Source organism: Drepanopeziza brunnea (genome assembly GCF_022702325.1).
Source record: "Drepanopeziza brunnea f. sp. 'multigermtubi' strain 214-2 chromosome Unknown ctg3, whole genome shotgun sequence".
NCBI lineage: Eukaryota > Fungi > Ascomycota > Leotiomycetes > Helotiales > Drepanopezizaceae > Drepanopeziza > Drepanopeziza brunnea.
In genome coordinates, this window is record NW_027094066.1 from 2,333,460 (window position 1) to 2,473,008 (window position 139,549).

The 139,549-nt window shown below is 43.6% G+C and overlaps 26 protein-coding genes across 26 annotated transcripts; 15 read left to right on the plus strand and 11 right to left on the minus strand.

Annotated features, from left to right (window-relative positions):
• Positions 1-9,561: 9,561 nt before the first annotated feature.
• L3040_002789 (uncharacterized protein) lies at positions 9,562-10,460 on the plus strand (the record flags this gene model as incomplete). The annotated part of the gene is made up of 3 exons (XM_007296259.2): positions 9,562-9,789; positions 9,844-10,236; positions 10,356-10,460. The coding sequence occupies 3 exons, from the start codon at positions 9,562-9,564 to the stop codon at positions 10,458-10,460; spliced, it is 726 nt and encodes a 241-aa protein (XP_007296321.2).
• Positions 10,461-12,905: 2,445 nt separating this feature from the next.
• L3040_002790 (uncharacterized protein) lies at positions 12,906-13,851 on the plus strand (the record flags this gene model as incomplete). Its single annotated transcript, XM_066155680.1, has 3 exons — positions 12,906-12,953; positions 13,006-13,028; positions 13,077-13,851. 3 exons carry the CDS (start codon positions 12,906-12,908, stop codon positions 13,849-13,851), a joined length of 846 nt encoding a protein of 281 aa, XP_066012656.1.
• A 1,491-nt stretch (positions 13,852-15,342) lies between these two features.
• L3040_002791 (uncharacterized protein) lies at positions 15,343-16,528 on the plus strand (the record flags this gene model as incomplete). The annotated part of the gene is made up of 8 exons (XM_066155681.1): positions 15,343-15,353; positions 15,417-15,504; positions 15,617-15,707; positions 15,758-15,779; positions 15,831-15,886; positions 16,057-16,062; positions 16,113-16,127; positions 16,329-16,528. The coding sequence occupies 8 exons, from the start codon at positions 15,343-15,345 to the stop codon at positions 16,526-16,528; spliced, it is 489 nt and encodes a 162-aa protein (XP_066012657.1).
• An 82-nt stretch (positions 16,529-16,610) lies between these two features.
• L3040_002792 (uncharacterized protein) lies at positions 16,611-17,940 on the minus strand (the record flags this gene model as incomplete). Its single annotated transcript, XM_007296257.2, has 4 exons — positions 16,611-16,855; positions 16,919-17,277; positions 17,353-17,614; positions 17,682-17,940. 4 exons carry the CDS (start codon positions 17,938-17,940, stop codon positions 16,611-16,613), a joined length of 1,125 nt encoding a protein of 374 aa, XP_007296319.2.
• A 469-nt stretch (positions 17,941-18,409) lies between these two features.
• On the plus strand, positions 18,410-19,270 carry L3040_002793 (uncharacterized protein; the record flags this gene model as incomplete). The annotated part of the gene is made up of 2 exons (XM_007296256.2): positions 18,410-18,499; positions 18,551-19,270. The coding sequence occupies 2 exons, from the start codon at positions 18,410-18,412 to the stop codon at positions 19,268-19,270; spliced, it is 810 nt and encodes a 269-aa protein (XP_007296318.2).
• Positions 19,271-19,481: 211 nt separating this feature from the next.
• On the minus strand, positions 19,482-20,501 carry L3040_002794 (uncharacterized protein; the record flags this gene model as incomplete). The annotated part of the gene is made up of 6 exons (XM_007296255.2): positions 19,482-19,660; positions 19,715-19,787; positions 19,837-19,867; positions 19,926-20,013; positions 20,066-20,227; positions 20,285-20,501. 6 exons carry the CDS (start codon positions 20,499-20,501, stop codon positions 19,482-19,484), a joined length of 750 nt encoding a protein of 249 aa, XP_007296317.2.
• A 624-nt stretch (positions 20,502-21,125) lies between these two features.
• Positions 21,126-21,712, plus strand: L3040_002795 (uncharacterized protein; the record flags this gene model as incomplete). The annotated part of the gene is made up of 3 exons (XM_066155682.1): positions 21,126-21,400; positions 21,458-21,568; positions 21,625-21,712. The coding sequence occupies 3 exons, from the start codon at positions 21,126-21,128 to the stop codon at positions 21,710-21,712; spliced, it is 474 nt and encodes a 157-aa protein (XP_066012658.1).
• Positions 21,713-22,530: 818 nt separating this feature from the next.
• On the plus strand, positions 22,531-23,704 carry L3040_002796 (uncharacterized protein; the record flags this gene model as incomplete). Its single annotated transcript, XM_007296253.2, has 3 exons — positions 22,531-22,559; positions 22,679-23,192; positions 23,243-23,704. The coding sequence occupies 3 exons, from the start codon at positions 22,531-22,533 to the stop codon at positions 23,702-23,704; spliced, it is 1,005 nt and encodes a 334-aa protein (XP_007296315.2).
• Positions 23,705-25,659: 1,955 nt separating this feature from the next.
• L3040_002797 (uncharacterized protein) lies at positions 25,660-27,515 on the plus strand (the record flags this gene model as incomplete). Its single annotated transcript, XM_007296252.1, has 4 exons — positions 25,660-26,026; positions 26,094-26,133; positions 26,274-26,480; positions 26,534-27,515. The coding sequence occupies 4 exons, from the start codon at positions 25,660-25,662 to the stop codon at positions 27,513-27,515; spliced, it is 1,596 nt and encodes a 531-aa protein (XP_007296314.1).
• Positions 27,516-28,760: 1,245 nt separating this feature from the next.
• Positions 28,761-30,692, minus strand: L3040_002798 (uncharacterized protein; the record flags this gene model as incomplete). The annotated part of the gene is made up of 7 exons (XM_007296251.1): positions 28,761-28,971; positions 29,080-29,655; positions 29,712-29,924; positions 29,979-30,107; positions 30,161-30,217; positions 30,282-30,431; positions 30,502-30,692. The coding sequence occupies 7 exons, from the start codon at positions 30,690-30,692 to the stop codon at positions 28,761-28,763; spliced, it is 1,527 nt and encodes a 508-aa protein (XP_007296313.1).
• A 2,283-nt stretch (positions 30,693-32,975) lies between these two features.
• L3040_002799 (uncharacterized protein) lies at positions 32,976-34,691 on the minus strand (the record flags this gene model as incomplete). Its single annotated transcript, XM_007296250.1, has 1 exon — positions 32,976-34,691. The coding sequence occupies one exon, from the start codon at positions 34,689-34,691 to the stop codon at positions 32,976-32,978; it is 1,716 nt and encodes a 571-aa protein (XP_007296312.1).
• A 2,271-nt stretch (positions 34,692-36,962) lies between these two features.
• L3040_002800 (uncharacterized protein) lies at positions 36,963-38,244 on the plus strand (the record flags this gene model as incomplete). The annotated part of the gene is made up of 2 exons (XM_066155683.1): positions 36,963-37,023; positions 37,082-38,244. 2 exons carry the CDS (start codon positions 36,963-36,965, stop codon positions 38,242-38,244), a joined length of 1,224 nt encoding a protein of 407 aa, XP_066012659.1.
• A 2,481-nt stretch (positions 38,245-40,725) lies between these two features.
• On the minus strand, positions 40,726-43,087 carry L3040_002801 (uncharacterized protein; the record flags this gene model as incomplete). Its single annotated transcript, XM_007296247.1, has 6 exons — positions 40,726-40,894; positions 40,949-41,033; positions 41,084-41,354; positions 41,406-42,795; positions 42,853-42,987; positions 43,041-43,087. The coding sequence occupies 6 exons, from the start codon at positions 43,085-43,087 to the stop codon at positions 40,726-40,728; spliced, it is 2,097 nt and encodes a 698-aa protein (XP_007296309.1).
• A 786-nt stretch (positions 43,088-43,873) lies between these two features.
• L3040_002802 (uncharacterized protein) lies at positions 43,874-44,887 on the plus strand (the record flags this gene model as incomplete). Its single annotated transcript, XM_007296246.1, has 1 exon — positions 43,874-44,887. The coding sequence occupies one exon, from the start codon at positions 43,874-43,876 to the stop codon at positions 44,885-44,887; it is 1,014 nt and encodes a 337-aa protein (XP_007296308.1).
• Positions 44,888-46,106: 1,219 nt separating this feature from the next.
• Positions 46,107-48,868, minus strand: L3040_002803 (uncharacterized protein; the record flags this gene model as incomplete). The annotated part of the gene is made up of 7 exons (XM_066155684.1): positions 46,107-46,182; positions 46,249-46,396; positions 46,452-46,935; positions 46,985-47,388; positions 47,439-47,536; positions 47,585-48,535; positions 48,804-48,868. The coding sequence occupies 7 exons, from the start codon at positions 48,866-48,868 to the stop codon at positions 46,107-46,109; spliced, it is 2,226 nt and encodes a 741-aa protein (XP_066012660.1).
• Positions 48,869-50,303: 1,435 nt separating this feature from the next.
• Positions 50,304-52,610, plus strand: L3040_002804 (uncharacterized protein; the record flags this gene model as incomplete). The annotated part of the gene is made up of 7 exons (XM_007296244.2): positions 50,304-50,352; positions 50,403-50,424; positions 50,475-50,523; positions 50,574-50,658; positions 50,706-51,479; positions 51,707-52,497; positions 52,554-52,610. The coding sequence occupies 7 exons, from the start codon at positions 50,304-50,306 to the stop codon at positions 52,608-52,610; spliced, it is 1,827 nt and encodes a 608-aa protein (XP_007296306.2).
• A 3,839-nt stretch (positions 52,611-56,449) lies between these two features.
• Positions 56,450-57,509, minus strand: L3040_002805 (uncharacterized protein; the record flags this gene model as incomplete). Its single annotated transcript, XM_007296243.1, has 3 exons — positions 56,450-57,142; positions 57,212-57,277; positions 57,336-57,509. The coding sequence occupies 3 exons, from the start codon at positions 57,507-57,509 to the stop codon at positions 56,450-56,452; spliced, it is 933 nt and encodes a 310-aa protein (XP_007296305.1).
• Positions 57,510-59,622: 2,113 nt separating this feature from the next.
• On the minus strand, positions 59,623-61,112 carry L3040_002806 (uncharacterized protein; the record flags this gene model as incomplete). Its single annotated transcript, XM_007296242.2, has 2 exons — positions 59,623-60,816; positions 61,089-61,112. 2 exons carry the CDS (start codon positions 61,110-61,112, stop codon positions 59,623-59,625), a joined length of 1,218 nt encoding a protein of 405 aa, XP_007296304.2.
• Positions 61,113-68,197: 7,085 nt separating this feature from the next.
• On the plus strand, positions 68,198-70,002 carry L3040_002807 (uncharacterized protein; the record flags this gene model as incomplete). Its single annotated transcript, XM_007296240.1, has 3 exons — positions 68,198-68,458; positions 68,566-69,510; positions 69,604-70,002. 3 exons carry the CDS (start codon positions 68,198-68,200, stop codon positions 70,000-70,002), a joined length of 1,605 nt encoding a protein of 534 aa, XP_007296302.1.
• Positions 70,003-70,324: 322 nt separating this feature from the next.
• On the minus strand, positions 70,325-71,415 carry L3040_002808 (uncharacterized protein; the record flags this gene model as incomplete). Its single annotated transcript, XM_066155685.1, has 4 exons — positions 70,325-70,585; positions 70,709-70,763; positions 70,865-71,114; positions 71,178-71,415. The coding sequence occupies 4 exons, from the start codon at positions 71,413-71,415 to the stop codon at positions 70,325-70,327; spliced, it is 804 nt and encodes a 267-aa protein (XP_066012661.1).
• Positions 71,416-72,122: 707 nt separating this feature from the next.
• Positions 72,123-76,103, minus strand: L3040_002809 (uncharacterized protein; the record flags this gene model as incomplete). Its single annotated transcript, XM_007296238.2, has 6 exons — positions 72,123-72,258; positions 72,313-72,980; positions 73,031-73,287; positions 73,337-73,564; positions 73,620-76,008; positions 76,065-76,103. The coding sequence occupies 6 exons, from the start codon at positions 76,101-76,103 to the stop codon at positions 72,123-72,125; spliced, it is 3,717 nt and encodes a 1,238-aa protein (XP_007296300.2).
• Positions 76,104-77,072: 969 nt separating this feature from the next.
• Positions 77,073-77,663, plus strand: L3040_002810 (uncharacterized protein; the record flags this gene model as incomplete). The annotated part of the gene is made up of 6 exons (XM_066155687.1): positions 77,073-77,081; positions 77,144-77,157; positions 77,216-77,241; positions 77,294-77,474; positions 77,536-77,540; positions 77,614-77,663. The coding sequence occupies 6 exons, from the start codon at positions 77,073-77,075 to the stop codon at positions 77,661-77,663; spliced, it is 285 nt and encodes a 94-aa protein (XP_066012662.1).
• A 435-nt stretch (positions 77,664-78,098) lies between these two features.
• Positions 78,099-79,899, plus strand: L3040_002811 (uncharacterized protein; the record flags this gene model as incomplete). Its single annotated transcript, XM_066155688.1, has 3 exons — positions 78,099-78,248; positions 78,309-79,779; positions 79,844-79,899. The coding sequence occupies 3 exons, from the start codon at positions 78,099-78,101 to the stop codon at positions 79,897-79,899; spliced, it is 1,677 nt and encodes a 558-aa protein (XP_066012663.1).
• A 4,611-nt stretch (positions 79,900-84,510) lies between these two features.
• L3040_002812 (uncharacterized protein) lies at positions 84,511-85,278 on the plus strand (the record flags this gene model as incomplete). The annotated part of the gene is made up of 1 exon (XM_007296234.1): positions 84,511-85,278. One exon carries the CDS (start codon positions 84,511-84,513, stop codon positions 85,276-85,278), a length of 768 nt encoding a protein of 255 aa, XP_007296296.1.
• Positions 85,279-87,895: 2,617 nt separating this feature from the next.
• L3040_002813 (uncharacterized protein) lies at positions 87,896-88,578 on the minus strand (the record flags this gene model as incomplete). The annotated part of the gene is made up of 3 exons (XM_066155689.1): positions 87,896-88,280; positions 88,343-88,395; positions 88,570-88,578. The coding sequence occupies 3 exons, from the start codon at positions 88,576-88,578 to the stop codon at positions 87,896-87,898; spliced, it is 447 nt and encodes a 148-aa protein (XP_066012664.1).
• Positions 88,579-89,509: 931 nt separating this feature from the next.
• L3040_002814 (uncharacterized protein) lies at positions 89,510-91,522 on the plus strand (the record flags this gene model as incomplete). Its single annotated transcript, XM_007296233.2, has 4 exons — positions 89,510-89,844; positions 89,993-90,954; positions 91,005-91,164; positions 91,213-91,522. The coding sequence occupies 4 exons, from the start codon at positions 89,510-89,512 to the stop codon at positions 91,520-91,522; spliced, it is 1,767 nt and encodes a 588-aa protein (XP_007296295.2).
• Positions 91,523-139,549: the final 48,027 nt, after the last annotated feature.

Here is a 139,549-nt window from a genome sequence, read left to right on the forward strand (position 1 = left end):
CTTTCACTAAGAAGGAGCTGGGCGCCGTCCGACGACTAAGAGCCCAAGCCTACGCTATTGCTACTGCTCTTGTGACGGAGGAGAACGAACCGACCCCGGCTTCTTAACCAGAGACTCTTGCCACCGGTGTCAACGCGGCTCCCTTTCGAAAAAGACGCGCCCTTGCGGTGCAAGAGCACGAGCGAGCGACCTCTTCCTAGGCCGTCTCCTTACAATCCTCTTCTTAGTCTTCTACGCAAGCTACGAGACTTCTGCGCAATACGGCTACGCGCAAGAACCTTAACGAAAAGACTCTGATAGACAGCGCCTTTTCTGCTATAAACGAAAGAAAGGACACGCTAATAGCGATATCGGACTATCACGTAGACAACACTACCAGCTCATCTTCCTCGTCTATAGGAGGCTCAAGCATTGCTGCTAGCTGAGATGCTTAAAACAATTCTATATGTTAAGCACGCCGACACGGCACCGCGGCACTCGCCGCAATCGACAGCCCTTTAGAGAAATCCAAGTCTGTTAAGCGAACGTAAGCAAGGGGCAGCCACACCACATTGCCTTACTCCACCTTTGCTATTCGGCAAACATTGACGTTATTTGTGTCCAAGAGCCGTATACGCACTCGGGCACCAAAACTCAAAACCACTCGTCTTACGAATGCTATGCTCCGATAGAATCGTAAGATAGTTAAGACGATGCTTAGTACTTCGCTAAGCGATTACGAGTGATGACTTACGTGCGCAAGAGCGTAGGTCTTTGCACTTAGCAACGCCGTTCTATTCGCAATAAAGATCTCTTGTAAGTCGATGTGAACGGCTTCGCTACTTTAAACGTCTATCGGCAACCTTTAATAGACCCGATTATAGATTACATCACCTACTTCGTCTCTCCTTCTAAGTGCTTGATTGAAAGGGACTTTAATATGTAGCACGATATGTTCGAACTAAGGGTTAAGCTTAAGGGCCGAGGAGGAGACCTTGCGGCCTGGTCCAATGCTAGTAGGATGGACTACATTAAACTCCCGGGCGACCCTACCCACAAAGCTGGTCACGTTCTAGACTTGACCTTTTCAAATATCCCGTTTACTTAAACGACAATTCGCCCCGATTTCCATTCGAGCTTAGACTACGAGACCCAAGTCACGACTATCCTTAGCCGAAGAGTCGTTCCTTTAAAGCGCTTTCAATACCGAATACCGGACCAAGACCTCGAGAAATTCGCTTCGCTTATAGCGCTAAGCGTAGATCAACTCCCCGACCCGTGGACGATACATTCTACCGAGAAACTCGATCAGCTTGCGATCAGCTTAGCTACTGCTTTCAACTTTGCTTTAAAAGTTGCGAGACAGCTCGCCCGGGAAGGGCTGACGGCTGCACTATGGTAGACGGCAAACTGCTAGACAGCGTACAAGAAACACTTGGCAGCGCGCTCCGTAGTGTACGACGGAGAACCGACCTAAGAAACGCGAGACTAGCTCGCTACAGTCAAAAAAGCCAAGAGGGCTTATTAGACTTACGTGATCGACGGAGTGAAATCGGACCAAGACTTGTATAAGGTCATAAGCTGGCACAAGCTCACTCCGAACCTAAAATCGCTCCTTTTAATAATCAACGACGAAGCTATCGAGGATACTAAAGAGAAGGCGGACGCGCTGCGAAAAAGCATCCTTAAACGGTTTAGCGCCGCCGACAACCTCGACTACGATCTACTCGCTAGCTAAGAAAGCACTGGCCGGCTCTCTTAAGATATTACGGTGTCACTAAAAGAAGTAGAATCCTACGTGATCGAAGTGACAAGCACTTTACTCGGGACGGACAAGATCACCGTACGACTGCTTAAAGCATGCTAGCAACACGTCCATCACTTCTTTTATAGCTTCTTCAACAAGTGCTTAACTCTTCACTATTTCCCGGATGCGTAGAAGCTCGCCGAAGTCTCGATGATCTTTAAAGTAAAGAAAAAAAACAAGACCTTTATCCGCTTTTAGCGACCGATTGCTCTGCTCTCGTGCATTTCCAAAGGACTAGAGCGCATCGTTGCGAAGAGAATTGCGTAGACTGCCCTTATTAACGACGTCTTTAGCCTACAACACGCAAGAGCCTTCTTACGGCGCTCTGCATTAGACCTCGCTTCGTGCTTAACACACGACATCGAGTCCGCACTTGCAACTGGATACCAAGTCACTATAGTCACTATAGACGTCCAAGGAGCCTTCGATGCGGTCTTGACCCGTCGCTTCTTTAAACGCATGACGGAGCAAGGCTGGCCGTACCTACTGCTTAAGCTAATAGAATCCTTTCTTTCAAACCGCAAGGTCAAGGTCCGACTAAAGAAAGAAATCACGGACACTTACGACGTAAAGTGCGGCACTCCGCAAGGATCTTCGCTATCACCGGTGCTTTATATGCTCTACTTAGCTGAGCTACTTAACTAAGACCGGACATTGCGCTTCGAGTACGCTAACGATATCTGTTTGTATCGCGTCAATCGCACCTTCGACCGGAACATCGCTATGCTTCGAGACGATGTCAATTCTATTATTAAGTAAAGTAACACTTATAAGATCGCTTTCGCTCCGGAGAAGATCGAGATAATGCACTTCTCTCGCAAGAAAGGCACGTATGCCTTCCTTCTCGTAGTCGATACTATGATTATTCTGTGCATCACTACGGGTCCGAAAGACGGGGACACACTTGCGATACGATAGCTTAAGGTTTGGTTTGATCGCAAGCTGAAGTTCCGCCGATACGTCCGGGAACGGGCGGCTAAGGCTAAGAAAGTCGCTTAGCATATCCGCAGTCTCGCTAAGACAGTCTACGGTCTTTTTGCGGCCTTATTACGCAAGGCAGTTACTACTTGCGTGCTGCCTTCGGTGCTTTACGGCACGGAGGCGTAGTACGCAAGGCGCTATCGCTTAATCTGCAAGTCCGGAAGACTAGAAGTTGTTAGCGCTCGAGTCGGAAGGATGGTTGACTTTATTAATAAGACGATAACCCTCGCGGCGCGCGGGGTACTCCCGGTCTGGAGAACGACATTAACGGCAACGCTCTTTCGAGATGCCGGGCTCTTTTCCGGCACTGCGGCTTTAGAAAAAGCTAAGGCTAGGTTTGCAATGAGACTGAAAACGGTGGACGACAAGCACTTACTAGTCAGCCGGATACTTTTGCGGATCCGACAACGCGGTCGCGGCGCGAAGACTACTAGGATCCTCGAGACTAAGATCTAAAGACTAAGAACTCTCTTCTTAAACGTTTTCCGCTTTCGCTTCGTCCTTTCGCACTTTATATCGGGGAGCAGACGGGACCCGGCGGACGGCAAAACGAAGAAAGAAGCTGCTGCCGCATTCAAAGCATAGTGGCAACAGCTCTCGCTAGAAGACATCACGATCTTTTCAGACGGGTTAGAACAGTACGACCAAGGCAACCGACTAGTAAGCTACGAGTACGTAGTTTATCGAGGACGACAAAAGACAAGCCACGAGTACGGCTTTATCAACGACTGCTCTTACGTCTTTAACGCAAAGGCGATAAGGGTATAGAAAAGCTTTGAACGAGTAGTGCACGCTTATCCGACGGCGAGACGGATCTAGCTTTGCATCGACAGCACATCAGTCATCTAGTGTCTTCGCGGAAATGCTTCTTTATCATCGCAATAAGCGTTCTTGAACGTCTAAGGGGTGATGGAGACTCGAGACGTGCGAATACGATAGTCCTTAAGGCACATGAGCATTAAAAAGAACGAACGGGCGGACAAGCTTGCAGACTTAAAGGTAAAGAAACCGGATTAAGACACTGGTCTAGCATCGCAACTTACGATCAGCGGCATCCGCACACTCTTCCGCGATATACGGGATAAAGCACGAAAAGCCTGGTGGAGCGCAAGCTCTTTTAAGCTCTTACGCTCGTATCGGAAATAGGGCCTTCTATACTTAGTCAAGCCCCTCTTAGAGCTAGAACTCTTACGATATATCTTACACAGACTACTTGCGATCCGAACTACGCACGGAGACTTTACTTGGTACTATACTAAGTTCTAGCACTACGACGCTAACTTAAGGTATGCTTGCGGCAAACGCAAGTCCCTTTTGCATATAGCCTTCTGCCGATTCACGCAACGACGCTTCTTTTCTTGGCTTTATAAGACTCGACCGCGGACCCTTTCGAGCACGATCCCGGAAGCTTACGACTTCTTTAAAGGTCTCTTCAACAATCCGGCCGATTTTCAAGCCTTCTTGACTATTACGAAGTTCTACTTTAAGCATTGCACCCGATAAGGGTGCTACTCTAGCTAACTGATACTGCTTCGGTAAGGAGAACGGGGTACGCTCCGCTTTACTCAAGCTATAAAGGCTCGTTAGATCAACCGCGTTACGGAACTAAGACTTTAGGATAGCGTAGTGCGCTTCCGAGGAAATTCTCTTTAGCACTGGTGTATTATATTAGGTTTTCTTTTGGAGTTTGGGCTTTCGTATTCACTTTTTCTTTTATACTCGGCTGACCTCGGTCCGGCCTTGATTCTTATCGCTACGCGACGTGAACAGCTCGCCTTTAGCTAGCTACAGCAGTTTGTATATGCTTGACTCTCTCTTTTGTAGTTTTCCTTTGATGAAAGGTTTCTTTCTATGTGATCCATCTTATTTGTAAAGGAAGGGCGCATGCGATAGTAGCCTTCGCTACAACACTTTGAATTGCTTTCTGAGGCCTTCTTGTATGTAACTCCTTAGCTTAGCACGTCGCCGTACCCTATGGGAGGTCCTAGGGCGGCAGGCTTCGCCTGCTACCCGCCCGACGTAAATAAATACAACAACAACAACAACAAAAAATTCTCATCTATTGGAAGCCGCGCCTCTATTGTAAGACCCGCTTAGGTGAATAAGATTTTGATTGCGATATCAAGTCCTGGGAAAGGATGGAAAGCAGATGGTACGAGTACAAAAAGATCTTAGGAGGGTAGTAGCTAATTAGTAGATGAGTTTCGCGCATGATCAAAAAGGATTTGGATCTTGTGAAGGGAAATGGGCCAATATAAGCTGTAGTTTTTGATCATAATTTTTTCATAGCTTTATGAATTTTGAGATTTTCTTTTGTCTTAAATCAGATGGTAAAATCTAAGAGAAGTGGGATGTGGACCAGGTGAAAGATAAAACCCACGATTTGTTCGGCGATGGCAATCAAAAGCATAATGATCGTAAATTTGACTTTTATAAAGAATAATTTTTATAAAGAATATGACTCTCTATTTACTACAGCTTAGGTAAATCTGGAATTTAAATATTATGTCAAGTAATTTATAAATTTGTTAAAGTATAATCGATTTTAATTCTATAAAAGAGATATAAATCTTTAATATTTTCGCAACTCTTTGTGTTGATCCGTGTTAATTTAGTTTGGTCCGTTAGGCATATGTTTCAAATCTGTAGAAGTGAAGAAGCAGGGAATCCGGAATCTGGATCCCGAGACAATCTCCTGATCTCGAAGATTCTCTCGTCCGACAAAGACTGTCCAGATACAAGGCCCATCAGCTTCCACTACTCGGGCACTTCCCTACCAACGCCACTTCTTCACTTCATCGAGCCAGTTCCTACCAACTCTTGCAAAACATATACATCTTTCACCTCAGTTGCCACCGCACCAACCCGGAAAGATGTCCTTCGGCCCCTTCCACTTTCCGCGTGGCACTAACTCCAACTCCGCCTCCACCAGTAACCACGTAGATGCGCCAGCAAAATGCATGTTCTGCGGCGGCGAGCACTGGATGGTCGACTGCGAAGTTCGAGTCGCGCTACTAGCTGCAGAAAGAGAGAAAAGTACAAAAGAAGTCGTGGAGGCCATTGCAGGCAAAGCCAAGCCGGTTAGAAGGAGCGAACAGGATAGAAAAAAAGGGCGAGAGGTGGAAATTTGGGGGCGGGTCGTGGAAGGTGGGGTGATTAATGGACTCGGTGGTGCCTGTGTAATTCTCTAGGATATTGAGGGCCAGGGTGGAAGAGACGAAGGGCGAGGGTTGGGATAGTAGAAAGTTTGCCTACTCAGGCTCACTTGGTATAAATGGCGAGGTAAAACTATGGCTTTGGATTGTAGTATTCATAATAATAATATGAGTTGACCTCACAGCTTTTAGGGCCAAGATGTGCTCTTGCACTGATGGAGCTTCTGGCTTAACACCACGCAAGGCTCAACTTGACCTTTCACTCTTTACGGACTGTTCCGAAATCAATCAGAGCGACGGCGCGAAAAGAACATCACAGCATCAAGCACATTTGTTTTTCTTTAATATTAATCAAAACCTAGCGCTGCTAGCTTTAAAACATGTGTTGTTCGCTATCCATACGCCCAAGTGACAGATTGCTTCGATCATTCGCCATTGCACGCCTTTTGCGCGTGTTGCGGTGCTAACAAAAGAATCGCATACGTAAAGAGATGTCGCGGCTATGAAATACTTTCTCTGAATTTGATATTTACTGGTTCAGTCATTAGAATAGCAATTAGTTGGGAAACAATAGCTTGGGGCAGACCCTTCGCCAACCTAACAATGACTTTGAAGGTTCAGCAGTGGCGGCACTCCCTATTAGATGCGAATACGAGGTTCATGTAGACAGACAATGATCAAGACCATAGCTGAAACGTTCAAAGGAAATTTGGCAAAACATTTCACGTCCTCGGAGCTCGATCCACGACATGTTAAGCGCGTTGAGACATCACCGCGACCCGAGACTTCAAGTAGCACAAGGAACGCGAACTTATAAGTATCCAGAGATTATCCTCTCCCAAGACTCGTCTTAGAATCTCAGAGCAGAAAACATTCTTACTTCGATCGAGTATATTCGAATCGCCACACAGCTATAGACTTACAGCACCATATTTATATTTCCCGACCCGCGCGTCAAAATGACAAGAAAGAAGAAGAGCGGAAGACTAAGTGCGCCAAGGGGTCATGGACCATTGCGAATACAATGTGCCTATTGTTGGAACGATAATCCACCGCATCGATTTGTCAATTGTATGAAACGGATGGCCGACGAGGTAGAGGAAAATGCCAAACGGGTGAAGAAGGCTGCGGCAGCAGCGAAGCAGGGTCGGGATGGGCAGGGAACGTGAGGTAGGAGAGTGTATCTGGGGTGATACAGTCCGAAGAGCTTGTACGTTGATGTAGAGATCCGTGATTAAGTGTTTGGTTGTTTGGTCTGGGAAGTTGATTGTTTACTTCATTTGGGAGGGTTGGCTTCACTTAGAAAAAGGGGTACAAAATCCAAGAACTTGAACCTCATGACCCGCTCGTTTTCGAAGATCCACTTGATTGCTAGCTAAGATACTTCTCTGAAGCTACTTAGAGCCCGTAAAGGTTTATATTTGGGTTCAATGTTTGAAGGTGTCATACAATACAGCCTCAATTTGGTCTTAGCTCTCTTCGCGAGCAACGAAAATGATGTGTCACTATTCTTTGTAGCTATAATGTAAGAATCGAGAACCGGAACATCGTTTCCTTGCTATCATGTTGCCTAATGGAGGGTAAGAAACTTTTATCTGGTATCAAAGCAATCGTATTAAGCGGCGTTAGAATATATCTGGCTGAAATGGGCCCGGGCAATGGGAGAAGACATACGATTCTTTCGATATATTTTACTAGACGGGCCAACCGGTACTATAATACTTCAGATGCGACGTGTTAAGGATTGGTCATAGATGTATTGCTGGTACTCAATTAGAGTCGTAGTGATGATGATCAGGAGGAAGCATTCGAGTGTGGTTGATTGACATGTATTATTCTAGGACTAGGAATTGGGATGAGGTTGTAGTAGGAATCGTGCCAAGGCTGAAGTCCGTGCACTACTAAGGCTGGCCAGTGCACCCTGCTCACACCTTTCCCTAGCAACAAGATCGAATAGCAAAGCAATGAATTCGGATAGCCATGCCGCTGTTATTTTAACCCAGATATATTGTTGTCTGAGAAAATCTACTGCATGCTCCTGAAGATACGCTGACGCTATATTAACTATTGGTATATCACAGGTGTTGGTTTGATGGTCAGACTAGTTTTGTATTGTTGTTGCGTCTGATCTATTCTAAAGGTCCTAGGAAATGGCTCCCTATAAGGAAGCTGCGGTATCACGTGACAAATGACATACGCTACTGTGAGCTGCCTAAGGCCAACTCCCGCTACTTGTCCCAACCACTCCATTGTACTCAATCGTATTCCGACATTAACTAAGGTTGGCAAGACATACTGACACAGCTCTTTATTTGTTTGAAATTACTTACTCGCCCCTCATTGCATTCAATCCAAGGGTGGCCTTCGTTTCACGATGGTGGTTACAGACCGAATTTGAATCAGCATTTTCGGACACAAAGAAGATATCATCTATATATAAACGCTGGCAAAATCAACCTTTCGATCCGAATATTCCTTGTTACCACTCCATCATTCGGTCTTCGAACTCCGCAATAAACACACACTCACCTTCGTCACCGCTACGCTTTCCACTATGCCGGACACAAGACCGGTTTTCGCACACTGCGGCTCCCGAGAACATAGCCACGTATACTGCCCATGGCATAATCGATGCAAGATGTGCATCTCAGCGACAGAATGATATCGATAGATTCGATATTAGGCGCATCGATGGCTCTGAGAATGAAGCGGTCTGGGTAGAAGAATAGGTAGAAATGTGATCCGCGGTACATGGGAAAGAAACAGGCACATGACTATTGAAGCAATATTGCGGTCACTTTCGGCTGAAATATAAAAACGGCCCTTTATGAAAGGGGGGCTGGATTTGAAGAACACTCTCAATTTGGCTCAGCAACTGAAAGTTCATTCTATAGGTTGGAGGAGAAGGAGATGCCTTGGCAAAGAATCCGATGCATGTTAAGACTGCGAGGTCATTTAATACGTGCAAAATAAAATCCACTTTTCTAAATAGTCCTTGTTTCTAAGCGTCTTTAACCAATAATGGACCTCACAGAGCATTTCACGTTTTTGCCGGCGCGCCGTTGCAACCCCTACTCCTGGCCTGCAATGGTACCGAAGCTTGGATAAAGACAGCTAGCTCCATTCAATTGTTTCTTAAACCAGAAAGTAATGATCGAATGAAATCGAAGCTTAGGCAAAGATAACTCGCTCCATTCAATTTTTCTTTAGACCAGAAAGAAAATGATCAAATGATATCGATTTTCTGGTAAAGATAGCGAGCGCTATTCAGATTTTTTTTAGATCAGAAAATTTCTCGCCCAATCAAGCTTCAGCGTTAGTCTTTGATTATCACATATCGTGTTAATGTGAGCCCATATCGGCGTATAAATATTTTACGTCAGCAGAGGCGATTGGTGAAATATCTATGTATCAAGAGAAGTCTTGCAGTGCACTAGCGTGTCGCCTACTAGCTCGGTTTGGGAAAAAATTGTCCACCTAGTAGAAGCTCCTGCCTCCCGCGTAAGTCCCGACGTTCTTTTGATATATGTAAACTCCGACACCTCGCTCGACACAGAAGACTCTCGATAACGATCTGCTTCGGAAATAAAACTGCATAATTTCTTGTCACCTACATTACCTGGATTGTCTGCATACGCTATGTCCACAGTCATCTTCAAAGTCATGCCGTCAGGGAAGCAATATCTATGCGACAAAAACAATGCGAGATATGCTTCCCCCGTGCTAGACAGGATACTCCATGGGGCAGGTGCAGAGCACCAAATGAATATTGAAACCACCTGCGAAGCTATAGAGCTTCTTATCCAATGGATTGAGCAACACGAAAGACCATTCTTCGACCGGCTAATTCTGCCGTACTTTGCTTATGTATGGAAAAAGCCCGCTCCGGATGCTTGAGAAACATGCTGATACGTAAAACAGATAGACTGCCAACGTGAACCACAAGAGTACGCCCGCTACCCCGCCGAATACAACACACGCAAATTCGTCGAATGCAGGAACAATATCAGGAGCCTCATTGGCGTCTGGTACTTGGCTGCCAATCTTGAGATAACGCCCCTGATGTCCACGGCCTTGGTTCTCATCGACACTATAATCACAATGTACGGTTTTGCCGGGTGGGGTTACGTGGCGTCAGAAATCAACTGGGAGACGGGCAACGGAATGGCATACTTCTTCCTTGGATTATGGGCATGGCGCCTACAAACCAGCCATGGCGAGGTATCTCAGTGTCTAGAAACACTACCAAAGAAGGTGCGCGATTCGGTGGAGGCTCTTGTGGAAAGCTGGGTCAGCATCCGGTACGAGGGACAGGTACGTAACGGCCAAGATCTGTTGCCTTAGGGCTCCCATACTTCAGTGCATATCTGAAATCGCCTACTTCGGGCTTTCGATTTCCTACATATCACATGCACTGACTTTCTACTCTTCAGAGGCCAGATCCTAAGGACGAGATATATCAGATCACGGGTACCATAGACGACCAACCCTCGGAGGATTCACAGCCGATTGACGGACAGCCAACCGTTCTCGACTGAGTTCAATGTGTCTGAAAATCATGTATTGTATTGTAGAGAGGTGGATCTAGCCCACTCTCAGACAAAGACGGTTCTGAGCTTGAGACTAGCTGGACGATGGATAGGAAAGCTACCTTTACTGTACTTAGAAGGGAAAGAACTTTTCTACACTTTTGGTGTCCGATCTCATGATTAAATGGTGCATGGTTCTTCTACCTTTTTGGCGCCTTATACAAAGTCATCTTTGTTGATCTTTTACAACACATAACACTGGCTTCGGGATATGTGTCTATGTGTGTCTGTGTACTCCTCCGGCTACAAACACCGGCCTCGGTGAACTGTAGGATAGTTGAGCAATATCGCCGCAAATTCGACTCATCTTAAGGACGGCTTTACGAGGGGAGAAATGAAGCCCGAAAGTGTTTTGCATTGATTAGTAGCTTTGTGGTTTTAAGGAATAATCATGGCCAAGACCGGCAAGTCCCTCATTGTAGACATTCGCTTGTTTGGGAAGGTGCGCTCGGACCAGTATTTCTCTTTGCGGGTATCGGACACTAACATCTACCCAATATTTTTAGTGTATAGGGATCAGTGCAGTTTCAGGATCTTCATTTCTACATTTAAAATAGCATAGTATGCTGGCTATTACGCAGAGTCGACACTAAGCTACTGTTGAACGGTGACACGGGGATACAAAAACAAGGGAATGATTTCTTGATTGGTTGTCTGATGAACTCAGGGAGTAGCCCTCTGCTTATACATCTGGAGAGGTCTTTACACGTGACGGGTCTATCACCTGATCACGTCCGACAGCTACAGCCAGCGCACAGATCGAGGGTTAGTAGCAGCTAGTGCCGCCTAAGGATTCTAACACAGTCTTGTCTTTACCAATTCACCTCGCCAAATCATCTTGGCGATAAGAGAGCAAGCTTGCACAGCCTGAAAGGTAAATGAAATAGAAACCGATTTAAATCCATCCATTATTGACACTACTAAGTGTTAAACAATCTGGAAATAAGAGGCAATCGGGATTCGGGTTTTCTTTTGCGCTTTGGAATCATACCAAGTACTACTACTACTACCGGTATCCCCCTCCCGGAATAAAAGACGGACCCACTTGGTGAAAGCATATTTTGACCTTTAAGCTGACCGCTCATTAAATGTAGCAAAATAACGTATATATTTATTTTTTAGTATTTTGTAAGTTTTCCTTGAGCAAAAATCATTGCTTGATATCGATTTTACTACGAATTATGCTACGTCCCAGGCGTAAGTATTACGCCTCGAGGATAGGATAACCAGGGGGTTTAAAGTGGAAACCAAACTTTTAAGGCACCCTCGAGGGGTAATACTTAGGCCTGTACCGTGGTATAAAGAAATAATGAATTCTTGAGGAACTGCTTCACAAGCGTTAGGGCTACAACTCCCTGGTCAACCCCTAGTAAGAATATACTTTTCGTCTTTTAGGGGGATACAGTAAGTACCACGGTACAGGCCTAAGTATTACCCCTCGAGGGTGCCTTAAAAGTTTAGTTTCCACTTTAAACCCCCTGTTTTCCCTACCCTCGAGGGGTAATACTTACGCCTGCGACGTAGTAGTTTGTAAGGATTGCACCAGGGGACTTTTCATCATCGACATTTACTACGTCCCAGGCGTAAGTATTGCACCCTGAGGGTAGGGTAACCAGGGGGTTTTTAAAGGAAACTAAACTTTTGAGGCACCCTCAAGGGGTAACAGTTACGCCTGTACCGTGGTATTCGACGACTAGCGCTATCAAAGTAAAAGAAAATAAAGTTACGAGCCTCGCGCCTGATACCGTATTCGAACCAAATTACGTAGTAATTACAAGCGAAACCTCAAATTCGATTCAAACTCGATTTTCCAAAGTAACGGAGTTAAGCGAGCTAGCAGATTTTGCCAGCGCGTTTATTAGTCAATCGTTTACGGAGTAGTTGAAGCGGAAATGATACAGTTAGGGCTATTATGGACCCGATTAGGATTAGATCGGTCGAAAGTTCGGCGTCCGAGAGGCTAATGCGTGTGGGCCTGTTTCTGCCTTATGGCCTCATGACGGTTTAATCGATTCCCCTTATTGACGCAAGGCTATCAAATTAGTGCTGTTGCGCAAGTAGCATCAGATTGCAAAATTGTATCGATTTTTTTTTTTTTTGCATTCTCATCCATTCAAGGGCAATGGCCACGGGCTGACTGGTATTCGGATTCTATTGTTTATTTTCAAATCAGCAAATGATAGAGGTTGAATCGGGAAAAGAGTGTGCAGTCCCTTCTACCTGCCTTTGCCCGGATGAGCTAGTGAAGAAACGGCAGGCTTGATCCAGGAGACTTTCACTTACCCTACCGGTAGCTGTACCGTTGAAGCAACGCTACAGGGATGTGACCGCCGTAGTTTCAATGTCTTGGCCCTCCAGAGTACTTATTCTGCCCGACCCCATCGTTTGCCTTCAATGATCCGTCCGCTATTCAAGCAGTCCTCTTTTCCCACACCCACGTTGGTAACTGAAGAAAGAAGAGCGTTTCGTGAAGGTTTGGTAGAGGGATCGATAGCAGCTAATCGAGATAAATCCCAGGTAAGCCCCGGATGATATACACCTTCAACCCAATCTGACGATCTCTAGGTCCAGAAACAAATATCCTCCACCGGATCACTCCGTACTAGGTCCAATCATGCCATGGAACGAACACTGTCATAGGAGGTACGAACGACCGATTCAGACCACGGAGAACCCAATTCGTGCCTTCAATCCAGCCTGGCATCCGCTCTACAACGGACAGTATTCTGATATCGTTGGAGCATGTCCGGGCTGTGGTGCCAACAGAATAAAGGTTCCAAGCCGAACGGCGGTAGTTGCTCTAGATGGCGAGAGGATAGATTGCGGAGGCATTGTCATTGCCGTCGATGGTGCTTGCAGGAATAATGGTCAACCTGATGCACGAGCCGCGTATGGTGTTTTCCACGGCGAGGGCTCCGATGAAAATTTCTCCCGCATTGTGCCTTCAAATCATCCGCCTACGAATCAAGTCGCCGAAATTTTTGCAGCAATCGCTGCTCTTAAGAAACTCCAGCTTGCTCTCAGGCCGTGGGATCCAGATGGTCGCGTAGCCTGCAAGGTGCTCATCCGGTCGGACTCCTCCTACCTTGTGCAGGGTATCTCTGAGCATATCTGGAAGTGGAAAAAGAACGGATACAGGACTGCGAAGAAGCAGACGGTTGAAAACTGGAAGCTGTTCCAACGCTTGGACGAGCTGATGATGGATTTCGAGATGAATCACATTCCTGTGTGGTTTTGGCATGTCCGGAGAGAATTCAACACCGAAGCTGATGCATTAGCCAACTCGAGGTTGGATAATTATTACGAGTTAACGTCGGAATGTTTCTCATATCCACTGTAGAAAGAGACTGGCAGCCACCTAATCCGATCTCAGAATGCTTGGTGAGGAGCCTCCTGTCGGCTTGAGATCATCTCGTCTGAGGTTTCAACGAAAGACTCGGATCGACGATCTGTGAGCGGTGCTTTTGAACTTGTGCGTCAGCTCAGCTAGCTCGCCCTGCACCTTATTCTTCTTGGTAGCAAGCAATTACAAAGAATTTGAGACACTTGGCCTGTAAAGTTATATTTCGGCGACCGAGTGATCGATCTACCTCTGTAGAATGCGACCAGAGTTGGTCGTATTGAAACCAATCGTGCAACCGAGAAATTGGCGACATCTGTCTAATCGAGCTTCAATCCTTCAATGAGAGCAATCGATATCTCCAATCAATTGGCTTGTTCTCTGTAAGGAGAGTGGGGATTAAATTATCTAGAAGGTCAGCACAGGCAAGCCAGCGGGGTGCCTTACCGATGCCACCATTCAGAGAGAAGTCTTCGCTGCTGTGCCACCATGATTCAATATAAGCTTATGTGAAAACCTTCCGGAACTCTTTAGGACGTCTTCGATAGCCATATCTGGTGGGATTCGAACTGTTGTTACTACGAACCAATCTTCACGAATGTTGACCGTATACAGTCCTTTGACCATGTCTAGAGGATCGCCGATCACATCACATGCTGTCGGTATATTTATATCGACCTTAGCTAGTAATTAGTAGTATGAGGGGAGCTTACTCGTGAACCAAGGTTCACGGGCCATTAAGCATGCTTCGCTTAGCTTGTCATAGGTCAAGGGACCCCCAACTTGCTTGTAAACTTTGTATTTAGCTAGTACACGTAACTCCTTTTTATTGTATAGAAGGAGTCAGCTCTCTTAGAGCAATAATCATCGATTTAGCAACCAGAATTCAGATACCTTTCAAACCGAGTGTTTTGCAATTGCAAGTACTTTGACGACCTTACGAAGTTACGAATATATTCCCAATCGCTAATCCAACACATGCATTAACGCTGTCAAAGACCCGCGAGCGCGGGCATCGATCGTTCAGATATCGACATATTCAAGTCATGTTCAATTTCGAGGCAATTCTGAAGTAATGCTTATAAGACCAATCAGAATTCAAACTAATTTCAAGGAAAATGGTCTCCAAAATCAGAAGACGGCGAGGTGCTTGCACCGCCTGCAGAGACAGAAAGTTGCGTTACAGTGGAGAGCGACCCTGTTGCGGTAACTGTTCTGTGAGCGATCATCATATAGCATGGAAAGGCTTTACGCCAAATCAAACAGAAGTCCAATGCAAATCGCGAATACACCAACTTTCTTCGACGAGGTTTGAGCACGAAAAGGACATTGAATACCCTTGCATTTGGCAGCTTGAACCTCCCCGAGATCTCAAGAACGATAGCCAGCTACGAACGAACACCCGCGTAGCGTCGATAGTGGGAGTGAGGACCGCGACTTCTTTTTCACTCCGCCACAGCGAGATGTGCCAAGTAGTCAAGCAAGCCGGCGATGACCCAACTGTAAGAATCAAGATGAGGGGTTTTTCCCAGGGCGTGTTTACAACTTCATAACTAACGCTTCAGTTTTCGGGAAATCTACCAAGGCGAGCGGGATGGACCAGGCTGCATTGATATGCAAGCCAGACCCAACTCTCCCAGAGAACCTCCACAGGTACGACCGGTCCCGATCCGCCAGATGCTGGAGTACCTAGAAAAAAGTTTGCGGGATCACGCTTCCTTTGTCCTCAGAAACTCGGGGCTTGCAAGGCAAATTGTTCCCTAAGCTGGAGGCTCGTATGGTCAAGTTCCATGCTCTGGAGCAGCATCTGGACATGACTGAAGGGCTTGATGAGACTGCAAGGTCATATATTAAAGGTAGATGAATTCGTATCGTGCCTAAAAGTCATATGACTGACAGGATCTAGCATTCCTATATAGTTCGCCCCTGTGAGAGGCCTCCTCTCAATGAAAAGTGTCTCGAGCTAATTCCTCGGAAAGAGGAGGAGAGTATATCAGCCCGCGGCATACGGAAAGACTGCTGCTGAAGAGCACAGGTACAGAATCATCGCTTCACGGTGCAGAGAGGGTTCTGCTCTATGCCATACTTGCCAGTGGCTGCAACAACAGGGGAGAGCTGAAGGAAGCCCAAAAAGCTAGAGCGCACTACAATTTTGCAGAGAGCCTTACGTGGGATGTCATCTCCGGTCGCCCGTCTGTCAGCAAGCTTCCGGTAAGCTCATCTCCCGTGCATCTCTGTACGGACACTCATATATACCGTAGACTTTGGTTACAACGGTAAGTCTAGTTTACATCTTATCGTACAGGAAGGATACCTGTGACGAAACTTGGCATAGATTCAGACGTCCGTTCGAGATCCAGCACTTGCTCCTTGGATCCGGTCAGGACACTTCATCTTGCAACATATCTGGTGACAGATACATCCATCCGTGTGCGCTTTGTTGGCTTCTTGACTGATAGAAGACTAACGTCTCCTAGTTCTCAAATTTAGTCCCGACGCTGGGCGCAAGCTATTCATCGTCCGGATGGTTTTGTTCCTCGGTAGTGGGCCGGCTTCTTCGCATGGAGGATCTATGGACGACTTCTTTCATCCACACGCCTCTATCGACCAGTCATGGGATGAGAATTTCCAGTTGCTGGATACAGACGAAGCCCTGCGGCTGCGGGAAGACTTCTGAAAATTGCGGTGATCCTGAGACTGGACCACACATGCCTTCGCCCGAAAGTATCTTCTTATTAGTTCACCCAATATTTAGTCCTCTACAGATCTATCGCGTACTTGTAGCAAAGCACATCCGATTTCGTTGTGAGAAGATCTCGGACCGAGTGGTCCTTGCCCAGGCCAAGCATCAAGACACGGTCCATCACGTCGGCTCCGGTCGCCGCCCTCTCGCCGTCTTCGTATTTCGGCCCGGCAAACTCTACATTTCTCTGCGAGGGGTGCTGCTGTTGCCAAAGCCACCAGAGTCTGTCAATCTGCGCATGGTGGATGAAGAATAGCGGATCTGCGATCCTCCTGTCAGCCACCACCTCCTCTACTATCGAACTCCAACACCAGCTGAGCCTACCGTTCGAAGAACTGATCGAGTTCATTTCTCCGCCGATGCCCAGATGCAACTGCTTGTGCGGTCCGCTCTCGAGCTGATCCCTGAAGTCCTCATACGTCGCAGCTCCCATTATGATCTCCTTGATGACCTCCGGCCTCCACTTCTCCCCGTGCATCGCACCTTCCTTATATGTACTGTCGAACTTGCGGGTCACACAATGAGGCGCGTAGCCCTCCTCGGTATAGGCAGCTGTATAACTACTGAGGACGCCATCGGTCACGCAGTTATCTGGCGCTGTGCCGTTGCCACCGAATCCAACACGCGAGTCCCAGATAGGCGAGATGAGAGGGTCGGCGGCATCGAGTGTCCAGTCCCAGTATCTATCACCAGCATCAGCGAATCGCTAGCGCCGCTACTTCGCACATCGCGTTCATCTGTGCGAGTGGGTTACCTACGGCAACGGACCGTCGAATTTCCCTTCCGTCGTCAATACCTGCTCAAACACGGAGACGAAGAGCCGATGCCAAGGCAGCGAAAGAGCCGTGTGGTGAACTTGGTTCTTCACCTGTATGTGGACGTATGTGAAGTCGTCGTATCGACTGGTGTTCAGCCCCAGACGAGACGGGAGCTTCATCAAGCGCTCTACGGCGACTGTGTAGGCAAATCGTCGGTGGTCGGGGAGAGATCTCCATTCGGGACGAGCCATAGGTGTGACGCCTGCTCGGAAAACCCATGGTTAGATGTTGCTGTATTCATTTCATTCATTAATAACAGGGTGTCATACAAGACGATTGTGACATGGAGAAGTCATCGTGTGATATCGACGTAGGTGAAGTGGTAAGGTGTTGCTTGAGGGCGAGGAACCCGACCGTGGAGGCACAGACAAGAGAAAATGCGGTCAGGACCACAATGCACTGAGTCAACCTGCTGCTTTTCCTGGGCGTCGAATACTGTAAAGATTCTTGGAGTTGGTCTCTCAGAAGTGCCGCCTGAGCATCCCTCTTCTCCGTGCTCGACATATCCACGTCGCTAAATGTCGACATTGCGTAAACGATGCAGTAGTATGGTCTCAACGGAAGATATGAATATACGATATTTCAAGAGGCCTGAAAGAGGTGTATTCGGGAAGACTGGTCCCGATGTCGACGGAAACTCTGGCTCAAGGAAGAGTATGGTCATGTGGGATAAGTAGATCGAGTTCGGGCTTTCAGCAAACAATCGTAACACAACCCCTCACATCATCCACAAAATCTGCCGGTGGAAGAGATACGATCTGCACAATAAGATAGCTAGCCGCCTAGCTGAGCGGATTGACAGTATTTGAGACCCGAAGAGGCAAGGTGGCTGGGAGCATTCGTCCTCGCTTAACGGAATCGGAAAAGGAGTCGGTTAGATGGATGCAGTCTTCGGAAAGCTGGTTGTGGGGGCATTTTACCAGCTGCATTTCGGAATTTTCAAGGATGGGGGGTGGGCGTTCGGGTGGGTATGTCGGGAGGTCAGTCGACTTGCAACATGGGTTTCGACGTATACTGCAAAACTTCACCTGCGCACTGCAAGCTCTGCCACCAGAGACGGGAAATTCTCCCAACTGCAGGAGTTATGGTAAGCATCATAGTGAGTCTCTCGAATACGATACTTACATTCACAATGCAGGCCTCGAAACCCAACTCGTCGAACTATAGCCCCATCTCGGCAAGGAACTCGTCCGATCGCGAAGACGGGAGCACGACCATCGGCAGTGCTTCAGAGCGGTTTGGATTTCTGCCCGAGGTGGAATCCAAATACAGGCAGGCATCGATCCCTCGAAACCGGCGTATATTAGACATCGCAGCCACGATCGTCCTCACGCTCCTAGCAACCGCAACCGCCCAAGTCATCTTCAACAAATTCCTCTCCAACGCCCAGCCAGACGTGCAAAACGCAATCCAGCGCCTCTACGGCGAGGAGCAGCGGCACAATCCTCAACACCGGTGCGGCAATTCCAGCACGGAGGCGGTGCAGCACGGCTGCGTATTCGACATGTCGGTCCTGGGCTGGGTCCCGGAGGCCTGCTACGACGACGAGCTCCACCGGCACTTCCTCGACTACGGCTGGCGCTTCTTCGAGGACGAGCTGGGTACCCGAGAGGTTTTTGAGGACCGGCTCGCGGCGAGCGCGGGGACGAGGGAGCCGTTCTGGGTACAGCACGGGTTTCATGTGACGCATTGTCAGTTGGCCTGGGAGAGGATGCATCGGGCGATCCAGAGAGGGGCCAGGTTGACGACGCATTTGTTGAATTTTCATCATACGCATCATTGTGGTGGGATCTTGGAGGCGAGGACGGATTTGATGCAGATCAACGCGCAGATTTTTCCGTTGCTGAATACTTGCTAGGCATGTTGTAAGGCATGAGACTATGGGAATAACGGCAAGGGTTTGGTCTTGATACTTGTTCAAAGCCACACAGGCTCATCGTGTATATTCCCCATGTCTTTAGTTTGATGAGTGAAGTAGAATGCCACCATGATACTGTAACAAGCCTAGTTTCACAAGTAACCACTTGTTGCTTCAATGACGGGCTAGGAAAATGTTCAAATTCAAGGATCTATGCTCCGCTTTGACTTCTCTCGACAGCATAATCTTTCAACATGTTAAAATTTCGGCACGAATGCGTCGTGGAATAATTCGGGTTCATTCTCTTCCCTTTCTCTGACCATTCCAGTGGAATAGGAGTCATATTCCCCTCGCACATGATCAACTCTCTCAGGGACTCGATACAATGATCTCCACGATTGTGTTAGCCTCAAATTTCTCGTGGACTTCCGGGTTACCACTGACCAACGTGGATCCTGGCATTGTCTGTCAACATTTCTGGATATAATTCTGAGTAGACGCGTTTCCGCACCATGTTCTGGACGTGGTCAGTATGGCAACTGGGTAGACGAGCCCGCATATCGTACCAGGCAGTGAAGACTGTGAAAAACTTCCAGCCTGGATGCATCACAAGTGTTAGCAAATTCCCCGTCAAAAAAGAGCCTATACAACCTACTCGATTGTAAATTTTCCCGACACAGGATTACGTTGCAATTTTCCTCCCACATATTTCGTTTCCTCGTCACTTAGCGGCAAGTCCGCAGCTACAAGTCTGATTAGTTAAGGTTTGGCCAGGTGAAATAGAGCGGACTGTACGGTATATGATTTTGTGCCATTCACGATCAATATTTCCCGTGTCGTTGCCTATGTAGACGGGCTGCAGCGGATCTGATATCCTGACAATGCGCTCCTCGTCCAGCCAGTCAAGACTACTGGAAAATTTGACTTCGGTCAAGACTATCGACTTTCTTGCGGGAACTTGGCTCGGTTAGAAGCTCGTCTTACTTTTCATCCTGGGCTTCTGGTTTTACGTACAGAAATCTGTAGAGGTCCACAAGTCATGAGTTGAGAACGAAGGCAAGATTCTCGAGGTCGCTGTGTAGATGCACAAGATAGTGACCAAAGTCCAGGGTAGGGCAGAGCTTCTCAGCCATTGCCAGCGACGAGGTTTAGGCTGTTTGTTATTGGTCTCGTACTGGAACTCTTCCAAGAAAGAATGATCTTCCTCATCTTGAGGGTTCTTTGCGCTCATAACGATGCTCGGGCCTGTTCCGAACCCCATCGATCATGTGATTGGCGACAAAGCTCTTCGTCGTTCCTTTCTGGTGGCAGGATCGTAAGTATCGGCGTAGAGAGCTAGTAGTCATTCGAGATGACCCTCCGAAGTCCAGCACATCGCGTTTCCTGGAGGTGCGTCCATCATGTGCGAAGCCCGGACTCGGAATTGCTCGGATTTGACTTCAGTTCCGCTGGCCTGGTTAACGTTCAAACCTGTCATATTTTAACGACCTGCCTGAACAAGTCTATGTAAATGTCTCAGTTATTCCGAGCCAGTCACTCTACACTATTTGAGGTCAACTCACCGATGGCTTCGGAACAGGGTGGCGATTCCCCACCTGGCACGAATCAACTCCGCACAATCTGTTCCACTGTCAGACGAGTTGCAGGAGGATTAGCCTCTTTGAGAGATGACCGCGCGAGGCGAGCTGAGCCGTCTTTTCTGGGAGAGGAAGGTTCTCTCTGGACTTAAGTCTCCCCCGATCTCTATGGTCCATCCCTCTATGACCTGAGATCAAAGGTTCCACCCTCCCAAGCGTCCTACCACATCACCTTTTTTTCTTCTTCTTCAATATCCAACAAGTATTCCTCAATAAATATGAAGATCAGTATCAGCCTTCTCACCCTGGTTGGTGCCATGGTCTCGGCCCTTCCAATCTCCATCCAGGTCGGAGATCTTGAGAAGGAGGGCTTCGCCTACAAGGAGAAGAGAGATCTGGAGAAGGAGGGTTTTGCTTACAGAGACCTCGAGAAAGAGGGGTTCGCATACAAGGCTAAGAAGAACCTTGAGAAGGAAGGCTTCGCCTACAAGGAGAAGAAAGATCTTGAGAAGGAGGGATTTGCGTACAGAGACTTGGAAAAAGAGGGCTTCGCGTATGTATCATCATTCGGTCCATCATGGTAGACCGAGATCTGACACACTTTATCTAGATACAAGGAAAAGAAGGATACTCTCGAGAAAGAGGGCTTTGCATACAAGGAGAAGAAAGATCTTGAGAAGGAAGGATTTGCGTACAGAGACTTGGAAAAAGAGGGCTTCGCGTATGAATCATCAATCAGACCATCATGGTAGACCGAGATCTGACACGCTTATTTAGGTACAAGGAAAAGAAGGACACCCTCGAGAATGATGGCTTTGCTTACAAGGAAAAGAAGGGTCTCGAAAAGGAAGGGTTCGCATACTAAAGATCTAGGCGCTGTGGTTCAGGCCGGATACAAAGACGGAAATGGGAGAGCGAAAAGCGTTCATGATGTTGTTTACTTTCCGAGCATGGATAATGACTGGTGGTAACACTTCTGGCTGAATTGTCGTTGAATCTCAAAACCAATGACCCGCAAGAAATGATACATCGTCTGGGATGTCCTGATGGACTTTCTTCAGTTACTATCCGAGAAGCCAGCTATGCACCGCCACGGAACCTGTAGAGCTGCAGCGTATCACTTTCATGTTTGACAACAAGATCCATAGAGAATAGGACCGGCTCACCATTAAAAAAAAAGTCATAAGTTCGAAGATGCCCGGATGGGTGATAGATAAGTAGGTAGGTAGGTAGGCTGGTAGGTTGGTAGGCTGGTAGGCTGGTAGGCTGGTAGGCTGGTAGGCTGGTAGGTAGGTAGGTAGGTAGGTAGGTAGCGAGAGACCAATGCTTACTGCTTGCTCACTGCAGGTCTTGGCGTTGGAAATCATTTTTCACGCCGCTATTCTCCTCCATCTACTTCGCATCCAAGCGAAAGTACAACGCGACTGGCATTCGAGAAATTGCAAGACCTCAACATATCTAGGACTAAACTTGAGCGCGAACTAGGTAGATACCTGCACAGTCGATATCATGTGACGAGGCTTGAGGCCAATAGCGTGTCCGTTGCGTTTCAGCAAATTCTCCGTGACTTCTTGTCTCTCTGGCTGCCAAAACTACATTGCTCTACAAACTTGCGAATCTGCTAATCTATTGTGAACTAATTGGTCTTCCTCTTTGACTAGATAAATCCAGCAGCCACCAGGTATGAAGAATCTACTTGCATCGTTCAACCTGTGAGTTGCACCGTCTTTTGTCAATGGAGTCTTCGACCAGCACGCAGCTCTCTCCTCTCTTCCCCAATGTCTCCTCCAATTACACACCACGATATTTTTCTTCCGCTGACGATTTGCAGTCCTGAAGGTTTCCTAAGCTCTTTCCTCAAATCCCAATGGACTACCCTCCCAACCCCAACCACCGACTTTACAGGTCAAACCATAATTGTGACTGGCAGCAATACCGGCCTAGGGTACGAAGCCGCACGACACTTCGTCCGACTGGGGGCCTCGAAGGTGATTCTCGCGTGCCGAAGTCTGGAGAAGGGCGAAGCTGCGAAGAGAGCCATCGAGGAATCTACCAAAAGAGAGGGCGTGGTAGAGGTATGGCTCGTTGATCTAGGATCGTACGAGAGCGTCAAGGAGTTCGCAGACAAGGCCGCGAGTCTTGAGCGCTTGGATGTCTTGTTGGAGAATGCCGGCATTGCCACGTTCAGATATTCCGAGCTGGAGGGCATGGAGAGTACGATCACCGTCAACGTGCTGTCGACTTTCTTGATGGCATTGTTGTTGCTTCCCAAGCTTCGCGCTGATGCATCGAAATATAATTTCACGCCTCGCCTGGTCATCGTTTCCTCAGAAGCCCATGAACAGGTAAATCTCATCTGTAGTTTGTTATAATGGCAGGATTGACCGCACCACAGGCAAAATTCGTCGAACAAGACGCGCCCGCCATCTTCCCCGCCCTCAAGAATCCCAAGAACCAGCGCGATAGATACAACCTCTCAAAACTGCTCGAAGTCCTCGTCATCCGCGAACTAGCCCCTGCGATGAAAGCGTCCGGAAAAAGCCCAGTCATACTCAACACATTGACGCCAGGATTCTGCCACTCCGAGCTCATGCGCAATGTCCCATTCCCATTGAACATTCTGGCACCGATCGGAAAGTTCTTCCTTGCCCGAACGACGGAGATGGGCAGTCGGACGCTCGTGTCTGCTGCAGCGGCTTCGGAAGATACGCATGGGAAGTATCTGCAGGATTGCAAGATTAAAGAGCCAAGTAGGTGGGTGAGGAGCGAAAAGGGGAAGAAAGTGCAGGAGAAGGTTTACAAAGAGCTCCTTGAAGTTTTGGAGGGCATCCAGTCGGGAATTACGAGTAATATCTAATTTCGTCTGGGGTTGGCCTGAAACTGGTCGATTATTAACAATCTGGAAGAACGGTATTTCTGTCTTTAATTACTTTTATTTAACGGTCTGCTCTTGTATAACTCAGCTGCATCTTGCTATTTGTTTCCGGCGTCTTTTTCATTTAGCTTTGCTCCGAGAGTAGCTCCTATTTTTAAGTTCCTAGCTTTTTAGTAGCATTGCCTAACCAGGGCGTACCGACCCATCCAATCGCATATCTCTTCAAGCCAAATTTTGCCCGTTTGAAGACTCTGACTCTGGCTCGGACTTGCGTGTCGCGGTTACCAATAAACTTCTTCGACGTCCTAAGCCGTCGACACCGGTTCGTTATACCAGTTTTCGGAATTCGCAGCTCATATCGCCTGCTTTGAGGGCTGCTGGTGTGATTATAAGCATGCAGCAATATCTAGCCGGCAATCGGCGAGCACACGCTTGCACGCACCAAACAAATACTTTCCACTCCGCATCATCATATTCAAAGTCATCCGACTTTTGCAGTTTTCCGCTACGCATTCTACCACCCCCGTCTCTCTTCTTCTTTTCCTTTCCTTTCCTTTCCTTTCCTCCTCTTTCTCTTCCCCGGCACCACCACCACCACAGCAGCTCCTCCCCTCCCCTCCTCTGAACGAGCGCCTGGCCACTCCCCGGACTAGCACCTGTGTATCCTCGCTCCGTACCCCTGCAACATCACACTTGTCTCTCGCTGCAGCCGGTACCGCACCCAACAGCGCTGCGGGGGGTGGACGTCTACTTTTCCAAGCTGTCCCGGAAGGGATTCCAGAACGTCACGACCGTGACTAGATTTCCGAGCGGGCGATTCACGGGATTCTAGCTGTGTCTGCGGAGGTCGAAGAGGGTGATGGCTTGGAGAGGGGAGTGAAGTGCCCGTGTACTGCTTTTATCTTGTCTGGCTGAAGAGGGTTGCATAGGTAAATAGGTAGGCAGGTAGGTAGGTAGGTAGGTAGGTAGGCGAGGAGTTCAGGAGCTCGGACTCGGTTGTTTTCGCGTAGCGGATTCGGTTACCGTAGGTTGTTTGTTTGGACCTCCTTGCGCTTCTTCGCGATGTTAGGACGGGCGGATGGGCGGTCTGAGCTAGGTACCTGTTGACGAGCGGGATGAGGGCATGACGGGTTTTACTTTTTGATTCGTTTGGAGGGTTTGGAGAGGAGGTATGATGGATGGATGGATGGATGGATGGATGGATGGATGGATGGATGGATGGATGTTAGCGCCTTGGGACTCGCCTCGGCATCTTTGTTGGCACGACGTAGCTCCTTTATCCGGCTAGGAGAAGAGTGATATGATCGAAAGGAAGTACGAGGGTGATGTCGACGGTGTGCAATCAAGATCAATTGAAATATTTCAAATCGGATTTGAGGACTTGGTGATTTGGTGATCTGCTTGCTGTATTAGAGCGGCGGTTTGGAGGTCGTTATTAGAGAATCGCTGAAGTTGGCTGGCGGTCGGTACATTCCAAAGGATTGAGCGGAATCGGCCTGCTAAACTAATTTGACGGATGGGTCTCTATAATCGGTTGTTCTGAAATAAAAATTACGCGAGTATTCTGATACTTTTTTCACGGAGTCTAGAGATTCTACTTGATGTTGACTCCCTCTTGGATATAACGACCTTCCTACCTATTTCAATATCGTCGTCGCCTGATAAGCGTATCCCAAGCAGTGGTATGTAGCGTGTCATTGGTCCGCTTTTCCCTTGTCATTCTCCAAGGGGAAGCTTGTTTGCCACCGCGCCCTGGAATCCTTGAATCTTATCTTATCTAATCGACAGTCAAAATAAACCTCGAAACAGGTGTGGAATTCTCGTAGACGATTGTATCTTCCTCTACACGAGAGCCTGCACACAAGAGAAACATAGCATTGGACTGAAGCAAAGCGAAGAGCAGCAAGCAAGCAAGCAAGCAAGCAAGCAAAGCAGCCATGACCCTCAACCCTTCGCCCACCGAGGAATCCCCGCTTCTGAGCGAGACAAGACGAGATCCCAAGAAGACGACGACGACGACGGGAAGGGGAAGATGGTGGACTGCTCGTCTTCAGGTCACAAGCCCCCGGGGCATCGTGTTGATTCTCGCCTCGTCGCTCGTCACCATTTCCACCGCCGGCGCACTGGTCGTCGTGCCGACGATGCGCATCCTGGAAGATATCCTCTGCCACCGCTTCTACGGCGATGCCCGCGGGGGAGGAGATGCTGGTGGTGAAATTGACGAGCGCCTCTGCAAGGTGGACTCGGTGCAGTCGGAGCTGGCTCTCCTGAATGGACTCATCACCACCCTCGAGGCTGCGGTCGGTAAATCATCACCAGTCGCTCGGTTTCCCTGGTCACGAGACTAAAACAGACTCTTTTTTACTTCTAGGATTCGCGTTTGCGTTCCCATATGGCATTCTGGCTGATAAGTGAGTGCCCCATCACTGCGTGTTGGAACCGGTATTTTGAGTGTGTTCAGGAGAGCACCGATATCTGCCTCGGTGCTGCAGGACTGATCTGGCCCAGGCTATTTCTCCCTTGAATGCAAGCTGACTGGCGTGTTCTACAGAATTGGCCGGAAACCGGTCTTCCTGCTGGCTATGCTCGGTGTGACGCTCACTATGATTATGAACTTTTCAGTGCTCCGCTTTTGGCGAACGATCCCGGTGCACCTCATCATATTTACCTCGCTCTTTGAAGTCATCGGTGGCGGATCGCCTGTAACCCTAGCTGTCATCTACAGTATAGCAGCTGATGTTGAACTGCCCGCCGATAGGTAAGGGCACCTCAGAGTAATGGACCTCCTCACATGCTGAACCTTCCTCCCAGGGCATCTGCATTCTTTCTCATGGCACTCGCGGCTCTCCTCGGAAGTCTCATAGGGCCTCCCGTATCCTCAAGACTTATGGAGACCTCTTCGCCCTGGGTCCCCCTCCTCATGGCACTGGCGCTATTACCAGTTGGGACGAGTCTGATATTCTTCATCCCAGAAACTCTGAAGGCGAAGGCGGATGCCGACGAAGACGTGCCAGAAGGTCAATCTTCCCTATCGGGGCTGAAGACGCACCTCAAGAACACCGTGGCACAGCTCCTCGAATCCTTCACGATGCTAAGATCCCGTTCCCTGGCCATAATCATAGTGACGTTCGTTGCCTCGTACCCCCTCGTTATTGGGAAGACCCAATTCTTCCTCCAGTACTTCAGCAAGCGGTTCGGCTGGTCGCTGGCCCAAACCGGATACCTCCTCTCCATCCGCGGCCTCGTCAGCGTATTCGTCCTCCTGGTCGCCCTGCCGGGCCTCTCCAAGCTCCTCCTCTCCCCGCGACTCCCGTTCCGGTTTCCCGCCGCGAAGAAAGATCTCGTCCTCGTGCAGTCCTCGGCAGCGCTTGCCATGGCCGGGATGCTGCTCCTCGGAACGCCCGCCACGCCGACGGTGTTCATGGGCATCGGCGTGGCCACGCTCGGGGACGGCCTCGCACCGCTATGTCGCGCGCTCCTCCCCGCCTTCATCGACCCGCAGCATACTTCGCGGATCTACACGCTGGTGGGCATGGTGGAAGCCATCGGGACCATGTTTGCCGGGCCGGCGCTCGCGTATTTCTTCACGCTGGGCATGAAGCTGGGGGGACCATGGCTTGGATTGCCGTACTTCTGGCTCGCCTCCATCTGTGCTCTGGTCGGTGTGGCGTTTGGCTTTGTAGATCTGGCGACGGCCGTTCGGAAGGAGCCGGCGGAGGAGGAGCGGGAGGAGCGGGAGGAGCGGGGGGAGCGGGGGGAACCGGTCCCGGATGGAGACCGTGAGGCTGTGTGAGAGAGAGATCCAGAGAGATGCTTCCAAACCAGACTGTCCGTACCTCCTCTTCTGTAGATATTAGACGAGCCTCAGATCTCATTTGCAGACGTAGATCATCCGCCAGAATCTCTACGAATGGCTCACAAACCACTCTCCTCTCCCGTGCCTCGAGATCAGGATCCAAGCCGAGCGATGTGTGGTCTGTCCAGTGCCACACAGCATTTATCTGCCAGGCAGCGCGCAGTAGACCCCAGGATAAAGCTCCGCATCATCAATCAGCGATGGATGGCAGGCTGCGACGTAGCGAGACACACATCACCAACCTCAATCCAATCCACATTCACACGAAACCCAGCCAGCCAGCCATCAAACCTAGTTCAGTTCATCAATGCATCTTCTTTTGTTCCCTTCCGTGACTTTTTCGATCGTGACACCTCGCTTAAAATCAATCAATCAACCCCCCCCCCCCGCACTACCTACCTACCGTACCTTACCATCCACCGCACAATTTCCATAACGCCAATATACACCCAAACAATCGCGCCGGTCGCCATCAATAGGCCAACCAACCAACCAGCCGACCAACCACGGCACCATCGCATAGTGGCTATTGCGACAGCTTGCTACCTTCTTCAGTTACTCGCTGTTTCCTTCGGGAGCGGGAGTTCGAGTCTCCCTGGTGTCGATTCTTTTTTCTTCTTCTTCTTCTTCTTCTTCTTTGCTTAATGGTGTGGGAATATGTTAGAGTTGGTAAGGTTTTTTTTTTCTTCTTTTCTTTGCGCATCTACAAAATACGGATAGTATTTTCTCGCCGTAGGGCTGGCATGGCAGCCTGGTATAGCCTTTGCTGTACCCACTCTTGGCGGGGAAGGTTGGCAGTGGGAGAAGAGGTGGGAGGAATACTGGTAGGGACACACCGGCCAGGGGGTCATTTTTGAGACAGAAAGAGAGGGAGAGAGAAGGAAGAGCAGTTATGGAGGAGTACTACCTCACAATATTTGTTGTTCTTTTCATGAATTTTTTCCTTTTCTTTCCTGAAGATATTGATAATACTTATGCTTGCCGATACCATACTCCGGGTATGTTGTTTTACGACCTTTCCTTTTCACACAGCAAACGGATGTATATACTCCGTACATCATCACACTTTGTACAACCCAACCCAACCCCAACGCCGCACTCCTGATCCAGCCAGCACATTTGCAGAAAAAACCTCCCGACAGACAAGGAGGAGGGGAGGGGCAGAAAAGAGAGGGAGAAGATCTAGACGGTATAGCGGTAGAACGTCGCATTGTCGCCCCTCTCACGCTCGGCATCCTTCTCCTGCTCGGTGTAGTTCTCCGGGAGCCGGTTGTTCTCAATGGCCCACTGGTCGCGGCGCTGGTTCTCGCGACGGAGGTAGGTGGTCATGAACAAGGTCAGGACAAAAGACATGGTGACGAGGCCGGCGAGCGTCACGTGTCCTGAGGTGAACCTGTTTTTTGTTAGTGAGTCCGAGGCGGAAAAGGTATAGTACAGTACAGTACGGGGGGGGGGGGGGGGGGGAAGGGGGTTCATGGAAGCAAGCAAAACACAAACATACTTGGGAGAGTCTTCGGGCAGGAAGGAGTAGGCGGCAATGACACCACCCAGATTACCGCACCCGACGTGCATGGCGATACCGACACCTCGCTTGAGCGACCCGCCAATGTTGTTACCGTTCCAGGCGACTCCCATAGGGATCAGAGGGTAGATGCCAGACGCTGCGAAAAAGGTACCGGTGTATTGGACGCCGGGCTTCTGGGAAGAAGCCAGCATGACGAAACCGATGATCGCGGCGAACTCGTGGATGAGCATGAAGATTCCTCGCTGCTTCAGCCTGTCGGCAAGGTATCCAGTGCCGATGGTGAACACACACGCGACGGCGTATGGAGGGACGGTCATGAGCTGGGAAGTCTCGTTGGTGTATCCCATATTCTTGACGATGGTGGGGAGGAAGAGGGAAACGGAGTAGAGAGGCGTGTAGATGCCGATGGTGATGAGCATGTGTGCGTAGATCTTCCAATCTGTGAGGGCGTCCTTTGCAAATTTGAGATTGAACTCGTCGGCCAGAGAGCTACGGTCAGCTTTGAGACGACGTTCAACCTCTGTACGCTCTTCATCGCTCAAGAACTGGGCTCTGCTGCATGTTAGCCCCCTGCAACACCAGCCAAAAGTCAGGGCCGCCGTGCTTACGTGCGAGGATAGTCGTAGATGCACCAGTACGCAACCAATCCGACCACGAGGGTAGCGCCGCCTTCGAGAATAAAGATCCAGGACCAGCCACCGCGGCCAGCAACGCCGTCCATTTTACCAATAGCAAATGCGAGGAGTCCACCGAAAGCACCTGCAGCTGTTGCAGCCGAGAAGAACATGGCCATACGGAGACCACATTCGTGGCGAGCATACCTAGAAATCCGGTAAGACGGCGAATGCAGTGATCCTAGGAGGGTAGACACTTACCACATGGTGATGTAATATGTGACACCGGGAAACAGCCCTCCTTCAGCCAAGCCGAGGAAGGCTCGGGTAGTCATCAGCCCTGCAAAGTTCTTGACGAAACCCAAACAGATAGTGCAAACAGCCCAGGCACTGTATCTCACGTCAGACCATACAGAAGTGTCGAGGCACGGAGAGAGGCTTACAGCATAATGATTGTGAGCCAAACACTTGGCCGCAGGCGCTTCATCATCATATTGGACCTGTAGAGCAGAAATTTCAGTTTGAGAGGACAACCACGCGGACTGGGATCTACTCTCTACTCACGGGATTTCCGCCGCCACGTAGAATGGAAAGAAGATAGCAAGGGCATGGTTGTATTGGACGGGGCCCGAGCCTGTCTTTGGCATGCCCAAGTCCTCTTCAAGACCAAACAGTTTGGCATTTCCGATGTTGGTACGGTCCAGGAATGAAAGACTGAGAAGATCAGCTTGGAGCTTAGATTACACGAGCAAGAGGGCCCGGCTATAGGATAGTTAGGACATACAGATAGAGAAGTGATAGGAATGGAACAAGATGCCAGTCCAACTTGCGCAAGAGCTTCTTGGTCCTCTGCGCATCGAAATGGGGGCTATCGTCTATCGAGGTTTGAATCGTGGGGGAGACTTCGACTTTCGCCTTTTCAGTCTGGGAAATTTCCATATCCACGGAGGAGTCGCTCTTGTTGATCTTCTCCATCTTGACTAATTGTAATGGACGAAACCTCGGGCTTTTTGGGAGGTACTGGAGGCGAGAGGGATGCTGAACTGACGCGGGGGGTGGAGCTTATATCCTCGACGAGCAGTCCGTCTCTAGTACATACGGCCGCAGACACAGACTAAAGTCAGTGTTGACAGCCATGGGGGTTCCCAGACGCTCAACGGCTTGGTGTCCTTGGCGGGGTAAAGACAGTTCGACAGTTCGAGCTCGTTGGTGCAAGCCACATGGATGAGCAGGGGAATGTTGCCTCAAAGGTAGTAGTTGTACTTCCCAGAACCACTCCTCGGCCTCCAAAGCAGTATGCACGTTTCCTCGGCCGGAACAACCCCAGGCTTCGCTCCCTTCTACCTATCTTTGTCAAAGATCCTCTCTCTCAGACTTTCGCAACGATTGTCGTGCATTCGATATAGTTCACAGAACAGCAATGCCTGCCATCACACGACGTTGGGCACTTCATCTGATAGTGACAATCTCAAGCACTTTCCCCACCCACTGGGCATTTGCCGAGACAGTCTTGGCCACCCCGACCGCAATTCTATGTTACCCAGAGAGATGCTGGGGAGATGGCTTATCCCAGCCAAGCCGGCATTATGGAAGAAGAACTTCAGGCTCCAGAGCCTCGATGGGGTGGACGGAGCCATGTAGGGTGGGTGGCCCCCATGCCGCTACTGCGCCCTATATGACTAAAGACTGCGGAGCGTCGAAACAAGAAAAGCCGGGCAAAGCCAATATACAAGAGATGGGGATCCACCATCCAGCTGCCAGATAATGCTGAAAGCCCGGGCCGGCGTTGCGGAGAAAAGAAGCAGAGGCCTCCTGCTGTCACTTGTGGAAAACGCACAAACAGATAAGACATCTATAAATACTCGCGTGCATGTACGTAGTAGTAGTACATATACGGACTACAAACGTAGTAGTACCTTGTACATTGTACATCCTGTCGGCCGTCGGATTCTTGTCCCGGTTTTGCGCAACGAGAGGAGGAAAGCGATAGCGCCGACGATATACGATGGTTGCAAGAAACGAACCGAGGCGAGCATACTCGTACATCCAACTTCCGTACGACCGACAACTCCCAGGTCAAGGAAAACCCAACGCCTTGGTTCTCGGCAAACCAAGATATCGCGAGGTGGACAGCCGCAGTTGTTCGGATGGCGGGAAGCAATAATAGATAGGTAGAGTCTCTTACTTACCAAGGTACTACAGCAAGCACATTGTATCCAGACGAGAGAACATCCAGCCAGAGCGGTCGGTCACTTGACCACTTGACAAACTGGTTTAGTTTTGCATTCCAAAACAAGAGAATCAATCAAATAAGCCTTCGCAAGATAGCTGAATAGGTGCTAGCTGTAGTACTACGTCGCAGGCGTAAGTATTACCCCTCGAGGGTAGGGAAAACAGGGGGTTTAAAGTGGAAACTAAACTTTTAAGGCACCCTCGAGGGGTAATACTTAGGCCTGTACCGTGGTATGTCAACGAGTCACGGGCTCACGGACCAGTGAACTAACTGCCCATGTAAGGCGCAATCAAGGCGAAACTCGCCCGCCCGCCCGCACGAACGAAACGAAACGAAACGAACGAATCGAGGGAAAGGAAAAAAAAAAATAAACAATGGAAAGTCGGGGAAGTGGAGACCGGCAAAAGTCAAAAAATTTCTCACCTCGGCCGCTACTGTACTGTAAGTAGAAATCCGGGGGAGATTACGGAGGTTCTCCGTTACCTGCTGACCATATCAAGAAGCGGACGAGCGGGCCACAGCAAGGATCTGGACCGAGGTTCGTCAAAAATAAAATAAATAAGAGATATAAAATAAACTCAATTTTTGTAACATGCACGTAGTATGTACGGTATGCATCTCTGCTTCCAAGAGCAGCATCCTGTTCGAGCCAGATAGATACTCGGGATGGCGTCAATAACCTATATCAAGATTTGAAGTAGTATTGATTGAACGCAGTTCGAAAGAAGTCCCCGTATCTTTTCTTTCTCCCAACGACTATCATCAAAAGCCAGACTGCCTGCCATACATAAGTCGTTAACCCATACACATCATACACTTCCACAAATAGACTCACAGAGTAGATGATCATTCCGTACATTACCAAGATAAACGTGGAGCATCTCCCATAACTCTCTGCTCGATTTGGAACAATGGCCCATGTACAACACCTACCGGCAAGACAATATTGACTTTCGCTTCCACGTCCATCTACGTAGTATCTGTACATTCATCTTAAACATTACTCATGTGCCATAGGATGGTTCTCAGCTCTTACTCCCAAGACCCCTTTCCCTAGCACTCCCACCCTTCTCATTTAATTCGCTACCACTCGCCAACTCGATACACTCTCCCTTCATCACGGGCCTCATCGTCGGCCTCTCACCCTCCTGTAGCATCCAACTCCAAGCCAGACCCGCCGCGGATATAACGAGCAGGTAGCTCCACCAGACGACACCGACCACGCCTTGTTCCATACCCCAGCCAAAGATCACTCCTCCCAATGCTGGGCCCAGCGCGCGACTGAGACTGCTGAGCATGTTGCCCACGCCATGCACGGCGCCGAGAGCAAGGGGCGATGGCGCCGAATTCGTGAGCAGGATCACGCTGCTGGGTATGCCGAACGTGCGGGCGGTCACTTGCAGGAAGAGGATGAAGGCGATGCTGCCTCCTTGGAATACGTAGTGCGAGTTGGGAATCAAACACAAATAAGGCGCAAGGAGATAGGCGAAGGGGAACATCGCTAGCGCGACTCGGTAGCTGCGAAGGGTTCCGAGCCAGGCTTGCAACGAGGGGTAGATGCAGAGCTGGATCAGGATTCCGAAGACACCAAATGCGGAAAGGAAGAGACCGATGGTGGGTGATGGCAGACCGAGACCACCGTTGAACTTGAGGGCCGATGTGGCGGGTACCTCTGAGGGTGGGGTGGACAGAAAGACCGGGAAGACTTGCATGAATGCTGAGTTGTGAAGAGGGAGCAGACCAAAGGAAATGATGGTGAAGAGAACTTCTCGGGTCCAAATAGCCGGGTCTGTCATGGAGAGTCTTGGTCGAGGTGATGGAAGAGCTTTCACTTCGATGGGGGGGGCTTGGGGTGGGGAGGCCTTACGCAGCGGCGAGGGCATGTCCTCGGGGTCAATCTGGTCTTCATCGTCCAGGGCTAGATATCCAGAGAAGTGCTTTCGGAGGATTACTCGACGGAAGAGTCTTCTCATCGCAGCTCCTGCAACAATTCCGCGGTCTTGCTTGTGCTCTAGGCCCGGCATCGTCTCCTTCAAACCAAAGACTGCGAGAAACAAACTTCCTCCCAAAGCTGCTGCATTGGAAATTGTTGGCAGCGCAAATGGATAAGCTCGCATCCAGGCAACCCCTTGCGGATCGTTCGACAAGTTCAATACTCCAGATGGCCCAAAGAACCAAGGGATATTGACAATCGGATCTGCTAAACACCCCCCCAGGGCCAGCCCGATCACCACTCCCGAGTTGAAAACTAACGGCAGGAGCAAGAATGCTCGGCTCTGGTACTTCCTCTCCAGCACAATCTCAGCGGTCATTGTCCGCATCACACCAATGTTCCCATTCCCGATACCCGCTAGCACCCGCCAACACATCACCGCGGGAATCGTTGTCGAGAACGCGAACCCTACATTCGACACAATCGACAGCACCAATCCAACCATTATCGTTGGCTTCCTGCCATAGTGGTTCGCGAAGCTTGCCCAGGGCACCGAAGTCGCAAACTGTGCGAGTGCGAAGAGCGAAACTAACAACCCAGCTTGTCGTGATATCGAGGCTGGACTGGTCGCATCACCCGTCTGGAGCGATCGTATGAGGTAGTAGAGGTACGGGAGGAGGCAGGTGTTCGACAGAGGTTCGGAGAGACGGCAGAGGGCGAGGATGAGAAGTTGCGGTTTGTTGGGGAGGGACATCCACGTTACGGGTGGTTCCCTTGCTGCGATATCTCTGCTGCTGAGAGGTGCCATTGCGAGATCGGGGGAATGAATGTGATGCCCAAAGACTGAAGGGAAAACCTCCGGATCCCTTGAGATCCCAAGGACCCGAGGGCAAGGAAAGGAATAAAGCCCTTCTCGCGACGTGGAAAGCGCGAAAGAGTGAGGGAGGGGATCTGTTTGTAACCGTAATGATCGTCGCCAAGGGGCTCAGGGGTCCAGTAGTACTACGTAAGTTCTGTAAATGAGCGACGGCGCGAAGCTTAAATTCTCTTTACGCGGCGACAAGCATCATTCATCAAAAGAAAGACATATCTCCAGAATGCCGGACCCGCGCGGCAAGGCTTGAGTAGGTAGTTGTAAGTTATGCCTCCCCTGAACTGGCCCTTGCAAGATAGTCAATAGATCAAGCGACCGAAGCGGTTTAGCGAAATCATTTTGGAACCATCTACACCCGGCCGGTGTGACGCCAATTGAGGGCTAGGTCAACAGCCTCCTCATATCTACAGGCCAACCAGAGAAGCTAGAATGCGCGTAGAATACGCCACGCAAACGACTGTATAATTAGAGTCGAGCCAGTCCTCGGTCTGCCGTGGCGACGACGGTGGATTCTTTCCAATACTGTATAGATGCATTGTCGTACAAGCTGATGGGAGAACGAGCTGCATCCATGTGGCCCTCTTTCTTGTTGGGTGGAATGTGATGGTCAATCGGGCATTATAGTCTCACAACGGAAACTTTCGCCATGTGACTGGTCTCATTCGAGCGAAAGCATGATAAATGAAATTGAGGAGCAAGCATAAGGTAGGTACCGGTATACTGTATAGACGAGTTGAAAATGGGATACACCCAAGTAAGCTCTCAATAAACGTTTCCAGATGTACATCTAACTTCCTTTTAACTTGTCACCGAGATGACTTCTTCTCTGCTCTTGGCTCCTTCTTATGGGAGCGTGTTCAGATAGGTATTCTACTAAGTCCTTTTAAATCTCATTCGCTGCTGCTCAATCACAATTGGTTCATGCGAGAGATGAGCATGCGTGGCGTATGCAGTTCTGCAGACAGGTCTTGATTTGGATGCCGGTCGCTGCAATCCTTGCCACTTCCCCCCTAAGCCCTACCTTCCGAGGGCTGCCTGATTATTCACAAAACGATTGACCCCATCCAAGAATCATCCACCGAGTTGGAACAGGACAACTCGTAATGTCTGGTCCAACAAGTCTCGCTAGTACGATCGGAACATGGGTCGCTGTGTTTCTCGCCCTCTTTGCTCTCCTTGGAATTCTCGGGCCGCTTCTGACATGGCGAGCCTCGCGGACAGAACGCCATCGAGCTATTATTGCTTTGGTTGGCGAGGATAACGGCAGGTTCATCATTTGATATTGGTTTTCAAACTTCAGTATGAAATCCGATGCGAATATCTGTTTTTATGTGCCAAGAATCTCATACTCCAAGTGCAGATCACATCTAGGCGAATTTTTCTAATGGGACTTCCATTGGCTTCCCTTTTCTCCTTCATCGAGTCATGGGCGCAAACACCCGCTCGCTGCCTTGCGTGCGTGCCAGCCCCAAGGACGATGCCGGATGTGGCAGTGCCCAATCATTCTGGCGCTTCTATCGACGATAATGATTAACGGCCGTCCTGGCATTCGCCAAAAACAAAAAGCCCATGCGAATGAATAGGAGCTTCCAAAAAGATAAGAGACTTCAAGGCGGCTTGAAAATAATATCTAATCGTCTCGTTAAATAAGCGAGCCCCTGAGACTAGAAGGAGTACATCGGTTGATGCTATGAAATGTGTCCGTAACTCTCCCTTAAAATCCTAAATAATTTCTGGAATATCAATCTGAAAGCCAAGGGTGCCTTGAAATACGTAGAGATTCCAGATGAGCCCGGGTAGACTGCCTGTTGATTTTGTTTTCCCAGGGCGCGTCTCGCGGCCAGACTTGCTTGCAACCAACACTGAAAGCAAAGGTTACGTCCCGGCCGTCTGATCATGATTTATAATATCTTTAGATCGAGCATTCTACTCTCAGACTCGCGCAGTTGAAAGTGACGAAGAAGAGCTTTGCAGTATAGTATCTGCCCGTAATGTGATGGATCTGTCCCGAACTTGTAGCTTCTTGAACTCATATGTCACCTGATAGCCCGAGACAAGAGCTTCGGTCCGAGGACCGCGCGTTGAGACCCCGCGGTTCAGTCAGCTCTGCCAAATCACAACTCACCACCATTGTCATGTATCTAGCCTTTCGTATTCGCGACTGGACTCCCATTATCCGACAATTACCTCCTTGAGCAGCCCAACATGGTCGGACAGCCTTCCTTGACTGGCATTCGTGTATTAGAATTCGCTGGACTTGCTCCTGGTATGATATACCTACCCCAAGTCTCCATGGCGTTCCTGCGCTGATAAATAAATATTAGGGCCTTTTGCAGGCCTTTTGCTTGCAGATAATGGAGCCTCAGTTCTACGACTGGATCGTGCGATTCCGAACCTCACCCACTCAAATTCGAGCGAGCTGCCTCCACCTACGGCCGACTTGCTTACTCGGCGCAAGTCCTCGATAGCAGTAGACCTCAAGTCTGCTCGGGGAGTAGACTTCGTAAAGTCTCTCATCCCACACACGGATGTTGTGATTGATCCCTTCCGACCTGGCATCCTGGAGAAGCTGGGCTTGGGACCGGAGGTCTTGCTCAGAATCAACCCGAGAATTATAGTAGGACGCATTACAGGGTTCCGGAGGGATGGCAAATACAAATATATGGCTGGGCACGATATAAATTATATCGCCGTTTCTGGAGCTTTGGCTATGCTGGGGAGAAAAGGCGAGAAGCCTTTGCCTCCTGCGAATATCCTCGGTGACTTTGCTGGTGGAGGAGCTACACTATTCCAAGGAATCTTGCTTGCACTGCTGGCTCGCGAGAAGAATGGTAAAGGTCAGGTCGTGGAAGCGAATATGGTCGATGGAGCCTCATATCTCATGTCGTTTCCACGAATGTTATTGAAAGCACCGATGTGGGACCGACCCCGAGGAGAGAATATGTTGGATAGTGGCTCGCCATGGTACGACACTTACGAAACGAAGGATGGGAAATACATGTCTGTGGGCGCTCTGGAACCCCAATTTTTTGCGGAACTTCTAAGGGGTCTTGGTTTGAGTGGTAAGGGTATTGAGAAGTCAAGATCAGATCGAAGTACTTGGCCGGAATTGAAGGCGACTTTCGAAAGAATATTCAAGGAGAAAACGAGGACGGAATGGGAAAAAGTTTTCGACAAGACAGATGCGTGTTGCACGCCTGTCCTCGAATACAGGGAGCTCGAAACAGATCTCAGCCGAGAAGGCGATCAAAGACCACCCGTCACTCTCCGAGAGACCCCCAGCTTAGCAATCTCGAAAGGCCCGATCACCAGAGACCCATCGACCGGACAAGGCCCTGGAGTCGAAGGCGAATCGTATAGAGGCGAAGCACTATACCCAGGTCAAGGCGGAGAAGACGCATTGAATCAATGGCTGGGCTGGAAGCGCGGCAAGGACTTTGAGGTAGAAGATGGAGGTCTGGTAAGAGGAGCGCTGCCCAAGTTATGATTCAACTGTCTCAACTATCCGTTTTTTTCCCATCCAACCCCACCGTCCTTCTAAGGAACGCCGAAAGCCAGTCTACCTGCTCCAATAAAAACCAAGCGAGTGTTAATCTCTGTGTCTGTCCATACGCCCAGATGTACCTCCGATGTACCCATGGTCTTCCAAACAATGTCTTTTTTCTTTCCGTGGTAGTCGACATTATATTGTGGTCGAGTTCGGGAGTCATTGAACAGTGATTGGGGTGTTTTCTGATGCGGAGGTCCAAAGTATAAGAGGCTGCTTTTCCATTAGTATCAAGTCTGAAGGCAGAGTCCATCCGACTTACCATCATGCCCGGATTTCATCATCCAACGAAACGGTCCTCGAGGGACTTGGAGGAGGGTTAGGAGGAGGCGAAGGAGGATCACCTCTTGACATGTTCGTGGGCGTGGCGATATCGAGAAGGATCGTCTTTGCCCGACTTGCATTCGCTTGAAGTCTCCAAGCTCCAAAACCTCCACTTGCACCAGATCCGAGGTCCTTCATAACAACAGTCATGATTTCAACGACGACGACGACGGCGATAACAATAGTTTTCGAGACGTTCCTCAAAAGAACCGAAGAACTGTCTCGCCTGCAAGAAAGAGAAGAAGAGGTTGTTCTTCACAAGCCTCTCGAAAGAAAAAAGTGCGAGCCACTCGGAGAATATATCAGCACTCAGTAAGGGGTCTGGTCCCAGGAAATCGGATTTGCTTGCTTGCTTCTGCCTGTCTCTTCTCTCCAAAACAGTCCCCACACCCTTCCCTAAATACTAAATGGCCCCGACCTTCTAGACCCCTTCTCTTGCAATCCGAGACATAGCCAACGTCCCACAAACGCAACCAGTACCTCTATCCTACCCCTTTTGCTCCCGCGTCGGCCAGGGAAAAAGAGGAAATCCACGAAAGGTACGTACCAGCTGCCCGTCTCCATCGGCAATATCGCCTCATATCCGCGTGCTGCATGCACGCCGCTATTTCCTGGCCGCCAACCATCGACAACTACCACGCAGGAAATATCATATCATATCATATCATATCATATATCACTTGCAGCCTGTACATCCATCACCCGTTCCCTGCCCCCACCCCCTGCCCCCCACATCACAGAAGGAAAAAAGGGATTCTCTTTTGAAGGGTCAACGCAGCGACAACGGCAGCGGCAACCTGCATCCCAGGGAGCGGGGAGCGGGGATCGATCCGGAATCCCGGCTTCGCTGGCACTCGTGCAACGCGACCTCGGTCGGCGACGCGGGTGGTCTCGAGTGAAGAAAGAGAGAAGAAAAAAGAAGAAAAGCAAGAGAGAACAAAAGGAAAAAGAACGAGCAAAAGGAAAAAAGAACGAACAAAAGGAAAAAGAACGAACAAAAGGAAAAAAGAACAAAAAAAAGGAAAAAAGAAAGAACAAAGAAAAAAAAAGGTAAGAAGAAAGGAAAGAGAGAGGGAGCATGAAGAAGAGCGGTAGGCAGCAACACGCAAGACGTCCCGCGTCAAGCAGACAGTCCGTTCTTCTTCTTCTCTTCCCTCTTCCTCCCTTCTTCGAGTCACTTACCCGTACATACCATAGCGAGGAGCGAGGAGAATATGGCCGCCGGGAGAGAGAGAGAGAGGGAGGGAGGGAGAGGCGTGTAACGTAACTTAACGTAACGTAACGCAACGTAAGGGTAACGTAGGACAGAGATCTGTGTTCGATATCTACGGGAACGTTGTTGGGACTGTGGTGCGTTGTTTGCCTAACTGCGTGCCCGCCCTTGCGGCGAGAAAGAATATACAGAGTAGTACTGTACTCACTTACTCTGTAGATGTCGGGTTGGTGGTGTGTGTGTGTGTGTGTGTGACAATGGGAGGGAGGGAGGACAAAGTGCACAATGAATGAATGGATGCAGGAGTGAGACGGAACGGCACGGAGGGGAGGAATAGGTGGGTGGTACGTTACCTAGGTACGGTTTTTGGGTAAAAGATTCCGCGTACCGGGGTGAGGAGATAGTAGTGAGAGGGTGATAGGAAAATGAAGGTGAGTTAGGTAGGCAAGTCATGTATTGAAGCTCTTGCGGTATCTGCTGCCAAGGGTATAGATAGGGGCTTAGGGTACTGTTGGTGTATGGTGTAGCTAGCAGCCGAGAAAGGCACTAGAAGAAGATAACAAAGACCATACATTTCTGTCCCTCATTTAATTCAATTCGCCGTCCGTCACCTCATCGCTTGCCTGCGCCTATGCTACCGATCGACCCATTGGTGCCACCGCTATAAGTAAGAAGTACATGCAGTTTGTCCATCATGCTCGAGTCAAATCATCGCCGTCCGCGTATTCCATCCATTAACAAGCAAGCGCCAGAAAAGGTATCGTTTCGAAATGAGGCGGGTGTATAAAGAGTCTAGGGAGCCAGCATGCTGTGTGTGCTATGGGCTGTTGCCATCCAAACTGCGGGTATTGAACCGGATGAGCACTTTGCCTTCGATCCCGGGTCTATTGGACTTGGCTGACAATCTCGTTGGCACGTGATAGAGACTCGACCATTTGCTGACACTCTTTCCTCCGGCGCACAGTGTAGTCACTCTCCTTGAGCAGCTCGTCCAGTGTATCAGTGCGGTACATGTTCTCGAGGAGTTCTCTCTGCATTTCTTCCTTTGTGTACCTAGAGAAGGATTAGCTGTTGTGTACGGTACGAGAGAGCGTTGGAAGCACTTACTGCACAAGGTTGAGCATGATTGCCTTTGGAACCATATCGATCATTGTTCTTCTCACGATATTATAGTAAGAATTGATGAGAAGTTCTGCATATATTAGTTATTGGTAAATCAACACACGAAACTTTGCCACTCACTGATAACCTCTACCTCAATGCCTTCTCTTTCAGATAAGGTCCCGGATGCCCTGAGTGTTGGCGGTGGGGCTTCCATGGCTGCCATTTTCTTTTTGTTCTTGGAGGCGAAGAAACTTCCAAAGAATCCACCGTTCGCATCATCCCCGCCGATACCCATGGTTGGGCTAGCTGATCGTATTGGCGTTGCTGACTGAGGAATTGCCTTGCCAGTCTTGGGGTCAACCTGGACGGGCTTTGACGCACTGTGCTTCTCATTGACAAGAGCCATAGCCTATTGATGGGTCAGTAAACATCAGCCTTCTTGTAGAATTTCATAACATACTCTGTGACCGTTCAAGAAATCTGGATGTCCGGTGTTGATGTAGCAAGCTTCCATCGCTACCAAATCTTTCACCAGCTTATTGGTCGGGTCCATGACTTTCTTGAAAAATGCAATGACGACTTGATGGAACTTCTCCTTCAGCCCTGGGTATCTTCGGAAAAGTTGCTTGCCAAGTAACTGAGTAAGAATGCGAACAAGCTCGTCGTAGACCAAAGAAACACACTTCAGACTCGGCTCTTCCAAACGTTTGATTTGTTGCTTAACAATAAGTTCGAAAGCAGTAGTACCGACAAACAGAGCGGGCGAAGATCCGGAAGAGTTGTACAGAATAGTTCTGATATCGATATCCTTGACTTGATCGAACGGGTCAACAGCCTTCACACCGTTCGCGTACAGCTCGTGGAAAACGAAACTGATTCTGGCTCCACCAGACAGCTCCACACTCGACAACTCGGTGTTATTGCCCTCCAGGACTGTTCTCCACTCATTTGAGAATTCCGTGATGATATTGAGGACGATGTTTGCACTATTACCCAAAATCGAGTCACCCAAGCCTGAAAGTTCAGTGGTGTATTTTTGCAAGGATGCGGAGATACGGGCTTTGATATCTGGGAGGGTTTGCTTGATGTGCATCATCAAGATGAGGTTGAGCTTTCTGGCCAGGTATGGTGTTCCGCAGTAAGAGCTCTTATTTCGGTATGCCTTGTGGTTCTCGAAGAAATTCTTTTCGTTTTCCAGCGCAGCTGTAATGGCCTTCTTGTTGTCGATATCCCTCTGTCCTCTGTTGACTACTGGCACGTATCCCAATCTCAAAGGAATGATTCGTCCCGCCAGAATATCTACTACGTCGGTGCCGTCGTCCATCAAGTCGACCTTCGTGAGAACACCGATCGTTCTTTGACCTTCAGGATCGACTTCGCGTGCGAGCTTCAGACCATCCGAGTTGGCCAAATCTGTGTTTGCTCCTGTGACAGCCAAGATAATGGCATTTGGCTTGCCGATCTGCTTCAGCACCATCTCCTTGATCTGTCTCTCAATATCCCGTGGCTGATCGCCGACTGGGACTTTTGTGAGACCGGGCAAATCGACGAGGGTAAGTGTGAGAACGTTGGGCGAGTAGATTCGCAGGTTGATGGGCGCAGGTGAGATGCCTCCATTGCGGCCAGTCTTTGCCTCCGTCTCCTTAACAATCTCGTCTCTGATCTTATTGAAATCGAAGAACTTCTGGCCAGGAATATGCAGAAACTCGCCCCACTCGTCGACGTTGGCTTCCTTATCGCCATCTGCAGTGATATCCTCATGCTTGACCCCATTCGCGCCCGCGGGCTGTCGGTTGATCAGTTGCAGGACAAGCGGTCTGCGAGTTACGATGCCGGTTCCTCGAGGTAAACTATGCTATTGTATCAGCGTTTCTGGTCTGGGCCCGTGGGGACAAGTGGCGGCTTACAAGTCTCGTCCTACTATGTTCTCCAGCACCGAACTCTTTCCACTGGACTGACTGCCCACAACTACTATCTGGGGTAGGTCGATAGGGTTCTGTACTCCGACGGTTGTGAAGACATCCTGGAGCTTGTTCACCAGTCTGTAGAACGGGTCAGTACGCGGGCGCAAAACGAAGCTGTAGGGGATCCTGACGTTATAAGACCAGGGTCCGAGATTCCGCCTTGTGCGGCCACAGCCATCGTTGCAGAGTTCGGGAGGGGAGTTTCTTGGTTCTCGAGCGGAGTGGTTGATGAGATCGAGAGCGTGTATGGTATGGAGAGCTGGGTTGAAGATTTAGATGGGCGTTGTTGGTGTTGTTAAGAAACGTTGCTCACTTTCGACTTTCCGAGTTGTTTGAAACGCAGGTGCAGTCGGACATATGTGGCTTGAGCACAGCCACAGCTTCTTACAGCTGTGAATGGATCACATCTGATCTCAATGAGCATCAACAATTATTAGATCTTCCTGAAGCCCTTCATATGCTTGGTGAGTTCAATATTCAGTGTCCAATCAGGGTTCGGTGTTGAGTTGACCTACCACATTGGAAATCGTGATCGATTTTGAGGTCTAGCTGAGACTTGCACGGGTTCAATATGATGATAGCTGGCTAATGGAACCTCTCTGTCTAGCTGAATATATTCACTCGTATTTTATACATGACAAGCTTTGCTTCTACGACTCGATTCCTAACCCCCTCTCCGCCCCAGTCTTCGATATCATCAAAGAACGCGTGGCTTCCCAGAAGCAAAATACCATTATCTTGGTGCCTGGTGGATTGTTGCCATCAGCAGCTTGAACAGGCTACGAGTTCGGGGCTGATAGACGCCCTACAACACTAGCATTTGACTCGAGGAAGAGAGACCACCTGCGGACGCTTAGCATTTGGCTAATCTCGTCCATCTACCATCCACCATCCGCCATCCCCCCTCCAAAACCAGGGCTCTCCTAAGCGAAGTCTTCATTATCAAAGTCAACAACACCTGAAAATGGCACCCAAGGTCATCACAGTTATTGGTTCCCTCAACTATGACCTCGTCAGTCTCGTCGACCGGGTCCCTCAACCCGGCGAAACAATGACAGGAGGAGGATTCTACACCAACGCTGGTGGAAAGGGTGCCAATCAAGCAGTTGCATGTGCACGCCTGTCGCGACCAAACCCCCGCACTGCTGCAGCAGCATCGGAGACCCCCCAGACCGAACCAGAAGTTATCGTCAGGATGGTCGGCGCCGTTGGAGCCGACGAGTTTGGACCCAAGATCGTTGCCGGTTTAAAAGGAGACGGCATCGATGTGTCAGGCATCGAGCTGTCCCAAGGCGTGAACACGGGCGTTGCGGTGATCATGGTCGAGCAATCCACCGGCGAGAACCGAATCATCCTCGATCCGGGCGCCAACAGCCGCGTTGTCCCCCCCAAGATCTTCGAGGACCCCAAGCCAGATCTCATCGTCATGCAACTAGAGATCCCCCTCGACACCGTCCTCTCAACCATACGCTCGGCCAAGGAGGCTGGGATCGCTGTGCTCCTGAACCCGGCACCAGCGGTCGTTCTCCCAGATGAGGCTTACAAGGGCATCACCCATTTGATCCTCAACGAGACAGAAGCCGCGATCCTCACCGGACGCAAACTCGAGGAGGTCGAGGCCAAAGGCTTCAGTTGGATCGAAGTCATCTCGGAGTTCTTTAGCAAGGGCGTCAAGAACGTGGTTGTGACCCTTGGCTCCAAGGGCGCTTACTACGGGTACACGTGGGATGACGAGCACGGCCAGTCTATCGCGGAAGGAGGATCGATCCCGGCTGCAAAGGTCGAGAGCGTTGTGGACACCACGGCCGCTGGAGATACCTTCATCGGGTCTTACGCTGTCCAGATTGTGAAGAAGGAGAGTTTCAATACGGAGGAGATGGACGCCATTATGGCAACGGCATGCAAGGCGTCGGCGAGGACTGTGGAGAAGAAGGGGGCGCAGAACTCGATTCCGTGGGCGGATGAGATTGGATCATGATGATGACGATGATGATGATGATGATGATGATGATGATATTAAGATTGAGATTTGAAACTCCCTGCCAACGAAAAGCTTTCTTGATGGACCTTTGAAAAGACTCCGCTAAATCCTACGCATGAAAGATTAACACCCCTTCTCTCTATTCTAGATCCTCCTGACGATTGATTCTCTTCTAAAAAAAAAAAAAAAAACGCCTCCTCAAGATCAAACGTGAAACAACTTACGAATACATGAAAAACCAACCAAACATGTTTCAAGATCGTATAATGCTCTAGATGAAACGAAGAAAATAGAAACAAAAAAAAAACGCTCATTTCGGTCAACCCACAGCCTTCTGGTCGCACATATCCTTTTACCCGCCCGACGTAAATAAATACAACAACAACAACAACAACACAGCCTTCTGGCACCCATCCTCACTATCATTTATCGTAATCTCAAATTTTTGTAGTAATACCTAACGAAGACCGAAGTAAACCATCAATACCACCCACCTACTCACCCACTCACTGACCCACCTACCTCTCTACACAGGCACCTCTGTTCACACAGCACCCGGGCCGCCAGACACGAAGACACAAATACACGAATAAAATAAACAAGCGCAAAATAGCAGGCAGGCTGACCCCTCTCCCTCTTCAGATAAAATCAAGGCGTTGATCGAACCACGACAAATTTTTCAAGCAGGATGACTTGCCCTTTATCCCCTTCCTTACCTGAAGAGCATGCATTGCCTATAGTCAAGTTTGACCGAAATAGAGTGAACAGGCTTACGACATTCATTATCGAAGTTTAAAGTTAAGCGTATCATGGTAAGTATCACGAAGAGCGAATAGCAACTTTAGGATTCGTACAGGGAAGATTGTCGCAACGAGACGGAGGTTCAACGACTTTGAATTTCTGCGTGGATAACTGCCTTATATCGGCATGACCTTCACCTCCTCACCTCGTCTCGCTAATATAGCAAGCGGAGTAGTCAACCCATCGTCACCCACTACCCGACAAGCTCTCTATTATCTAAAACATCGAATGCACATGCGCCTATACTCCTCACGAATGCCCGGATCACTTCCCCCCCCCCCCCCACCCCGCCCTAACACTCCAAGTGACGCAGTCGAAGATGCCACGCGTATTTAATCATGTCAAGTTATCCAGTCTTAACCATTGCGCCGAACAGATGCTGATAGGAATATCTTTTGCTCGAGGGCGAGTAAAATTATGAACTGCGGCCGTTGGAAGGGCGGCCAGAGTTGGCCAAGAGACGATGTTCTAGCTGGTCGACGTCGGCCCATCTATGAGTTCGTCAGCCAAAGTTCAGTCAATGAAAACGTGGAGGTTGAAGGGACGAAGAGACGTACATTCGCACTTTAGCGTCGTCGCCAGCGGTTGCGAACATTGAGGGGTTTGCTGGGTTCCAAGAGACGGCGTTGCAGGATGCTTTGCCGTGGCCTTCGAGTTTCTCTATTAGTTGCCCGGTCTCTTTGTGGTAGATGTAGACGCTGCCCTCTGCACCACGGATTAGCAAAGTACTCGTCAAGAGCAATTTGATGGTAGAATGTACCTTCGCTGCCAAAGATTACAAAACTCTCGTTTGCACCTCCATACGTTGCGCGGATGACGAAATTCCCACCCTTGGCACCCGATTTGAACGACCGATACGTCTCTCGGGTATCCAGGGCAATCATGCGAGCCTCCCCGTCGGTTTTATTGACTAGCAGATACCGGGAATTCTGACTGATGCTTACTGAGCTCATGTTTGCTTTCATATCAATCTCGTACTCGAGCTCGCGGGTGACGAAGTTGTACACGTGGATGTGCGTTTCGTGGTCCATCGCAACCAGGTAGTGTCCGTTGGGCGAGACCGCAAGGTCCTGTATTCGATGCGGCTGACCCCAGTCATAGATAAGTTCTCCGTGCAAGCTCCACTGGCAAAGGTTTCTTTCTCTATCCAAGCACCCGGTGACGAAACTCTGACCATCAGGAGCCCAGACGCAGCTGCTTGCGGGCTCTCCAAAGCGAGGAAGCTGCTTTAATATTTGCCCGGTCTGGTAGAATCAGCAAAAGACACATTCACATATTATCAAGATGACTTACGTGGGTATCCCACAGAACCGCCGTTTGGTCAGTACTACACGTGACGATCATCGAATCGTCGGGACTCCATGCAAACGAGGCAATTCCAGATTCGGATTTCGCAAGACATTGGATCACGTCGAAAGTCCCTACCGCATAGATGATGCAAGTCCCATCTTTCCCACAACTCGCCAATCGTTCACCGTCGTTCGAAAACTTCACTTGCCATACCTCCCCACTGTGTTGATCAAGTTCCATGACGGTATGTAGCGGGAATTGATTTCGGTCACAGTTGTGATCTTGGTAGAGAGACGGAGAGGCGGAGGTGTTGTGATAGAGACAGGCGCCTATTTGATTTTCTTTAACCTGGTGCAGTAGTACGGCTAATCGATGTTCTGGTAACATGACCGAGGGAGACATGAATCCTGTACAACGGTTAGACATGGAGTGCATCCAGCGGGAAAAAGAGACAAACTGGACAATTTGGAGAGTAGCTGGTGCCGTGAGCTACCTTCGGCACCATCCCATGCTGCCTTGTTTTTCAAGTCTTCAGTTGATTGGCACATGAGTAAACTAGATACGGTCAGTCATGGACCGTTTGGAAACAGGTGTAGAGCCTACCTAGAAAGAAAGTGAAGTTTGCCAGTATCCTGATAGAGGGGTGTGATCTCTGCCCGAAGTACCATCAACGCCCTACCAGTGTCCCTCCGTTCCAAGAGCTCTAGGAATTTTTGCTGCCGTAGCCAGAACCGCATCAAGTTCCGGTCAATACCATCCTGGAGAGTCAGGCCATCCCCGTCAATACTCACGCCCCCCTCCTCCAGCACCCCGCCACACAGCAGGTTTTCTGCTTGGGACCATGCCCCCTCCAAGACGGCATTTCGAAACTTTGCAACTGTCGGGCTCTCCAAATCGTAGCCACTCTCCTGACTCAAGCTTGAAGCAGCAGAGTTATAGCCCAGATCTGTCAACGACTGTATCAATATTCTGGTTATCTCTTCCCGGTCATGACCAAAATATGTAGGCTTCTGCTTGCCACTAGAACGGCCGTTCGTACTTAACGATCCGTTCATTGATAACGGAGATCGTCGAGTTCCATTTGCCGAGTTTGAAAGGGCAGCTTTGTGCAGAGAGGAGGGCCCCGATCCATTTGGCTGTGGCCTCGAGGTACCGTTGAAGTTGCTCGTCTCTCCCTCTGGCCTCATCCTAGATCCGTGACGTGTACGCTTTGGTCGATGGTCGCTGCTACTCGGCCGCGCACTTCCTGGACCGCCTGCGCCCTCGTTGATATTCCCTTCCTCTGCGGGCTCTTCGGAGCTCTCTCGTTGTCGGCGGCCGAGGATCTGGGTTTCGGCAGGCTGCAGGTCCCGGGAGGCTCCAGAAGGGGTGCTGGTAGAGGGGTTCGAGTGTTCCGGGTTTAAGAGTTGGTTTATTTGTAGATTGTTGGGAGTTGGGGCTGAGATTCTTGTGCTGGAAGGTAGTGGGGGGTGATTCGGGGTGAATGGGTCGTCGGAGGTGGATGGGGATGATGGTGCAGGTTGGTCTGCCAGGACGACCTCTGCGGGATGCCGCCTGGTGGTCGATGGTCAAGAGGGGTCTCGACGTCCGGATACCGACGTCGTGAAGCAGCTTTCGGTGGGTTGAGGTTGAGATTGAGATTGAGATTGTTGGTCGAATATATGGAGGAAGTGTGGTGTATATGGGGGGGGGGGGGGGGGGGGGGGGGGGGTCAGGTTAGGTCTCTGTCTGGCTGGGCTTGGAGCTTGGAGATTCGGTTGAAGCTTGTAAACTCAGTCGGAGGGAATGTAGGTATGCAGAAGAAGTATGAGTATACGACTACTTGTAGTATCCAGAACTCGAGCGGTACTGTTGTTGCAGGTGAGCGCGGTCATTCTTTCGTGCCATGCATGCACTTGAATCGGAACCGGAGTCGGGGATGGATGGGCGTCGTTCGTTGTTCGTCGAAGCAGTACAGGTAGGTAAGTCAGGTAAGCCGGAAGGTAGAGAGCATGGGAGACGAGGTGGAAGTGGGTCAAAGTGGGTAAGAGAGCTAGGCCGGGCTGGTGGTGGTGGATTTGCATGGCTGGAAGCGGCGAATGGCGGTTGGCTGTCGGGATTCGAGATGCGAGACCCCGACTGGCTCTATTGATATGCCCGAGCCATGTGATGGGAATGATGGGAATGATGGCAATGGGGAATGATCAGCTGCTCTCGGTTGATAAGAGCATAAGGGTCAGGTCAACAACACCTTTGATGTACCGGAGTATATCATGTATCATGATAGAGAAAGTCACGCAGAACCAGGCTGTGCGCACCTTTTTTCACTTACTGGATCATGAAACCCGGCGGCATCTTGCTCGTGGCTAATTTCTCTCACCATTCGTTGGCTGTTTGGCTGTCCCTACACCCACCCCCCTACAGAGTACACCTTCATCCGATGGAAACAGTCACTTTCCAAATTCCCATGTGGATGCCCATTTTCGACCTGCCCGATTGTACTTTGCAAATTTTCTACGTGAGGCGGATTCGCTGCATTAGTAAGCGAATCCAATTACCTCCCAAATCGAATTTTATATACCCAATATAAAAACTCCAAAGCGGTGGTGATCGACCTGGGTGCGATATGTATATGTGCGACCCCCAAAATCTATTTTATCCAAGAATTTACTCTTCCCTCCCAATTGCCTCTGAGATGAGAAACACGACATTCTCAGACAAGGGTCTCTTGTTGATACTTCTGCCACCATATCCTTGGTAGCGTTATTGTATAGTCTCGTAGACCGGGGCGAGCCAGATCCATGAAGAAAGAATCTGGAAACTCGTTCGGATCAAGTCATATATACCGACCGCGAATCCTCGCCTCCTCTGATATCTACTTTCTCCTACTCCGTACATTCACTCCAAGGTCCGTCTGTTCCTTCTCGCTTAAGCTATATTCGATTCGTTAACATCCTTTTCACCTGGATCAGCACTTTCTCTCTTGTAGCACCCGTAGCCCCTCGCCATCGCCCTCGCCCTCGCCCTCAGTCTCACCCTTACCTACTGACAGCCAACGTCTCCTCGTCAAATCAACGTCAAGCCGTCAAGCCGAACGAGGCAGGCCTTGTTGATGCATCTTGGTTTGCAGCCTCGTCTAAAGCCTCGTCCCAGTCTCTACGACCTGATTCGTAGTCGCAAAAGCACGGGCCCACTCGATTCTAGCCTCGATTCCGAACAGAGCTTCAAGCTTGCTCAAGAACTTCCTCCGCTGCCCCCATCACCCACCTCAACCCTCTCGCCTCCTACAACCCCTCTAGATTGTCAGTCGTTGGAGCCAGTCGAAGACGACGCACCAGCCATCATGCCTCCAAAGAAAGCTGCGATCAAGGATGACGATGATGAGCAATATGGTACGTCTCTCGTTGAACCTGCCAACCTCCAGCTAATGATAGCTATCCAGGCTCCATCTACTCCGTCTCCGGGTATGCGAATCCTTCAATCGGCATGGAATTATGACACTAATACTGGTCAGACCCGTCGTAGTCGCCGAGAATATGATCGGGGTTGCTATGTACGAATTGGTACGGATTGACACCGGCCAGGCGGTTGACACAAGCTCATGGATAACCAGGTCAAAGTCGGGCACGATAACCTCGTCGGGGAAGTCATTCGTATCGAAGCAGACAGAGCTACCATTCAGGTTTATGAAGAGACCGGTACGGCTCAATCAGTCGCTAGACAGGAAATTGCTAATGATTGGAAGCTGGTGTAACGGTCGGGGATCCCGTCATCCGAACTGGAAAGCCTCTCTCCGTCGAGTTGGGACCTGGATTACTGGAAACCATTTACGATGGTATTCAACGACCCCTCAGGAGCATTGCCCAAAATTCCAACAGCATCTACATTCCCCGTGGTATTGCAGTTCCTGCGTTGAACAGAGAGAAGGACTGGGAATTTAAGCCTTTGATGAAGGTTGGAGATCACATCACCGGAGGAGACATCTGGGGCACTGTCTACGAGAACTCCCTGATGGACGACCACAAGATTCTTCTTCCACCAAGAGCTCGGGGTACGATCACTCGAATTGCCGGGGAGGGGAAATACAAAGTCGACCAGAAGATCCTGGAGATTGAGTTTGATGGCAAGAAGACTGAACACAGCATGATGCACACATGGCCCGTCCGTGTTCCTCGCCCGACCAACGAGAAGCTGGCTGCAGACAAACCCTTCATCGTCGGTCAACGCGTTCTGGACGCCCTCTTTCCTTCCGTACAAGGAGGAACTGTTGCCATCCCAGGTGCTTTCGGTTGCGGAAAGACTGTGATTTCGCAGTCCGTGTCCAAATTTTCCAACAGTGATATCATCGTTTACGTTGGGTGTGGTGAGCGAGGAAACGAGATGGCTGAAGTCTTGATGGATTTCCCAGAACTTTCCATCGATATCAATGGCCGAAAGGAGCCTATCATGAAGCGTACCACCCTGATCGCCAACACCTCCAACATGCCTGTCGCTGCGCGAGAAGCTTCCATTTACACTGGTATGTTGTACTCATCCCATTCTCCCGATATACTTGAGCCACTCACCTAGACGCCGTCCGACCATAATTTTATTTTGCTGGAATTAAGGGGTCTTTTGTACTTGTGCCAAGGCTATGTTGCATTGGCACACTCACGTGACCCTGCTCACCACATTCCCACACATTCTGTTGATGAGATTTAACTGTTCGACTCTCGTCTTATGTTGCTAACCATGCTGTTTTAACAGGAATTTGTTTATCAGAGTATTGGAGAGACCAGGGTAAAGACGTTGCCATGATGGCTGATTCAACGTCCCGATGGGCTGAGGCTCTTCGTGAGCTGTCTGGTCGTCTGGGAGAAATGCCTGCCGATCAGGGTTATCCCGCCTACCTTGGGGCTAAGCTTGCCAGCTTCTATGAGCGTGCTGGGAAGGTACAAGCTCTCGGTAGTCCGGGGCGTGAAGGATCCGTCAGTATCGTCGGAGCCGTCAGTCCTCCCGGAGGAGATTTCTCCGATCCAGTCACCAGTTCCACCCTCGGTATCGTACAGGTCTTCTGGGGTCTCGACAAGAAGCTCGCTCAGCGTAAACATTTCCCTTCCATCAATACCTCTCTTAGTTACTCCAAGTACACCGGCGTCCTGGACAAGTTTTACGAGAAGGACTTCCCTGAGTTCCCCAGACTCCGTGATCGTATCAAGCAACTTCTCACCGATTCCGAAGAGTTGGATCAGGTGGTGCAGTTGGTCGGAAAGTCCGCTTTGTCTGACCCTGATAAGATCACCCTGGATGTTGCAGGTCTGATCAAGGAGGACTTTTTGCAGCAGAACGGTTACTCGGACTATGATCAGTTCTGCCCCATCTGGAAGACGGAATGGATGATGAAGGCTATGATGGGATTCCACGACGAGGCTCAGAAGGCTGTCGCGCAAGGCCATAACTGGAGTAAAGTCCGCGAGGCCACAGGTGACATTCAATCCCAGCTCCGAAGCATGAAATTCGAGGTTCCTAGTGACGGAGAAGATGTTATTGTGAAAAAGGTGTGTTGGCCCCCTACCTGCCTCCTGGAATATTTTGCTGAGAAGTGATCAATTAGTACGAGGATCTTATCCAAGCCATGACTGACAAGTTTGCCTCTGTCATTGACGAGTAATCGTGCGTGGACTGGTTGGTAGTTAGGAAGAATGGAGAAAGAACGATTTTATCGTTTACTTGGCCTATGACAGGGCTAAAGTTGGACCCACGGCCGATAGACGTGTTTTGGAAGGGAACAGAATGTAGTATATATTTCGTCTGGCGAGGAGGCTTATACTCGATGCACTCGTGATACTGGCCCCTCGTTTACTATTATTCATTTTTAAAAGGATCATCGGTGCGGGTGTAATCAGTAAATAGATTCCGCTATCCCTTTCCTCCCGCGCGCTTTAATCTTAATTCTCTCGCGTGTCCTTCCTTCTCTCCCCCATTCTTACCGACTATTTTCCAAGCTCCCTATATCTCTCTTTTCATTCTCAAATACTTAAATTAGAAAAATGACAATTACCTGGGATAAAGGTGCCATGAGCAAGAACGAAAAAGACATTGAACATATCTATGAAGAAATTTACAGATCCCCAAGGTCTATCGCGAGACGATTACCTGGGATCAAAGTGCCTTTGGGGAGGAAAAAAAAATCCAAAAAAAAATCTTTGACTATACACATGAAAATTTTCCAAAACCTGGACTTCTACCGCCAAGCGTTTATACATAAATAGAATGGTTTTTCGTATTTTTCTTTAAAGGCACTTATATCCCAAGTAATTGGCGTTTTTTTTTTTTTTTTTTTTTTTTTTTTGTTTTTTCCAATTCAGGTTTTTGAGAGAAGAGAGGAAAAGAGGAAAGAAAGAAATAGCTAAGCAGCTTGGGGAACAGTTAGTAAGATGGAAGGAAAAAAAGAACGAGGAAGGACTCGATCCTATCGATTTCTACTGTCCTAGTTTGAAATTCAAACTTCGTCGTCCCCAAACGTCTTGTATATATGCGATAGATAGTATCGCAGCAGGCTTGCCTTTTTTTTTATAGTCTATTCATTCCTGGCTTTGCACAAACAAGGTTCTCCTTAGCTAGGATTTAGCTACCCGGCATCGAGAGGTTTTTTTTTTTTTTTTTTTTTTTTTTTTTTTTTTTTTTTCGTCTTTCGTTGTTCAAATCGCTTTTCCATCATGCCTGCTGGCAAAGCGATCCGATAGATATCCTTTGGGGAAAAGAAAAAGACTATTCCCTTAGGTTGAGAAGAGGAATTATCTGTAAGCAAGGCCACCGCTACCAGGCTTGTAGTTGTAAGATCGTCGGGCGACGACAGCCCCCCTGCGCCTTGAGTATGCGTTCCCGCGATCTGATGTACAGCGCCTTGTCGCGGTGCTCTATTCATTTTTATAGTGACACGGTACACCCCGGCCCCTAGAATTTTGCTAACAGGCAGGCAGAGGAGGGAGGGGTCTTTTTGATAACCATTGACTTTATGCTAGGCAAATTCATTTATTTATTAAGAATTTTTTTTTTCCTTCCTAGTTTAGGTATTCGAGAGAAAGAAAAGAAAGAAATAGGCAGCCTGGAGAAGAGTTGGTGAGAGGGAAGGAAAGGAAAGGAAAGGAGGGCAGACTTTGTAAGGAAATAGTGTATCACCCCTCTAAGGCTCTCCCTTTCCTTCTTTCCCTTTTTATATTTCAGCATTGATCTTGTTTTTACTCCTACTCATTCTTGCCCCCTCCTCTTCCCCTTCCTCTTCCTCTATTCGTTTTTCTTTTCTCTTCTATCACTTCGAAAGCTTGCGGGATAGCGATCGTAGATCAGTGCGCAGGAAAGAGCATCTCCGACCACATAAGCGAGAGGAACGGGAGATCATCCAACGAGATCCAAGATCTCTCGACTGCCTCGGAAGGTACCGTCCCAGAAGATGTCTGAGCATCTTAGCGTGACTGAAAGATGTAGATTGAGATTTTGACATGCCGTGCAGGGCTTTATCTCCAGTTCTACACTCCGTGCCCATGCCAGCCCAGTAGGTAGCAAGCACTAGTTCTCCTGCGCCAAAGGACTCTGGCAACAAAATGCCTTCCTTGCCTTTGCTGCCATCAATGCAGTGCAGTGCAGTAATCCCCATCTCCCCACCGGTTCATCTGGAGTATCACACTCTCTCTTTTACTAGTGGCCGTTGCTATACAGATCGCCACCTCTTTAAGTGCATTCATCTATCTGGATATCGGTGCAGCAGAAAGCAGGCAGCATATATATATAGCTGGCTCTCCCCCCCCCCCCCCTCTTTTTTTTTTTGTTTCTTTGTCCTACACTTCTGGAATACTCCGTGATCTGTTGTTACAAAGCAAGCATTTCATTGCCCGTCACGCCCAGCCCAGTCACGTACTAATCGGGGACCATATGTAGCAAAAATCCAGCACGCTTTGACATACGATTTATTCTTTGCCATCATCATCTTAAAAGACACCCAGGATTCTAAGCGAGGGAATAATAAATGAATTCGTCATCATCATCATCATCATCATCATCATCCCAAAAAGCAAAAAACTCAACGACAAAAAAAAAAAAAAAAAAAAAAAAAAAAAAAAAAAAACTCTAGCTCCTCACTCACTCACAAATCGGCTCATCATAGGTCCGAGTCGTTCTTAGACCTCAACAATCTCTTGGTTTTGGTTCCCGCAACAGCCGGTCGACCGCCTCGGGCGCTAAACGTTATTCGAGCCGGCGACGGATGATACGTACGTAAGTCAGCGGTCCCGTGCCGAACCGGTCGGGTACCCCCCCATCTCGCTGGTCGAGAACCCCTGCCATCGACGACGACGTCACTTGCACGACACGGTTCCCCGGGGTAACCCACGATGAGGTAAACAACCACCACCACAATAAACGATGACGACGACGACGACGACGACGGCAGGCACGGATACAGCCCCCAACCACAGCTGCAACGCAAGAATCAAACCTCTGCTGAATTCTAACAAACCCCTTGATTCGGTTCTGTCAAGCAAGCCAGCTGGCACTTTGGGGCTGGATTCACTTAGTGTTACTCTTGTGACTACTACTACTACTACTACTACTACTACTACTACTGCTAATACTACCAACACTGCTAATACTACCACTACTATCACTACCACTAGCCTTCAAATTCAGAACATCCCACTTACAGCCATTCTAATCAGATTATGAATCTTGAAGGCTATCCTTTCTTCCTCTTCTCCTTCTCCTTCTCCTCCTCCTCCTCCTCCTCCTCTTTCTGCTCCAGAAAATCCAATATTCGCTTTTTTTTTTGGCCTCAAAAAGATGACCGGCCATATGAAGCGAAGAAAATCCCTTTGCGTGATGCATTCCACGATATTTCCTGCTCCATACTTGAAAAGGCGTGAAAGGAAATATATATTAAAAGAAGAGGATGAGATCTTCGTGGTTGACCATCATAGCTTTATCTGTTAGCGAAATGGAGGATACGTAAATCTTGAGATAGGAATAACCTCATGGCCCTCTTGCTGTCGTTGTCAAGCGTCCCGAGTGATAAATACCCCTTTCTTTAAGCGAGCTTGGCTCTTGCCACACCTTGGTAGTCATGGGACCTCGGAACAGTGACGCAGTATTCAATTAACGACGAGCCGAATACCAAGAATCCAGAGACAGGTACAAAAAAGAAGACGAATACCTCTGACCTCGTGGTGCGGCAACGAATTGATCACTAGCGAGGGAGCAATCGTGAGAAACAATATTATTAGTGCGAAATAAACGCAAGCACGAAGTAAAGGAATCCCAATACCAGTGCCAATGCACGCTTTGCAAGTTTTGTAATGTACAAGCAGCCTGGAGAAGCCGGGCCTGTTCGTCAACTTGTGAAAGAAATCCCATCCTTCATTAAACCCCCCACCATTCACACTCCTCCCTAAGAGCAATTCAGCGCATCATACGACTGTTTTGTTGATCACCGTACTGTTTTAGTACTGGCAGAGATATTTACTCATCGTCCTCACCAACTCGGAGGGTGCCTTCCTGGCCCAATCCGTGAGCCCAGAAGCCACCGAGCTCGCTGACGCCTTTGCCGTGAGCAAACAGCAGCCAGAAGCCAAAGACAGGCTTGGCCAGGACGTCAAGAATAGCGTAGGCAATGATCTCAGCGTCAACGGACCACTTGCGGGCTCCATCTCCGATACCCCAGACAACTGGGTACAAGGTCCAGAGGATCAGCGTGAAGCCTCCAATGGAAGCGAAGAGCTTAGCAGTCTTGCCGTCCTTGGCAGCAACGGCACGGCGGCCGGGGACGACGAGCTGGTAAACAACGACCAAGTAGGCAATGCAGGCCATGGCGTAGTATCCCCACTTCTGGCCTTCGGACTTACCGAAAGCAGCAAAGAGACCGAGGAGAACCATCAAGATGTCGGCAACCATGACAACCAAGATATTGGCTCCGTTGAGACCAGCCAGGAAGGCAAGATCCAACAGCAGGAGTGGTGTGGTCACGACCCAATCGACGTAGCGGGCCCAGAAGACCTGGCGGTAGAGGTGCTCAACGGTGTCAGGGGTGTGCTTGTGTGCCTCCTTGAGGACGATGTGGGCGTAAGAGTTGCCATCGCCGGTGGCCATGGCGAAGTAGGAGAGGGTGGCAAAGGTGGTGATGAGGGCGGTGATGATGTGGAAGAGGCGTTTTTGCTACAGACTGTTAGCATTCGCCGTACTGATTGATGATGAATGAGATGGGGATGGAAGGGGAGAGCTTACGACGGGGACTCTGAAGGCCAGGTAGTAGAAGCTCAAGGTTGAGAGCAACATGATGAAGAAGACGACCTGGAATTGTTAGTTTTCAGATGTTGTCAGATGCATTGATGGGAGCACCAAAACGTACCCAGAGAGTCTTGGTGCCGGTCTCACCGACCGACTCGTAGATAGGGAGATCGGGCACGACGCTTGGGATGGGCGAGACGTGCGTGGGGGAGGGCATGGGGGGAACCATGAGAGAAGAAGAAGAAGAAGTCTTCATGGCCGCGAAGGCATGCTTGACTTGAGCTGGGTCAATCATGCTGTCTGCGGGAGGGGGGGAGATGTTCGAAGGTTTGAAGGATTGTGGGTGGATGATTGTGTTGATGGTGTTGGAAGTGGAAGAAGAGACGGAGGAGATGGAGGAGGGGATGGAGAGATGAAGATGGAGAGGAAGAAGAAGAAGAGGAAGAGGAAGAAAAGGAGAGGAGAAAGAAGAGGTAGCTGAGTGAATGCGGGGAAGCAGTAGTTTAGGTAAGCTCTTATTAGGGGACTTGGCTACTTTGAGCTAGGTTCGTAGTACGTACAGTGCCACAGTACAAGCACAAGCAAGCTACTTTGCCCTTGCCTGGAAGCCTGGAAGCTCATCCATCCATGACGCGGTCGCCTGCTCTTGCCCTCTTGTCCAACCCACTCTGAACCCGTGACACCACATTGCTCGTCCTTCCGTCCATCCGTCGTCCCATCCAACGTCCCATCCAATACAATGGCGACGTTTCTCCGCTCCACCGACTAATATCAGCTGGCTGCCCTGTTTTCGTATTGCCTGTTCTGATGCCAAGCACAGCAGAGTCTAGATCGATGGAATATCGACGGAGATCCTGGATTCGTGATGATACTATTATTATATAAGCCTGATGTTGACGGCCGACGTCATACGGGACTAGGACTGACTAGTGTTAGCGAGCGAGATTCCAACCCGACCGGACAATGTTTACTTTCCTTACCGTGTGTTGATCGGTGCAACGACGTTCGCCCGTTCGTCCGTTTATCAGTTCGTTCTTTCGTCCGTTCGTACGTTCGTTCTTTCGTTCTTTCGTTCTTCCGTTCTTTCGTTCTCCAGAACAACCCAACACCTGCCCTCCTTCGATAATCTCAATCATCATCACAAGTCACATTTCAATCGACCTTTTTCTTTTTCTTCTTCTTCCTCCTTCCCCCCCTTCCCAAAAGACAGACGATCAAAATTCAAAATAGCACGTCACGTTCCACCGCATCCGCATCCCCATCCCCATCTCCACCTCCCCACTTCCTCCCCAGCCCCTCCCCAGCCCCGAGCTTTGAAACAGAAAGAAAGAGCGAAAGAGGGGCGGGGAGCCAAACCTTCCCCGCAAAAGTCCTAAAATCAAGCTTTCCCCTTCCCCCTGCCCGGTTTATGACGTCACTGTGACTGGCAAATCCAATACCACCAAGCAAGCCAAGCACAACCATAAACCCGGTTTCAGGCCCCCCCAAAATATAATATATATATATATATATATATATATATATATATATATATATATATACTAAAGACAGGGAAAAGATCCGCTCGTATAGAAAACCAATTCTTTTTTTTTCTTCGAATTCATTCCATTGATTCATTCCTCGACCCATCCTCGATCTTCGACCCAATCCATCGTAGATTCGAATATCCTTGCATCAAATGATGGAAATGTTATTACAAGAAAGACAGCTTGCCGCCGATGCCCTCCCTATGCTAGCTCACTTCAATGCTTCCATTCGTCCATGCTTCCCTACGCGTTATCCGCCGTCGTAGAGCATATATGCATATGCATATGAATGTACATGACCTTTTCAGAATGCGAAAGAAAGAAAGGAAAGAAGAATGGAATAATCCCCCCACTTCAAAAAAAAAAAAAAAAAAAAAAAAAAAAAGAAATAGAATTCAAAACTTCGGGAACGGGTGGGAGAAGAAACCAAAACGCCGCCACGATGCACCTTCACCCAGTCGCCGCCGCCGCCGCCACCGCCGCCGCCTTTTATGCAAACCCAAGTTACTGAGCCTGTTCCTGGATGAGAATCAGGTCGGATCAAATCCAAATCAAAGCATGGCCTGGAACCAGCTGAGCCCGACCAACCCATAAACTCATTTTTCCATGCCGTCGTTCCTTTTTGCCATGCCTGTCATGTGCCGTGCGTGCGTGGGTGTGTATACCGTCGCTGAGAAATATGCCGTGGTGTATCATTGTCGTCGTCGTCGTCGTCGTCGTCGTCGTCTCTTTCCTTCTAGTGATCCAAAGCAGAAGTGTATCAAATAATGACCAGCAGCGAGTGTTCCCGAGTCACGTGTCGTGTTATTACCATCCGAGAGCAGCTTCGGCTCCCACGAGATGTACCTCGCTTCGCCCCCGATCTATCTCTGGCCCAACCACCTAAACCTCCTTGTCGAGTAACGGCAACAACTGGCTCATGGCCCTCGCGCTCCCCTCACTGCTCAGAATCACCGCCCCAGCGCGTGCCGTACTCAGATAACTGAGCTCGCCGCCCTCGCCGCCCCCAAACCCCGAGCACAGCTGCCCCGCCACGCCGCACACGATTCCCGTGCTCTCCGCCGGCAGGCCGCCCAGGTCCAGGAAGATCGGGACGAGGTCTCCGTCGGCGTCGCCGATCACGCTGTTGCCGAAGAGCCAGAGGAGAGATTTGTCGACGAGCAGGGAAGGTGCGTCGTCTTGGGCCAAGGTAATCGAGAGGAAACGCGGTTGGTTGATCAGGGCGGATACCAGCCCGATGTAGAATTTGGGATCGATGGTCGATAGCCACGAGCCCTGCTCACCGTGCCCATTCCCATTGCCATTACTGCGAGAAGAGTGTCCGTTCACGTTGAAACGGGGGTAATCGTCCTCCGGCAGGATCTCCTTGCCAGAGCACTGCACGAGGTGCAGGTCCGGCTCGATGAACGGCACCACGCTCCTCTTCTTCAGCTGTGAGAAGGTGCGGACCTGCAGCTCGGCGACGTTGCTCGGGGGCGGCGAGGGTGGCGGCTCCCCCGCCGACATCGACGAGGATAGAGACGAGGTGGCGCTGGGAATGCGGGAATGCGTGAGGTGCGACAGGGGGGCCTGCACGTACGCGCTGTCACTTTCGGAGAACTCGAAGCCACGGTCCAGCAGGGCGGCGCCGACGGTCTGCCGGTCCTTGGCCGGCACCAGGATAAAGTCGGTATAGTAGGTTGTGATGAAGAAGATGGGGATGGCGGCCATGGCCAAGGGCGCCGTCAGATCCATCACGCGCTGGCCAGCTTCCATGCCGGCCGAGTTGACCGAGAAGACAATGTACGTGTCTTTCGAGATGTTGCACCGTTTGGAGTCTTCCTTGGGCAGGCGGGAGAGGAGCGGGGCGAAGACATTCTGGGCCCAGGACGCGTGACAGACGATGGAGCATTCGATGGGCGTGACGCTGATGTTTAGGAAACCGTGTTGGTTGTCTAGAGAGAGGCCTTCGAGCAGGCCTTCTGGGTCCTTGTTGTTATGGGCCGGTCCGCCATGGGGGAGGAGGACTCGGAGGATGGGCTGGAGGACGGCGGCGTAGAGGGGGAGAGGGATGTGTATCAGGCTGAAATGGCCTTCCTGTGGTCCGTTAGTCTCGTGGATGACGACCGGTTTGATCTTGATGTCGGAAGACGTAGGGGAGTTGTTCCCATTGATGTGAGAATGAAGGGGCGAGTATGAGCGTAGCAGGATGAGACATTGGGAGCCTTTGAATAAAGTCATGGTCCATCATCTATCCCATGAGGGGGAGGAGCGCGCACGCAAGACCGAGCCTAACATACGCAGCCACACGACCCAGACGAAACATTGCAACGAAAGACAAAAGACAAAAGGTCGCGCGAAACTCTTACAATAAAAGATATTTGTGCATTCATGATGGATAGATGGATGCTCCTCTGCTGCTTCCCCGTCGTGGCTTCCTTCTGACTAATAATAGCGAGACCAAAATAAATTATGCAGGCGGTTCAAAACTGCCAGTGCCTTGCAGCCAGCCGGGTTCCAACGGCAGCTGGAATCGAGTCGGTTGTTGTTGGGGAGGGGCCGGGGCAGCTTCGGTTCCGGTTCGAGTGGGTTGGCTTCGCTTCCCCACAGCTGCTCTGCATCCACGACAGGGACGGGCAGGTGCAGGATCTTTGAAGTATGTTTGGAATTTCTGAGGCCGTGTAGATGCGAAGCGAGGCGAGGCGAGGCGAGCGATTAGGCGAGGGAGGGAGGATATCAAATAGGGCTCGGTCCGGCGCGGTTCAGGTAGTTATGACGGCAATTGATGATGGGTTTGAAGAAGATGAGGGGGGGGGGGGGGGGGGGGGGAGATTGTCTGAGCTATAAGTGTCTGCAGCGGTGCGTGGTGCATGCGATAGATGGTGACAGGTCAATTGGGCGGATTGCGTGGGGGTTCTCGTGTTGATGCTGGCTGCTTGTCGAGGAACGGAATGCCCTGGGCGTGCTTGTTGTGGCGGGGGGTCGAGTGATAGGAAGCAGCCAGGGGAAGGGAGTGGTGTAGGGAGATAGGTAGGTAGGTAGGTAGGTAGGTAGGTAGGTAGTTGAGTGGGTAGGTACTTTGAGATCCAGATGCGAGTGGAGGGGAGGGGGTATTGAGGATCAGTCAGGGTAAAGGGTAGAGGGTAGCAGTGAATCGATGATGGGCGACGCAGGGTACCGAAAAGGATACCGACTCGTAGTAGTTGTAGTAGTTGTAGTAGAAGTCGTAGTATGGAAGGATGGAAAGCGTGATTGATTGAGGAAGTTTACAGTAAGCGGAAGAGAAGTGAAGTGAAGTGAGGTGACGAAAAATTCATCCCAAGAGGGGTCGGCGCTAATATAAAGTATATAGAAGATCCCGAAAGCCAGATCCAAAGTCAAAGTCCAAGCTAGAGTCCATGTCCAAGCCAGAGCCAAAAGTCTCTTGGAAGAATAGAGAAGTACAGTCCTACAGTACTGTAAGTAGAAAAGTAGATATAGATAAGTAGATAGATAAGTGTACTTTAACGGAGACAAAAAAAAGTTTGTCCCGTCCCACAAAGAAACCAGCGCATGCCTCGGTTGTCGCGTAACGCGGGTCTGTCCGACGACGATCGCTAGTACTAGTACCGTCGAGTGACTATTGTACGTAGTAAGTACCGTAGCATCAAAGGGACAAGGAAGGACAAAGACGGACAAGGAGACCAACGTTTGCGAAAGTCGTCACGGCGCAGCAGATGCCCTATCCCCATGCTACTGCTGCCCTTGGCTACAACTAGTAGGTAGTCGGAGCGATCGTGGCAAGGATATAGATAGATATACTTTTCATGGGTACGGACGGATATTGATAAGTAATAAAATAAGTATGGATATCGCGCCTCGACCTACACTCGAGACTGTGCGAGCAGCACTCAGAACATGCACAAGGGCATTCCTCCTGATCCAGTATCATAGCATCATAGCATCCCGTTGAAACGATAGCTTGGTAGCGCTAAGATAGAGTGGAATGAGGTCCAATGCCAGAACATCCGCTCAACAAATTAAGCGTGCGGGAGGGGCGTCTTGGTGTCCGACCACAACCGGTATCGTACGTAGTATATTTGTCAGTATGTAACATGCGCAAATCCGCGGGCTGAACTGCTGGCAACTCGATCGTTGTACGGGAAGGGGGAGTAGGCCTTCTTCCGGGCGACGGTGATAGGCAAAGCGAGAACTCTAAGTAGGGAGATATTGCCGTCGTCAAACGCGGAGGCGGACACAGACGCAGAGGTAGACGCAGGCGCAGACGCAGACGCACTGTAACACTCGCCAGCTGTTCGTGCCAGTGACCTCCATACTCCGTATGCATGCTGGCTGGCTGGCTGGCTTGGTGTTGACGGGTGCCAGCTTGGCTCGTGGGTCTGGGGGGGGGGGGGGGGGGGGTTCAGAACGAATCCATGATATGACTGAGGTCTTTGGATAGATGACCATGACGATAATGATGCGGTAGATGCAGTCTGGATTGTCGGTACCTAAAGGGACTCAAGTTAAAGTGAGGAATATAGTAAGTAGGTAGTAGAGTAACAAAAGATATGGAAAAGGAAGATGTAGATGTAGATCTGTATAAAAGGTACTCCGTGGAGAAATACAAGATGCACCCACGTGATGGTCTTGGCGCTTTGTCATCCCATACTGTACAGCTTCTTGCTCTCTACTCTGTAGATCTTTTAACTCTTCAACTCCCCTCGTAAACTTCTCTTTCGTACATACATTTCAACATTTCAAAATCCCGCTCGCTCAACCACATTCACGATAACCCCATCTTCAGCCTGCCCCCCCCTCCCCTCATGGCATCCCAGACTCCTGCAGGGCAATGGACCTCCTCGTCTGCAGCAATGATCATCCGTCGCCATGTTAAAGCACGGCATGATTAAAGGTAAGATATTACATTCCCATCGCTCATGCGCAGTCACCAAATGGGCATCATCAACCCCAATCGAGAATTATCGAGATTTCAGTCTGTACCACTCGACATCTCCACAATCCAATCTCCATCTCCAATCCAAGCTTTCCCCCACCCACGGTCCAGCCTCCCGCTGAACGTACCTCGCAGAAGCGCCAATCGGCTCCCTTCCTGGATAGAGTGTTTCTTCAAGGTTGCGGCAGCCCTCTCGAAAGCATACAGAAACAGCTGCTTACTCCATACGGTACGGGCTTGAGCTGCTCCGTACGGACTTGAGCTGGAGAATATGTCTCAGTTGGCATTTCCCGCACGCCTCTTCTTGACGATCTAGTGGTGAAGATTCCCCGACCCAGATTATGCTGTCTCAAACCCAAATTATGCCATGAGGGGTATGTACTACGTAGTTACTACGTACTACGTATATTGGTATTTGTCAATTCGAGCGCGGCAGATCCTAAAATCGGGACCCCGTCTGCAAACACTCACACTCGGAGACCCCTCCCCATCCAGGCTGGCAGGACGCACGTCTTCATACAGATACAGAAACCAACGCAACTCGTGCACCAGAAAATTCCTGCAAGCCGCAAGCAGAACATCCTGATCTCAGATCCATACAAAATGAATCAAGATTGACCATCCCGCACCAGATCTTACGTATGCAAATCTCGGGTATCGGTATCTGAAGTGAAGTACCGGTACGTTGTTGCTTCTCTCCGCCCCCATGATTACATGTCGAAAGTATAATTTTGCAAGGGATCTTACCAGGTCTTAACCGACAACTCATAAGGATTCATTCAGCCTTGAAAAGTATCTTTGAGCCAGTTTTTAGTCTGTGCAATAGAGTTGATAGGGCTTTAAGCCATTCAGTTATCACTGCTTTACGATTTATAGAGCTAAACTGGGTCCGACATTTAGTAGTATTCATGGGGGGGGGGGATAGTATCCTCTACTCTAGTGCGGTATGCACGACATCTATCTCGCATTAGCGCACGCTCTGGAGAAAGTAAAACTTTGACCCTCAATAGCTAACGGATAGATCCCGAAACGGAACCCTTTGCGGGCGCGCATAAAGGCACCACCAGCTTGAGACCGGGTAGGGAAGGTTACTTACTCTACTAGCGGCACCGGCTCCTCATTCCTCGTTAGTACCAAGAGAAAGACGCAGTTCCAAGAAAACACGAAATGAGCAAGCCGAAATTTGAGATTAGAAGGGTCGAAGAAGACGAATACAAGACTTCGTATCGCACGAGGAAGAAGAAGAGAAGAAGAAAAAGAGAGAAGAAAAAAGAAAAATCATGAGGGAAACCTAGAAACGAAGACACAGCAAAGGGAAAAGGACAGTCTGGTAAAGAGAGAAAATGATAAGCGAGATTGGCTTTATCAACGTCGCGCTTTGGGAAGGAAGGGAGCCGGGGAGATGGCCTTACGTTACATACTTGTTTGCAGTGTACACGCGGAGCAACCATTCGAAGGGGGGGGAGGGGGCGATGGAGAAAATATCCATTGCTTACTGCGAAACTCATTCACTTACTCACCAGAAGTTTTCCATCTCGGAGTATGCCGCTGGCCGAACCGACAGACCAAAATAGAGAAGAGGGAAGAGGAAAATTTGGAAATATGGAAATATGGAATCGAAACGGGCCGAGATCCACACCAGTGGCTCCCGCTCTCCACCCCGAAAACAAAAACCTGGGATCCGTTGATTGAAGCTTAAGCCGGTGAGCCTTAAGCCGTTAAGCCGCGCCGATGCGAAGGATGAAAGAAAATATTCCATTTTCTTGTCCCCTTCTTATTTAAAGAATAGATATTGATTTATTCGAAGGATTATCCACTATCACCTTTTTAAATAGCAGTCTTATTGAATTCTTTTCGATCTACTTATTTACTTATGTATACATAGTAACCTGGAACTCCATCGGAAGCCGCCTTTCCCTTCCTTCCTTCCTTTTCCGGATACATGACATACGTGAACAAATAGATCATACAAAGCCCTTCCTTCCTCCCCGGGCATTCTTCGCTTCCAATTCTCGCTTCAATAAAAAAAAATAGTCATCTGGTTATGTAAGATAATCCAGAGCTGTCTTCCATCAACTGGCGGGGAACTCGGGCGCGATGGCTTAACGGCTTGATCTCCAAGTTCCTATCCAGTTGGTGTAGATTCTCAAAAAAAAACAAAAAAAGCCCATATGCGACAACTGCCCACATGCGACAACTATGACATATCGGAAAACCTATTCAGTTAGGTTTGTAGATCGGAACCTCATCATGGATGGGCTTCCGGTTGAGTTTTGCTGGATTTTACCTTTTTTTTTTTACAGATTCGTATGAGATGATCTCTCTTTTCATTCTTTTTGGTTGTGGAAACGGAGGGAGTTGTAGGCGGTCCGTTTCGGCAGCGTGCGCGCGGTTTAAGGAAAGGTGAGGTTAAGTGAGCTTCGTTCGTGTGGAAATCAAAGGTGAAGGAACGCTTTCTTCGACGGGAGAGGGAGAGAGAGAGAGACATCCTTCGCGATGTAAATTTTGCACGCCGAACACCGTCCGGGAGGGGAAGAATCCGTAGCGGGATGTGACCGGCCAAAAAGTTGGTGAGGAGCTGAAGAACGGGCCTGTAAGATACGCCCGAAAAAAAGAAAGATTCCACCCCCTTCTATTATTCAGCTGATCTGACGGACGACATTAATCGCGTTTTTTATATCCAGGTCAGTGAGCTCCGAGCTGGCAAGATGAGTCTACCTCCTTCAGCCGCTTTTCATGCATCCGTGGGATTCCATCGGGGCGAGAGACCCGAATCGTTAATAGCGGCTTGCTGGTCTTTAATATTGGTTTCGAAGCTTTCGCATACGGTTGCATCCAACTAGCTGTTCAATATATTTCCAAGGTTCTTGATCCTGGCCCGCGGCCGGCAGACCCCGACTGACTGACTGGCTATCTTCATCCAGGCGGATCTGGAGAGCCATTTAGAAAGGGGGGGGTGAGATGATGGAGTTCCGGAGTAAAATCTCGAATGAATGCGTAGGATCAGCTCTCCATTGGAGGCAGAACTTACAACTGCGTCACTTTCTGCGACCGGCTTTCCTCTCTGGTACAGGGTAAAGAGGCATCTAAAGTAGGGGAGTTTCAATCTCAAACTCATATGAAGCACGAATAAACAGCTTCATCGCTTTATTTTGATATATACCTCCTGCTGTCGACATCTCAGAGGCAGCGCGTGTCCAGCCACCCACTCTCTCGTACGCCTGGAGAAAAGTCTCTAATAGCTGGTTCTTTCCGGATGGGGATGATCCACGCTACTGGTTTCATGAGTAAGGAATACATTTCCGTAACGAAGTCTACCAACGATACTACCCATCGAAGACCTTCGAGAGAAGGATGGGGCGCCCAAGCTAAGCGATTCTGGAAACTCAAATCTGTGTTGAGCTACAGAAGGACCAGGAGAAAAGGCCATCGGGTTGTTACGACAGGTAAGATCTACCGTCGCGATGTTTGCCAACTTGCCTATCTTTTCAACCATGGCTTTATAGTCAGCAGTGAACACTTTAATTCCCTAACACGCGGCATTAGTGCGTCAGAACTTCGGGGATTCGAGGTATCCGAGCCTAGATCAATGCCAAATGCGGCCATGAAAACCTCTTGAGCGACTTGCTTGGGTTGATATTGATAGATACAGGCTGGGGTAAAGGAATCCGTATTATCCAGATTTCCTGATGAGTTCCATCGAGAAGCAACTTTGCACCGGGGCGTTCTTTCGACACGCCAAATCTAAAGAGGAAAGACTTCGCTTGGGTTGCATCGCTTTTTCCGGTATCATCTCGATAAGTCTCGATCTGACCTTTGGCTTCGATACGTTGGGAACAGATCAGCAATAAAACGCTAGCAAGATCAGGTTTAGTCCATATATATCATATTCCCACCAGATGCCCATTTCAAGATCAGCCCTCGATAAATCCACCTGCAAACTCGAGAAGCGAAGATAGTAGTAGTATTTGGGGGTCATGCGGCCGCAATCTACCGAATGTCAACAAAGCCCTCTGAACAACGTTCGCTGATCGTGACGCTGATCCGTTCGCATACACCTTCTCTTTTCGCACCTTGAGATGGATACCATCAAAATCAACTGCGCGACCCACACTTGACTGGACTCGCCGCTTGACGAGTCGAATTTCCAAGATCCCGAGGTAAATGCGGAGGCTAAGCGAGCCTGCCTTCAAGAATGGGGGATGATATGCCGCCGGCCCACCATCCACGACAAGCAGAATCAGATCACCAAACCCGGCCCGCTGCTCTCGATAACCTTCCTAGACGAGAACTCGCCCCTATCCCAGCCAAACCCCCTATCGGACACTGCGCGGCCCTCTTCTAGCGAATCAACAACAACTCCACAAATATATACATACGGACCGGACGACCCGGGCTCAGCTATCGACCGGGCTTACACGCTCTTAATTTCATGCATGTCCCGTGTGAACCCTCCGCCTCCTTCTCCTTACCATAGCTACCCATATAACCCCAAAACCACAACACGACATTTAACCGCTCAATCTGCCGACCAGCTTCAACATGGATGCCGCGTCTCTCATCACCAAGGCGCGCAAGGTGCGGGACGACTCCATTGCTGAAGTCACGCCGGCCCTGGCGGGCCTCCCGGATCCGCTTCCCAGGAACGTGATGGGTGTCTACAGAGATGTCTTGACGGAGGAGGAGATCAAGATCACTTCTTACGATGCGCCGGAGCTGTTGCTGGCTATCAGGGAGAAGGTGTTTTCGTGCGAGACGGTCACGCGGGCGTTCTTAAGGAGGGCTGCCTTGGCACAGAAACTGGTAGGCCTCTCCCTATGTCTACTCAAGTCACGGCTCAAATACATTTTGATACGAATATGTAAAAGTATGGAGTTGGTATGTTTGATTTTGATTGATATCCATCCTAGACGAATTGCATAGCCGAGCTGCTGCCTGCCAGAGCCATCGCGCGGGCAAAGTACCTCGACTCCCTGCCCGCACCGATGGGACCCTTCCATGGGCTTCCCATCTCTATTAAAGAGCACCATGGCATGCAAGATTGCGAGACAAACGGAGGCTACGTGGCCTGGATCCAAGAGCCCAAGACCGGGAACGTTTCCGTCAACGACATCCTGTATGAAGCTGGCTGCGTCTTCTATGCCCGAACCACGCAACCGCAGGCCGTAATGCATTTGGAGACCAGCACCAACATCTACGGGACCACGACGAACCCCTGGAACACGGATCTGACTTCCGGCGGGAGCTCTGGAGGCGAGAGTGCTCTTGTTGCGTGTCGAGGGAGTATCCTGGGCATAGGAGGTGACATCGGTGGCTCAATCCGCTGCCCAGCAGCCAACGTTGGTGTCTACGGCTTCAAGCCTACCCCAGGTCGCATGGGAAAGATGGGTTCCCACGCCGCAGTCTCGGCCCAAGACGGTATCATCGCAACCGAAGGCCCTCTCGCCACTTCGCGATCCGGTATCGAGCTCTTGATGTCCACATATTTCTCCTACGAGCCGTGGGTCAGGGAGACCTCCCTCGTACCGCTTCCCTGGCGTCCGGTGACGCTGCCACCAAAGCTAAAGATTGCGATCTTGTGGGACGACGGAATCGTAAGACCCCATCCTCCCATCACCCGTGCCTTGAAGGAGGTCAAGCAGAAGCTGGAAGCTGCCGGCATGGACGTCGTGGACTGGAAGCCCGAAGGCCACGACGAGTGCTGGAACCTGACCCAAGCCCTGTACTACGAGGACGGAGGAAAGGCCGTCAAGGACCTGATCGCGAGAGGCGGCGAGCCCTTGCTGCCGCTGACCGACTGGCTCATCAACAACAACGATAACGTAAAGTACCGAAGCGTAGAAGAAGTCTGGGATGTGAGTTTCTTCATCTTCCTCCCTGCCCTCCATCCATGTATCCAGAGCCAAAGAATGCACAAAAGCTGACCCAGCGCCCACCAAAAAACAAAGCTGAAAACCAGACGCAACAACTACCGCAACCGCTACAACGCCCTCTGGCTCGCCACGGGCGCCGCCGACTCCCACCCCGTCGACGCCATCCTCTGTCCCGCCGGCCCGGGCCCGGCCCCCCCGCACGGCAACGCCAAGTACTGGTCCTACACCTCCCAGTGGAACATGCTCGAGTACCCGGGCGTCGTGTTCCCCGTCACCGCCGTCGACCCGCGGACCGACGTCGAAGAGACGGCCTACGTGCCGCGGAATGAGCCGGATCGGTTCAACTGGGAGCTGTATCAGAGGGAGCGCTACGTAGATGCGCCGGTCAGCTTGCAGATTGTCACGAGGCGGTGGGAGGATGAGAAGTGTTTGGCGGTTCTGAAGGAGGTGGAGAAGGCCATGGGGAGGGAGTAGGTAGCTAAGTGAGGTGGGTAGGTGGTGGGCGGCAGCAATCTTTCTTCGCTGGGTCGCTTGTTTGCACGTGTTGGTACACGGCTCATTGGATAAGTTACCGCCCCGAAAAGATTGGTCGAGGCGAGATTCAAAGCTCAACTGTTAATCTTATGATGCGCACTTTCAACGAAAAGTCCGTTGTGCAAAAATACCGAGGCAACGATTACACGTGAGGCAGGCCATGGGGATATAGATTGATGTCTGCTACAGTCTCTACACCACCATCTCGTGGCCCCTCCCCTCGCAAGAGTTTTGTCCTCACGTCCCGCCCACGACGCAGCTCTTACTCACCACCGTTCTTCCCACCCGCCGCCTTCTCCTTGCCATCCCTCAACACCATCTTCTCTCCATCATCATCAGCCCGACCATTCTTCTCTCTATCCTTAACCTCGGGCCCACCATCTTCCGCACCGTCATCCTTTTTCGCCTTCTTCTTCTCCTGCTCCCGCTTCTCCTCCTCCTCCTCCATCTCTCTCTTCCTCTTCTTGATCTCCTCAGGCGGGCTATCCTCAATGAGTTCGCTCTCCCCCTGCATACCCGCCCACTGTACGAAGGACCAGAGAATCAGTCAATTACCTGTGCCAAAAGAAAAAAAAACATTCTCGAAGCGGAACAAGGCTTTCCAAAAAGGGTTAAGGGAGAGAGACGAAATTCCCAATCGACGTACCTTCGGTTTTCCGTCCAGGATATCCACCACGCGGTTCTCGTAGAACATGTGACACCTACCCTCCCCCATTAGCCACCTCCTCTCATTTTTGATAAGGGAAAAACCACAGCAACAACGACAATAACAGAAAACAAAGCCCCAAAGAAAAGAACTCACTCGGCCTCCCATCCCGCCCTCTTTTCCCTCCCCTTCTCCCCCTCCCCCCACTCAATCAAGCCCGGAAACAGCAAGATCATCTTGCGGCCCTCGTCCATGATCAGGCTACCACAGTAGGCACAGCTAACCTTGCACGGCAACTTATGCCGCGTCGTCTTCTCCCCGCTCTCGTACCACTTGAGATCATGGTGACCCTTCAGGAAATTGATGTCCCCCTTTTTAAAGATGGCTGCGTGTTGGAAGGGCGCGCCTGTGTTTCTCCGCTTGCATTTAGCCACGACCCAAGCGATGGATAGGGGTCAGGTTGTACTACCATGGATACGCTGACACGTCTTGCAGTGGCAGAACTTCGCCTTGAGCGGTCGCTCGCGACTCAACTGGTATTGGACGCGCCCGCAGTGGCAGCCGCCCTCGAGCACCGCCTTGAAGTGCCCGTTCTCGTGGATCTTGTATGGCGCGCGGAACTTCCACTCGTTGTGCTCGCCGTCAATGTCCTCCGTTGCATGGCCCTGGGCTTTGGCTTGCTGCTTGTCGGCAGACGAGGGGGCCATCGTAGCTGTGGTGATGGCGTGGAGGCGGTGGAGATGGAGGTGGAGGTGGAGGTGGAGGTGGAGGTGGAGCGAGAGGGACGGCTGCGGCGTCGAATCTGAGTTGAGAGCTTTCGGCTTGGTGGAGGGGGTTGGAGGGGGTGGAGGGGGAAGGGAACTGTGGGAGGGAGTTTGGTTCGATATTGGAGGCGGAAGGTGCGAGTGAGGCGCATGAAGCTGGTACCGGTACTTCGTAGATGTTTAAAGAAAGGGACGAGAAATGCACGTGTGGATAAAAGTTGGCTTAACGGAGCTTAGTTCATTGATCGACGGTGCGAGTACCGAGTACCTGATAGACTCGTCACTACTCCGTCCTCCGCCCTCCGTACCCTTCTGCGAGGGTCCGTTCCTGCGCAAGCCAAGCGAGCTGACGGTGATCTCGTGACCCTCCTATAGAATCTTCGTACAACTAACTGGTGGAGGTTTAGCTCGCGGCCGGTGAGCCATCAGCCATCAGCCATCAGCCATCTAACCAGCCATCGATCAAACGGGCATGACGTTGACCATGTTGGCGGAATGCCACTAGCCCCCCCCCCCACCCCCTTCCCGCTTTGCCCCTTCCCCCACGCTATCACGTGTGTGAGCATTCCTTACAGGATTTGCGCCGTCATGTGGGTGTCGGATTGATTGCTCGGTCTGTCCAGTGTCCAGAGCGAATCCAAAGGTATCAATCATCGAGCATTTCTGGCCCGGTCCCTTTCCGCAGCAGCCTTTTCTGCCCTTTCCTTCTCCATCTTCTCGAGATGAGCAATCATGTTTTTGGAGTTCACTTCATCGAAGCCAAGATAATGGATCAGGTAGTGTTGCCTATGAGCCTGTCAGTATTGAGGTTCCAACCGATATCGGCAAAAGGAGACACACCTCGCTTCACGAATGAGGCGCCGTTTCCTATCTATCCTGTCCTGTAAGCACTCCGTCCACTTCAGACTGCGTCTCTCCGGCGATATTGACTTGAACTTGATTTCGAATTCTGAGACGACAGGTCGATGGTCCGAGAGATGAAGCTCTTCTCGTCGGTAGTCAAGCTGCTTGATGCCGTCACCGCCTCGGTAGAGCACTCGATCACACCACGCCGGTACTCGTTTCTTCTCGCTGGAATCGTACTTATCCGTGCCCACATCGTACTTGTAGGTCGGGGCGAACGTGATCGGCCCTTCGCGGAACGCTTGAACCTTATGCCACGGCTGTCTTCGTCTCGTCATAAGTAATTGATCTCTGGTGAGGAGTTTGGCGAGGTCTCCTTTCTTTAACAGACTGACAACGCCCTGGGTGCCCATCGTATCGATCCGGTAATTAAGATCTCCGTTGAGGACACAGATCTCGTGATCTAAAACCATGCTTCCATCCCCACCTCCTACATAGCTATCTTGCAGGACGTCGGGCTGAGTCACAGGGAGCAGAAGATGGCTGTCAAAGATCGCAGCAAGGTCCGCCGTGCGATCTTTGGATTGAGATTGACCAGCTGCAAGATGGCAGTTTACGAAGCACATTGACGTATCATCTAAAACGAAGCGGACAATCAGAGCACCCTAGTTCGATAATCAGAGGTGGCAACTACTTGAGCGGCGTTAGTACGCACCTTGTTGCCATGATGGCCACCCAAGCCTCGCTTCAGTTGAGCTTGATCAAGAGACCGGATTCTGGGCTTCAATGATCCTTTGACAAAAATGAGAGTGTAAAGCCCAACAAGCTTCGAATTGTGAAGCGCTTGGTAGATTTCTCCAGTGTCGTCCATGCATCTCTGAAGAAACGTTGTCCAGTCGCGGTATGCCTTACTCATATGCTCCTGCTCTGTAGCCGGGTCTACCTTCTTTTTGGAAGACTTGAAGATGGTTTCTGATATCTGTAAGCACGCAACTTTTTGTCAGGCATAATCAGGACATACTGGTCATGATTTTCTTATCTTCGAGATCAACCAATTCCTGGAAGCCGAAAACTACCATATCTGGAAGGTCGCCTTTCCTAAACAGGTCCCTGAAAAAGTTCGCATCTTCTTCGTGTTGCTGTTTCTTCAGCCACGAGGGTGATGACGCGCCCGCATTCCAGCTCATGATAAGGACCTTGATCGGAGTGAACCCTGAAAATTGAGCTTCTTGGGACTGCATGCGGTGTTCTGGCGATTTTTTTTATTTTAGTAAAGTTCATCTTAGGGCTCAGGTAGACCATACCTATCCAATCATCTTCTAGCAAACCGTCCCACAATTGTATGATATTGTCCTGACCAAGCGAAACAACCTGTACACGATCTGCTGTCCAACAGCTTCTCTGATCTGTGATCAAGTTTACGACCTGAGACTGATGGCCCGACCAATCTTTCTTCACAATCCACGTTGAGGGTTTCGTATCATAGACGTAGATAGCTCCAGTGCTGAAGCCAGCCCATAGATAAGGACCCGCGCCAGCCAGCGCCGTGATCTTGTAAGGGCTAATGGTCAGAATGCCCAAGCATGCATAGTCACTACGGGAGTAAATGCTGATCTTTCCATCTGTATGCCCAAAGTATACTCTATCAGATAGAGAGCCAACCGTCGCCCCAGAGGTGATTTCGCCGGCGCTGGGCTGATTGAGAGTACCCTGCAGTACCATCCATTGGCTAGAGCCATCAGTTGTTGGCGCATACACTCGTATGTCTTTTCCGGTGGCGACCCACAATTCGTGGACAACGACCATGGAGAACGTGTGTCCTTTCTGTATTCGGAAAGTTCTGCTTGGATTTTCGGAAAGGCTTGGGGATCCAGTACTGTCTGGTCCCCATAAGTGCAAGCACCCGCCATCGTCGAGGGTCCACATTTCGTTGAGATGCCTGTGGATCTTGACGACGTCACGCCGAGTGTGGGCATTTTTAGTGGCCACAAGTGCCTGGGTATGAACGTCGTATTCGAAAAGATCACCTCCGTTGTTACCGAGCCAGAGCCGGGTGCCTTCGTCTGCAACATCGGCTGTAGGCTTGAATGCAACAGAGACCATCCTGACACCTTCGGTATGAGCTAGACTCATCAGCATCTCGCCGTCGACCAAGCTCCATACTCGCGTGTAGTTGCCCGTGGTGCAAACATATTCGCCACAGATATCAAGGATCCTTGTATCATACTTTGTGGGCAGCTCTTTCATTCCAAAAGGGTAGCGAGGTATTCGCCTATTAGAGTGTGAAAGGTCTGGGAACTCCCCAGGCTCGGCCTCCTTGATATTTTGATTTGCTGATGAAATATCAAGCGACTGGCGAGGGTCCACGTTGGTAATTGGGGTCCTGAACTCAATCGGCGCTCTGTCGGAATTCCTGTCAACTGTCATCGACCGTCCGTGCCTTGTAGGTGTCTGCGTGTGCAACTGCGATTGCGATCGCTGAAGCTGGATTTTCGCTGTGGGAGAGGAAGATACTCGTTTGGGGGGAATTGGATAAAGGGGTCCTTCTTCTGGTATGGACCTTGTTATAGTCGTTGTCGTTATCGGCGGTCGAGATCTGTCCATAGAAGGCCGAACAGGAGGGGGTGGCATCACGTCTCGGTAGCCACGAGCCTTTGTAGGTTCGGGGACGGCCTGAGGTCTTGTTGGTAGGGCTGGTCTTTGCTCCCCTGTGGCCTGAGGTGACAACAGCCCCCTACTTGGTCCATTGGTTTCATGATCCTTTCTCCTCGTTACGACGGAGTGATGTACAGGCGGCGGATCAAATATCTTGTGAGCAGATTGCAAAGGCTCGATAGCAGATCGGGGCCCAGCAGCATTCCAAGGGCTGGTGCGCGAGAGGGCTGGCATGGGAAACTCATGCTCAGGGCTACCTCCACTGCTTGGCGGGGTACTGAATGGAGATGATCGGTCCATAGATCGAGGCCCGGGCTCTAGTTTTGTGGCCTCGTTCCGCGGTGAGAGCAATATCGGTTTGCTGCTTATCTTGGGTTTGTCTGCTCTGTTCACGGGGGGGGCTTTTGATTTGGTGGTTCCCTCGAGGACTTCGGTGATCTCTCTCCTACTCAATTCTCCTGATCTCCTACTAAATTCTCCAGATCTGCGAGGTGGGGGAGGTGACGGCGGCCGGGAAGACGATGGCTTGGGGAATCTCCCTGGTTCCATGTGAGGGGTAATAGGTCTACTGGGTATCCTGAAATGCATAGAAGATGCGCTTCCCGATGAAGCAGATATGGGAGAGTCGGTCGAGAGATATGCTGGGGTATGCGGTAATACTAGATTCGCAGTATTCGCCTTCGGTGGGGATTGTGGAGGTTGAATCGTGACTGCTGGTGTGATGGTAGATAGAGGACGCGGCCGAAAGAATCTCTTCGGGGAAGGAGACACGTCCGCAGAGGCAGTTCGAGGTGGGCGCAGTTCATTGCCAGCCTTATCCATTTTCCTCCCTCTAGAGACGCGCAGGGCGTCATCCGCATATCCCACTTCCTCGTGTTGCACGGTAGAGCCGGGCCTGCTGATATCTCTTGCACCGTGACTGACACCATTGCCGGTAAGCTGCGGCGAGATGGGCTTGGGTCCTACGGGAGGTGGAGGTGGTTTCGGCTTGGACTTCGCCATTTGTTCGAAATGGGAGCGCAAAGAGGATACTGGCTTCTGTTGCGCCCAATTAGCACACCATAGACCTGTTGCTTCGGGAGTATGCCACGCACTATGGACGAGCCGTCGAGGCTCTTTGCAGCTTCCTCCATGGCGAATGTTCCTGGCACCTAGAGGGGTTATTCGAGATCGAGTGGCATGCCCATTGGGAGTCGAAGCACGGACTCATAGATTTCCAGCCGACCAACCCCAAGAATAATATGAAGAGCCTCAAGTCGAGATTCGTCTGTCTGTGCCGGACTATCAAACACACCAACATTCGTGGAAGGCAAAGGGAGGGATGGAGGAGAGGGAGGGGAGAGGAGGGGCAGGGGCGCGTCTCGAGTTCGATGATACAGGACGAGAGGAATCCGGGGGAATTCTTGTTTGATGTACCTCGTCTTTCGTCTTTCGGCGGATAAAGTTTGAGGCTGTACGGAGCGCTCCGAAGGAATTGAATAAGAACTTAGCGAGACCCTTGATGTCGATTGTGTTTTGTTGTCTTCGAGTGTCGTCTTCCCGCAGCGCACTGCACTGCACTGCACTGCACTGCACTGTACTGGTCCAGGTGTGTGAGGTAGGTGGGTAGTCTTCGCGTCTGTTTATCTTCTTGTTCGTGTTGGTAGCTACCTATCTCTACGCCTGGTCAGCGAGCAGCAATAGCAACAAACGAATTGTTGCCCTGATGTGATATGAATTTGTGGAAGTCTTCTCCTCTGGAATTCAGCCTATTCTTGGTGGTCGATATGCTCCATATTAAATTTAGCAGGGGTTGAAGTACGTAAGGTACTACTACCGGTAGTAACTTGTCAGGGCTGATGAGAAAAGCCGGAGTTCTTCCGCTACGTCCGTACCTACCGGTACATCGGTCGTACGGAGCATCCGAAAGATGTGAGAGGAGCCATGAGAGCAGATCGACAAACGACCGACCGACCGACAGACAGACCATCTATTTCAACTCAAACAACTCTCCGTAAAAGCCATTCTCCATCCCCTACTCTCGGCGCCGGAGAAGCCATTGCTATTGCTGTCATCTCTGGAAGAATTATCTGGAGCTTGATCCCAAATCCCACATTTTCAAAATGAATACTGTAAGAAACCACCCTACGCTGCATCTCCCAGTCCCAGCTTCTTTCACAACTAACAGCTCTAGATTAAATCATTCTGGTAAGAACCTCTCTCGTGCCCTCAACCACACGGCTGTTGATGCTAATTCACATTACAGGGTTGGATGGGGATCTCTCTGTGTTGGCAAGTTACCTGCCAATGCCATGCTCCTAAAATGGGAACTGATACTAGACAGCTGGTGGCGGCGCATACTACTTTGCAAAGAAATCGATCAATGCCGACCGTCAAGCTAAATTCGAGGCTGGCCAGAAGAAGCGCGCTGAGCAAGAGGCTCTCGAGTACTCGGCGTCGAAAGCAGGATCGAATGGAGGACCAGCAAGAGCAGACCCCTCCGGCTCTCCCAGCTCAGAAGCAACGTCAGACCCCGCACCGACACGGCATGCGCCGGATACTGAGGCTCAGAGGGTTCGAGAGAAGAGCAAGTACGAGACGAGTGATCCATTCCGGGCTAGGAAGGGTGACCGGTTCAGTTGAGATGCTAAGTCGGAATGTTAGCATACAGTAGAATGGAGGCTGGCATTGGTGCGGACTTTATCAAGTTCTAGGACTGTGCCAAAGACTAAAGACCGGAGAATAAAGTCTCAGGGGCATCGTAGGTAGCAAAACACTCCTCTTTTGGCGTTCGGGTTGGGCAATTAAGGCGCCGTCTTTGTATACGATATGGGGACAATGCCTATGGGATCATGAGAGAAATGAAAGCCCTGAGCCCCAATCAAATGTTATTGGAAATCCTTTGCAATAATCCTTTATTTCTTGTAATTCACCGTGATATATGATATATGAGTTCTCAAAAAGTAGGGCTTGGATTCGTTCGGACGACAGGGCGTTTTGGCTGGTTTGTACTAGCGGCAAGGCTGAAATACTTATTTTGGACTTCCTTCACACCAGCTTCTTTTCCAAACCAGCCACACCCTCCAACCACTACTCCATGGCCGCCCAACACCACCTAATGAGACAAGAATCGCGATAGATAATACAATATGGCGTCGCATCAACTCGCCATCGCGAAGGCTTCATTCTCCGCTGGTCTTCTGCGACCAGACCCGACCTCCCTCGCGCGCGAAGACATTGCCCTATTCCACTCTCTGTTGAACACAGTCGTACTACAATGCTCGCCAATAAACGTCCAGGTTTGATCATACACTCTCACAGCTGGGTCAACGCGATGGCTAAATGGTCCCTGAGGATAGAAATGCAAGCAATGGATCTTGGACAACATCGCTCAATCTGCGGCAAGATTCACGGCACTGGGAAAATACCTGACATCTCTAACCGCCTCATATACTGAGCCCGGGGCATCCACGGATGCGAAAAAGCGCGAACCTTCGGTCAAGAGGAGACGTCTTCATGTGTTGTATTTGGTCAACGATATCCTCTTCCATTCCAAATACCGTATCAACGACGCATCGATTTGCGGCAAGATGCAACCCATCCTCGTGAGCTTATTCGGAAGCACGGCGTCATTCCAAGGATGTCCAAAGCACCAGCGCAAGATCGCAGAGCTACTCGAAATATGGGAGGAAAAGGGTTACTACTCCAAGGAATACATCGAGAAGCTTCGTGAAGCTGTCAAGAATGCCGCTGAGGTTGGAGAACATGCAGAAGGAAGCAATGGTGACAAGGAGCAAGGTATCACTACCAAAGGGTCGAAATTTACACCATATGTCATGCCAGCCATGCATGGCGATGTGTCGACTCCATGGTTCGACTTACCAGCTGGGAACCTACTTCCGCATATCGTACCTAACTCGACGCGCCCAATGAACCCGGATATGATCAAACCTCTGCAATTTGTGGCAGGTCCGGCAGAGGAAGGTTTGACTTTGGCAGTGAAGGCGCTGCTGGATGACGTGCAAGCTATGTTTGGAGGGGAGACCGACCTGGATGAAATACCGACCTTAGACTTTGACGACCTGGGACAACCAATCATTGTCGACGAGAACACCGGGGATGTTATCCGGGGTGAAGGATACTACGGGTGGTCTAGGACCTTCTGCGAGAAGATGAGGAGGAGAAAGATGGGACTAGATGTGCCAAGCCGGGACGAGGGTCGAGATGAACGAAGTCAGAGTCTGAGCTTAAGCCCGAATATACGGAAGAGGCGCTATAGTAGGTCTGACAGCGACTCTGATCGCGCTGACTACAGATCTACCCGACGAAGACGCTCATACAGCTCTTCCAGCTCACGTACACCAGATGGCAAGCGAAATGGTCAATCTCGATCGAGATCGGGGAGGAGATCAAGTCTTTCGCCCGAGCCAAAAATTAAAAGCGGACAAGAGGCCGTCCAAAGACCTCAGCCACCACCACCACCACCTCCTCCTCCACATGACGATGTTCCACCTCAGCGACCCATGCCGCCTATGCCTCAACCGCCTTACCAGCAAGGCTTTAATCCCAATTTCCCTCCTCCGCCTCCCCCTATCCACAATATGCCTTTCAACGGTCAACAACAGTACGGGCAATGGCCCCCACCCCCCCCTCCAATGCCTTTCAACTTCCCGCAGCAACCAGTGGGCTCTTGGCCAATTCCGCCCCCTCCCCCTGGTCCACCCCCAGGAAACCCACCCTTGAATTACCACCAACAAGGAAACTATCAACAGCCCAATTTCCAACAGGGTGGATATCAACAACAGCAACAACAGCAATACCTGCCCTCTGGTCCGGGCAGCGGCTGGCAACAGGGCAGCGGCAGGGGCTATAACAACAACAACAACAATAATAGATGGAACCCCAACCCACGTGGAGGACGAGGAGGACGCGGGTGGTAGGGACGTGTAGCTACAATGCCTCGAAAATCTCGTATGCAGCTCCTACACCCTCACAACTTCAGAATGCACTCGAGCGTGGGACTGGCAGGCCGAGCGGGTATGGATCTCTTCCAGAAGCGGAGAACCCTGTAAATAAACCAACACCTGCAATATACCAACAAGATGACGAAACCAATCTATGTTTTGCAGTTCCGTAGCGTCACTCCGCTCCTCTCTATACTACCCAGGCTATTTGAACCCGAATCCGACATTTGAGTTTTGTGGCGATGGTTGCTTGCCTTGCAGTCCATATCTATGCCTTCCTTCCTGTTTTTGTCCCTTCTTATTTCGTCGCGCACGTCACTCGCTGTCCTCTTCGCCACAATTCCTATCCCAGTAGCCGGAAGCCAAAAAAAAAGGTACGTAGACAGTCAGTAAATGGGGTGTATCGATCCAGGCATTGGCCAAGGAGCCAGTTGTTCTTGTTGCTGCTGTCTATGTTGTTTACCCGCACGATGAGATTGGAGAGGCGAGGGATCCCGCCCTCTTGAAAGATCGATTGTAGCTAGTAAGGAAGTGTAAGTCAGTGTGGGTGTGTGGCCCGGTGTCGCACTGCATACTACATGTAGAGGGGGGGGGGGGGGGGGGGGGGGGGGCGCTGGTAGTGATTGCTATGGGGTATGGGGTATAGAACGTACTAGGGCTATGTTGAGCGGAGGAGGAGGTATTTTAGGAGAGGAGGGACGGACGGATATATCTTTTATGTCGCTTTGCCTTGCTTCGCTCGCTTATTTAACTTTTGCTTGTTTACTTACCCACCGGAGCAAAAAAAAGCATAAAAAGCTTATATGAATGGATGTCTCGTTTATTCGTATTTGTTGTTTATTTGTCATTTGTGGGGGGGTTTTTTTTTTTTTTTTTTTTTTTTGCAATGTTTCAAGCAGGGCGCGGGTACTGTTGGAGAATCTGTCTGTCTTTTTACTTTCTTACCACGGTAATTTAGCCCAAAAGGATGGGAGGAGTGTAGAGGAGGTTGTGCTGTCTATACAGCTAGCTCAGGAGGCACTTGGGTGTTAAGGGTGCTTGAATTCAATGCTGGTGAGCGTACCTATGTCGAATCAAAGTATGATGGTGGTTGGCGTTATTCTCGCTCTCGCTGTATTGCTGCTTTGCACTTTTTTTTTTTTTTTTTTTTTTTTTTTTTTTGATTCGTGGATACCGTACTCGAGCGACGATGTATCAAGGCGCTCGCTCTTGCGAAAGCTATCTTATTGTTCGCTTGGTAAGGATTTAACTATGCGCTCATTACGCTTCCTTGTTTATATACACCCCTATCTGTCTAGATACATAGGCTACCCTGGTTTTGATCTTGGTCTTAGCTCTTCTCTTTGAGCGTAGAAAGTTACGTATTCAACTCGAATTTGAATTTGGGGGATATCGTCTATCTATAAAGCGGCCCTGACTCTTCATATATAAGCGGGCGTGTATAAGGCTTTTTGCTACCTTGTGAATAACTAGCGATGACAGTATGCAGCAGTACCAGCATCTCACTCATACTTCCTTGGGATTCAGATGTTCTGTGTAGCCCTTCATTCAAAACCCTCCTTTTACGTGAATCCTCCTCCGAGTCACCACCGCCATCCTCAACCTCCCTTCTCCCAAGTACTAAAAGGCCCTCGCTCTCAGTCTTTTTTCTTCCCCATCCACCCAAGAAAACCCTTCACCCCCCCCATATAAGAACACCCATCCACCTCTCCCCCCTCCGAGACCAGATAACCGATAGACCGAGACAAACATGTCTACACACGGAAAGCCGAATCTGTCGCCGCGAAACCCACACAAGATGTATCCCCGGGCCCCTTACAACAAGGTCCGTCCCGAGGCCCCGGCCTCGAAGTGGTACTGCTGCCGCTGCGCTCGCCACCATGTGACCACCGCTTGGCTCACTACCAACATGCTATGCATGGCTTGCGGGCATCGGCGGTGTCGGAGGTGTCGGGTAGAGAAGCCCAGTGTTGAGGCCGGGAATGGCGACGGGAAGGGAGCGCAAGGCCAGGGGCAGGAGCAGGGGCAGGGGCAGTCGGTGACTGGAAAGGATATCAAGAGTACTCGCTGAGCGTCAAGGAGAGGCCAGGGGTTGAAAGATAGCGGGCTGTTTGGGAAGATGGGAAAGTAGGGTCGATGAAGGATGGACATCTAGAGGATGGGCGAAGGAGTGTTTTGGACTTATGTCATTCATACAGACGAAATAAAATCGATGATGTTCGCATGAACGAGAGTGGAAGGGTTTTTATTTTGCATATGTAGCGATGATATTGGACACCTGCTTCCTTCTCTTTACCTTCTCTTTTTCCAGGGTTCACAGACTTGTTATTAGTGCTGGCTACGTGTTTTTTTAGCAACGAGAACGATATGTATGCTTTTTTATTCTCTAGTGACGGAGAGGGAAGAGATTTTTGCTGCGAACAAGCACCGTGATAGGACCGCCCTCTTTAAGTCACACTTCCTCTTTAGAGAACAAATTCATAGCCAAAAGTCCATGAGTAAAAGCTGCTAACTTATACTTCATTCCACGCTGTTAACCGCAGTTTGAGTGATTCGAGTCTTTCACCCGGAGTCTTTCCTCCGCTATTCACCTAGGATTTACAAGTGATTCAGCTGCTATAGCAACTTTCAAGCCCACATCATCTCGAAATATTGAAGTATATATCGCTCCCAACATCAACCACCAGTTTCCCCTCTCCTCATCCAAAACAATTGTTCTTGAGAGCTTCTATGTGCTCGCAACCACAGCCTGGCAAGAAAAAAAAACAAAAAAAACAGCAGCGACTCGAAAATTGCAGAAGCAACCAGTAGAATACAATAGACATCATGTGGTACCACAGATATTGGAGCCCATCTCGTACATAGGCATGCTGCTACTGCGACGGGATCAGTGTGCGTAGCGTATATCTGTTGAGGCATCGAATTTGACTGTGTTGCGGGCATGGCAGGTGTGTAGGCTGTAGGAGTCCTGTATATTAGGTTGCAGCGTGTGGGAGGTGGGACGTTATTGAAGGGCTTGGGGGAAGAGGAGATTGGCATTTACGTCGAGCTACTCGAAGGTCAAGCAAGTACGGGAGACGGGAGATTTTGAAGGGCGTATGGGGAGTTCTAAGGGTGGAGGAAATTCAGGGTCGCTTATAGAGTGTAGCATGTTGGAGTGGGGATAAAGCAAATCGATGAGGCTTCCAGGAATTCGGGAGTGGTGCTGAGATGATACTGTAAAGATATTTGCTAAATTGATCGAGGTCCTTCCTATCGCAATATTCTTTCTCTTGCATACTAAGGCACTTTGGCTGCTACGTATTACTAGGCCCTTCGGCTATAATCGACAATGGTGGGTCATGGCTCTGGGTGTTATATCTTGCGGATTGTCGACTGCTTAAATACTATAGTTAGGTAGCTGCATCATAGAATAAGACGAGTTGGGGCATGGGACCTCAAAATTGCATGCAGTGTGTTTACCTCTCAATTCGCCGAGACGGATAGCGGCCAAGTCCATCCGAGAAATCAAACGACTACGTAGAAAATAAAGGGCCCGAAAAAGTGGTTTTCAAAATATGAATATACGTAAAGGCTTCCAAGGCATCCTCAGAGAACTTGTACCGGCGTGGACTCGGCATGCAGTGATGCACCACCGGGTTTTGCGCCCCAAAGCGAGATTCTGAGCACAACACCAATATCGACACTTGCCAACAAAAGGGCAGCACCGTGTTCCGATGATGTGAACACATTAGATAATCAATAAGTATCCCAGTCTCGAGCAATCACAGTCCCATTCTCTAACCACAACCATATTCAGGCGGTCTGTGTTTGAAGAGAATTGTCCAACGTGGCATGCTACGGTTCAACCCGCGACGAAGACCAAGTTATCGAGTCGTTTACTCGATAGAATGACCTGCGAATAGACAAGAGCCTGGGTCACGAGGCCCGGTCTCTGATGCTCAAGAAGTTATGAATTTATGTTCTTTGTGGCTTTGTCTATGTTAAGCTCCGATTTTACCAGCGACCCTGACAAGAAACCATAACTCATGACATTCTGTATACTAGACAATTGATGATACGACTTCATCAATGACACTTGTTTTGAGATGCTATCCATGAGTTTCACCTTGGACATCGACGAATGTACAGGGGAATACTACTCACTTGACAATCGGCATCTCAATAACTTGGAAACAAATTGATCAAAATCGAATGAACCACAGTTTCTTTGTGTACACTCCCGATCTCATTGTGTGACCTCAAGTCTATTGTATCCTACACAATACCATTGGTAATAGACCTCCGATCTCTTTCGACTTCACAAAGCTGTATATCCAGCCATGCCTGATCTCTTTGATCCCATAGAGGAGTCGTCGCCACAAAGAACTTCTTTCACTATCCTGGCTAGAAAATCTCCTTGATTTTGTTATATAACAAGCATAATGTGCCCTTCCCCCCTTCTCAGATCAGATCCATTTCGCACAATCATCTTTTCACTTCAAGTTCTCTTCCTATTCTGTTTTCCGGTTTTGATATTCAGCTCAATCGACACATTCTTTTACACAACACCTCTTGCATTTACATCTAAAAGACAACTATCTTCATCACTTTCAAAATGGCCAGAGAAGGAGGTTCCAAGGGTCGCGGAGGTGGAGGAGTTGCTGGCGCTGGCGCCAAGACTTGCAACAAGTGCTACCAAGTCGGACATCTTGCAGCGAACTGCTATGCTAATGGACAGGCGAGTAGGAACCCCCCTAAGCAGTGTGGAAAGTGTAGCAAGACCGGCCATCTCACGGCAGAGTGTCGCCAAGGCAAAGGTGCCAATACTGCGGCGAAGCATTTCGCCTGCACAGTCTGCAAGATGAACAACCACACGACAGCAGACTGTACGAGGAAAGGCAAGGCAGGTTCAACGACCAAGACTGGACCCAGGGTGACAAGACCGTGTAGGTGGTGCAGCGAGATGCACCTGGACCGCGACTGTCCCGTCAAGGGCGGAAATTACGGCGGAAGCAGCACGAGTCACGACGAGGATGTCATTATGGTCGATGCCTTCGGACCGGCATGGGTCGATCCTGCTTGCCATCACTGCGGCGTCCAGCACTTCTCCAACGACTGCCCTTCCATCCTCCTCCACCCGCAGCCAGGACAGTTCCGATTCCCGCGCTTCACGGCCCCGACCCAGCCAGGCAAGACTGTTTGGGACGCCGCGCACCATCGCGATGAGGAGGACGACAATGGCGACGCGTATTCACACTTCCGCTTCGTTAACCATAACCTGAACACGGCGTTCTACATTTCTTTCAAGATGGTTGTAGGAAACCCGCAAGAGGAAGTCCGGGTAGATGCTGATGGGGATGTCATCATGACAAGTGACTGGTAAGTATAGTACACCAGGGAAGGCAGGTATAGGTAAAGTTGTGGGCTGGACCCATTTCCCATACTCAAATAATGGCATGAATGAATCGGATTCTCTTAACATACTTTTAGATAGATGAACGTGACGTGATCCAATGTACTACTTACTGTATAGGATGGATGGGTGGAAGATTCTTATACGAGTTCCGAGACCGTTAAGGCACTCGCTACAACACCAAAGGGTGGGTGGGGCCTACGGTAGGGATCATCCTCGCCGTGATGATGTTCAAATTCACCAAAGCCCTCGAATACCTTCACCACGGTCGATGGGGGAGAGGCAGTCGTGGCCAACAGAGCTACCGAGCTCGCGAGACAATCTACCGAAGAGAAGCTTGGAAGCGTCGTGGCCTGGGGAGCGTCACATATGCCGAGGGTGTCCAGCACGGTACCCGAGGGGGTTTCATCGGTAGGAGTGTGGGGAGAGGAGACGGGGAAAAAGATCTATGACAGTGTGCCCCGGGGTTTGTTTTGATTCCGGACCCAACAGGACTCGGCTGATTTCAATCGAGGCTTCCTTTGCAAGAACTCACAGAGCGTCCGTACTTGACTTTTATTCTGCTTCACAATCCACACACACACTGGCACAAGGTATAAAGATGAACGTGGTAGTATTCAGCTTCAGATGCAAACGTTTTTCGCGGCGACTGAATCCCACCACCTCCTCTCCGAAGGGGAATGAATAGTTGGCTCCTGCCTCTTCTGGTCGCAACATACATGCTGAAAAGGGTGTCTTCCTCCACATCTCACCGAGCCCACATATGCATATTTGAATGCGCGACAGTCCTCAACGCAAGCCGACAGGACGTGGGGGGAAGAAGCTCCCCTTTCCTCGATCTTTAATTAACCGCAAGAATGAATACGAGCTCGTCGCTCTACAGTACCGGTACAGTACGAACGATGCGATAATGCATAAACCCCCTTTTTTTTTTTTCGCACCGAGATTAAGGGTCGACACTTCCCCGCCCCTCCCGCCCCCCCAAAAGATCCACCCTAGCTACTGTAGAGCTTGTCAATCCCACCTTCGGAGAAATAGTCTGTTGGACCATCAGGCTAAGATCTGCTCTCTCAATACCGGTAGAACTAGATGCATGAGATAAGAGCTGATCGCTCCCCCTTTTTTTTTTTTAAAATGCTCTTCTGCGAAGTAAGTAGCCTTTCCCACATTTTGCGGGGTTAACTCTAATTGTTAAGCGAAAGCCAAAGTTTCTTTCTCTGTTTCCTGCTTCAGTGAACTCTATTATACGATGATACAGCATAAAACCGCCTTGTAGTTATGAATGAGCTCTTCGTGTTTATCATTCATGGGGTTCATCATGTTCATTTATCTTTTATTTTTTGAGAGCTCACGATTGTCCAAAGTGAAGTTTGAAAATCGGAGAGTCGGAAAGTGGGAGATCGGTGAAGAGGAAAGGAAATAAACGAACTGGTTCACCGAGCCCCAGAAAATAGTACTGTAGTAGGTCCGGCTACTGAGGAGTCGGAGAAGAGGATGATTCGTAGTCTGTGGAGGGAGGAAAGACTATTTACTTCTTGGCGTCACTAGTGAGTCGTGACGTAATCAATATTGGCCACTCCTTCCACCAACTTTCTGCTCCAGCTCCTGCGAAACAGCTGCGGGCGCTCCGTGTTACGTACAGTAGTACCTTGTACCTATCATATACTTCAATATCAAACAATCATAAAGGATGAGTCAAGTGGATTAAAAGTTCGGATGAAGGACTGGTTCAGATGGGGATTTTGTGAGAACGGGTCTTAGGTACTTTATAAGGTGGGAAAACGTCCCGTCCCGTCCCGCCTGACGGATTGACCGTTTCACTGTTTGGACGGAAGAAACGACCTCTAGTAGTCGGCGCACTGACTATTACCCCTTGCTACGTCCGTCAGAGCAGATAGTAAGGAGAAGGGAAAATAAAGAGATGGTCGCGAATTTGGTTCGAAATGCATGCATTTAATGTATATATATATATATACACAAACACACACAACGTACGCTGAAGGTAGGTAAATAAATGCCAACCGGTTTTTATACCAGGTGGAATGTCGCATTCCCTTCCGGCGGTGCTAGAGAGCGAGGGAGACGGGCCAGGGAGTGGCGATAGAAATTTGAACCACCAGCTATTGCCGTTGTCTGCTCGCAGTGACCCTTGGGGAGGATCCATCTCTGCTTCATCGGCCTGATGCCATTCGAGACAGAGGCACCAACCTGTCATTGCTCGCAGACACCAGCCTCCGTAGAGAATCACACTCCGCAAGTAATACGGGTCTTCGAGATCGACGCCGATGAACTGATCACCCCTCTCAAGAGGCTGTGCGACTGTCATCAATGCACTCACATCCTGGGCTCTACTTGAAGGACTTCTCCTGACGCTCTTCAGCACGTTGCCGAGCACCTTCCTGCAACGGGCGTACGATGTACCTGGGTTTGTTTGCTCTTCACTGTGCGGGGGAGGCGGGTTATGGCTAATGCGAAGGGGGAGAGGAGAGAGCCTGGCATCAAACAGGCTGTCACGGCGCAGGGAATGCTGAAAACGGATGTGCATCCTCAACACCGAAAAGCCCAAGACCAGGAGAGCTGTCGAGGTTCAGGCACTCGAGAGTCCGAGAGTGAGCGCGCTGCGAAGATTGTTCGGATCTTGAAGCCTGACAAGATCACGGATACCGTCAAGGGCTGCGGGAGCTGCCGCCTGCTTCTCGATCCCGCGTTCGGTCGGAGATGAGCCCACGACACACCCACCACGGGAGCCCAATATCGATGTCCACTGGAGGTACATCTTCCCCAAGTCTTTCCGAGATATATATCTTTTGACGATATAGCGGTACTGCACATATCCGCCAGGCACTTCGACCATCGATGCTGAGCGAGCATGAGCCACCGCCGGGGAGATATCGAGGTGCTGGATTGAGCCTGCCTGCTCAGACCCAGGCGCCATGAGGCCGAATTCTCCACGAACCGAAGCAGACTGACACCTGAGGATGCGGAGCCTTAGCCACCATGTTGCGCGCTGGGGAGGCCTCGTTTCCACACCAACGACGCTGATGAGGTTTTGGGCACCTGTCCCGCGTGTGGAGAGCATGAGGCTGCCTGCGAGAAAGGAGACAGATCAGACCCACCCGTGAAAAGGTTACAGCGAAGGAGACGAACGGTACGAGATGCAAGAAGCCGTGATACTACGGTAGTACGTAGGTAGTAGGTACCTCTCTTTCGGAAATTAAATATCACAAGAAGGAGATGCAGGACGTTGTTGATACTACGTACCTCGTCCATTCTATTCTGGTCCTGGTCCAGGAGCATGGGATGAAAGATTCATGATTGGTTGATCTATTTTCGTTGAGCCGATCGACAAGGAAGAGAGATGAGTTGCAGCTTGAAAGAAGTTTCTAAGAAGAGTTGGGACGGTGATCTGAGTCGGAGACAATCAAGCTGATGGCTTGGTCCTGCAACTCCAGTATGGCGGTCCGTGTTCCGCCACCGAGGCAATCTAATAGACTTTGGATAGGTTGTGGCTGAATAGTAGTGGTTGTGGTGGTAGTTGTGGTTGTGGTTGTACGTGGTTGTACTACGTAGTACGTAGTAGTTGTACGTCGTAGTTGTAGTTGTTGTGGTACCTACCTTACCTTACTTGCTGAATGGTGGCGTGGCGTAGCGTAGCGATAAAGACCACGACGGCGAGCCTCTCTGGTCCATTCCTTTTCCTTTGTTACTGACCGCGCGACAAAGGTGAAGAGGAAGAAGAGACGGCCGAACACACGCCCAGCAAGCGATCGCCTGAAATACCAGCAATCATCTCACGTATAGGGACCCACCAGGCACGAGGTACGGTACCTCTCTCCCAATCCCAATCCCAGACCCAGACCCAGCCCCCGTCCCCGTCCCCATCCCCATCCCCGTCCCAGGCCCAATTTCAATCCCAATACCGCCCAAATATAGGTGTTCACCCCTAAATCCCCCACATCAACTCAGCTCCGCCCCCGCCCCACGAGTCAACGATCATCCTGGTGATCAGCATCAGCATCAGCATCAGCATCAGCATCAGCAACATCAGCAACATCAGCAGCAGCAGCAGCAGCAGCAGCAGCAGCAGCAGCAGCAGCAGCAGCAGCAACAAAATCAACCTTTTATCCACCTCCACCTCCACCTCCCCCTCCTCCTCGCCCTCCTCACCTTTTCCTCCGACACGCGGCCAAAATCCAACATCATGAAGTGGTTCACCAGAGCCAAGGGGAAGAGCAAGAAAACCAAGGACGCGGGCTCTATCCCCATCTCCATCTCCAACTCGATCTTAACCTCCACCTCGGTCTTTATCCCCTACAACAACTACAGCCCCCGCGGTACTCGCTGTTTCCTCACCAAGCTGCCTATACCTCTCCTCGAGCGCATCTTCGCCTTCGTCTGCCCGCACGCCCGAGACCAGACGTACGAGAGCTGTGAGGACTCGGCCGTCGAGGATGCCTGCATGCTCTGCGACCTGCGCGATCTGTCGCATTGTGCCCAAGTCTCGAGGAAATGGAGGGAAGCCGCCGTCAGAGTTCTGTAAGTTCTCCTTGCAGCAGCTTCATGGCATCTGCATCTGCATTTGCATTTGCACCTGCATCTGCATCTGGACCCAGACCCAGACCCAGACCCAGACCCGGACCCGGACCCGGACCCCGATCCCCCGCTGACAACAGAGCCTTCGCAGATATCACAGCATTCGAATCGATGCCGTACACTATTGCCCCCTCGAGGACGTCCTGGCCGAGAAGCGCAAGCGCAAGTCCTTCATGCGTCATAACCAGGAGCCTGAAGACACCGCAGCCGCGAGGCTGAGGTTTCTAGCGAGGACGCTCTACGATAACAAGGGCGGCTTTGCGCTGAATGTGCAGTATTTGAAAACTCCCTACATGACCAGAGAGACGTGCAAGGCCGACCTCGCGCGCGCCGTGTCATGCTGCCCCAACCTGCGCTACCTCGACCTCCCCGAAGGAGTCTTTCAGGATGACCCCTCGTGCACCACCTTGAAGCATGAGATCCAAGGACGATGTCCCGAGCTGAGGAAGATGACATACATTAGGGGTTCCGAGAGGGGACTGGAAGCGCTGGCAAGCGGACACGTGTGGCACCACCTGGAGGTCCTGGAGCTGGGAAAGTTGAACGTCGACCCAGTAGTCCTGCGACAAGCCCTCGGATCTCTGCCGAATCTACACGCCCTGAAGGTGACCGACATGGCTTCGTTCCACGACCAGCTATTCACACAGAGCGAGTACCTCCCCCCCTTCCCCGCTCTGGCCGAGATGATCTTTGAAAATATCCCCAACCTCACGGCCGATGGCATTGCGGGATACCTCTTCCGATCTGATGCACAAGAGACCCTCAAGACCCTGTCTCTGACAGCCACCGGCGTGCATCCTCAAACGCTGCACAGTATCCTCGCCGTGGCACCCAACTTGAAGCATCTATCCATTACGGAGTCCGTTACAACCTCTTTCCCAGCTGCCGACGTGCCAAGCCTCTCCTCCAAATCTCTCGAGACATTTCACTACGAAATCACGGCCGCCACATCGGCCAATACCTATGCCAACACCACCGCAAGTCATTACGCCTATCTGACGAGATCGCTGATTGCAGGAGGCCTTCCGTCGTTGACGGAGCTGTACGTTCGAGGTAGGCCGCTGTGGAGACTCGATGCTGATGCATTACTAATGAAGACCTAGACCCCTACTTTGCAGAGACACTCCTTGATCTCGCACCTCCCCTACCAGCTTTCGCAGCCGACTTAGATAACCTGGCTCCTCCGAAGCCATTCGCCGCCGGTCACAAAGCAAAGAGCTTGAGCCTCAGCTCCAACAACCCATTCGCCAAGTTGCACCAGGGGTAAGTCCCATCTCCCCCACACCGCCAGATCCAGACTAACACCCGCAGGCCTGGACTGCGACAAGAACTTCAAGTCTTCAGTAAGGGCTCCGACGAAATGGAGTGGAACTTCTCCAAAGTGAAACCCCCACCATGCGGCGGCAAACGCGGAAGTGCCACGGTCCCTCGACCCCTCAGCAGCTACGGTCTGACCGACAGCATGGGCCGAGGATGGAACTCTGCCACCGGCGGTGCCCGCCAGAGCGTCATCGTCGGCAATGGCTTTGGCGGCTTCCTCGCTGTGCCTGCAGATGGCGGACGACCGAGCAGCTCTGCAGGTGAAAGAAATAGAGGCAGCCAGTATGACATGTGGCGATGATAGATAGCCTGATGAGGAGGAGATTCTGTTACATTTGGAGCTGGTCTATGACAACACGGGGAACGGACGGGGATTCGGCAAGCTGGGATGGGTACGACGAGTGACGAATTAAATGAGAGAGGACGGGGAAGATATTGCGCCCACCCTCGTTTGGAGAGAGATGGGGGCGGGGAGAGAGAGAGTGTGTGAGAAGGCGAAAGAAAGATGGCCAGCCTTGCATTTTCGCTTGGCATTTTATTTTATGTAGCTATACCCCCTGGCGTTTCTTCCGAATCTCAGCGAAATTGATTGTAAATGGGATGAGGCTGAGAGTACTCCAGCTGAGTTCTTTCTTTTTCCGATTTTTTTTCATTCTTTTTATTCTTCTTTCCCTCGTCCCACCCTGTCGGATGTGATCAGGTGATAGAACCATCACGTGTCAAGACCTCTCCAGATGTATAAGTAGAGGGCTACTCCCCAAGTTCATCAGACAACAATCCAGAATCATTTCACTCATCTTTGTATCCTCGTATTACCGTTTAACAGGTTATAAGCCCCGGAATAAGCTGCTTTGGTTGAAACTGGTCCAAGAAAATTGCACTCTTCTTAAGCCAGACCTCGCCCGCAAACCTTCCAACGAAGCGACGACGTTTTTAGATACTCCGGACCTTAACGCTTTTTACCGTCTTTACTTTTCAGTCTTGGATATTTTCTATGTTTTTTTTCATAACTTGAAAATATTATGTTTTGAAATATGAAAGGTTATATAACGATACGGATACGCCAGGTCTCGTGACGACCTTAAGCGATTAATCGTCGGCTCGCTTAGGTGGGCCTCTGTGACGACACGCCAGGTCTCCTAGACGTATCTTTACATGCGCCAAGCTACCTCTTTTCTTTTTTCTTTCGTATTTTTCGTATTTTCTTATTCCTTTCCTTTGACTTATAAACCATGGTTCACGAGTCTTTAGCGCTTTTACCTTCGTATAATATATATATAGACTTTAGCTACTTTCGACCTTGATACTCGATAATTATTAATTTTAAGTTATTATTTTAAGATTCTCTTAGGCTCTTATATAAACCTTGTGACGACCTTAAGCGACTTACTTAAAGGAACTTACGGAAGCGCGGGGGTTATATAAGAGCTGAAGAGAATTTTAAAATAATAATTTAAAATTACCAACCACCGAGTATAGAGGTCGAAAGTAGCTCAAGTTTATATATACGAAGGTAAAAGCGCTCAAGATTCGTAAATTATAGTTTATAAGTTAAAAGAAAAGGATAGGAGAATACGAAGAATACGAAAGGGAAAAAAAAAAAAAAAAAAAAAAAAGATAGCTTAGCGCATATAAAGATGCGTCTAAGAGACTTGGCGTATCGTTATATAATATCTTTCCGTCCGAAAAAAAGCTCGTCTTCGAGCCTTTATCTCTTGTGTTGGATTGCTTCCAAGCGATTGGGGAATATATATTCGTAAAGGTCGTAATATAAACACCCTGCCTGATGGGGCATCTACCTGCCTTGGCCACTAGGGCCATACTAGTCTAGACGGACCCATCTGTTGGATTGCTTCCAAGCGATTGGGAATATATTCGTAAGGTCGTAACGTTCGTCAAAGTACTTGCAATTGCAAAACACTCGGTTGATAAGGTATCTGAATTCTGTCTGTTCCTTAAGGCTCAAAGGGGCTGATTCCTTTTATATGATTAAAAGGAATCACGTGCACTAGCTAGCTAATCGGTTTACTTGTCAAGTTAAGGGTCCTTTAACTGCTGACATGCTAAGCGAAGCATGCTAAATGGCCCGTGAACCTTAGTTCACGAGTGAACTTCTTAACTATTACTATTACTACTACTATTATTATTAGTTAAGGTCGATATAGATATACCGACACCGGCAACTCTTTTTTTAGCAAGTAGTGCCTTGCTAACTACTATATCGACCGAAAAAGGAAAGAAGGTAATCAAACAAAAGAAAAACAATCTTATCTTTCTTTCTCTTACAACGGCTTTTCTACTTATCTATCCACTTGCACTTTTAAAGTATTAGTCAAAACTAGCTCTTGCAAAGAAGTATTAGCTTCGATTTTAATTATAGCGTCAACAGGGTTGGATTTGCTTCCGATCTAGCGTACCTTAAAGAGCTCTTGCCTTTCGTATGACTCTCGAATAGCTATAATATCGATTATAAAGCGTTTCTCTTTAATAATTCCTAGCTTTATTATACACTCGTAAAGCGAATAAAAGTTAGTGCACATAACTACGAAGAAATTAAAGATCTTTAGCTGAGCTGTGATCTAAGCAAAAGTAATCGATATAGCAATAACTATATCGATACTTAAAAACATAGCGTATAGCTTAAAAGCTAACACCGCTTTTATCATTCTTTTGTACTTCTATAACACTTAATAAAAGATGTTATTCGTTAAAGTGAACTCGTTTTCACTTACGTAAGCTTTATTGCTAAAGATAACTACGAAACCGATTTAAAAGCTAAAGTCAGCGTTATTAATAAACGCTTCGTTTACGAACATAAAGAGCTTCGCTATCTTTAAGTCTAAAAGCACGTAATAGATCTTTCGTATTAAGTGATCGATTAGCTATTAGATCACTTTATTAAAGGCTTTGTAATCTTCGTCCTTCGGTTCTTAATATTAAGCAGCTATCGATAGAGCACAAGATGCTTCTAAGTAGCAAATAGTAGCTAAATACGCTTTTCGAGCACGTTGCTTTAAATACTCTTTAGCTCGTATAGCTAAATCGAGCTTGATTACGGCAAGCTTTTTACTTTGTCCTTTTTGCTCGATTAATAATCCGAACTCGTTTTTATTTAAAAATAGCTTGCATTTATTGAAAATCATTAGTTCGGCGTATATAAAGGTCTTTATTTCTTTGCTTTTTAATTTAGATTTGACCAACTCTTTTTCTTCTTTTGCTTTTATAGCTCGATTGATAACTATAAAAACATCGTTCGTTTATAAGATAGCTATTTTTAATTGATTTTTATTAATTGATATAAAAAAGCAAAAGTTAAAGCTCGATTGCTTTATGCCGAAATTGTTTATAAAGTGCTTAGAAAAACGCTTATATTAATACGTCTTTGCTTCGAGGATGCCGTATAAAAAGCTAATTATAAAGAACAAAGTGCCGAAAGGAAATCGATAAGTGATCTCTTTAAGTAATCGCACGACGATTATTCGTATAAGCTTCGTGCTTAATTAAGTATAAGCTTAAGTGATATCTTCTTTATAGACTTAACACCTATAGTCTTTTATCAGCGAAAAAGCTAAAGCATAATAAAGTCTTTAGCCCGCTCGCTGCATTATAAGCGATTCGATAAGTACTTTCGTTTTACTTTTATCTTAAAAAGCTTAAACTATTATACGAGACTTTTCGTATAACGTAAGTGTTCTTTTGCTTTTGATTTTATTAATAAACTTAGATCCGAAGATTTTAGCGCTTTTAGCACGTAGATCGGTGCTCGAGATTATTTAAAAGATGCTTTAAGCTATTAATCTAGCTAATTCTTTTGCTTTAAACTCTTGAAATAATGCTTTAAAGCTCTTAATGATTCCTTCGGCTCGTAGCTTAGCTAAGAGTTTATAGTCCCGGCGTTCTTTATCGGTAACGAATACTTCGAAGTCTTTAATAAACAAAGCATACGAATCATCTTTTTTTTCGTCGAACACGATCGAGATATTAAGATCGTACTTTTAATAAAGTATTTAAACTATTAATATTATTAATCTTTAAAGATTAGCAAGTTAAGAGTTAAAAAAGCTATTTGCTAATCTTAACGAGCTTTTTAAATTAAGCGACTTCGATAAATTAAGCGAATGTTAAGGTTTAAGCGAATTTCGCGGTTTTAATTCTTTTTCGCTTTCGCTTTAATCTTCTTTTACTTTTACTTTAAATACTTGCAACTCTTTTAATAGCTTTTCAACTTTAAAGTAGTAAGGTTTTATTAAAGTTGACTTGAATTCCGTAAACCTCGGACATGCTATTATGTACGTATGCTTTTGCTTGCTAAGCAGCTGAAAAAAGCTTTTTTACCTTTGGTTTTCTCGTTATACGAATATCCGTAAACTAATAAAAAGGTTTAAAGTATGCTTTGTAATTAGCTTATTCCTTTTTTTAAGCGCGTCTTTAACCTGCTTAGCGGCGTAGCATTTTCGTACTTCTTTTATAGCCTTATTAATAGCAGCAGCATGTGACGACTCGTCCCTTTTGGCCATGCTGGCCTATGCCTCAGGCCTTGCCAAGGCTCCAAGCGAGCCCCTTGGCCACACATGTATATAGCTTGCTTTCAGACCTGTTCTGGTTCTGTACCTTGATATTCTAAGCACATCACCAACAGTTTGTCTGAGCTCTTCGTGTCGTCACATTATATCAAAGTCAAATTTTTTTTTTTTCCGACCTCGAATCGACCTCTCTCTCCGTTCGGCGCGATTCGCTATAGCCTTTCAATTCGAGTCGTTGTACCGCTCCACGCTACAGCTAATTCTTATTGCACCGCTATTACCGCACTCATCGCCTCTATCGAGCGACCTTTATTCGAGCTCTCCTTCCCTTTCTTTCAATCAGACAATTTCCTTGCTACGGCGAGAAGGCCTATTCCGAGCAGCATATTATAAGACTCGACGCACGGCAACCCTCCCCCCAGATTTTTCCTGCTGAACACCAAGTAACTATTCAATCGACAATACGACACGGATCTCTTTACCGAGCCTTTCTGTTCAAGAGCTTGCACCTGACTGCATTATACCTTCTTCTCTTCTTTCGATGGAACTTTATATTATCGCTATAGCACATTAGCTCCAAGACCTGGCCGATAGCAAACATCAATATACAAGGAACCTCGACCCTTGTACTCGGCAGCTCGTCCGCTCAATCTCTACGCGATATAAGGCTCCTGCCAAACCCTTTTCTTCCTTTTCGACACCTCTATCGGACAAGACTTTATCGATATATAATACTCGTCTCGCTAAGCTTTCCGAGCTGATTTTTCGACATCTTTCAGCCCCTCCTCCTCCGGACATTCAAAAAGATATCCTTGCGATCGTGCAAGATATCAAAGGGATTATAATGAATACGGAAAGCTGCGTGCTGAACGAGGCTCCAAGGATACAAACAATTGCCGATATGATGGAATGGACGGTGGACCGCTTTAGTAGAGAATGATTTTGGTAGCTTGAACGGAATATATACTTATACTCGAGGACGAGTGATCGCTGCGTTGCAACTCCGCTCTTTTTTACGAGAAGGAGGTAGTGTGACGACTCGTCCCTTTTGGCCATGCTGGCCTATGCCTCAGGCCTCGCCAAGGCTCCAAGCGAGCCCCTTGGCCACACATGTATATAGCTTGCTTTCAGACCTGTTCTGGTTCTGTACCTTGATATTCTAAGCACATCACCAACAGTTTGTCTGAGCTCTTCGTGTCGTCACACAGCACGCTCTTAAGTAAACGCAGCAAGTCGATCTTATTCCGTTAGCTTTAATAAAGTCTTAAAAACGAAAAGTATAAGAATTAAGCTATTAAATTTAGCTGTATCGTTAATAGCTTTAATAGCCATTTAAAGCCGATCTTCTTTTAAAGCCTTAAGAAGCTCTTTTATAACGATCTTAAAAGCGCGTCGCACAAAGACGTAATAGCGTTTTATTAGCTCGACGCTATAATAAGCTTTTATAAGCATTTGTTTTAAAGTGCTGCTAATACTTTTAAAGTAGCTTCGGAACGCTGCCGAATTAAAGTTGGTTCCGAAATCGTGCACGACGTTTATAAAAAGTCCGACGTAAGTATTGATTTAATATCGACTAAATCTTTTAAATAAGTGTTGTGCGGATATGCTTTTAAAAAAAGTAACGGCTTAAAAGTTAGTAGAATCGCAAACGACGTGCAATACGTTCTTACCGTTAAAGTGCATTACGTTTACGTATACCGTATTATTAAAATTAATATTATCTTTAAGCTTAATATTAAACCTTTTTAAAAAGCGTCCGAATACTTAATAGTAATAGCAAAACTTTTAAATGTTGTAAAGCAAATCCCGTTTGAATTCGTGCTCGGCTCTCTTAAGAACAATAGCAAATCGACCTACTAAAAAGTAGCTAAAACGCTTATAAATAATCTTTAATTGCTCTTCCGTAAAATAGCAGTAAACGGTCTCGCTTTCGGTGCTATAATAAATAGCAGCGCGCTCTTTGCTCAATAGCATTTACACGTGCTTAAACATCTTTACTATTAGTATTTCTTTTTTTTTTAAACTAATACGTTCCGCAAATTATTTAAAATCACTTTATGTTTATTTATATCAGCTAATAAGAATAAAAAAAACATATCACTTTTTACGACGTAAAACTCCACTTAGCTTAAAAGAATGTTCAAGGTAACTGCTTTAATAAAGATAACAAAGCCGATGCTGTATTTAACAGACTTTTCTTTTGCTCGAAATATATTTAATTAAACCTCGGAGTACTTCTTTTAGAATGCTCGTAGCTAAAGCAAGCTAGCGGTAGAGAAATTTGCTGCTTTACTATCAATTATAAAGCTTATAAATACGTTTTCAAAGTACTTAAAAGCTATATAAGTCTTTGCTTTACCCGCGAGCATATATAAATCTTGCTCGAGCATTTTTTAAATCTCTACTTGGCTAATAAAAGCGTAGAATGCCGTTTAAATCTTTAATTGTTTATATACTTCGTTAGCGTTAAAAGTGCCGTAAATAGTTACAAAACCTTCCGATATATTAGCGTAGCTGCTCGATTTAAGCGGCTCGTTTAATAAGCCTGCGATAAACTAATCGAATTCTTCCGTAAATATAAGTAGCAAGTTTTCAATCGATGTTACGTATTAAAAGAATTTACTCTTTGTCACTTTTTTTACGTCTTTAAAGTTTTAGAACTTAACGACGGATGCTTTCTTCTCGTCGAAAGTGTAGTTAATGCTTTAACAACTTAGCTTTTTGCAAACAAAACACCTTTTCTTACTTTTAATAGCTTTAGCAGCTTTCTTACCTCCGAAATATTAGCGGTCTTGAATAAAGCATTCGTATTCTTCGTTTAAATCGGAGTCAACCTTTAAAGAATTATGCTAAGAGCAAGTATAATCGTATAGCTCGCTAGAGCTCGCGTAAGCTTTAGCTTTAGCGGGTCGAGAAGTCTTAATTGCAAACGCAATTGCTCGACGAATGTCAGCAATTACTACGGTAAAAGTAAAAGCAAGGTTCATTCGTATAATCGTAATCTTTAATACGTTTTTACAAGCTAAATACAGCTTATTAACAAGATTCCGATTATCTTTTAAATTTAATCGTAAAAAGCCTTAAATGCTTTTGAGCTCTTTAGCGAGCTTCTCAAAGCACTTGCTAAGCGAAGTCCTTAGATTCTTTTTTTTAACTAAATCTAACGAAATTTCCTTTTAACGGTCGTATTTTGTTTGCCGCTAGTAGTCAGTCTCGAAGTAGTCTTTTATTACAATAGCGTTCGCCTTAAACGTAAAAAGCCGAGCCTTGATTACATGATTATAATAAAAAGTAATAGCTTCTTTCGTAAGCATAATAAAGAACGCCGCTAAATAATCGTTTAAAGTTAAACCGTATCGACTTGCTTAGTTAGCAAAAATCTTTAATTAAGTTTTAAAATCATCGTCGAGTCTCGAATACTTTAGTTTTTTAAGAAAGCTTTTTGCAAACAAAGCTAATTCCTTTGCTCTTAAGTAAAAGTCTGCTGCTTTTAGCTTAAGGAAATCATCTCTATCATCGTTAAAAGCGCTTAGAATGCCGCACGCAAGTATGCCGTACTTAATTAATAGTCGAATCGGTAAAAGGTTATTAATATAATTGCTTATAATAAGTCGTCTTTTTCTAAGGTCTTTAAGAAGCTCATTTCCGGATCCGAGGTCTTTAAAAGGTTCGTTTCCGAATCTTTTTAATAGTTTAAAAAGCTCATTTCTACCTCTTTCGTATTCGTAGCTTCGATCTTTTTGCTAATCTCTCCCGTTCCTTCTTCGTCGGTTATTATTAAGATCGCTAAAACTATTCAGATCACCGGTTAAGACTTTAGCTTAATGATATCCGTACTTTTAAGCGCGTTCTTAGCGATTCTCGTACCTTTAGTATCCTTTTTATTAATACGTAGCTTATTAAAAGATCTAAAAGGCTTATCGATACGTTCGAAAGTGCTAAATCGTTCCTTCGAGTTGCTAAAGTTAAGCACGGAAATCTGCACGCTATCTTTAATAAAAGCTGATTTTGCTTAAAATGCTTTTAAGTTTTAACGGGTCCTCTTTTAGCGTATAGCTCTTATAGCCTCGAGTGTTATCTAATCCGATAATGATCTTAAGACTTTTATTATTATTACTATTAAGCTCAAGCTTTTTAAAAAACTAAGTGTAGCTCTTAAGAAAAAAGTTTAAAAGCCGTTAAAGTGATTTTAGCTCTTGTTATATGATTAGCGTATTGCGTAATGTAGTGCTTACTAGCATTAAGATCAGGAAGAGATTCTGTGGATTGAATGAAGCTTGGTATATTTTATTTAAGAAGCTCGTCAAGATCTATGTATATGTACTTAAGAGCTTTAGTATGCTAAGGACGCTACTAAGCGAGGTCACATGACATGTTACATATAGCTTGAGTAGAACTATGCATATTCCGCACAACACACCTTTTAAGTTAGCAGAGTAGCTGCTAAGCTGCAAGCAAATAAAAAAGAAAAAAAAATAAGTGATTAAGCTTTTTAAACTTGATATAAACAAAAGAGATTGTCATTATAGTTTGAAACAAATAAATAGCGGTTGTTATTATTAATTAAATGTTAATTAAGAATGTAATTCCTTTTTAAATTAGTCTTATCACGTAACGAAAGTCTTTAGCGCCGTCTTTATCGCGTTATTATATAAGTAAGAGCGCGTTCTTTTTCATTATAACAAACACTCAACTTCTATTTATCTAAATAATGCTTTTTAAGCAAGTAACTTAGTCTAATGGAATCGTTAAGCGCGGCCGAGGCCGTTTAAAAGTAAGTAGTGCTTTTAACAGATTAATATTTCTATGCTGACTTATTAAGAGAATCCTTTGTCTGCTTTAGCTATTGCTGCTGTTATAGCTGCGGCGGCGGCTATACTTCGCACTTTTATTTTCGAACTTTCGCTTTTTCTTTTAGACTTTTTTATTAAGCGCTTGCTTATGCTAACGACCGTTAAGGCTTTAAAGTGCATTAAATATATCAATAGTAAAATCACATCGAAATCTAATAAAAACTGTTATAATTGCGATACGAGCGTCATTCGCTATCTTTGATATGCTAAAAGTAGCTATAGCAATTGCACCGCTGCTTTTGCCGCTGCTAATACCGCTTTCGAAAACTTCGTAAGCGCTAAAGATAATAATGCTATACAAAAAGTTCGTTAAAGTCTTCGAGATGCTATAGCATATGCGATAACAACTCGCTTTAAATGCTACTTTTTTAAGAAATGTTGTTAATAGTCCGGCCGATCTTGCGAGTAAAAGTAAAGGTTTTAGAAATAATCTCGATAGCTTTATAAATTTTACTTTTGCTTTTAAAACCTTCAATTTAAATATAGCTTTTATTAAATTAAATAGTTTTATAGCAGCGAACCGTGGTCCGGTAATACGGAGCGCTTCGAGCATATCACCTTTTCGTAAGTCAAGCTTTTTGACTTTCGAAATAATTTAATTTAAGTAGCTCTTTTTAACTAGAACTTCTTTTCGGACTTTATGCAAAGGCTTTAATCTGCTGTTATAGCAGCTTTTGCGCTTGCGCTAGCCGCCTTTATTGCTTCCGTCGCTTTCGTCGCACTTATTATCGTCGCTTTTTTTGCGCTAATTATTGCGCTTGCCGCTTTCGCGGCGGCGCTCGCCGTTGTTATAACTTTTGCAAAGCGCCGAGCTAAAGTAAAGAGATTGCTAAAAGCTTTAATTGATCTTTTGTTATAAGAAGCGAAAAGTAAAAGCGTATAAAATAAGATAAAAGAACGGTTAAGATTGCTAAATAAATGTTTTCTTTTAAATCACGTGCAAATGAAAAAAAAAAAAAATGTAATAAGTGAATAGCATATGCGTGCTATTAAAGCTTTTCGATAAACGCGCGAGCGTTTTATAAATTTAAAAGCTTAATAAAACTTTTAAATTTCTGTCGAGTTAAGTTCTTTATAAAACTATTAGCGTGCATTTTATTAAACAAAAGATATTAAACTTAAAAGCTCTTTTTAAAGTGCTTTTAGCGCAGCTATATATTATAAATATCGACGTAGCGAAGCTTAATAAAAATACGCTCTTTCTTACTAGCTATAAGCTTGATAATTTATTAATTATTATAATAAACTACTTAAAGCGCTGCAAAACGAAGATGCAGCTCTTTGAAAAACCGTTAAAGCGCTATAATCTCTTTTATTATAAGGGCCATGCTAAAAAGCTCCGCTTTAGTAGATAATATAATAATTATATCTTGCTTTAAAGCTTTTTAAAAGATCGCACTTTCGAACAAAAACACAATATACTTTTAAAAAGATCGCTTTATCTTTTCGTTATCGGCGTAAGAAGCGTTAAAAGCTATTACTAGCTCCGACTTGCTAAACTAGCTGTATTAAATACCTTTGAAGCGCGAGCTAAATAGATATCGCAAATATTAATTTATAGCTCGGAAGTGTTTCGCGCTTAAATTAATATTAAAATAAAAAAGTTAAGAAGCTGCAAACGCTATATTTAAGCGTAGTATAATCGCTATATATAATACGGATCCAACCTTTTTTTAATACTCTTTCATTTGCTTCCGCGAAGTTATCTTTTTATTTTTAATTAAGTTATAAAACGATAATAAAGTTGCTAAGCAGCGTCCGTCCGTGAATTCGAATATCTTAATTATTTTTTTAATATAAGCGTCGTGCATAAGCGTTAGCGTTCTTCGTTAACGGTCGCGGACGACTTTTATATTAAGAAACTATTTAATATCTTTTATCGCTTCGATCTTATACGCTTTATTAAGACCGTTAATGATCTCTTAAGCTTTAAAAAGATTAAAAGAATAATATATAACTTAAATATCGTTTACGTAAAACGCTACGAAAACCGTTTTATTTAGATTCGTGAAAATATACGGTTTTTCATCGAATAGTATAAGCTTTAATTTGTCGAGTGTGCTTATAAAGTCGAAATACTATAAAGCTAGCGAGTCTTTAAGTTTATATAAAGCTTTATCGACTTTCACAAGCATACCTTTTTGCTTAAAACCGTTAAAAAGATAATACGTAATTAAAACGCTTTCCGTATATCTTATAGCGTTAATAAAAGCGTTAACGACGTCGAACTGTTTTACTTTTAAATCAAATTTAGCTGCTATAACTATTATAATCTTAAAAGATCTAGTTGCTAGCGTAATAGCGTAAGTTAAATAAATAATAGATTCGTTTTAGAAATTACTTTTAATAATAATCTTCGATTTAAACTTTACGATTTCTTTAGACGAGCTAGTCTTATATATAAACACTTACTTAAAAAATATAAGTTTTGATTTAGCTTCGTTTACGAAAATCACTTTCTAATAGTTCTTTTTTTTTAGATTATTTAGTTTTATAAAAGCTTCGTTTATAAACTCTTTGCTGTATAAGTGCTGTTATAACTCTTTTTAATAAGTAAAAGGTTTTAAATGTTTTCGTTTTTGCGAATTAAGCTATTTTAATAATAGCTTAAACGAAGTAATAATTGTTATAATAGCGTGCAATGTTTCGTAATCTTTGTTATCTTCGCGCACGAGTTCGCTATTAGCTTAAAAAGTCGACACAAAATCTAAAACACGCGAATAGCAGTTCGAATCGACGCGAAAGTTGTTTAAAAGAAGCTTATTAATACTTATATATATTTTCGCGCGTTTTTTAATACGGCTATTGTGGAAGGGAAGAGCTCCGATATATACTTAACGTCAAATCAAGAGATATATATAAATATAGCCATAGTAGAATCGTAAGTGAATAAGAAGGGAGAAAGAGGACGATCGAAGGACACTCGAATATGTGCTATAAGTACGTGTATTGTATTGTGTAGTGATGAAGTGGTGCTGGTTTAAAAAAGAACTAATTACTCGTTTATATAAGAGCTTGCACGTGATCTAACCACGTGCTTAGCAAGGCCAGAGCATGCAGCGTACTTACGTGACAAAGGTGCTTAGCATCAATACTATATATATAAATAAAACAAATACAAAGCTTTAACTTTATCATATACGTCTTTCTTTCGAATCAGACTCGCTTTCGAATCACTTTTTATTAAAGTAGTAAAGTTGGGTTTGCAAGACGAGCATATAACCGAATTGCACGGTCGTAATATAATCTTAAAGTACTACTTAATAATGCATCGCCGGATCGGTGTTAATACAAAGCGTATATGATATAACAAAGAAGATAAGAATAGCAACGAAAATGCAAGATAATCTTTTAAGTCTAACTCTTTTTTATATTTTTTATAACTTACTTATTCAATTACAAGAACAATATCAACTTAAGCGTTAGTATTATCGTTAAGATAAGCGTACGCCGGTTTAAGCGGTCAAGTGGTAACGCACTGCCGAATCGGTAGTAGCGCGAGGCTTAAAGCGGTAACGTAATAAAGAAAACAAAAGCGGTAGTATATATTCGAAGTCTTATTATAAATAGTACTTTCTTCTTATATCAACCTTATACTTTTTTATCTTCTCTTTAGCATTACTACTTATCAACTTTATCTTTTACTATTATATTATCGATTTGCTTTCGGTGCGTAAGCTACGCAAGCAAAACTATTAATAATGCTGCGAGTCGATGCATTTTCTCTGTTAATAAATCTATTAAATGCGAGCGTTGCCGTGCTATTAAATCAACTTGTATTTTCGTAAGTTATTTTACTTTCCGTTTTATACTCGTTTTGACTCCGATTCGATAGCTCTTCGCAAAAGTCGTTAATGCTAGTATAGTCTTGATAAATGCGATGACGGCTATAGACAATAGAACTAGAACGGCCGACGACGTTTTTCGTAAAAGTATAGTTGCAAATAACTTTTTAATAAAGACCCGCCGTACTTTTGCTTCTTGTGTTAGTAATGCTTCTTTCTCTTTTCGAGCCCGTGTCGCCGCTGCTTCCTTTGCCGCCGCTAATGCTAAGGGTCCCTTAGCTAGCTTAAGTCCCGTCCCGGCGTTACGCTTACTTGCCGCCGCTGCTACCGCCGATTTAGCTTCGCTAGATTTGCTACGTTAGATCTTAGCTGCAATAGATCGAAACAATACTTTGCTAAATAACTTTTTTAGCCGCGTAAATGTATATTACGAACCTTTTGTGATTCTTTTCCGATTTAATTACGATAGATTATCGAAAAGTCTTTGTCCTTTTTATTTTTATCTTCGGAATCGCTAGCACTTTTTACCGCGAAAAGGCTCCGCCGAAGTGCCCGCTAAGCTTTTAATCGCGGTAATACCGATGGTTTTTCTTCGCGAAGTTCTAGCCGTAGCAATACTCGTAGTTCTACGAAAAGTTCGAGTCGTAGCAACATCGGTAAGACTTCGAAAAGTAAGAGCAATACTCAAGGTATTGCGAAAGGCTTTCGTACTATTTTACTTAGCTTTAAGTTGTAAAGTCGAAAAGGTTTTTATCGCGAGTCAGCAGCTTGCTAAGTAGTTAATGCAATAGATTTTTCGTATGCTCTTTTTAATTAGCCTTCGAATAAGGTCCGCTTTATATATGTGATATGCTCGTATATAATAAATCGAAAGCATATAAGTGTAATGACGTAAAGCTCTTTAATATAAAAAAAGAAATAAAAAAAGTGTAAAAAGAAAGAAAACAAAGAAAACCAAACTTAAACAAAGAAAAAATCAAAAAATCAAATTTAAACTCGTCTTTTCTTTACGTATAATCATGCTTTTATAACTTAATCACTTTCTATTGCTTTTTTATCATTGCTCATAAAGACTCTTGCGTATTAGCTCCGTTGCTCCTCCGTAAGGCCAAGTAATCGAATGACAAATCCATTTAAGCGCTTGATCTAAAGGCCGGACTTAATCACTTTATCTAGTAAAAGCTATTTTAAAAATCTCTTTATTTAAAGCTTAAAGCGAAGTGGTGACGCTTTAAAAGTATATCGTACGTAGAACTTCTTTAATCGACTGCTAGCAAATATTCTATTTAACAAAGCCTCGTCTTTTCTTAGCTCTTTCAACTTGTAATATTCTTTTATATTTACCGACGAAATTTAATAAAAGCTAAGCTACCGAAAATCTAGTTTCTTAACGTTAGATATATTTACTTTACGTATCGAGTCGTACTTAAAGATTAAGTCACTTACTTTTAAAAGTTTGATTCAAAGGTTCTTCTTATTATTAAAAGCATCTTTTCCCTTTTAGCGGCAGCGGGTTTTCTTAAGTATAACTTCCGTAGCATCCTCGTTTCGCATTCGGAACTAGCGTGCCTTTAACTCGATAAGCTTAGCACGATTAATTATTAGCTCTTAAAATAACGTAGCTTAAGACTAGATTCGAGTCTTAATCGAAAGCATTGCTTCTTTGCCGTACACTATATAAAAAAAGGTAAATCCGGTAAGAGTATATACCGAAGTGCGGTCGGCGAATAAAACGGCTAGCAATTGCGCAATCTAATCGGTGCTTTTAAGCTTACTTAATACGTCTTTAATTAATCCGTGGCCGCGTTCTACTATTCTATTCGCTTAAAAGTAATATACTAAGACTACGACTCGATTGATTCTTTAATTATTAAGTAAGTCGATTACTTTTTTTTTAAACTCCGAACTTTTATCGACTATTAGTTAAAAGAAAATCTTATAACGGCAGATAATGTCTTTTTAAATAAACTTAGCTACCGAAAGCGAGTCTCGGGTCCGAATCGCCTTCGCTTCGACTTATTTACTTATATCATCTTTAACAACAATTAAGTAGCTCTTGCTATTGCGTGCAAGTAAATGAATGATATCGATAGCTTAGCGTTTTATTAAGCTATTAGATCGGATAAGATGCAGTAGTTCTTTAAGCTTATTAGCTGCTCGGTGCTAGCATTCTTTATAAGTCTTGACGAATCGTTTAACGTCCGTATAGCATCTATTTTAAAAGTAGCGCTAAGATATATAATAGTAAGTTGATTCACGGCTCTTATAACCACTCTTATTATAACAAGTCGTAATAATATCCGTCTTAATCGAAAGTTTATCGATTATTAATCGGAAAAAAAGACTTTTCATCGAAAATCTTTAGAGTTTCTTATCGTTCACTTTATATTTAATAGCTTCTTTTTTAAACTTATAGTATTTTACTTTATTTAAGTCTTTAAGTCTTCGCAAAGTCGTTAAGAAAGTAGTTATTCGAATTGATTTTAAAGAGTATTCGATTGAGTTTAAAAGACTTTCGTAATTGTAATCGTCGTTAGACTCGTTTAAGTTTGCATTCTTCGCTTCTTTCGAGCGTTAGAACATGTCTTTAAAAATAGATTAGCGAATATCTATTAAAAGGTCCGTCGAAAGTTCTTCGGAGCTGTTTCGGGCCTTAATAAGTCTTAAGTCGGCTAATAAGCTATTATCGAACTCATTCTTATCTTTTTCGCTTGAATTATCGGAGTGCCGTAGCCGTCTCGATAATGTATCGGTAGCGGTGTGATCTTTATCGAAGACATATCGGACCTTAAAGTCGAAAAGATTGATTTAAGCTAGCTAGCGTATAATTAAAGCCGAAAGTATATCGGTAGCTCTTCGTCGAAGCTAAGCAACGAGCACTTTAGCGTTAGTCTTAAAGATAAAGTGCATTCCGATAATCTATAACTTAAGTTTTTTAAAGACTTTAAGTACTCCGCAACACTCTTATTTAATAGCGTCGTAGTTTCGTTCTGCCTCCGTTTAAGCCTTAGACTCGTACCGAGCCGGTTGCACTTTATTAAAAGTAGTCTCGCGTTAGCCGATATATCTTCTTTATCTTTTTAAGCTAGCGTTCGTTCTTATTATTATTTCTTTGTTTTAGTTTTCGTAATCGATCTTAATTAAAACCGAAGCTATCGTTAAAGCATCTTATAGCATTCGCATAGCTTTCGAATACGCTTCGGTCTATTGCTAATTTACATCTTTTTTTATAAGGTTGTAAAAAAGGTTAGCAATATATGCGAATCTTTTGACTTAAATACGAAAGTAAAAGCAAAGGCTTAGAAATCTTTTAACTTTAATAACGTTTTCGAAGGTTTTTTAATTATTAATTTTAATAACTTTATCCGCGGCGAGTTCTCGACTTTTCGAATTGCATACGAATCTTATTACATTTATACTATCTCGACAGAACTATGATTTTTCTTTGATTGTAATACTAACGCGCTCAATCCGTTTTAAAGTTTTATCGATATTCTAAATGTGTTCGAGCACGAATCGGCGTATACTTAAGAGTGCTTTTTCGTCGGAATAGTCCGTTTGTAATCTTTTTACTTTAATATCGTCGATAAATAGCATAAAGACTTTAAGTTGCAAAGGATTTAAGATAAGATTGATTATTCGAACGAATTAAGCTATCGAGTTTATAACACTTTACGAAAAGGTAGTGCATCGGAAAAGACTTAGCGGTATAAAGAAAGCGGTAAAGTCCTTACTCGATTAATAGAGTGTTTATTAATCATAGCTCGAATAAAGGTCGACTAAGCTAGCTATCTAGCAACTAGAAAACTCTTTAGCAAACTTATCTATAATTAAAAGTAGATTAGCGTCCTTTCGTGTAACTGCATTAAATAGAATTACTAAGTTAATAAGTCGGTATTAGCTCGGCTGCTTTTTAGCTATTAAAAACTACTGATTCCGATACGGTCCTTCGCAGTACTTTAAAACTCTTTTATTAAGCTTGTCTTAAAGCATTTTAATAACAATAAGCTATAAGGCCTTCGGACACGAATAGTTCGGAGCTTGCTAAGCTATATATAAAATAGTTTTGAGCTTAATCGGTAGTAATACGTCGTCGTAGAACTTATCGCACTCTTGCTAAGCGAATGCGATCGATTTTTCTTTGCTTAACATTATCTTTTTAAATAAATTCCTTTCTTTAAGCCGTAATGTATTATTAATATCTAAGTTCGCTATGCGTTCGGGTGTAATTCGGAAGCCTCTCGGTATATCGGCAATGCGCGGAAAAAAGTATTGCTTGTATTCTTTTATCTGCTTTTATAGCGTATCTTTAGCTTTCGATAGCTCGTATTAATCAACCTTGCTACTTAATACTGCTCTTACGCCGTCTGCTTCGTTAATTAGCTTGATCTTTTTTTCTTTAATCTTATATATGCCGAATACTTTAGCCGAATTCGAAAAGATCTCTTTTCGAATCCGATAAAGTGTCGAATTCTAATAGTCGATATGATCGTAATAACGAGTTATAAAGTTATCGATGCTAATAGTATTTATTTAGCAAATTGTTAAAAGATCGTATTCCGTAAAAGTAAAAATATCGATAAACTACTCTTAAGTAATAAAGTCGTCTTTCTTTTAATATTATAACGTTTCGCCTTCGAAATTAAGCGAAAAGCAAAAAGCTTTTAGTATACCGACTTCGGCGCTTTTAACGAAGCCGGTCATTAGTTTTTCGAGTCGCTGCCGTTATTACTCGAAGACTTATTATAATAAATAAGGCTTATACTTTGCTCTTTTAAGCGATCGACGGCTTCGTCGTATTGATTCGTTTTATCGCTTACTTTAACTTAAGTAACTTGGCTCGTAAAAAGATTAATAACTATTGCAATAACAAGACTACTTTTATAATCCGAAAGGTATCGAAGACCGATTCTCGCTTTACGTATAAAAAAGTAATTAAGTATAAATCGAAACTTTAACGAATTTATAACGTAGAATCGAGTACGGATCGTAACATCTTCGATATTAACAGATATATTATCAACGTATTTGATAAAGCGCGATAATAAACCGGTGATTATTCGAAAGCTTATCTTTTAATCGTAAGTTATAAGAACTTCGAATTTAACCGCGGCGTTATAAATGATAACGCTGACTTTCGTACTTGTATCGAGTATAGCTCGCGTATTAATAATTAAAGACTGTCCGAGTATATTAACAATAACCTTAAGAGTTAGCGAATAATAATAAAAGTATTTAAAAAATAGTTAGCTAAACGTCGAAGCAAAGCTGATTTCCGTTAAAAAAAGTTCCGAATCACTTTCGATTATAATTCGTAAAGTACACCGATCTTTACGAGTAAACTAATCGAGAAAAAGATATTAAAACTAAAAAACACCGTAAAACACGGCTATAAAAAGAATCGGAATAAAGCCGATGATAAGAATAAAGCAAAAACGTTTTTAAATCGAAAGCGCTTCGAATGCGAAAAACGTATTGCGTCGACGGTGCTTAATTTAGCTATTACGGATATTCTTTTGCAATTAAAGCTTAATTATCTAAAAGAATTCGAATAAGCGTTTAAGCTAAGACCGCTAAGCAATAGCATCTTTATATAAGATCCGTCTTAATCGAGCAAAGACTTGTATAAAGTCTGCTTTACCGGTGATTCGGCCGTAAGTTAAAGTAGCAAAAGAAAAAAAAAGTAATAAATTCTTACGATAAAGCGCTTCACCGATAAAGCGACTTGTAACTTTGCAAAATAAATCGCTATTAAATAAAGAAGTATTACTTTTTTTATAAATAAGTCGCTAAGACCCCGAAGCAAATCCGTCTTTTACCGGATTATCCGTCGCCTTTAATATAAGCTTATTATTTATAATTAAGCAATCCTTTGAAGCTTCCGCAACGCTAACCGTAGCTTAAAAGCAGTTAATAGCGCTCTCGTTAATAAAAGTTTATTAAATCATCTTATCGATCATACTTTCGAAAAAAGATCGTTTAAAAGTAAAAAGAGTAGCGAAGAACGCAATAGTCTTATTAAAGGTTAAATTCCTAAGCAAATCGCGCCCTTTTAAAAGCTTAATACGAGTCGCTTCGTAGTCTATTCTTAAAGAAAAGATCACTTTGCTAAGCCTTTTGTATGATTTAATAATTTTAAAAAGCTTGGCCTTAAGCTTAAGTGCAACTTTAAAAGCTTTTAATAATATAATAAAAAGATTCCGTAAGTCTTTCGGTCGTAAAGCGTTTCGGTTAAGAATCGCGGTATAAGCGAGCTCGAGCTTATTTATTTCTATTAGTTTAGCGAAAGTAACTTTAAGCTAGTTATAAGTAGATTAAACCTTTGCTTTTACCGAAAGAGCGTCTTTTAACGAGTATAACGTAACTCGAAAAGCCGCGTTGCGCGCTCGAGTCTTTATTAGTGCAATAATAGCTTTCGTATTAAACACGTAAGCATATGAATTCGCTGTCGTAATATATCGCTAGCGAATTATATCCGAAGTATTAAAGTCGTTAATACGAAAAGCTTTCGTATTGCCGCCGTTAGTTGCTCGAATAAGTGCTTTAGCGCGTTCTCGTGCAGCTTTTTTAATAGATTCTCGTTGTACTTTTAAAGCTTTATAATAACGCTTTAAATTAAGATTATTTATCGTTTTACGAACTTTTTTTAAAACTTGCTCGTACTTAAAAGTGTCGTTTCGAAACTAAAACAAGATCGATAGTATCTCTTTTCGGTATAGTCTTATATACATCAAGTCCGCTTCGTTAAAGTAAAAAGCTAGTTCGTACTAAAGTATAAATAAGTAGCATTAATTTTAATATTTATAAAGCTTTTGTTAATAGTCAAGTAGATCAAAAGTCTATTAGCATTAATAAAAAATACAGTTAAAGTCGTTTAAAAACCGTTTCTTCTTCGATATAGCGTAGCTTCGGTTCGAATAAGTATCGGCCGCATTAATCTCGTAAATCCGGTGCAAAGCAATTTCTTAAGTCTTTTTGTATTAAGCAGCTTTTAATAGGTTCATATAAGCCTTTTTCGGTACGAAAGCGAAGCTGTCGGTAAGTCTTAAGTAAATATTAACTTTCGCTAGCTATTCCGTAAAAGCCTCGATCTTTAAGTCAAGATCGATAAACGGAGTAATCGAACTCGCAGCGATAATGCTTGCGCGGTAAGAAAAAAGAAGATAAGTACTATTAAAGTAAGTATTATAAAAGAGCGAAACGTATAAGTTCCGCTTGCTTTCGGGAATGATAAACGGTATTTAAAGACGAAAGTTTTCGTTTTAATAAAAATCATAATAAAAAAAAGCTTTAAAAATCTCGGCGTAACCGTATTCTTTAATCCGTTCCGTAATGATTTGTTCTTGCTTGATTAAGTCGCTTATTATAATATACATTATATTATACGTTTGCAAGTGATTTTTCTTAAGTTTAACGTTCTTTTAAGTCCGATTCTGCATCGATAATAGTAAGCAACCGAAAAACTTCCACTTCAACTGCTTATCGGTAATATCTTTATTAATTAAGCAAGCAAAGCTCGTAAGGTTGAACTATCGAGTGAACTGTAAAAGCTCCGCCTTAAAAGCTCTTTTCTTTGCTATCTACTTATTACTTAAGTCGTTTAAAAAACTAATACTATCTTTCCACTTAATTAAGTCGAAAGCCTTGTACTTTTCTTTAACTACCGATTTAAAGTCGTCTTAAGTTATCTTCGGATTCGAAAAGCTATCGAAGCTTTTAATATTGCAACGTATATTATAACCGAAAAGGCTAGAAATATTATATTCAGTAAAGCACTACTTCTTCTCCGAATCGATAACGATACCGTAGTCTTTAAACGCTCGTTCGAGCTAGCGAATATAGTTCGTAATATTAGCTTTATCGAAAGCAAGCATTTTAAAGGCTTTAAGTCTAAAAAAAAGTCTACGAATACTTACGTAATTCGAAGCATTTACGAAAAGTAAAAAGGCTTGAATCTTTTTTACTTCGTCTTCGATTATCTTACGAATAGCATCTCCGCTAAGTCCGAAATCCTTTTAAGTTAAAGAAGTCATAGCTCTTTTTGATTTTCGAAAGCTCTAACGTAAGCCCGCTAAGTTGAGTTAATAAATATCGATTAAAGTATAAAAGTGTCTCGAAACGAATGCGAAAAAAAAACGAGAATAATAAAATAATATAAATGTAAATGAATAACAGAAATAAAATAAATACAATTTGTAATAAATATTAAATATATAAAAAAATGTTATAAAAATATAAGATCTCGATGCGTCGAAAGTGATTTATTAAAAAGTCGAGTGTCGATCGCGTCGAGCTAAATAATCGAAACTAAATCAATATAATAAACGATATTAATAATACGTTTAATTTTATAACGTAAAATCCGTAATAAGCGGAAAAGTAATTGCTAAGATTAAGTATATCGAAATAAAAACGAAGTCGAATAATAGCCGAGCTTTCGTGCAAGCATATAGCTTGCTTTTAGTATAATACGATACCGAAACGGTTTCGAATCGCAAACACTTATTTCCGCTCGTCGTATCTTTTATTTGCTAAAGCGAAAGATAATCGAAAGCAATTCGAAGTCTTTATACGTAATCTTCGTTGCGAAGTAAATGTTGAATTTTCAACCTCTTAAGCTTAGCGTAGTATTTCCGATACTTAGCTATTGCTTACCTTTCTAAAAAAGAAAGAATAGTAAACTCGTATTAAAATCGATATTAAATCGAAAAAGTGAAGTATATTAAACGAATAGTACTTCAAGCGTATCGCCGTGCAAAGTAGTTTAAGTAAATAATACTTTATAAATACCGAATTGAACTTTAGCCAGCTCGATCCTCGAACTAAAGTAACGACTTCTTAAGTAATACTTATCGAATATACCGAATAGCATGCTCGACGGACACAAATCGAAAGAAAATCGCTTTTAAAGCAATAGCTTCGAAGCTTATATATAAAAGCATTTAACTATTAGCTTAGCGTGTATCGAATACTTTTCGAAAAAGTACCGCAAAAGCATATAGTCAATAGCTTAGCGTATGACGTAAACTCCGAATATATAGCTTTTCGCAAAAGAAGCAAGTTTAAAAAAGATATAAAGACCAACCTTTGGTTCGATTCTTTGCGTAAGTCATTAAATATATATAAAAGAAAAGAGCTCCGATATATACCCAACGTTAAATCAAGAGATATATATGAATATAGCTATAGTAGAATCGTAAGTGAATAAGAAAAAAGAAAGAAGACGATCGAAAGACATTCGAATGTGTGCTATAAGTACGTGTATTATATTGTGTAATAATAAGGTGGTGCTGGTTTAAAGAAGAACCAACTATTCGTTTATATAAGAGCTTGCACGTAACTTAACCACGTGCTTAGCAAGGCCAGAGCATGCAGCGCACCCACGTGACAAAGGTGCCTAGCATCAGTACTATATACATGGACAAAACAAATACAGAGCCCCAACTCCACCACACTATTAATAAGTGAGTGTTCTTTATTAAAATCGGAATTTTATTTAAAATGTTTATAGTTTAATTTCTTATTATTAATACTCGCTTTAAAAAAGTTTAAAAGCTTTTTTTTAATTATTTGGTTTGAATCTCCGCCGGCTGTTGATGTAAAAGCTTTCGTTAATTAGCTTATAGCTTGGCTTTTTAAGCTTCGGCTTTAAATAACAACTTAAAGGTATAATTTGCGCGCTCTTTTATTAAGGCCAGGTTTTTGTCCGCTTACGGTGCTCCTTTTTGCTTTTAGCAGTCTTAAAGCACCTTCGCCTTTGCTTTTAGTTAAAGAGCTAGCGAAACGTTTAACGGTGTAATTAAAATCGTTAAAGTTTATTAGATCGTCTCGTAAAGCAATTGCTTTTAATATAAACGTATTTATAAAGTCTTTAATTAAAGTTAAAGCTCTTAACGTTTATGCATTGCTCGGATTAAATAAAGTCTTATTTTTTAAGTTTTAATTAAATCTTTTTAACTTAACTTTTATAAGGTTTAACGGCTGCTTACTTTTTATATCAATTGCATTCGTCTCTTTTAAGCGATCTTTTGCAACGTTCTTTATATTAGATAAAGCGTCTTTTGTTTAACTAAAGTCTTTAATATCTTTTAATTTAATAACGATGCTTTTAATCTCGCTAATCGATTAGCCGATCGATTTTTCTTCGTTTTTAAAATAAAATCGAGTCTTATCGAACGTTACGTTGCGTATAATAATTACTTTATAAAGTATAAAAACATAAACTTTATATATATTAAAAGCTATATATTTAATTAAGTAGTTTAAATGTCTTTTCGGTTTAACTTTAAAAGCTCTTTTATTACGAAGAGCTTTTCGGTTTTTAATTATTAAGTACGTACGAGCGCTATACGTAACCAAACCGCTATAATCTAGTTTTAAGTCGATGTCGATCCGTATAAAGATCGCCGGATCGTATTATTTAAAATATTGCTTAAATTAAAACTATAGCACTTTATTCGGCCTCTTTATAAAGCTTTTCGCTTTCGGTATCATATTATAAAAATAGATAGCGGCTAGTATAGTCTCAAGCTAGAGCTTTTTTAAAAGCTTTGCTCTTATTTCTATTTTAATAAACCGTTTTATTACTTTTCTTTTAGCTTTTTCAGCTCTTTTATTAAGTTCGTAATTAAAAGATAGTAAAAGCTTTAACTCGATCTTAACCTTTTTCGCTTATCTTTAATATTCGATAAAACTGATAACGTTGATTGCGATTATTAAAGAATCGTTATTATAACGTATAATAGCTATTGAAAGATCGTATTTGCGTTTCGTTTATGCTTCGAATTCCTTTAATACTTTTATAACCGTTAATTGTAACTTGTCCTTTAATATAAAGCCGAATAGCTTCTTATTATATTTATTTTTGATTATTAATAACTATTTGCTTTCGTTAAAACCGTTAAAGAAGTCGAATAGATCTTAAGCGATCTTATAAAATAGCTTAGCTGCTTTGTTATTTAACGTGCGGCGAGATATAACTTATTAAGCGTGCGTAATAGCATATGCTTTATATTCAACTTTATTAATTCTTTTAAGTCTTACTTTTCTAGCGTTATAAGCTAGCGCTTTAAGCGCTTCTTTGCTTAAATAACTTATTTATAAATACTAAAGTATCGATAAATTTTTTTTTAAAGCTCGAAAGACATTGCTCTTTTAGAATTTATAGCGTGTTTATAAGCGCTTTTAAGTTATAAAGAATATTATTAAGCACAAAAAGCTACGAATTAATTAAAGCAAAGAATAATTAAATAGCTTGTATTTAAAAAACGTAAAGTTAAACTTTTTTTTTAACTTTTTTAATACGACGCTTTTTTTAACTTCTTTATAGCGGAGAGTTGCGTTATATCTCGAGTATTATACGTTAGCCTTGCTTAAAAAAGCTTTCGAGATGATATTAATATTAAACTTTTTAACGATAACGACGTTATTTAACTTTAAATCTTTCGTCTTAACTTTATTTAATCCGTTTAAAACTTTTTTAAAGACTTTAGTTTTTCGCTCGACGACTAAAAGACTATTCGTTTTAGCTTCGATAAAATCGGTTAAGCAAGAGCGCTAAATTGACTTTAGCATTAAAAGATTCTTATCGTTAATAAAGTAAATAGCGTCGCAATTATCGAAAAAAGTGTTAGATTGCTTCCAAGCGATTGGGAATATATTCGTAACTTCGTAAGGTCGTCAAAGTACTTGCAATTGCAAAACACTCGGTTGATAAGGTATTTGAATTCTGTCTGCTCCTTAAGGCTTAAAGGAGCTGATTCCTTTTATATGATTAAAAGGAATCACGTGTACTAGCTAGCTAATAGGTTTACTAGTCAAGTTGAGGGTCCTTTAACTGCTGACATGCTAAGCGAAGCATACTAAGTGGCTCGTAAATTATAGTTCACGAGTAAGTTCCTTAACTACTACTATTATTATTACTACTAGCTAAAGTCGATATAAAGATATCGACATTAGCAACTCTCTTTTTAATAAGCAATGCTTTGCTAACTATTATATCAACCGAAAAAGGAAAGAAAGTAATTAAGCAAAGGTAATTAAACAAATAAAAGAAATACAATCTCCTCTCTTCTTTTTTTACAGCGGCCTTTCTATTTATCTATTTACTTGCACTTTTAAGATATTAATTAAAATTAGCTTTTATAAAAAAGTGTTAGCCTCGATTTTAATTATAGCGTTAGCAAGGTTGGATTTGCTTTCGATCTAGCGTACCTTAAAAAGCTTTCGCTTTTCGTATGACTCTCGAATAACTATAATATCGATTATAAAGCGCTTTTCTTTAATAGTTCTTAGCTTTATTATACACTCGTAAAGCGAATAAAAGTCAATGCATATAACTACGAAGAAATTAAAGATTCTTAGCTAAGCTATGATTTAAGCAAAGGTGGTCGATATAATAATAGCTATATCGATACTTAAAGATATAGCGTATAACTTAAAAGCTAATACCGCCCTTATCACTTTCTTGCATTTTTATAACACTTAATAAAAGATATTACCCGTTAAAGTGAACTCGTTCTTACTTACGTAAGCTTTATTATTAAAGATAGCTACGAAACCGATCTAAAAGCTAAAGTCAGCGTTATTAACAAACGCTTTGTTTACGAATACGAAAAGCTTCGCCGTTCTTAAGTCTAAAAGCACGTAATAGATCTTTCGAGTTAAGTAATCGATCAGCTATTAGATTACTTTATTAAAAGCCTTGTAATCTTCGTCTTTCGGTTCTTAATATTAAGCAGCTATCGATAAAGCGCAAGATGCTTTTAAGTAGCAAATAGTAATTAAATACGCTTTTCGAGTACGTTGCTTTAAGTACTCTTTAGCTCGTATAGTTAAATCGAGCTTGATTATTACAAGCCTTTTACTTTGTCCTTTTTGCTTAACTGATAGTCCGAACCCGTTTTTATTTAAAAATAGCTTGCATCTATTAAAAATCATCGGTTCAACGTATATAAAGATCTTTATTTCCTTGCTTTTCAGCTTAGATTTGACTAGCTCTTTCTTTTCCTTTGCTTTTATAGCTAGATTAACAATTATAAAAATATTATTCGTTTATAAAGCAGCTATTTTTAATTAATCTTTATTAGTTGATATAAAAAAGCAAGAATTAAAGCTCGATTGCTTTATCTCGAGGTTATCCGTAAAATGCTTTAAAAAACGCTTATACTAATGCGTTTTTGTTTCGAAGATTTTATATAAAAGGCTAGTCATAAAAAACAAAGTGCCGAAAAGGAATCGATAAGTGATCTCTTTAAGTAATCGCACGACGATTATTCGAATAAGCTTCGTGCTTAATTGAGTATAAGCTTAAGTGATATCTTTATTATAAACTTGACACTCGTAGTCTTTTATTAAAGAAAGAGCTAAAGCATAATAAAGTCTCTAGCTTACTCGTTACACCGTAAATGATTCGGTAAGTACTTTCGTCTTGCTTTTATTTTAAAAAGCTTAAACTATTATACAAGACTTCTCGTATAACGTAAGTGTTCTTTTGCTTTTGATCTTATTAACAAACTTAAATCCGAAAATCTTAGCGCTTTTAATACGTAGATCAATGCTCGAGATTACTTAAAAGATGCTTTAAGTTATTAATCTTGCTAATTCTTTTACTTTAAACTTTTAAAACGGTGCTTCGAAGCTTTTAATAATTCTTTCGGCTCGTAGCTTAATTAAAAGCTTATAGTTTCGGCGTTCTTTATCGATAATAAATACTTTAAAGTCTTTAATAAATAAAACGTAAGAATAGCTTTTTTTTTCGTCGAGCACGATCAAGATATTAAGATCGTACTTTTAATAAAGTATTTAAACTATTAGTATTATTAGTTTTTAAGAATTGATAAGTTAAAGGTTAAGAAAGCTGTTTGCTGATCTTAGCGAGCTTTTTAAATTAAGCGACTTTAGTAGATTAAGCGAATATTAAAGTTTAAGCGAATTTCGTATTTTTAGCTCTTTTTCGCTTTCGCTTTGATCTTCTTTTACTTTTTCTTTTACTTTTACTTTAAATACTTATAATTCTTTTAATAGCTTTTCAACTTTAAAATAATAAGGTTTTATTAAGGTTGACTTGAATTCCGTAAGCTTCGGATATGCTATTGTATACGTGTGCTTTTGCTTGTTAAGCAGCTGAAAAAGGCTTTTTTACTTTTGATTTTCCCGTTATACGAGTACTCGTGAACTAATAAAAAGGTCTAAAATATGCTCCGTAATTAGTCTATTCTTCTTTTTAAGCGCGTCTTTAACCTGCTTCGTTGCGTAGCATTTTCGTACTTCTTTTATAGCTTTATTGATAATAGCAGCACGCTTTTAAATAAACGCGGCAAGTCGATCTTGTTCCGTTAGCTTTAATAAAGTCTTAAAAACGAAAAGTATAAGAATTAAGCTATTAGGTCTAGCTGTATCGTTGATAGCTTTAATAGCTATTTAAAGCCGGTCTTCTTTTAGGGCCTTTAAAAGCTCTTTTGTGACGATCTTAAAAGCGCGTCGCATAAAGACGTGATAGCGTTTTACTAGCTCGACGCTATAATAAGCTTTTACAAGTATTTGCTTCGAAGTGCTTTTAATACTTTTAAAATACTTTCGAAACGTCGCTGAATTAAAGTTGGTTCCGAGATCGTATATTACGTTTATAAAAAGCTCGACGTAAGTATTGATTTAATATCGATTAAATCTTTTAAATAAGTGCTATGCGGATATGCTTTTAAAGAAAATAGCGGCTTGAAAATTAATAAAGTCGCAAACGACGTGCAATACGTTTTTGCTATTTAAATGCATTATATTAACGTATACCGTGTTATTAAAGTTAGTATTATCTTTGAATTTAATACTAAACCTTTTCGAAGAACGTCCGAATACTTAATAATAATAGCAAAACTTTTAAATGTTATAAAGCAAATCTCGTTTAAATTCGTGCTCGGCCTTTTTAAAAACGGCAGCAAATCGACTTGTTAAAAAGTGGTTAAAACGCTTATAAATAGTCTTTAATTGCTTTTCCGTAAAGTAGTAATAAACGGTCTCGCTTTCGGTGTTATAATAAGTAGTAGCGTACTCTTTATTCAATAGCATTTATACGTGCTTAAACATCTTTACTATTAATATTTCTTTTTTCTTTTAGACTAATACGTTTCGCAAGTTATTTAAGATCACTTTGTACTTGTTTATATTAGCTAATAAGAATAAGAAAAGTACGTCGCTTTTTATAACGTAGAATTTTATTTAATTTAAAAGAATGCTTAAAGTAATTGCTTTAATAGAAGTAGCAAAGCCGATCTCGTACTTAACGGACTTTTCTTTTGCTCGAGATATATTTAATTGAACTTCGAAGTACTTTTTTTAAAGTGCTCGTAGCTAAAGCAAGCTAACGGTAAAGAAATTAGTTGCTCCGCTATTAATTATAAGGCTTATAAATACGTTTTTAAAGTACTTAAAAGCTATGTAAGTCTTTGCTTTGCTCGCAAGTACACGCGGATCTTGCTTAAGCATCTTTTAAATCTTTACTTAATTAATAAAAGCGTAAAATGCCGTTTAAATCTTTAATTGTTTATATACTTTATTAGCGTTAAAAGTGTCGTAAATAATTATAAAACCTTCCGATATATTAGCGTAGCTGCTCGATTCGAGCGGCTCGTTTAATAGGCTTGCGATAAACTAATCGAATTCTTTCGTAAATACAAGTAGCAAGCTTTTAATCGATATTACGTATTAAAAGAATTTGCTTTTCGTCACTTTTTTTACGTTTTTAAAAGCTTAAAACTTAGCGACGGATGCTTTTCTTTCGTCGAAAGTATAATTAATGCTTTAGCAACTTAGCTTTTTGCAAACAAAACACTTTTTCTTACCTTTAATAGCCTTAGCAGCTTTCTTACTTTCGAAGTATTAGCGGTCTTAAATAAAGCATTCGTATTTTTCGTTTAAATCGGAGTCAGCTTTTAAAGTGTTATAAAAGCAAGTGTGATCGTATAACTCGCTAAAGCTCGCGTAAGCTTTAGCTTTAGCGAAAGGTCGGAAGGTCTTAATAGCAAACGCAATTGCTCGACGAATATTAATAATTACCGCGGTAAAAGTAAAAGCAAAGTTCATTCGTATAATCGTAGTCTTTAATACGTTTTTATAAGTTAAATATAGCTTGTTAGCAAAACTTCGATCATCTTTTAAACTTAGTCGTAAAAAGCTTTAAATCTTTTTAAGCTTTTTAACGAGCTTTTCGAAGCATTCGCTAAGCGAAGTCTTTAAATTCTTTTTTTTAATTAAATCTAACGAAATTTCTTTTTAACGATTATATTTTGCTTGCCGCCGGTGGTTAATCTCGAAGTAGTTTTTTATTATAATAGCGTTTGCTTTAAAAGTCGGAAGCTTAGCTTTAATAACGTGATTATAATAAAAGGTTATAGCTTTTTTTATAAGTATAATCGAGAACGCCGTTAAGTAATCGTCGAAAGTTAAACCGTATCGACTTGCTTAATTAGTAAAAATCTTTAATTAAGTCTTAAAGTTATCGTCGGGTTTTAAATACTTTAGCTCTTTAAGAAAGCTTCGCGCGAATAAAGCTAATTCTTTCGCTTTTAAGTAAAGGTCTGCTATTTTTAATTTAAAGAAATTATTTTTATTATCGTTAAAAGCGCTTAAAGTGCCGTACGCAAGTGTGCTATGCTTAGCTAATAGTTTGATCGATAAAAGGTTACCGATATAATTGCCGGTGGTCCGTTTTCTTTTAAAATCTTTAAAAAGCTTATTTTCGAATCCGAAGTTTTTTAAAAGTCCGTTTCCGAATCCTTTTAATAGTTTAAAAAAGCTGTTCTTACTTTTTCCGTACTCGTAGCTTCGATTTTTTTATTAATCTCTTTCGTTTTTTTTTCGTCGGTTATTATTAAGATCGCTAAAGCTACTTAAGTTATCGGTTAAAGCTTTAACTCGATAATATTCGTATTCTTAAGCGCGCTTTTAACGATTCTTATACTTTTAATATCTTTTTTATCGATACGTAGCTTATTAAAAGATCTAAAAAGCTTATCGGTACGTCCGAAGATGCTAAATCTTTTTTTCGAATTGCTAAGGTTAAGCACGGAAATCTGCACGCTATTTTTAATAAAAGCTGATTTTATTCGGAATGCTTTTAAGTTTTAACGGGTCTTTTTTTAGCGTATAGCTACTATTGCTTTACGTATTATTAAGCTCGATTATATTTTCGAAGCCGTTATTATTGCTATTCGGTTTTGGTTTTTAAGAAACCCGGTTATAGCTTTTAAAAAAAGGGTTTAAAAACCGTTAAAATGATTTTGGCTCTTTTTATATAATTAGCGTATTGCGTAGCGATTAATAGATTAAAAGCGTCGAGTACGCTAAAGTGCTTCGTCGTAGCCTTTCGTTAAATTATATAGCGTAAATTCGTAATTCCGCTATTTGCTTTGCTATAGCTTTTATATTTCGTTTTATATCTTTTTTCTTTTTTAAAAACTTTTCTCGTAACTTTTAAATTTCTTCCCTTTCTTTTTTTTTATTTAAAGTCTCTTTTTCCTTTTCTTTTAGACTTTTCGGAAATAATAAAAGTAATTAAAGCGTATTATCTTCGTCGTCGTCGTTCGTAAGGTTATTAGCGGTTTACTTTAAATCGAAGCTTAAAAGTATTGCTTATTGTTCTTTTATTTCTTCGAAGGTTTATTAGTGCTGCTGCTCGTCGTTTAAGAGCTTAACTATTTTATTAGCGTAGCCTTTTTGCTTTAAAAGGCATCATACGCTTTTAAACAGCAAGTGTTTTTTAAAGTTAATAAAAGTAGCAAACTTAAAGCTTCGTCTTGTATTATCTTTTATTATCGTAAAACTCGTTTAATCTTAGCGTAAGAAAGCGTGCCGGAATAAGCTCTATAAGTCGTAATCCTTTAGCCTTTTACACTTCGCGTTTAAGAAGTCCTTTACTATTGCTCGGGCCGTAATCTTATTATCGAGCTTTACGTATAGTAGCTCGTTTAAGTCAAATAAGATGCTCGACATCTCGTCGTTTAGTCTTTCCGAAAAGCTTAAGAGTCTTAAGTATAAAGTTTCTTTTAATTAAATAGCTAAGAGTTCCGTAAGTAGTAATAAGACTCGAAAAGTATAATACTTTATTGCTTTTTGTCGGCTAGACTCTTTACTTAAAAGTCTAATTGCTCGATCGGCTATAGTTATTGTTTGTTCGTACGTAGATCGATCTTATTAATTAAGTTTGTTATATATAGCAAGCGCGGCTTTATAGCTTTAAAAGTTGTATAAAAGTGACTTAATTCGGAATCACTCTTTCGTAAGAATAAAGAAAAATCGGTAATATAAAAAGCGACTTGATACGGAATCGCTTTTCCGTTATAAAAGAAAAGTATCGAAGTGTAAAAAAGCGACTTAATACGGAATCGCTTTTCCGTTATAAAAAAAAAAAAGTATCGTATTAAAAGTATCTTCGCTATAAAGTATTCTTAGCTTCTTTGTAATTAATTACTTAATAGTAAATCAATTACTGATTAATATTGAATTGCTTTTAAGCGATTAAGAATATATTCGTAACTTCGTAAAGTCGTTAAAGTACTTGCAATTGCAAAACACTCGGTTGATAAGGTATCTGAATTCTGTCTGCTCCTTAAGGCTCAAAGGAGCTGATTCTTTTTATATAATTAAAAGGAATTACGTGTATTAACTAGCTAATAAGTTTACTAGTCAAGTTAAAGGTCCTTTGACTGCTGACATGCTAAGCGAAGCATGCCAAGTGGCCCGTGAACCATAGTTCACGGGTGAGTTCCCCAACTACTACTACTACTACTACTACTAGCTAAGGTCGATATAGAGATACCGACAAAAAGTATTATTAGATAGCTAATGCTTATTATCAGCCGTATTATAAAGACCGTTAAAGACAAGATTATCGAGCGTGTTAAAAAGCTTAAGATCGATAATAGCTATTAACACTTTTTTAAAGTATTTTAACTTATCGTTATTATTCGATTGCTTCTTTTTGCTTTTTAAAACGATCTTATCGACTTGAATTTATGCTTAACTTTCTTTCGTGATTTCTTTTCGAAGCGCTTTAAATTTAAGCTTTTAAAGCCTTTTCTTTATAACGACGATATTATTTCGGTTCGGCTTTAAAAATCTACTTTCGTTAAGACCGTTAAAGTAATAGCGAAAGACTTTATACTTGATTGCGTTTTAATAATATGTTTTCTTTTTAAAGCACGAGCACTTAAAACTTTTAGCAAGTCTTTTAAAGCTATTAAAGCGTTTACCGGATTGCTTAAAAGCAGTATCGTTAGCTTTATCACTTTTAAAAGTATTGCGAGTCGTTTAATCTTCGAAAGTAGCGAATATATTAAAAAGATTAAAGTTCGAATTGCTAATCTTTTCGTTAACTTAGCTTTCGTATTAATTAAAGTAGTTGTAAAAAGTTCGCTTTTAAAGCAATAACAGCTCGTCGTTTCGAATAACTTTTACGAGCTTTAGCGACGCTTAAGTTAATAATTATTTTTCGCTAATAGCTTTTAAAAATGCTTTTATCGCGAGTATGCTTATCGTTCCGTAAAGCTCGTTCATTTTCGCTAACTTATAGATAGCTCGGTGTTCTTTAATCTAGACCGTTAAAAAGACGCTCTTTTGCTTAGCTACTTGCAAAGATTTGTTATAATTTCGTGCTATCGATAACTTAAAGCTCGAGTCAAATAAACGGCATAATTCTTAAAGCTTTTTTATTAAAAATTAAATAAAAGTATTATCTTCTTTTATAGCCGCTAAGATCGCTTTCTCGAAAATAAAGCTTTTAATCGTTTATTTAATCTAGTTTATAATTTAATTGCTTTTATTACTTAAGATCTTTTAATTAATTATAGCGAAGTTGTATTCTTTTATATTATCGTTATACGCTTTTCTAACGTCTTCGAACTTACTTAAGAGCTCTAGTATGCTAAAGACGCTATTAAGCGAGGTCATATGACATGTCATATTTAGCTTAGGTAGAACCATGCATGTTCCGCATAACAAGTAGCGATTATTAAATTAAAAATAAATACGCTAAAGTACTTCGTCGTAGTCCTTCGTTAAATTATATAATGTAAACACCTTGCCTGATAGGGTACCTGCTATAGCCATTAGGGCTATACTAAATGGACCCATCTTCTATAAAAGGGCACACATCTTCTAGCTAGAATAATTAACGAGCTTTCTACTTATCTTTTTCGGCATTTCTTTTATAAGACCATGAAGTCTAGCTTTAATATTAAGCTTTTGTATGACACGTCTTTTTAAGTGCTTTTATATTAGTGACTTACGCAAGGATTCAAACTTTTAGTCTTTATTTTTATACAATTTATTATAATCGCTTGATTCGCAGTCAAGTTGATCTTCGTTTATCATTTAACACTTTATACTTAATTACAACTTCAAAACATTTAAAACCTTATTCTTAATAAGTTCGGACATCGAAACGCCGCAATAGCCGAAATGCAATATTTCGGCTCTTTAGCAAAAACTCTTTTTTATTATTAATAAAAAAGAATTTTCACTTATTAATAAAAATACTTTTTTATACTTTAACTTTTATCTTAAATTAAAGCAATTGATATAATCTAAAGTTATTAGCGAAGCTAATCAATTGATTCTTAAGTTTTTCATAGTTTTGATTTTAATTATTAGTTTACTTTTATAAAAGGTCTACTCTTTTTAATCTCAAATCGAAAATACTTTGCGAAAATCGCTTATTTTGCTTATAAACTCGGTTTACGAGTTAAAATCAAACAATTTAAAAACCTTTTATTAACTCGATTATTCTTAGCATATATATATATTTGATTTTTAAAATACCGAAAACCTTTTTAAGATTTCTAATATCGAAGTCGGCGCCGAGTTACTTTTTTCTTCGTTAGAATCTTTTAAATTTATTAAATCTTTTAATTGTATTCTTATAAGCTTCGGATTATCTTTATTTTATTTCGACCTTTAATTAAAACTTTTATCTTTACTTTTATCGGAAACATTTGCTTCGGAAATGCTTTTTAAAATCAATACCGGTCTTAAGATCTACACTACTCTTCTTCTTTTTGCTTTTTTATTAAGCTTTACGCTAGTTATAATCGACCTTGCTATCTTTTACGCTTTTATAATTACTCGTATACTATTGCTAAGTGCTTTAAAAGCTTTTTGCTTTAATAATGCTAATATCATCGACTTCATCGAAAAGTACGAAAAGACTTATAATAATTTTAATATCTTTAAAAACGATCGATTCGTTAAGCTCTTTTATTATTACGATAACTTTCGTAAAAAAGTTATCAAAAGCTTGCTCGAATAGAAAGCTAAGAAAGATTAAGCTGCTTTCGTTAAAGCTTTAAGAGCCGAGTTTCGTAAAAACGATACTTAGCAGATCAAAGACTCGGTCGCTTTCTTACGAGAATTTGTTATGCAAAAACAAGATATTAATAATTTGAAAAACTATTATCGCACTTTCTTTCGAGTCTTCGAAAAGCTTATTTTAATGCACTTTTTAAGCAAGACCGAACAAAGCCGCTTATTTTTTTTCGGATTGCTCGTCGGAATCCGAAATAAAACGATTAAGTATTATAAAGTCGACGAACTCGACTTAAACTCTTATACCGCTTTCGACGACTTCGTCGTATTCGCTTTTAAAATCGATTAAAGTATTAAGACTATCGAAGCTATAAATCAAGAAAAGTCTTTTTTAATTAATTTTATTAAAGATATTCGGACTTTAATTAAAAAGCATACCGAGCTAGCTAGCATTTTTAAGTCTGTTAAGAAAGCTTTAATAATAATGCCGTTCACTCGTAAATTATAGTTTACGAGTGAAAAAAAAGAAATTAATAAAATAAGTTTTATAATTAAGAAGTTTTTTAACTTGCAAATTAATACGATTTATAATCGAATCGATTACTTCGAAGATTAAATCGCTAACTTAATTTCTCGACGCTTTATTTAATCTTAGCTTTAAGTTCGATTCGAAGATTACGACGAAGCTTTTATTAAGTATACCGCTTAAGATGCTCGAAATAAAATCAGCTTTAAAGATAAAGTTTATATTGCTATTATCGGCTACGGATTATAAAGACGAAAAAAAAAAAAGAAGTAAAAGATACGAAAACTAAATGCAAAACTATAGCTTTTACGAGAACTTTAAAAACACAACTTAAGCTTTTTATTAATACCGAGATAAATGTAAAGCTTTTAAAAATATGATTAATAAAAGATGTATTTATATTAATAATTACGAACGCTTTTGCTTAAGACTTAAAAAGATTAATGCTTTTATTATTTAAAAAAAGCAAAGAAAGACTTAGTTTAAATTTATCGTACTAAACGTTCGTAAAACGAAATATAATAATATCTTAAAAAATCGACTTATTAACAGGCTTAAAACTTATAAACACTTGCTCTTTTATTAATAATCAATTTAATAGCTAGCTTAATATCAGCTCGATTAAAATGCTTAATAATTAACTAATTAATTAAAAAAGCTTATCATTATCTTTAAAAGATTAGTCGACATTAAAAATATTAATATTATAAGATAAATCAATACGCTTAACTACTTATCTAGCATAAAAGTCGCTTCAATCGAAATTAACGCTGCCGCAAAAGACAAAGCTAAAAAGCTTTTCTCGCTTTCGAAAAGATCTAAGCTTATTAAGATTAAAAAGAATATCCGATAACAAAAAGAAAAGAATTACGGCACTCTTAAAGCTTGTGCCTTTTAAAAATCGAATACTATTATAAAAATAGACTTAAAAGATAAGTTGTTCGATAATATAATTGAAAAAGAGTCTTTTAAACTTTTTAAACCAATTAAAGCCGACGAAGCTATAAAAGATATAAAAAAAAAAGATTGAAATTACTTAGCGAATATTAAAAAGAAAAAAAAAGAAGATTTATAAACGAAAAAAGTTTATTAACTTTTACGTTATTATTAAAGCTTAAGAAAAAGCAATAACGGCGATTATAAAATCGAAAATCGAAGTTTAAATTAAAGACTTATTCGAACTCAGCTTTCGCTTCGATAAGCTATTAAGCTATCATATTTTAATAATTCTTAATGCTAAAAAAAACGTAAAAGTCTTTTAAAGTAAGCTTATTCTTATAAACGCTTTAATTGTTAAACGTTTAAATCGGAATAAAAAAAGCAAGCTAAACTTTTTAGCGACGCAAATTCGCAAACAACTTATCGTTCGCAACTGCTTCGAAATAGCGATGAAAACCTTAAAGGTTTTTATTAATATCGATAATATAATTAAAAGCAGATTTCTTTTCGATAATAGATTTAAAGTTAACGTAATAAATAAAAAAGTAATTGAAATAGCTAAATTACTTATTATAACGGATCGAGCTTTAATTTATACGACCGTATCCGAAGATCTTTATAACTTCGATAAGTAAATAAAAGACGTCGAAATTATTATTAACGGAATTATTAATTACGCCGATTTCTTTATTATTAATAATAGCAATTACGAAGTCATCTTAAACATGCTTTTTTTTTTAAAATCTTAACTTTTTTTTTTTTACTTCGATAATAGCACGATAAAAGCTTCTTTTTAAAACTACGATCGATTTATTTAAAAATAAATTATTATTGCAAAAGATAAATCGGATTTGGTCGAAGATTTGAGAAACTAATAGCTAACATATAAGCTAAGATAAATGCTAAGCTAAAAAGAAGCTTAAAAAGAAATTCCGCTCGTGAATTATAGTTTACGAATAAATCAGCATAAAAACAATAAAATTATAAAAAAACAATTCAACTTAATATTAAGCAAAGCTTATTAAAATTAAAAATATTAAAAATATTTGCAATTAAATTCGACAAATCAAAAAATTTTATGTTTATTATCGATAATAATAAAGACTTTTTAAAAAGAAATGTAATAAAAGTTAATACGATATATAAAAAAAAAGCGGAAAAAGTCAAACCGATAGATTTAAAAGTATCGGATAAAAAGATATTTAAAAGGATCGACGATTAGTTTAAGCAAGATAAAAAAACGAGACCTTTTAAGCTTAAAAGACCTTTTTCAAAATACTTTATTAATAAGTTTTCAAATTTAAAAGTTAAATCAAAATTAACGAAAAAACGATTCGAAGCATTTACGATTAGCTTTTAAGTTATTTCGAAAGAAAAAGAGCTGCTTTACTAATGCTTTTTAAATCGAAAAAAAGCGATAGCTTAAGATTTTATTTATTTTAACCAAGTCCGAAAAGAAGTAATACTACTTTAAAAGATCAAAACGATGCTTTACGAAGCTTAATAAAAAAAAACGTTTATAATATCGAAAGCTCTTTAAGAAATAGTTATTATTATGCTAAAAAAACGATTAAAGCAAAAGGTCTTCGAATTATGCTAAAGCTTTTATCGAAACAAATAGTTTATTATAATAAAAAAAAAGAAAAGAAAATATAAGCTGATTATTATTATAATTAAAATAAACCGTATTATAATGAAAGACGCTAATATTGCTTTTAACGTAAATCAATTTTCGAACGAATTTATCGATTTTACGATAATTATACTTTTAAACTTTTTTTTTAAATACGATCAATTCTTTTTCGACGTTAAGTTTAAAGACATAACAATTATTTAAACGCTTATCAAACTGCTTCGGATGATTCGGATACTTATAAAAGCTATTAATTCGATCGCTTAATTTATTAAAGTTATTTATAAAATCTTTATAAACTGCATTTTTAACGTTTACTTGCTTTATATAAATAACGTAAAAATTAAAAGATCGCGATCTTTTTATAATTACAAAAAAGTTTTGCTCGGAATTCGACGATTCGTTTTAAAACACATTTAAAACATCGATAAAGTGCTCGTAAAGTTTAAAAGAGCTAAGACGATCGTCGAAACGAAGTCTTAATATTGCATGCTTAGCTTTAATATCGTTAGATTCGTTACGAATAACGAAAAACGCTACTTTTAAACCGTTAAAATTGAAAAGATATTAAAATAAATTAAATGCGAAAATATATCGGAAGCTCGAGCTTTTATTAAGATCGTAATTTATTATAAAATTTAAATTAAAAACTTTTTTACGATTATTGCTTTAATTTACGCGATTATAAGAAAAAAAGTCGAATTCGAGTAATTAAAGCTTTAATAAAAAGCGATAAGGTTGCTTAAGGAAGCTTTACTCTTTGCTTTCGCTTTTATTAAGATCGATTATAATAAAGAAAAAAAGAAAATTTACTTAACGATAAACGTTAATCTTAAAAGATAAAGAATAATATTATAGCAAAAAGATTCCGATAAAAAGCGATATCTTATTAAGTTCGAAAATAGTCTTTAGAACTTTGCGAAAAGCAAATACAACGCGATTAAGCGAGAATGCCGCGGTGCTTTAAAAGTTATAAAAAAAATAAAAAGCGAATTATATAAAGTTTATTTTATCTTAAAAATCGACGCTAAAGTATTAATTGATCAATTTAACAGATTAACGAGCGATTTGCTTAAAGCTTTCGTTACGAATTGAATTGCGTAAATAAGATTAATAGACTTCAAAATTAAGCATATCTTTAAGACTAAAAACACGACGGCGAACGATCTTTTTAAAAAAAGAAAAAAGCATTTTTTAAATATTAAGAAAAAAAAGAAAAAAAATATTAACGATTAAATCATTAACGAGCTAAGCATTGTTTTAATATTCTCGATTAAACGACTCGTGAATTATAATTTACAAGTTAAAAAGAGAGTTTTAAAATACGATTACTCGCTCGACTCCGAGCTTATTGCTTAATTCTTTATTACTTTTAAACGCTTTTTTTCGATCAAGACTTACGACTTTTAAAAATTCAAAAACAAAGCACTTAACTACTTAATTAAAAATAATTACTTTTATAAGCGAGCAAACAATTCTTATTCGATCAAGCTAATTATCGACGAAACTTAAAAACGTTATACGATTATTTCCGACGCTTATCGAAAATCTAAATATAAAAGAGCTGAATCAACTTATTATCGTACGTTAAAACTCTTCTTTTAAAATAAATACTATAAAGACTATAAAGCTTTCGTTCAAAGCTATAAGCTTTATTAAAAACGCAAAGCTAAACGAATAAAAAACCTTTTATACTCGACCTAGCTTATTTAAATGTGATTAAAAGTCAGCTTAAACGTATCACGAATACTTATTACTAATAAAAAGATAACTTGCTTCGTACTAGCTAAAAAAGATCTATTTAAATAGTTAAAAAAGCGATCGCTTCGATTAGTTAACGCCGAATCTATTGCTAAGTTCTTTTAAAAAGATATCGTTTGCCGTTATAAACTATTCGAAAGACTGATTATTAATAAAGGACTTAAGAATAAAGCAATTATTAAAGCTTTCGCTATTAAGTACGAGATCAAAAAGTTTAAATCTCGAGCTACAATTCAAAAGCTAATAGAATAATTAAGAAAAGATATAAAAACATCTTAGATAGCTTATCGAAAGTTATAAATAAAAGATTTAAAAATTAAGTTCGCAAATTTAATAAGATGCTTTTTGCGGTGCGGACATCGATACACGCACTTATTAAAGTTACCTTTTTCTTTTTAAACTATAAATAAAAAGCTAAGTTACCTTTAGAATCACGATAATCAATTTAAAAGTTATTATTATAATAAGAAGTTCGATCTTGCGTTAACTTGCTTATTATAAAGTTTAAATAATTAAAACTTCGAGACGAAGATATTAGCGAGATCATCTTAAAGAAAAAACGCTATCGATTTACCGTTAAAGCTACTTAAGAACGAATTAAAGTCTTGAAATCGGAACTTATTAAAAAGAAAAACTTAATATTGCTTTACGACGTTAAACGCAATATCGATATGTCCGCGGATATTAAACTAAACTATAAGTAGCTAAGATTATATATCGTCTTTAAAGCTTACGATAAAAGATATTATAAACTTTAAAAAACCGATAAGATTAAGCTTAAAAGCACTTTCGCAGCTAACCGCTTTAAACGATTCTATCGCCGCGATTAAACCTTTTTTCTTTTTAACGACGACGAAGAAAAAAAAAAAAGAAAATTCGAGCTTTTTAAATAATTCGGACCTTAATAAATACGAGCTTTTTAACGACGGCAAAAGTAAACAACTTAACTTAAAAGTGATCTTTAAATCTAAGTCTATTAACTTTTAAATCATTCTTTTAATATTTTCGAAGGAATAAAAACTAGCTTATAAAACTGTTTCTTAATTTGTTTTTTACTTTGTTTTTCTTACTTTCTTATCTTTTCTTTGTTTTATATTTATTTTATAAAAAGACGTGCTTTAATAATCATTCTTTTTATTTTAATAAAAAAGAGTATTTCTTACGTTTGTTCTTTTACTTTTAAACTTGCTTTTTATTATATTCTTTATTCTTTCTTTATTCTTTTCACTTTACTAGCTATTTACTTATCTTATATAGATTATTTTTATTATTTAATTGTTTTTCATTTATTTTAAGCTTATACGGCTATTTCTTATTTTTTATTTAAAACTATTCTTTTGTTTTAAGCGTGCTTAACCACGTGTATTCGAAAGTGAACTGCTATTAAGAAAAGTAGGTCCTCTTTATAAATATACTTATATAAGAAAGCTCTCTTCTCTTTTTTCTTAACAATTTCTTTTTTTATATAATAACTATAATAATACTACTACTACTCCTTCGTCACAATTACATAATATTATATTAATATTAACGACTTTAATTATCACTTAATCTATCACTACTACTATTAGCTTTATTCCGCTATCTTATGTTTAATTCGTAAACCGTAATTCACGAATCAAATATACCTTTTAAGTTAGCCGCCGCTAAAAGAAAAGCCTTTATCCGAGATGCACTTTTTAACTTATTAATAAGCGAAGAGCAAACTGCTTTAGCTCGACAATCGAGTTTCGAACTAAAGTTCGAAGAACGAGTCATTAAGACCTTCGATAAGTTCTTTTAAACTTACCGTTAAATAAGCAACTCTAATTAATTAGCTATGCTTAAAGTAGCAACCTCCGACCTTAATAATAAATTGAGTAAAAAAGACGACTTGATTTTGCAATATAACTAATTCTTACGAGCCGAATGCGCAAGAAAGAATATAAACGCCGAAGACCTTTTTTCAGCTTACGACCAGTTTATTATTAAAGTCACCGCTATATACTTTTTACGCAATAAAAACGCTAAAAAATATAAACGAATTAAAAAAGCTCTCGACGGCGCTCGAAGCTAATTGCTATACGACGATTACTTTAAAGCTATATGCATCTTAATCCGTAGCGCTCGCTAATTAAGCGTTATTCTAAAGACTTGCACCTTTAACGCTTACGCTATTTAAGTTATCAACTATAGGCTGCTCCATGGGGCCCCATAGGGCCCCACGGAGTTTTGAGTCCTCCCCACGAGGGAACCCACGGAGGGTACAAAATTCTGCCCCTCCTTATAAGGAAACCTTATAAGGCGTAAGGTTACTCTATAAGGTTTATATACATAAAAATATGCATATGCATAATTACTAATCAAGTTTACTAATCACATTTACTAATTACATTTACTAATCACATTTATTAATTACATTTATTAATTACATTTACTAATCACATTTACTAATCAGAGACTTAAAGTAGTAATTAAATTTACTAATTACAAAGGCTTAAAGGTTTAAAAGACCCGTTTTTTAACCCAAGTCTATTAATTATAAAAAGTTGATAAAGACTCGTCTTTCTACAATTACGTAGAATACGTTCAACTCGGTCTCCGCTTTTAGCTTAAGTTCTTGCTTATAAGCATAGTTTAAATAAATCTCGTTTAACTTAAATAGCTCTCTTAGCTTTTAGCACTTGTTGCTTTACTTAAACTCATTTTCATCCGAGAACTTGAAAGTGAAGCGTTTATATGCTAAGGTGCTATCGATAATAAAAAGGTATAGCATCAATAGCTCTTTCAAAATGCTTTTAGCTTCAGCATAATCGCTATCGAAAAGCTTAAGAGTAAGATCACTTAAGATCAATCGAACCTTAATATCTTTATAAATGAATTGCTTTTTAATTAAGTTAAAGAAAGAGATAAAATAATCGAGGAGACAAAAGACTTAAGCGCTCTTTTTCTAAATAAAAAATCAATTAGTAATCATAATATATAAATGTTATTACTAACTTTATTAATACCGTAATGCTTAATGCCGAACTCGTCGATAAAATCTTTGCGACCTTTTTATTCGTAATCGAGGCCGATTAGTCTTAAAAACAAAGCGGTATCCTCTTCGTCATAGCAAGTAAACATTAAATTAATAACGTTACTATTAACATAAACGACTACGAAATCCTTATAGCGACTAAGTATCTCGTTGATTGGCTTATTGCTACCGGTATTAAAAAGGTTGACCTCGACTATAGCGTTATAAAAAAAGGGAATCGACATTATTAAATAAAAAAAATAATTAGCTTAAAGCAAAGAATCAAAAAGCAAAAAATCAAAAGGAAAATAATTACTTAAATTAAATATAATTATAATTGAGTATTAAAGTTGGTTAAGAAGTTAAGTATTAAAGTTAAGAAGTTAAAGTTAAGTGTTAAAGTTAAGGTTGAAAAGTTAAGTATTAAAGTTAAGGTTGAAAAGTTGAGTATTGAAGTTGAAGTTGAGAAGTGGAATAGAAAGTAGTTGTAATAATAATAAAAAAAAGAAAAAGAAAAAAAAGAAGAGCGAGTACTTATATAAAAATAAAAGTATAGCTTAATCGTAATCGAAGCATTGCTTCGATTCATCAAAGGTGAATTATAATATTTAAAATAATAAATCGACGCGGAACAAAGAAAATAACGCGTCGCTTAATAATAATCGATGCAATGCCTCGATTCAATAAAAGTAAATTATAATATTTAAAACACGAACTCGACGCGGAACAAAGAAAGAACGCTTCGTTTAGTAAATCTGATTAATAAATCTAATTAATAAATCTAATTAATAAATCTAATTAATAAATGCTGCACGGAAAAAAACCTTGCATGCTGCACGTCCTTTTGCTACACGTGCTTAGCTCGGCTATAGCTCGGCTATAGCTGGACTATAGCACGTGCTTTACCGTACGTAATCTAATTAGTAAATTTGATTAATAAATTTAATTAGTAAATCTAATTAGTAAATGCTGCATAAAAAAAATTAACGTACTTAAAGCTGCTATACGTAACTTACGTAAGGCTGCTACACGTAACTTACGTAAGGCTGCTATACGTAACCTACGTAAAGCTGCTATACGTAACCTACGTAAGGCTGCCACACGTAACCTACGTAAAGCTGCTATACGTAACTTACGTAAAGCTGCTACACTTAACGTACTTAAAGCTGCTACACGTAAACTACGTAAAGCTGCTATACGTAACCTACGTAAAGCTGCTACACCTAACGTACTTAAGGCTATTATACGTAAACTACGTAAGGCTACTATACGTAACTTACGTAAAGCTGCTACACTTAACGTACTTAAAGCTGCTATACGTAAACTACGTAAAGCTGCTATACGTAACCTACGTAAAGCTGCCACACTTAACTTACTTAAGACTGCCACACGTAACCTACGTAAAGCTGCTATACGTAACCTACGTAAAGCTGCTACACTTAACGTACTTAAAGCTGCTATACGTAACTTACGTAAGGCTGCTATACGTAGCGTACGTAAAGCTGCTACACGTAACTTACTCGTAAATTATAATTCACGGGTTATATAGCTTTACGAATAACTTAACTTTATTAAAAACCTTAATAATTATAAAAAGAATCAGCTCTTTTAAAGTTTAATAAAAGTAATACTTATAATTAAAAGAATTACGTGCACTAGTTAACTAAAAGGTTTTATAATCAAATTAAAAATCCTTTAATTAATATAATATTTTAAGCGAAACATGCTAACTAACCCGTAAACTATAGTTCACGGGTGAACTCTTCTTTTAACTACTACTACCGGTATTCTTAGCTAGCTAGCTAAAGTCGATATAAATATATTAATAATAATAAAAAAACTAAAGATATCGATAAAAAAAAATTCAATTAATCATTGCAATCAATTATAAACAAGTAAATATAAAAACTTAATAATACAAAAAAAGCAATTCAATAAATAAAATCAAATTCGCTAATTATAAAACCTAGCAAAAGCGATACTCTTTACAATTAAACGCTTGATTTTAAAAGAAGCTTCTTTCTTTTTATTTTGTACTAATCCCGCTTCATCATCTTCTTTTTCTTTTATTCGTTTGCGCTTTAAAGTTAATAATAGATTTGTAATTCGTTCGCTTATAAAAGTATTAGATTTACGATCGTTAAACTTATATATAATAATTAACTTACTTTAACTTTAAATAACGATTAAAAGAGTTTTAAGTTTCGAAATACTAAGTTTCGGAGTTTAAACGGCATTTAAAGTTCTATAAAATAACGAAGCCGAGTCTAGTATTCTATCAGCTTCCTTTTTACTTATTATCTTTTTATCATTTTGCTTAAAGCTTGATATTTTTTCCGCGTTAAAATAATTTTATCGAGAAATATCATTCGAATCGTTTTGATCGCATAAATTCGCTATCGTTAATATTTAAATTAAAATTTATATTTAAATAAAAGCGTATATTATATAATATCGTATCTCGTTGCACTTTATTTTTATAGTTTATATAGCGTTTAAAGCTAATCGATTCGTTCGTACCGTTCGAATTTGAATTTTCTAAATCGTTTTCGTTTTTTATATTATTAAAAACGTTTTAATTTATATCATTCTAAGTTTGCTTATCGAAAAGTAAATCCGTAATTACTTTCGATTGATTTACTTTGCTTGGTTTTCTTTATAAAAAATATAATCGATTTACTACGACTTTGCTTTAAGAAGCGGAAGAATGCGCTTTGTATAATCTTATATGATAGTTAGTAAATCGATTAATAAATCGATTAATAAGTCGATAAAAAGTAAAAATATCGCAAGTAAATTAATTTTCTTTTTAAATGCTTTTCGTAATTTAAAGACTTTCCGTACCGTAGCTATCGCATTTTAAACGAAACATCTTTATTAATATCTTAAAACCTATTTAAATTCTTTTTTATTTAATATAATTAATAAATATTTATAAAATCAATATTATTTAAACTTACGTGATTCTCGCACTTCAGCTTTTAATATTATCAACTTAGCTTTTCGTTACTTAAAACTTATTATTCGAAAGTCTTAATCGATCGTAAGATTATCGCAAGTAAAGATATATTTAAAACAAGATAAACCTTAAAATTAACGATTTTACTATTTTTAAAACTTTTATACTTTTTATTCGAATTCCTTTTTAAGCTAATCTTTATTTAAATCATTATAATTTATTAAAATCGATTCGAATAAGTGCCGAGCTTTATTTAAACGAGTATTATATATCTTAAAATATAAAGCAATTATTTCTTTTGCGATTATTAATAGCAATAAATTACCGCGACGATAATCGCAAATATCTTTTATAATATTAAATACTCTTTTTACGTAAACACTAATTAAAAAGATGCATAAAAAATCTCTAGCTATTCGAGCTAAATCAAAGTATCGAGGCTTAAGGTTTCGCTAAGAAGTTAAAATCTCTCGTCCGTCGACCGCTAAACTCAATTAATAAAAATCAATAAAATTAAAGTTTTAAATTAAAATTTCAAACTTACGAGCTGAAAGATAATCATGCACTTCCGACGACTCGTGATCTATATTTTCGAAAGAAGCTTATAAAAAAGAACTTAGCATTAATTTGCCGCGGAATAATAAAACGGCTATCGATTAACGATCGATTGCTTTAATATTATCAATACGTTAAGCTATAGATATTAAAGACTTATAATGTTCGTTAAAAAGCTTTTCGAATCTCGCTCGATATATTATAAATTAATCTTTACTTTCGTAAAGCTAAGAAAAATTTAAATCGAAAGTCTTTAACTTAATAATAAGATATAAGATTATCGCGAAAGCAAAAATATCTTTTAACGGCCTTTGCGTTTTTTTATAATACTTATTTAATTTCTCGATAGCATTAATAACGCTTTCTTTTAATTGCAAAATCTATTTAAAATCATTACGATCTTTTTTTAAAATCTTCATATATTATAGAAAGGAAGAGCTCCGATATATACTTAACGTCAAATCAAAAGATATATATGAATATAGCTATAGTAGAATCGTAGGTAAATAAGAAAGGAAAAGGAGGACGATCGAAGGACACTCGAATGTGTGCTGTAAGTACGTGTATTGTATTGTGTAATAATATAGTGCTAGCTTAAAGAAGAACTAATTACTCGTTTATATAAGAGCTTGCACGTGACTTAACTACGTACTTAGCAGGGCCAAAGCATGCAGCGCACTTACGTAACAAAAGTGCTTAGCATAATAGCATTAGTATTATATATATAAACAAAACAAATATAAAGCTTTAAATCTATCATATACGTCTTTTTTTCGAATCAAACTCGCTTTCGAATCACTTCTTATCAAAGTAATAAAGTTAGGTTTGCAAAACGAGTATATAACCGAATTGCACGGTCGCAATATAATCTTAAAGTACTACTTAATAATGCATCGCCGGATCGGTATTAATACAAAGCGTATATAATATAATAAAGAAGATAAGAATAGCAACGAAAATGCAAGATAATCTTTCGGATCTAACTCTTTCTTATATCTTTTATAACACTTTTATTTAATTATAAGAATAATATTAACTTAAGCGTTAGTATTATCGTTAAAATAAGCGTGCGCTGGTTTAAGCGGTTAAGTAATAACGCACCGCCGAATCGATAATAGCGCGAAGCTTAAAGCGGTAACGTAATAAAGAAAACAAAAGCGGTAGTATATACTTAAAGTCTTATTATAAACAATACCCTTTTCTTATATTAACTTTATACTTTTTTATTTTTCTTTTAGCATTATTACTTATCAACTTTATCTTTTATTATTATATTTTCGATTTGCTTTCGATGCGTAAGCTACGCAAGCAAAACTATTAATAATACCGCGAGTCGGTGTATCTTTTCTTTCGATACTTTTATTAAATGCAAGCGTTATCGTGTTATTAAGTTAACTTACATCTTCGTAAGTTATTTTACTCTCCGTTTTATACTCGTTTTAACTCCGATTCGATAGCTTTTCGTAAAAGTCGTTAATGCTAGCATAGTCTTAATAAATGCGATAACGGCTATAAATAATAGAACTAAAACGGCCGACGACGTTTTTCGTAAAAGCATAATTGCAAATAACCTTTTTATAAAGACTCGCCGCGCTTTTGCTTTTCGTATTAATAATACTTTTTCTTTTTTTCGAGCTCGTATCGCCGCTGCTGCTTTTGCCGCCGTTAATACTAAAGGTCCTTTAGCTAGCTTAAGTTCCGTCTTAGCGCTGCGCTTACTTACCGCCGCTGTTACCGCCGATCTAGCTTCGCTAAACTTGCTGCGTTAGATCTTAATTGTAATAAATCGAAACAATATTTTATTAAATAACTTCTTTAGCCGCGTAAGTATATATTGCGAACTTTTTATAATTTTTTTCCGATTTAACTACGATAGATTGCTAAAAAGTCTTCGTCTCGCTTATCTTTATTATCGCTATCGCTATTACTTTTTATACGTTTTGCTTTTTTTGCGCCTTTTGCTTCTTTTGCGCCTTTTGCGAAAAGGCTTCGCCGAAGTGCTCGCTAAGCTTTTATTCGCGGTAATACCGGTGGTTCTTTTTCGCAAGGTTTTAATTATAACAATACTCGTGGTTTTTCGAAAGGTTCGAATCGTAGCAATATTAATAAGACTTTAAAAGGTAAAAGCAATGCTTAAAGTACTACGAAAAGTTTTCGCATTATTCTACTTAGCTTTAAGTTGTAAAATCAAAAGGGTTTTTATCGCGTATCAACAGCTTGCTAAGTAATTAATATAATAGATTTTTCGTATGCTTTTTTTAATTAGCTTTCGAATAAGGTCCGCTTTATATATATAACATGCTCGTATATAATAGATCGAGGGCATATAAATATAATGACGTAAAGCTTTTTAATATAAAAAAAGAAATAAAAAAAGTATAAGAAGAAAGAAAACAAAGAAAACCAAACTCAAATAAAAAAAAAATCAAAAAAATCAAATCTAAACTCGTTTTTCTTTTACGTATAATTATACTTTTATAATTTAATTACTTTTTGTTGCCT